This window comes from Osmia lignaria, chromosome 4 (assembly GCF_051020975.1).
Source record: "Osmia lignaria lignaria isolate PbOS001 chromosome 4, iyOsmLign1, whole genome shotgun sequence".
Classification (NCBI taxonomy): domain Eukaryota; kingdom Metazoa; phylum Arthropoda; class Insecta; order Hymenoptera; family Megachilidae; genus Osmia; species Osmia lignaria.
In genome coordinates, this window is record NC_135035.1 from 10,197,829 (window position 1) to 10,334,475 (window position 136,647).

Sequence of the window (136,647 nt, forward strand, 5' to 3'; positions counted from 1 at the left end):
AGTCCTTAACTCCCGCTCGTTGTTGAGGATTATCTGGCGGATCAGGTGACGGCGATCAGGATCGCTGATGACTCGGAAATATCGACCGCTTGGGATCTTGAAGAACTACTGGAATGATCGTTGCTTGGTTTACTTTGTCTCTTTCTCTGAGGAAAGGGTGGTATTCTACTCATAGACGAAGAGGTTCAAATTCCCACCCCATCCCCTATAAAAAGTTTATATATCTTCCTATTTCTACAAAACTGCGAAAAATCATTTTTGCACCAACCTAATATTTTAATATCTCGTCAACCACTTTATACGCCACGATAAACACCCCCCTATCATCGTCGAAACAACGAAGAATTCCAAGCAGAAAGTCTCATTCGCCATTCTATTGTATCGAACGGAGAGTAAACGAATCGAATCGGTCGGCACGGTAACAAAGTTAAACGGTTTCAAAGTCCCTTAAGTGAACTGTCCGAGATGTTCGCGCCGTTCGAAGTGCGGCGTATCGAATGCGATCGTTTGGCATGGTGCGTGCTATCCGTAGCGAACAGTAGGCTTTAAAGAGGCTTGAATCCGAGACACGAGCGGCCACCACATACGTATTAGAGGCAATATTTTAGCGGTACTTTTAATTTCGCCGTGATCGTAAACATTTCGACGCGTACGCTCGCGCGTTTCGTGCCGCCGCTAGGGGAGGAGGCAAGGAAACGGAACGGACAAGCCGAGAGCTGTGTATTTGCATATTTTAATGAGGCGCTGCACTGGGCGCAGAGTGCCGCGGGAGCTGGCCGATGCACCGTGACGGCAGCAGGTAGCCCTCGGTTTACCCTGGCCAACGTCACTCTCAAATGCCGATGATAATGCGACACGGGGATCCTAACGGGGAAAATGGCGATGTCGGTGCGTCAAACGATCGCGCGAGGGGTGTTTGACAATTGGGAAATATCCTCCAGCACGTGTGTCCTTGTTTCGTACAAATAAAATGGGGCGAAATGTGATCGTTACTGTCGCTGATTAATTTTCAACTAGTACACGAAACGAAATGAAAATGCATTTTTAATATCGATCCGAAGAAATCGTATCGGTGAACCAGGATACAATCGTGGCAACCACGTCGCAGTGGCAGACTACAATGAATCTCCAAGAGGGCCCGCGGAGGCTGCAAGAGTCCCGTCGACTCGGAGTGCAAATCTGATTGGCTCATGAATATTAAGTTCGGCCCGCAATTATTATCTGCGTTATAAATCGGGCGACCTGCCTCGGCCGGCTTCTCGAGCCCAGGCGTTATTATCCGCATTCGCACACTCGAGCAAACCGCACGTATACACGCGAGAGAACGAATGGCACACACACTCGACGATGTTGTATCTTCACGCAACGCTTGCGATTACCCCCAAGTGTTAATTACTAATCTCGCCTCTGCTAATTATAATTAACGCCTTTCGGCTCGCGATGGCCTTTCCAGCCGAGTCCGTGGACGATGCAAAACAAAAGGACACATCGAGAAGGTTCATGAGAATCGACTTTAACAGCCTCCACATCAACCTTCTATGTTCTGGTTTATTCAATCCAGAATTGATAATTAAAACAAATTCATAATTGAAACGGATTACTTATTAACTGGTGAAATAGGGTCTGAAAAGTTCCATGAAATTTTTAAACGAGTTATCCTTATAATTAGCGATGGGAGGATTAAATACTAATTCATTCTATTAAAAATTTCTAATTATTTCTGAAATATTTTTCAATTAATTTTCAGTACTTTTCACCTCTCTATCATGATCATTTGCCAATTAAAAAAATCAATGTGTATCAAGATCAATTGGATAATGTTTCTTGATAAGAAGACATGGTATAAATGTAAAAATGTTACAGCTTCTTGAAATCGTTTTATAATAAGACACCGGTTTTGAATGGGTTAAAAAGAGATCAGAAGGATACTTCTGTGAGAATCAGCAGAAAGTATACACGGCTTTCGGACCGGTTTCCAGCTACCGCGAACGATTCGTGAGATTTGCGAGACCGGCTGATACGTAGCTTTTCTCGATCCATAAAGGGGTTGTTGATCTAATGCGCATCGTAATTCGATCGGGAAAGTTGTTCCCTTTGATTAAATGACCTAAGCCATTCGAGAGTTTTCAATACGCCAATGATCGGATTAATGCATTTTGCATAGGATAATGCTTGTCTATATGCATTAGAGAGGTGTAAGCTGATTTTATTAAGCTCCGTGAAGTGTGTTGTTTATGATACTTGATTAGCTAAGAGATTTCACGTTACTTAACTCCACCCACTATGGGCAACATAGAAATTACGATTTACATATATTGCACTATCAGGTTGAATTGAACTTTTAAGGTGTCTGATCATGGGAAAAATTATTTCTCTCTCGAACCAAGATTATTTTATACTAAATTATTGGAAGACGCTATTTGAGATTAAATTTACGATTCAAAAGGTTAACAATCGCATAAAATTGAAACTGAAGTCAAATTACCATAAAACAAGGGGAAACTGGACTTTTGCAAACACGTATTATTCTGTACAATTGGAAGATCCATCAGCTATTTGAAACGGTTATTATGCCGGTTGATTGCGTTCGTGGCCGACGATATTAACATCAATTCGAAGGTAAGAGGATGGTGATCGGTGCACTGCTGATGAGTCCCTTTAACCAAAATACGAACAATGATGGACTCTGGCAGTTAATCTGCGATAGTTACACACCGTCCGAATTGCAATGGTAACGAGAACACGGAACACAATAATCGGGGAATACAGATCGGGAAATCCATCACATTCTGTAGGAACATCGTTAATTTCATTCGGCTCCGTCGCTCCTAATGTCTCCGTTTAAGGCCGGCATCGCCGTATATGATTACCGGAAGATGTATCCGTGCACATAAAATTGCGTGTACGCTCGGTGTACATAAATGTCTTGCCTCGCGACTGTAACATAAGTATAGTTGACTGACGTTAATTGCGCATAATTTTCTGCCTGCCCTTCGCCTGATCCGCTTTAACGAAACGCGTACGTTACGTCTTAGGGCTTTTCGGCCCGCATACGAATGAGTTCGAACTCGATCCCGAACAAAGGGGACAAACTTTTCATCCTTTCTCGTTTGGTGTCCTTTTTGTTTAACCGAGCCCCTCTGAAGAGTTATATTTTAACAGATACTTTTGTTATTTCAATCTACATATCTTCTTAAAACTGTTTCAGGCGATGTTAGAAATAATAAAAGTCTTTAGACCACGAATTTCTCAAATTGATTAAATTGCACTGTACTTAAGCCTTTACGAGCTTTACGTAAAATTCCATCACGGTACCCTGACCCACGCAATACCATGCATCTTCTAAAACGTTCCCCCGATTCAGTAGCACAGACTGTTCGCCATTCATCTTCCAGGTTTTCCCTTGAACGGGCCGGAAGCGGCGGGGGCGGTGTTATCCACGCGATGCACAGAACGGTGCGCAGCCAAAGAGCGGCATAAGTTGAACCCATTCGAAACACCGTGCGGTGGTATTTTTTTTCCCCCGCGAAATTAATAACGACAATGAAGCGACTGAATTATTCGCGGCGGTGCTCGGTCGCCCACCCTCGAAACCGTCCGCGGGAAAAAAAGTGTCGTCATTTGCACCGCGCGGATGACGTTTTAATCGCGCCGTTGAACGCCGCTTCAGCTCCTTCAATGTTCCCATCGCGTCGAGCAAAGCGTAGCAACAAAAAAAAAGCCCCCCCAAAAAAAAACAAAAAAACGACAAAACAACGCGACGAAAAATAGAGGGGAGGAAAAAAAAAGAGGTTACAGGAAAGTCTGAAACAAAAATATGGCCACGATTTTTGTAAGCCGCGATGGATGGGGGGAGAACTATCCGCGTGGCGTTTCGAGCTTCGACGTGGCATAACCAGGGACACGGTCGGCGGAGCAGTTTGGCGGTGGACAGTGCGCTCGGAAATGGCCGGAAGCCCCTGGTGTTTGTAAGTTTCGGCTAATAGAAAAAAATGACGAGGTGCCGGTGTACCCCCCTTCGTGTCCATTTCCAGCCATTATTTTTATTCCGGTGCGTTTTACCGGAATGGCCGCGCTCCGCCAGACCAGGACGTACCCGCCATCTATATATGAGTCCGCGATGGCGTTGTTCCTATCTCTTTCGTACCCATCCTCTTTCCGTTCTTCACCATAGCCGTTTCGGAGCCGTTCCTCTCTCTTACGGTACTCGCGGCCACCATGTCTCCGTCTCTCTTTCGAGCTCTCTCTGATTCTCTCCCGGCTCCTCTCGATGCACCCTGTACGCCGACGGACGATCGGCTGCACTTCGATCGGTGTATCTCTGTCTGCCTCGTTCCAGCAGATTTACACACTTTTTTTCGCGGCCAACTGTCTGTCATTAGGCGCAGCACGTGGATCGACGGGGAAGAGTGGCACAATAGCGCGCGCGAACGGTATACGGGCGGGAGGGTAACGGCGGTGGCGGTGGCGGCGGGCAGAGAGCAAGCTGCAGCACGGGGTGGTTTCGGGAAATGCATTTAACAAGGACAGATAGTGATTTAATTTTAAAAAATTGACGAAACGGCGCACGGGCGGGGCTGCACGATTCAGCTTTCTCCCTCTTTCCGGCCTGTCTCTTTCTCCCTCTTGTCTGTTTCCCTCGCGCCCTCTTCACCCCTCTCTGGTGAGCTCTCTGCAACCCGCCACCGAGGCATTGATTAACTTTCGACAATGTCAAATCGCCGGCAACGCCGGCTCTACCGACGCCGGCCACGGCGATGCAACCCGCGTTTTTTAACTCATTTGTCTGCATTTTCGCCGTGCCGCCCGTCGCCTGCAGCCCCCCTTCGCCGTCGAAACGCCGCGAGGGGCGAGAGATAGAGACCAGAGGGGTCCAGGGTTGGCGGACCGGCCCCATGACCGGTTCGTATAACGCGGACAAATTACTACGACGCTAGTGCATTCGTGGCGTGTCGTGCCTAAGCGATCGTCGTGTTGCGCGATTTTAACCGGCTAACGGCCGGCGATTTTGTAGATTTTTTCGACAAACGATGCGACCCGCGTTGTCCCAGCAAAGTTATATACCCAGCGCTGGGGGAGTATTTTGTTACCGGACCGTTGCACGCTTTCCGGGTGCGATGGTCACCCGTGGAATATGTTGAGACACGCTGGGACTCGTACGAAAGATTTTATGGCTTGCCTAGCTGATTATTTTGGAAAAAACATCGATGCCTTGAGAAATTACGAAATAAAGTTACTATAGCAATCGAGAGGTCTAATGACGTTTCTATGCCACCCTGTTGGATCCCTCTTCGGAGCCACCCTAGGTGGCCTTTCTATCTCGAAAGTCCAAACAGAATACATTTGGCACAGTGATAATAACTCGGAAGTTTTCTATAAATTTTCATAGATACGAGCCGACGTTGTCGTCTAAATCATCGATCGAGGGGTATCGATTTATGGATAGCCAAACGGAGCCGTGTGTCCGGCTGACGGTTCTAAATATTTATGGAATAAAAAGGCTCCGCTTATTACTTCCACGGTTTACCGATATATCGCCGCGCCTAAATAACATCAAAGAGCGGGGAGAAAGTAGCGGCTCGTATGGAGTGTAAATTATTACCGTAGGAAACCGTTTCTAGAAGGGCTTTCCGGATCGCTCGAAAAGCCGTGACAGAGGGAATCTAAAAAACCGGACCAAGTTTTACTCGTGAGAACGATGTATAGCGAGGACTAATGAATTAACGCGCGTGCGGTGTGTCCGCTTTGAAAAAGACCAGCAGCAGCTTTCACGTAGCTACCACTGGCAGGAAAATAAAGAACAATGTTGAATTATAGGATAGCCGACAGGGCCTCGACTCGCGACGGCTTTTAATGCTAATTTAATTATTTAAGCTTTTTATAAGTCAATTAACGAACAGACCGTATTCTATTACCGCGTCAGGACGCTCGACGTATGGAAACTTTTCATCTTTCGATGTACGTGTACGCTCCTCTGCTTTAACTGTCTGATTCGAACTTGATGCACCTGTATGCAACTCGGTGCGATTGTGTACGAGCGTAATTGTAACTCGCGACAAAGTTTTTAAACAGACCAGTCCGATCGCTGCACTTCCCTGATGAGCCGGATTTAACCGAGCGGAAAAGATGAACGCGGAAACTCGCGAGAGATGGGCACGATGGAATTGTAAGTGAATTATTAGGCTTAATTTAACCGACGATGGATGGAGAGAATTGTTTATGAAGACAGTTTTTATGTTTTAATAATAAAATAACGAAGATGCAAGAAGGCTATTTATAAAATTGATCTTTTGATAATTGATATAAAAATGATGTTTTTTGCAAAGTCTTATAGAAAATCGAGAAATAGAAATACAAATCCAGTCCCTTTAAAATTCATCATTCCCTAACTGAATTTGCCTCTCTGAACCCCTCGATTTTCTCTCGGCTCAACCCCTGCATCTTCCACCCTCTTCTGTTTCGTCTCTTATTTGTTACAAATCACAGAAAGCAACTTTCGTACGAATTTTAAAAATCAATCTGATAAGATATAAAACGATGCAAAATATCGTCCACCCTGTAACTATATCTCTACCCTGTGTTCAAAGTTTCAAACATGGTCAAGAATTTGTCGATTCAGCTTCTCCAGAACGTTGCGTCGAATTATAATAAGTTATTAAGTCCATAGGATGGCACGAACGTGTGTTCGTTGGTTGGCAAAAGGTCGACGAATACGTTGCAGCTTGACGGGGGAGAGGGGTGGTTCGAGGATGATTAAACCTCCCCCCCGAGACGGTAATTTTTCATGTCCGATCATAAATTACCAGGCTGCACTGCCTCTGCATGCGAGGTACCAGTGTGTTGCGAGTTACGAGAAAAATTTCAGCCGGTATTATAATTAGCTATGTTAATTATGCATTAATTTATTATCCAGCGCAGCGCGACGTTTTAATTATAATCTTGCCAGGGCCGCGGGGGCAGCTTGAAAAGTAGTTTGGTAGTTTCGAGACCGGCCACGCTCACCCTTGCACCTACTACTTCTCTGCCCTTCTCTTTTCAACTTTCTACCGGTCGAAACTCGTTGATTTTCTTTCTTTCGTCCCTTTCTCGCTGTGTCTACCTTCCGTTCGTCTTTATCCTGACCACTCGGACCTTTCCTTCCTTCGCTCAGTGGCGCGTTTCGCGAAAAAGTGTGAATAAATTTAATAACATATCTATTATAATTCAAATTACCGGGTCCAAATATATAATAAAAGAAACATGAAATAATTTATTCACACTTTATCTTGAAATACGTCACTGCGCTCCACCCTCTTATCTACTTTGTATTCCCCGCCCGTCCCATTTTTTTTTACGACTCTTTACTTTTTTCCTTCGTCTTAGCAACGATCGCGGAAAAATAGTACAATTCGAAAGAAGCGAGTTAATTAGGTTTCTTCGAGATCTCCTACCGCTTCGTTGATCTCTCACGGTATTATTACCGGACCGGACCTTTATTTCGTCAACGGTCCGCAACTTCCGGCCAAGAAATCTTCGCTCAAGATGTGTTTCTACCCCCGGCAAATCTTTCGAGAGTTTTTCTTTAATTACTTGCTCGTTATCGTGCTCGTTAATCGATCGATCCATCGCGTGGATGATGTTTTGTTATTATTTTCGTTCCCTACCTGCCGATGGAGGAACTGTGACATCCGACGAATCAAACTACCCGCACGAAATTTACATTGGAATTGTAATGCAAAAATATCTGGTGAGGTTTAAACGACTGAATAAATTGCATGTCGAAAAAGCGATAAAATTGTTCGAAGGCTTTCACGGAATATTCATTTTTCTGGATATTGCGGTACGGCTCTTCATGATGCCGAAGATTACTCGAAATTCTATGGAATTACGCATTGAAGAGTACTCGTTGTAAAAAAAATTCATATTTTGACCATTTGCCAATTTAATTTTCATCGAACAGCAAATTTTACTCTTTGTTGATGAAATCAATTTTTGGTTCGTACTCGGTTTAACACTTTGACTACCACGTTAAAGTTGTTGAAAATTCTATTAAGTATTATTTTTATCTTTAAAGATCTTATGTATGGGATATGTAATATGTGATTATGATATAGTTATGTTCGAAAAATGCACAATGTTGAGGTTAGTGCAAATTTTGGTGCCGGTGATAGTCATAGAAGATGTCAATCGTTAGATATTTTCAAAATATTTCATTATTCATCAGTTTCATCAGTTAAGCAAGTCAAAGAACATGAATATTTCTAATAATATGAAATCAGCCATATTGGATACACGTGGTAGTTAAAGTGTTTAACAGAGAATTCGATTGTTTAACTATTACGCAGTAAAAATTGAACGTTTTAAACAAAAGAATATAATTTACTTACTTTTACTGTAGACCACACTGTAGACATCCGTGGAATGTGAACGTGTACACTTGGTTTAGACATAAACTTTGTTTATTCGGCCTTCCAAACACGTGTTGACACCAGGAAGCCTCAAGACCGAATGAGTACACGATTCGATAGGTCGACCGTCGCGCGCCAATAATTCTAGTGTTTATCTAAACGGATTAACTTTTTCCCTAGCACGGTTTCAAGATGGCCTGTTCGCAAGACGCCTAGCGGCTTCGGATAGGCTTTGTGTTGTTATTTACGTATCAACCTTCGTAGAGTGAGCAACCTACTCCTGCAGAGATCGCATACGCAGCTGACTGGGTAAGTCAAATAATTTCCACACATTTATTAATTGTTTTACGATGTTTCTAATATTAATAACACGAGTTTCGTTGAATGTGTTCGAATCTTATCCTAGTGTGGGAAAGTTTCTTATGTAGAGGTTATCTCTGAATTATAAACGTATAATTTTTAAGGAATTAGATATAAGAATTCATGCAGAGGTTATCTTTTAATTATAAATTTATAATTTTTGAGGAATTAGATATAAGATTTCATGCAGAGGTTATCTTTGAATTATAATTTGATAACTTTTTCGGAATTTAATGTATGGTTTCATGCAGAGGTTAGCTTTAGATTATAAATTGACAATTTTTTAGGAATTTGATATAAGATTTCATGCAGAAGTTATCTTTGAATTACAATTTGATAACTTTTTAGAATAAGATGTTTTCATGCAGAGGTCGCCTTTGAATTGTTTTCATGCAGAGGTCGCCTTTGAATTATAAATTAATAATGTTTTAGGAATTTGATACGAGGTTTCATGTAAATAGAATCTATGGTGGAATGTACGATTGAATACGAGTATTTTCGAAATAAGAATCATTATCCTCCTTATTAACGTATTTTAAAACAAATTTAGATTCTGCATATCCAAATACTCGTATTCAATCGTATACTCTACCATACATTGCACTTTTACATTTTGCATACCTCTAATTGAATTCGTACAATAAATGACACGTTAAATTAATACGATAAGAATATTTCGTACATAATATTTCCAAATAAGAAAAGTGGACCAAGATAAATTAATTTAATCAAAAGTTATCATTCCTTATTCGTACCATTTCGGTTATTCGATTTGATGTCGAATCTTTTTCACTTTCCATCCATGTTTTAAAAAAGTAATCAAGTCGTATATTATCGCTCTCGCGAGCGAATATTAATGATCAATTCAGAAAATTCCATCCAATTTGGTAGCGGCAATGGGAACGATAAAAAACCGGGTCAGCGAGCGTTTTCGAGCGGTTATAAGCGGCGAGAAAAATAGCCGTGGAGGAGCAAATGTTATAATCGGACAGACTTAATAATTATTCAACGAAAAGCTGCCACGATATCGTCGATCCTTCGGTCGCATCTTTCCTTGGTATCCGGTCGAAATTTTCGAGGACTTTCAATTACAGTAAAACTCGCGGTGTCGAGGGGGACGAGGGGCAACGGTACGGTAGTGCAAATTGGATTGCAACGTACATAAGTATTGAACAAATGAAAATTGATTTTGATACGGTGCCATTAATAATCGCGCGGGCCGCATTGTCGGCGTCATTTAATGAATGCAAGAACGACGAAACCGGCAGCCAACCGCCATGGTGTATTTGTCATATTAGAGGAGTCAGGATAGACACAGCCCGTTAAAAGCACTTTACTGTTTCGCTAATTCCATTTATTAATGCAATATTACGACCAGGCCACTATTTAAATTCGGCACCGGAACGTGGTGGACACGCGCGATCCACCAAGACTTCCGTCACTCGTATTTTCCCTGTGTCACTACTTTAAAATGCTGTTTTTCAAAGTAAACATCGATCATGGACTTTGCGAAATACTGGTATATAAAAATGAAATTTTTTCCTAATCGATAAACCGATACATTTGAAAATTGGTACAATTTCCATAGTTCAAATTGCGAATTAGAACATCGATTATCTATGATTTCATAAATGATATTTTTCGTGTCATAACATCCACTGTTCAAGTGTTAAACAAATTTGTATAAGGCACTTTGAATAAAACCGGCTTCCCTATCACCGGTTCGTTGAAAAAGCTGACGGATGAAACAAGAACAGGTGGGTCGAGGAATTCCAGGCAGCCAGCGTTGAAACAATGCGGTTCTTTCCTGGTTTATCAGCTATTTTTTCGAGGGAACAGCGACGCATGCACGCACGCGATATTTAATTTTCCTCCTGTTCCTGCGTAATAACCGGTTGCGTCGCCGCTCGAAACGACGCGAATCCGATTTGTCGGGGCGAGTATCGCGACAAAGCGCATCCCCGGGGGCAGGGTCGAAGCCGAGCAGCAACGACGAGTAGAACTTTCATGGATAATAACGATTTGAGTAGACGGTGCATAATGCTAATTCGCAATTTGCAATTCTTTTTACGCGTTCCACCACGCTCCAGCCCCTTCAGCTTGCCCGTCGTGCCGCGGTCCACGGATGGGACGAGGGGGTTTCCATTGGATTTCTTACTAACTATAACACCCGTACGACGCCTCTTGATTACAAATTGCTTATTATGCCGTGACGCTGCCACCGGGGGGTTGCGGGGTGGGCCGAGTTCGTACCGATATTCGGATGGCCTGGCTGTAATTTTCGATGCATAATTTATAGTCGATTTAATGAGCCGCGAAAAAGGAGTAAAGGGCCGCGGGGACTATTTTTAATTATCCGCTGGACGAGAGAGGGGCGGGCAACCGATCAACCCCTTCCACGTAACTTTCATTCTTTCAACAGTTTTTCTTCTTTTTTTTTTCTTGTTGTTTTATTGCCATTTCTTCGAACTCCTCGATCAATGATTGTTTATTACTCGATACTGCTGCTTCTTAGCTACTTCAACAACTTTTTTCATTTTTTTCATAAGAAATCTATTCATTTGACAGCGCCGTTTCTCTCATTAATTGGCTGGATAGACAGGATCTTTGCCTGTAGTGTAATGTTTGCGCGATCTCGTTGTTTCATTTAAAGTACACGTGATTAAATTCAATCGCGTGATTTGGAAATTTCGTTCACGAAACTTCGTGTTTATCCGACCGAGCCTGCCTTAATCCCTTGGGCACCTGCGTATATTTGACTTCGCATATTCACACAGTAATGTTTAAAATTGTCGTTTGCAAGGTGTACGATAACAACGAGTACATTAAATTCCCACATGAATGTTTACCGACTCTACGCGAATCATGCAAATTCTCTTCCGAACTTACGAAGAGTAAGCATTTGATCATCATTTAAAATTGTTTACTGTTATTTAACAAAGTGATACCAAATAATCGAAAATCCCACAATTGGGGGGAAATTAAAAAAAAAAAATTATCAGCGATATGAAAATATATCTGAAAAAAGAAAGAAAGTTTGTTTCAAGCTTTCGTTCTTCCTCCAGAAATGTCTTCTCACTAATAAACTATACTTGATAACTACTTCCACCTGGTAGCAGGTGGAGACAAAGATATACGTATTACCAACGACTAACCCTTTTCACCTCTCGCTTTCTCCGCGGTTTGTATAATTTCTCTGTCATCTTCTACACGGGCACGTATACAAACGCGCGTTGCCGCACGCTCATACCTATCAATCGTGTTCGGGGAACACATTTTTTCTCCTCCACCACGAGCGGGCCTGCGGAACGTGAGGCGGAATGAAAATAGAAGTGCAGTAACGCGGACAAAAAAAATGATGGAAACCCTCGGCCGTGCAGCAGCATTTGGACGAGGCGAGGACACCCATCGAGCGTAAACTGGACGCGGATAATACGCGAAAAATCGGGGATGAAAGTTTCTTCGTTTCGCACCTTGGACGTTTAGAATCTTCAAATTTTCGTCTACATTTTTCGGGGGTTAAACTCACCCTGCTCCGTTCCTAATTGTACCGATACCTTCATTTAATTCCAAGTTTCCACTTTGAAAAATAAAAGTAACCAAAAAGAATGTCCATCATCAACGCGTTAACAGAGCAACAGAAATTGGATAAAAGACATAACCAGAAGGATACACGGTGCGAACAGAAACGTTTCACCCGTGTCCGTTTTCTTTCGCTCAAATTCACACATACACAGAGACACAGATCCGTATCGCGAACCCCTACGGGTGCAACCCTCGGTTCGCTTACACGAGACGGCTGTCGGGTGGAGGAACGCCGTTTCCGCGGAACACACGTACCGTCGGAGCTTTTTTTAATGCCAAATGTGTTTGTCCCAATGCATCAACCACTTCTGTCCCGATCCAGGCGCCCATACCAACGTCCCGTACGTTTCGATCTTCCTGTCTTTGTTTCACCCTTGTGAAACGAGTAGATCTTCTTTCTCTGTCGTTTTGCTCGGCTACCGTGTGCGTATAGTCGGACAATAGTAGAAGAGGGCCGCATGTCCGGCTACGGAGATGAGAGTAACTGGCATCGGGCTGCATCGTTTCTCCACCTCCTTCGCCCTCCACCTACCGTTCTCACCCCCTCTGGCCCAGGTAGTAGCCCACAGTCGAGCTGGTCCGCGTGCTTTTTTAATGCTAAATGTAGCAGCCTTTTGTTTGCGCGGGTGTGTATGGGAGATTCGGGCGAGGCGGTCAGCCGTCGAGGGTTTTTTTCAAATGCTAAACGCGCGCTTCGTGCCCACCCATCCCGTGTGCACGGTACGTGGCATCTACAGGGTCGCCCTGAACGAGAAACTAGACGCCTAGCTGTCAGCGTGACGCGTCGCGACGCCCGGCCCGGGACCGAACACTGCTTCTCCTTTTTTACGATAAGAATCGTGTCGCTTATACTTTACGAACAGGTACAGACGGCATCGAATTAATATCGTTTCGAATGAGCAGATTTTTAGCGATCGATTCGTCAGGAACCATGAATATATTTTAAAGATGAAATTATTATTTACATTATCTTTCGTTGATAATCTAATTTATTGTCCAATGAAATCTATTTTATTGAAAGATAAATTAGATTATCTGGAAAGTTTAAATTGGCAAATGAAAATCGTATGCTGAATAATTACAATTACAGCGTGTTGTAATATACGTATCTGTTTTCACTGCGGCGTTTAACGTGTTAATTAATGATTCCAACAAAGAGGAACAAGCTCAATGATTTACATGCATGTTACAATCAAATCCACAAAATTATGTGTTAGTATGTTCAGTACGATCCTGTAATTCGTAGAATTCTTGATTAAGAAGAATTGCATCTAGACAATGTTTGGCGAACATTATCAAATATTAAGGTAGCGAGATGTTTGACAGTGGCGAAGCGACAGATTGGCCTGAAAGGTTATCGAGAAGCCACCGGGTACGTGAAAAGCTATAATGCCAGCTAGGCATCGTGATCGCCGCTGGTGTGGGTCTGTTTTTCGCGCACCGACCGGTCGTTCTTTTGTGCCGCCCGTTATTGGTATTGGTTAGTGCCCGTTTCATCCGCGAGTCGGCGCCAGTGTGTGAGGGTGTAATATTTTTTACTCTTTCCGAACGGCCACCCTTTCGACCCCTTACCCCGTGTACACCGTTACCCAGGTCTCCGTCGAACCCCTTCGCCCCTTGCCTCCGAAATGGCTCCACGGTATCGTCGCATTCGTATGCGTGGCTTCGATGGGTATTGATATATTATTCCCAATAGTTCGTTCGCCTTCTCTGTTTCTCCGCACGCGTTCCGGTTAACGTTGTCTTTCTTCGTCGTTCCGTCTCGCTTCAACCAACCGGTGCCCGTGCTCGCCCCTTTTTTTTTTTTTGGTCAGCACTCCGCGTTTTTTTCAATTATAATTCTTTTTCGTATCCAATCAATCATTAGTATTTCCATTGTCCTTCGGTATTTTCATTTGGCGTCGCGCTTCGAGCGAGATGGAGCGACGCTCTCGCAGGGGTTGGGGGCCAAAGGGGGTTGTTTCAGCTAGCCCGTTTTCTGTGACTCCCCCACATCTCTCCCACCGTTCCTCGAGCTACCGTACGCGTACGTTTCTGGTATAACGATGGCGTCGCCAGCGACGATTCGTTAATGCGATTGAATATTAATTCTCACTTTGTCGACGCCTCTCCACTTTCCCCGGCTATTTTTTTCTTTTTTCTTCTCTTTTTTTTGTTCTCCCTTTCTCGGCCTGGTGATCTGCCTCTTTCTCCATCGAACCGTCTCCTCGTTCATCTATCTCTGTTCCTCCTGTCTGGTTATCTCTGCGAACCCCTGCACCGACTCGTCCGCTGCCGGACGAACACCGCGGATGACGTATACCCGTCACCGCTGACACATCTCATTGACGGGTGAAATAATAGATGGCTTGCTTCCTCGGTACGTATAGGTACGCGTTAACGATGTATGCAATCCTTTTTTGTCTTTCGGACAACGTTAATACCGCTAAGGACCGGGGAAAATGTTTGATACGCTGATCAGAGAGAGAAGGGGGTGAAATCTGGATGAACCGATGGCGCATGAACACCATCGCGCTGGTATTTTTTCTACCCTTCTTTCCAAAGTTTACGATTAAATATTATTATATTTAATTTGAACAAAAATCTAGTTAGAGGAAATTACTATTATATAGAAATAAAAAGGAACTCTAAAGTTGCTGTTTAAATAATTAGTAAAATGAGCGTAATTTTGATGATCGTATTCGAGCGAGAAGTGTACGTGGGAAAGTCTCGGTACAGGTAATTTCAGTATCACTGTGTCAGCCGGGAATTAGCCAGGTGGAAGGGCGTACGAGTGAAAACAGGAAAAATCAAATTTCACCCTCGAAGGGCACGAGGTCGTTATCCGGAGGGCGTTAAGTAGAAGTCCATGGGTGAACGCGAGATGGCAGAAAATAACGAGTCGAAAAGTGTAACGGACTGTTTCAAATGTGGTCTCGTGTTATCAGCGTTCCCTTTAGCACCTGAAAATTGCCTCGCGCTTTTTCCACGCGCGACGCACTTAATAAAACATGCTTGCTCCTCCCTGCTCTTCGGACCTCCCTTCTAGTCTCTACCCAGAGACCCCTTACTCGGTTTGCCCTCACACGATCACGGATTACACACGGACACCTTTACACAAATCCCAACGCTTACACTCTCCCGTTCTGTTTTCCTTTTCCCCTCCCCCATCCCCTTCTTTTTCCCTTGGTCACGCTTCAACACCTTCACCAACCGTCCTCGTTTCTCTTTCGAGTTTTCTACTACATCGTGAACGAGTCCTTTTATCTTCCTTTCTTTCTCTCCTACCCCTCTATACGTTCGAGGGTCGCGTGCTTTCTTCCTCGTCTTTTTAACGTTTCCCTTTCCACCTGCGGGGATAACGTCGATCTTGTTTCTCTCCCTTCGGTAGCGGCACGGGATGCAGAAGTTTCCAACTGGTCCCAGCGACAGGCAAATAAATGTCTCTCCTACTACTTGCCCCGACACTTCTCTCTCCGCTACACTCGGCTAATTCGGCACGCGTGTACACGGTAAAACTTCGTAACCAGGAGCCAACCGGGGAATGTGTTTGGAGATTGGACAATTGGTTCGGATTTTATTTCCGTTTCTCTTTTGCCTCGTCACACGCTTTGCGAGCCCCCTTTTAACTTCCCTCGCCTGACTCTTGACGGCGCTTCCTACGAGACGTGCATTCCAGTAATTGAAACTGTTTAAGCGAAATGTGATTTTTCTGATGGAATTTTGTAATTAAAATTCTTCTCTGTTCAGATGATCTCAGGTTGTTTAGGAAGAAACGAAGCTTTGTGTATTAGGTTGCTAAGTATTTTATATGAGTTATACCTTAAAAATCATAATTTGATAGCATTCTTTCGCTATTCTCAAAAATGATAAAATTCAAATTCCGATCCCCTTAAAAATTCCCTCGGTTCATCCACGCACGGTACGGTCCGATCCGGTTGATAAGAGAAGAGTCGCGTTGTTAACGCGCGACAAGACAGTCAATGCCGACATTCCTATTACCCGTATCAAGTTTATTGGATAAAAGCGTTCTCCCTTTCGCTGTCATTGCACTCTTGTGCACGCGACAGTCGCGTACGACCGGTGTCGGACGTGTGTACACACGTGTGTACGTACATACGTAAGCCGGTAAAGGAAAGGGAATACCGCGATCGCTAGCGCGGGCATAGCGTTGTTCTCTGGCCGATGGGCGTGGACAAACGAGCGGAAAAATGGCGGGGTTTGGAAATGAGATTTGCTGGTAAACCGACAATTTATCGTAGGTATCTGCAAAAGCATCTCTTGACGTTCCTCTGACCAGAGTTATAATTAATACGCTCTCGTCACAGAGCGGCCGACCAATATTCCGTCGCGCCCACACACTCTTCCATACTGACACAAACATGAGAACCGACGAACCAATGTGTGTGTGTCTTTCTGTCTGTTTGTATGGTTGCTGGAACGAGGAATGAACAGAGGCGAGGGCGCCCGCGCGCGCGCGTTTGAACCAGCGCGTAACTGGTTGTTGATTAAGTTTGAATGACTGATGCCGCAAAAACACATTAAAACTTGAATGAGTACAGATGAAAATTTAGTCGCTAGGAATCAAGAGACCGCAGAGGCAAATGGCCTGGCAGCCGCACTATACGCGCGGACGAAACCGCTCCTCTCCTCTTTTGCTGATTCTACAGGGTGCATGGTTCTATGCCGTACCCGCGATCGGACCAAGCCGAGATATAACAACGCGAAAAACACTCCGCGATTGCTATATCCGCCGCTCCGAGACACTCGCCCTCGGTTGACCACTGTGTAACGGAAACAAGTTGCACCGATGATTTTCACCGGTGATTTGCCGATCCACTTCAAAATCGATCGCTACTAGCTGGGTAGGTTATGGGTGTCGTTCGATGGACGCGTTGCCTGTTTCGAAATTCAGATATTTTTTGGTGTTGCACGGCGAGATTGAATTACGGATTACAGTGTGCGGTGAGCTCGTTTCTTGAGGATAGAATAGCGGTGAGATTTTATTTGCTTCTTTTCCGAGAGAAAATAAAAGGGACGTTTTTAGTTCAGTGATTGCTGTGGTCGGAGGTGATCAATAAATCAAACGTTGTTTCAATTTGCACGACCGAATCCATTTTACGAATTCAGTCGATAAATTTTGTAATAATTGCTATACGTGCTCTATTTAATTATTTATCTTCTAAGACAAGTACATATTAAGTTTCTCTTGAGAACAAAGCTCAATGTCACGTCAGTTACTCTCTTTTCACAAAAATCATCCCACGTCTCTAATTGGAGAAACTCTCGTGAACTACGGTCTATTAAACCCTTTCGATCTTCTACAAGTAGCATAGAGACTGAACGTCGATCTTCTCGAATTGTCATAAAACAATTGACCAATGAAATTATCGGGATTACGAGCGTCGTAAATACTTCAAGATCGATCGGGAATCGCAAATCCAGTTTAGCGAGGAGATCGGGAATGGAATGGGAATGGGCATCAATCAGGGAAAGGCAATAGTAAAAGGGGAGTGCAAGTGCGGCAGAAAAGGCAACGAACGCCCGGAGCCAACGGGATGATCGTTTCCGTAATAAAAATCGTCAACCAGATCGTAGCTCACGTAACGATACAGGGCTTGAGCCACTCCCGTTCGACCAATCAGGCCATCCCGTGCCACTTTAATGTATTCAAATGTAAGCGGTAGCAGTGTTTATGTCTTGACATTGCAAATTGTGCCGGCTAGGCTATAACTTATAGTAATTGCTGCGCGCCGGAGTAATTATTTATACACGTGATATAGCGTATAGATGGCTGCGCCCATGGTTATTCCGACCACGAGCCAGTATCTGTATCTCGGCTGTTATAATTGTAAGCGTGAATATCGAAAAGGTCTTCCTGATATTAATCTCAGCCGCGCGCCGACGAATCGGCGACTTCGATGCCTCGCGCGAGACACAAGACGGAATTCCGCGACGCGGGGAAAAACTATCCGTCGTGGTGGAATTAAAATTCGTTCTTCTTTCGTTTTCAACGAAATCATTCATTGAAAATGCATTTCAATTTTATAGTAGAATAAAAGAATATGCATAACACGATTTTGGTAAATTAAAGTATCGACATTGTTTAATATATTGGCTGATCATGATGGTCATCGGTGACCAGCGTTTCAAATTTTAAAATGAAAATGAAAAGTAATTTAAATTGAAAAAAAAAGATTAATTGGGGTATATAATACCCCATCATTTTTTAATGTTAGGAGTTTGATTTTCTTACAAAGCTATTTTCACAAGAACTCATTAATAAATGTAAAATAATTAATCGTGATAGGTATTCTAGTTAAGTTCAACAATTTTTTAAGAAACTTATAAAAAATTCAATCCTATTGTTCGAGATACTATCGTGCTGCCATCTTACCACCCCCAAGGGAACTTTCAGACCTACAAAAAATGTGTCAATTTTTTTAGGAAATACCTCCGCCCTTTCCAATCTGATTAACGTAAAACCAATGTTCCTCTTAGATCATGACGTAGCGGGGCTAATAAATGTTTAAACCGCGTGTATACATAATCTCGCGTCCTCTAAGAGTCAGGTATCGAAGAAAATTAGGGTGTTTCTTTTTAGGATCGTAAATCAACGTCGGAATTAAGAATTTCAACGACTAGAAGGCGAATCGAGCGTTCGTCGAACAACGCTAAGGGCATTCAACAAATTTCACGGTGTCTGTCGATAAATCAGTTTAAGCATTCAGTCGATGAGAAAGGGGGTGGTTTTGCGGTGTAACAGGTGGTTGAAATTCTCATTCGCCGCGCCTTTTTGCTCCTTTATCGGCAAAAAAGGAAAGAATAAGTTCCAGTTTATGAATCGGGGCGCGTTTAACGCTTCTTAAAAGGATAAAGCGGCCCCGACGGCTTTTTTCAGCAAGGGAAATTGCCCGGCCTTTCACGCGACCACGGGACATATCGACAGAGACCACAACCAAGAGATCATTTTCCTTTTTATTTCCTCCTCTTTCAACGAACTTTATACGAGATTCGTTTCCTTACGACAGGCTTTATTAGTTTCGACAAAGAAAAAAAAAAAAGAAGAAAAGATAAAAACAGGTACAACGAAGGCTGATCACAATGTCCGTTTCACATTTATTTCGGCTCCTTGAACGTAAACTGGCAATATCAACTTATAACTTAATAATAAAATCACGCGTTCAAATTCCTATTTTAATCGTACAAATTACATTAAATAAAATCGACGATTATTTACAAGATTATTCACAAGGGGTAGCTTATTGTACTATGTTAAAGCTTGGAAGTCTTCAGATGCGAGGATACTGAGTTGGCTGTTACTGTTCTCAAGTTCGTCGTCGACATTAAACCTGGATTCTATCATTACTTACAAAAAATCTTATATTAATAATAAATATAACAATGCTTATCGTAACACATGCATCATACTTAAGATAAAACAAGTTACAATCATTTAAGAATAGTGAACGATTTATAAGGCACTATTTTAATGAATGGTTTCGTTTATTAGTATTTTCATCATACTAATTTCTGTTAAATAATCTTAACTAATTTTTAAATAAAGCAATCAAGAGGGAACATGGTTCTTACGAATCACCATGGCCTCCACATATCGCCGTTAGCGCCCGAAGGACCAGCCACTGCGGCAAATTTCATAGGATTAGAATTAGAATTTCTATTAGTCGAACAAGTCGCTCTTCCCGACAAATCCTCCACGGAGATCGCTTGATCTTCTCCAGATTTCGAAATGCCATTAGAAGAAGTTAGATTAATCGATGAACTATTTGTATCTTGATACCTAGGTCTCTTATCAGAGATTACTAAGAGTCCATCCGAATGATGCCTCTTCAGAGACTCTTTCTTGGTTGTCATCGAACTGGAACGATTATAGGTTTTATCAGTAATTACTGATAATGGTTGTCTCAAGTTGGATACCGCCATTCCATTGCTGTTCAGCGTTTCAGAGGAATCGGCTTCTTTCTTGGACGCATAGTTCGTTTCAGACTTAGGTTCCATGAAAATGGTTACTGGGGATTTTCTGTCACTAGTAGAGCTGATTTGTGGCTTCTGGGTCTCCGGTGACGAAGAGAAGCTCTTCGAGGAGACCGAACTCTGATCAGGAATCTTGAAGCGACGTTGTTGATTAGGCGATGCAGCCTGTGCATAGTGTTCAGACTGATGATTCTCTTCGCCATAACTGGACGTGGAAGTTGATGGACTCAATAGTGGACTCTGTGATCTATGGACAGAGGTGAAAGCTGAGGATTGTCCAATTTTCGAGGTAGATTCTGGAGCCGGGGGGAAGAAAGGAAAGTTTGCCGAGATGTTGGCCGACTGGGGTACCAAAAGGGCCAACTCTCCTGTAGGAAGTCTGCTGGGTATCAGTTGAACCCCGTTCGGTATCTGTATCCTGGCACTTCCATTATTATTCTCGTCGCCATTCTGGAAATCGCTCTGGAAACCGACCTTCACCTCCGGATAGAGGCGTTCCGGCATGTAGGGCACGTAGTGGCTGTAGAATGGCGCCATTTGCTGGAGATTGCTAACGCAATTGTTCAAATGTGATACCAGTCGTTGCTTTACAACAGGGTCGACGTTCTCGAGGTGGCTGACGTACCGCGATACTTCGGTAGCACATTCAGAAAATCCGGAACGGAATTTAGTTAGCACCGCCGGGTCGGTAGCGACCGCCGTGCTCAATTGCTGACGCTGTACCGCTTGTAAATGCTTCACCGTCATCTCGAGGATATCGGCCTTCTCGAGTTTCGAATGCCTAGTTGGCTGTAACAGAAAAAAGGACCCATTGATAATTGCAAAATTATTTTTCATTCTTAATTTCATCAAATTTTTCTTAATTTTTCTTAAAATTTTCATCATTCATTTTCGTATGTTCCGATGGTATATCCTAGGGTACATTAATTCCCTAGATCTCGGTCGATAGTGTAGGAAGCAGTAATACCCTCGCTCAGTAAGAGGTTCTCTACTTCATCCATCAGTGGTAAAACAGAAATGCTTTTTTAGGAATGGTAAGGTCGTTTTCACCTTGTTCAAAGCCCAGTAATCAAATCGTACCCTGAGGATACACTGCGGGATGAGGTATGAATACTGTTCGCGGGTTTAAGAAAGCTATGATGCCTCGGTAACGCCCACGTAATTGGCTTGATACGTTCTGTTACCTTAATAACAGAGCAGTGACTTCGGTAGCTAGTGCGAGCAATTTTATAGTCAGCCTAAAGCAACGTATTGCGTTCTACATGAATTTTTTTTTCTAATTTACATCAGTAATTTCTATGAACCACCCGTCAGTTGCATGCAAATTATTTCTCTGGTAACAACAAGAAGAACCTTTGGAATAATAATTATCCTAACCAGAATCGCGTTTGTAAATGAACCGTGGGACGTGCGTCCGATCTTGAAAGAAAAGTATCCAAAAAAAAAAGAACCAATCTCTTCTTCGTGGGAACACGATAGATCTCCCAACTTTCCCGGCGCTTTTTCCATAGCCCGCTACAAGATCAGCCCTTTCAATATTCCTTACACTTCCCACTAGCCTTTTAGGGATCAATCGCTCAATACCAATGCAGTTCTAGAGCCTCGAAATCCTATTGTGCCATTTCTACGCTACGCTTCTCGTCCCTGGATCAGGCTAGTGCTCACATTTTTATGGTAAATCAGCGGTCACCTTCGAAATAAGCGTGGGAGTCGAAGAAGAGATCGCTTACACAGCCCATTGAAACTCTTTGAATAAGATTTCGAGTGGAGGGTGGTTCGACCGCGTAAACAGGAAGAAACCATAACGATTGTTGTTCGAAACAAGAAACCGAAAATTATGATTGTTATTCGGAAAAGTATCCGTATCGATGGGTAAACACGGGTCCGAAAATCGATTTTCCCGCGGGCGAATTCGACACCCGCGGAGGAACGGGACACCTGCTGAAGGAGCAACTGAAGAAGGCAAAGAGGTCCTCTTCCTTTTTTGGGCGCCGTCCTCGCGAAGCTGGATCCTTAAAGATGATACGGTCAACAAAGGGAGACTGCAACCCGAGATGAGATTCTTTTTTTTTTTTTTTTCTTCGTAATTATTATTTCGAGGTTCCCACGAACGCGGGGGGCGTTTCGTACGGGCGAACGGGACGGACACTGGAGCGAGCAGGTAGCGGAAGTCATCTGGACGAGGAGAGAACGGTGAGAGCGCCTCCGCTTCTCTTACTACACCACTCTTGCCTGAGAAATCAATCTCGTTGGATCGTATTACGCGATCGAGTACTCTGTCCTCGATTACTCGGGGAAAATCTCGCGAACGCAGGTGAAACTTCCTTTTTGAATAATCCTGTAGAATACATTGAAATCCAATTTGGGATTCTACTTTTGGAACGTAGGAAAATTTGATAGATTCAATTTTAGCTTGGAATTTGAATCGGTTCTTTCTTCGTGATTCCAAGAACGTGTACAAGGTTGTGTCATCAATACTGGGACACCCTGTATAAAAGTGCTGTCATCTATTATTTCAGAACTATGTATTAGTCATCATATTCGGGATACACTGGAAGTGACAAACAGTGTGAAATATTCTATTTTTAGAACGTGCTGGTGTAGACTGTGTGTCGTAGACAGAGGTCCGTCCTCTAATTTTGTAATTTAATGATTTGATCGAATATTATCCATTCGTTGCATAATATATTACACTAAATAGCTCCAGTCTGGATCGTGTTTGAATCTTTGGTCCAGTGTAAAAATTTCCTAACTTAATTGTTAGCCGTAGCAAAAGGTCGTGCAACGAAATGCGATTCATTTGAAAGAGGGATCAAGTGGAATGTGCCCAACACTGGCTTGGCACTCGGTTGGACGAACTGAAGTGCCATTGTAGAGTCTACAGCGGAGATTACGTGTTGGCAGAGGGCTACCACCATCCGTTCCCACGGCAAGGCATCTAAAACGCTAAAACAAAACCCGTCCACCTCGTGCTACTAGGTCCTGATTTTACGGTCGAAAAACAAATCGTGTCGCAGAAGAGGAAGGCGGCGATGAGAAAAAGGAGACGGCCTGATCAAACGCTTCTATCCAACATCCGCTAAGCGAGGCTACTCCTATCACTTTAATTAAAAGATCGACTCTTGACCTTTATACACTCGGCACCGAAACGATCTGTCATGGTTGCTCCGTGTGGATCATCTGACGAATTATAATTTCGTTCAATTGCCACTTCGTGGTCGAGAAGAATGAAAGAAATTGACCGAAGAATATATATATCATTATAATATTTCAAATTAAAAATTTGGTGAACGAGAAATCCTTGATTGCAGCAAGGAAAAACATTCGCCGTTCGTTCTTCGAGGCTCTTGATGAGAGAGCTTGCGCATATTTTCGCGTTATCTCTCGTAAACTCGGATCACGTCGCTAGATAAATCGTGCACAGGTCACGTTTTACCGTGGCACGTTTCGGGCGCCGGCGACAACGTGGATTCCACGAGTACCGGCCTGAAATCACGCGTATAGGCGCACGCTTCTGCTTATCGTCCTCTCGGAGCTTTGCTGATGCGACGTTCCTCGTTAAGAATTCCTCGTTACACCGTGTCACGCGATTGAGAGATTAAAATCCCGTTGGCAATCCGTCCGTCACAATCTAACTGGCTAATCGATCGTCGAAGATCGAACGTTATCGCGTGTCCTGATAACAGGTTGGATAAACGGGGACGAGGGTTTCTGTACTCACGTCTTTTTTCATCGCCTCGAGTATCAAGCTCTTCAGCTCGTCCAGACACTGATTTATCCGAGCACGCCTCCGTTTCTCCATGATCGGCTTGTTGCTCTGCAATTGAGGGTTTCATTGAATTTCAAGAAGCTTTCGATGATTATGCGAGAATTTCGTGATTTCTGTTATCTATGATTTCCAGTATTTGGTATGAGTACTTCTGGTTGAGTAATTAACATGTTACTTGATAAGTATTTTAAAATTTCTTTATTGGAAAAGTATCAATTCATTATACAGGAGGTCCCAGCAATAATGTGCAACCAATAGATAATTCCTAATGAAAAAGTATATCAAAAATGTAGAATTAAATTTTGGAAAATTTATAGTCAGAAACTACATGTTGGATAGATTTTCAAAAACATTTTATTTTGCATTTTTGGCTTATTTTTTGTATCATCCTTACTGAAACGCCCTGTATAGATCTAAAAATAGAAATCTAATGATAATTAGTAGGCATAGTAACACGTGCTCGTATAAATTTAATTTATCCAATTTTGTCAAATCACCACGTGCTTACTTTACCACCCTGCATTCTTCTCAAAAATGACTATCACTAAACGATAGAAGTATCAGAAAATTCCCAATAACAGGCAAATACATTTTCTCAGATTTTTTAATTTTGAAAATTTTTCAAAAAATTTCAAATGAATTTTACCCTCCGCAATTCCGCCTTGGTCATCCCTGGCTGCGAATGCGACTCAGGTTCCTCCTCACTGCCTGACATCTTGTAATTATAATAATCCACCATTTATGCACTGATACAACACCGTTATTAAAATTCCCAAGCACAATAAACACTTTCAATGTTTCTGAAAGTATCACGAGCACGTGAACTGATGTTCCATAAATTCACACGGTTCCTCGCGATTTTTTCACGTACACCGATGAAATCGAAGAGGGAAATTTCGCTGGCATCCGTAAAGGGGATGATCGCCGCTACCGGCGACGTCCCGCTTGGGGTGTGGAGGGTAACTGTTTGACGTTTTCGATTTCGAAGACCGCATGCCGATGCACTCACCAACTCTGGAGTGGGGTGAAGCGTGTCCTGGAGTGGGGTTGCCGGATACCTTTGGAGAGGGGAGGTGCCCGGTCCTCCTGAGACCTGTTGATGTGTGGGAATTCACGCCGTCCCCCAGGACATAGCGATATAGTCTGCTCCGAAATTTGAATCTCTCCTCTGCCACTCCTTTCGTCGCTTCGCACGATGTTTTTCTTTCCATTTTCTTTCTCCACGTTGGAGCATTATAAAATTTCATATAGCATCGAAGGTTAAATAATTTCAAAAAAAAAATCAGCATTAATTGATAAAATCTAAGAATTTCATTTTAATTTTCTTCATATTTCATATAAGGTAATTTGAACAAAAAATCTGTTCTGATATTCCAAGCAAAAGACGATAGATTGAATATTCTAAAGAGGGTTTGCGAGAAGCAGGCTGATTACACGATCGCAGGGAGCCACGCACGACCCCAACACACCTAACGCATACGATAGATGGAGGAATCGTTGGACAGAGAAGGGCAAACACACCGTGTGCCGGACGTGTGTACGTACGTCATAAGTGTGGCTGGCGCGCGCAACGCGATACGATGCCAGCGATGCATACGAGAGGGACGTGAGGGCTTGTGTGGGAATTCTTCTGAAACGTTAAATAGTGTTTACTCGGCACCGCAATGTTCTGCTCGGTCGTTTCATCAATGAACTCTTTCTTTTACGCAACGCCGATGAGAAGAAACGCGCCGAAAGCAGGCAACCCCATGGGAAAACGCGAAACCGAATCGCGCACGATCGTTAAAACTATGATTTATCCTCTTGGAAATTTTCATTAGAATTTTTCTACAAAATTCAAATTTTAATTTAGGATCTTAGAAATTTTTCAATCCAAAGGCTACAATGTCAGAAGCGAATCAGATGAGCGGCACGCTTCTAAGAAGTAACACCTCGTCAATAAACGTATAAAACTATAAAAAATAAAGACATTTTACGGTGATCGTAACGCGTTCACGAAACGGCAAATATACGCGAGACAATAAATGCTAGACATTTGTTTTGCTGACAAAATCAGTTACAGCCCATTTGAAGAGGCAATGGCGGCCGCAATAAACAGATAAACCTTTACGACCCGCGATTATTGCACCGGACAACTTTTACTTTTAGAGGCCTGTAACGTGGCAGGCCCGTTGCCAGTGTTTCCGACTTTATACTACGTAAACGTCCCTATTGACCCGTTGATTTATTTCACCGTCTCTAGCCAGCCAGTCCTCCATGATTTCCGGGCAAATACGATAACAATCTTCGTTATATTAATGGAAATTAATTGTCCCATTCGTTAACGACGATTCCTGGTTGATCGTGTTTGAAATAGAGACGATTTGAAATTAGAATAAACAAATCAACCCCTTCTGTACCAAATTACGTCCGAGACTTCAAGAAGATTCTTAATGACTTTTTAAGTAGTTTATCGCAATCTAGCTCACAGCTGAAATAATTTCACATCGCGTCATTGCGTCACAATGTGACTAGCGATAGTTGCGCGATAAATCGTCTCTGGAAACAGCTGTGCCTGAAAACTTCCGCGTTAACATTGCTCTTTGCTTGCATTATGTTCGTGCATGCAAGGCAGATGCACGTATACCGACAATCCGTGTGCTCTTACGTGTAGTTTCGGATCGAAAAATCAAGATCCAACCTCGACCAGACGATCGAACGAATAAGGGCAGACGTTTCTTTGAGCAAGGGTAACTCACCCCTTGTTTCTCGCTCGTTTTACGATCGACTCGCTCTCGGATACCTCTTCAGATTCATTCGATAAAACGGTTCAAAGGGGAAAACATTGAACTTCTGAGGTTTGCAAATTTCATAGGGCAAGCTTTGTTTGATTCGATCGTTATCCAGCTTTTTTATTGTAATGGGATTAGGCTCGATGAAAGTCGAGTGTGTTGTTTCCGGTCGGGACACGTGGAATTTTTCAATTTATTTCTCTGGTAGATGTTACTTACATTTGATTTTTATTCGAGTTTCGTTAAAAATAGTGTAAAAATATTTATACTGCACATTTCAGTCGCCATTTAATTTGTTGAGTCCGTTACATCCCTGAAAAAGGATAGGTCCCCGTAAAAGTAGGTAGTTTATGGTTTTATTTCGGGTACCTAGCATCAGTAAATGCATAATGCGCTAGCTAAACTGCAGCTTTGTCCCTGGGACTGGTATATTATTGCGTAGCCATGGAGGACCCCCTGAGTTACAAGAGGGACCGAAGCAACAGCCTCGAGGCCCCTTCTCGTTTCTGCATCTGTAAAACTCTGGACTCGGAAGTTCCTACGTAGGGTAGAGACTGGACTTCCACAATAAAACAGGCCGCGGCCTTGAATTTTGTTTTTAACTTATCGCCCCTCTTGGTGCACCAAAGATCATCGTTCACCGTTAACGTTCTCTATACCTGTGCGTAGTTACGATTTATTACAAGCTCTTAAAAATCATTCTGATCTCGCAAATGGAAAAATTCCTCTTCGTTTCTGGAGAAAAAGAAGATCGAAAGGTTCTGCATTAAGTAATCCAAAGGTTTCGTGTTATTCCCATGATCCAGAAATTCCCATAAATATTCCAACTAGCTGTCACGACGGAAGGCGTTCGGTCAGATGTCGCGACCTGCTCATTAACCCTGAGAAAACCGAGGGAGCCTCTAGCGAATACCGCTTGACCACGAACCTCTTGAGCAAGATCAAGAAAGCGAGTCTAAATTTGGAACGCCCACCCTCTGTCGCGGGAATCGATCTTGGGATCCACCTGCAGCTCACCATGGGATCCTTTAGGCAGGAAGGAAACGGTATACCCTGAATCTTGAAATCTTCGCTTCCGCTGGTCGATGCAGGCTTCCTAGTTTCACGAGGGAACCTCCTAATCGACTCTTCTCAAATTAATTTGCTCTCACACGGTTAATGCTTTCGAAACCTATGGTTATCCGATGATAAATATCGTTCTAATATGGTTAATGCGAAGGCGTGAAAGCTTTGAGAATTGGAAGAGTTATAAGAAAAATACAAACTAGTATAAAAATTCATTTTATTACAAAGGAAGCGTGTTAGGGACGCCTCTATGAGGCACCCCAGAGTCAGTCGTAAAAAATGCGTGCGTGGGGTCGTTTTTAGCCGACATCTGGATTGTCGTAGCAGGGAGGCGCCTAGATTGTGGAATACAGGAAAATGTAACTCGTTTTCGTGGGAGTTTGATAAAAAAAATGTCCCATTCGCGTAGCAGACGGTACCATTTATAACCGGGTATTTGTTTCTACCAGTGGGGTAAAATTCCCATGAATTTCCTCATTAAAAAAAGTAGCTCTTCCTCTACCACTTCTTGCTCAAAATTCCATACATATTATAAATAACAAGTACTGCTTTAGATTCTTTGCTCAGCTTGTATTTTCCAGGGTATAAGAACGAATGCAATAAAAATGCAATTTCGGGGTACTGTTTAGGGCCACAGAGAAATTGAAAGCAAACGCTGAACGTGACAGAAAGTTTATACCTTAGGTAGTCTGATCTATTCAAAGGTATATAACTCGAAGATTCGTCGAACAAAGCTTCTAAAAATCCCGATCGTAAATTGGAGGTACCCTATTCAGTTAAATTGGGTCAGTGTGCCATTCCGCTGGGAATCGGGTCGTGTGCTGGACACACGTAAGGAAAACGATTACAATGGCGAATGCATCCAGGTAATGCTCTATATTACTACCTTCGGCATCATTGAAGCCATTGGAACAGATACACGTGCCATTCGCTAGTACATATTAGGGTAAAATATTGAAAACAGAATAGTCTGAGAGATATTTCAAACTTCTTTTTACGTAGATCGATTGTTTCAAACATTCTGTATAAGAAAACACGGTAAAATAAGAGTCTCGTTGCAAAGCTTCCGTCCATCAATCAGCCATCTGTTAAAATCCCCATTAGACGAACAATAACTCATCGATTTTAAGCAAAGCTGCAAACATCCAGTTCCCAACCCGGTAAGCGAAGAAGAAGGCCGATTCAACCCTATCGAGGTCCACCTCTTGCTACGCAGTTGCGTCTACGTACCCCTTTCCAACAAGGTGCACCAAGTAGCCACCCCATTCTTACGCGTCCCCTTCCTTTTCCGGCGAGAATGCTCAGCCTCGGTTGGCTTGGTCGGCTCGCAGAAGTTCGTGTCGGGTCCTCTTTGCCTGCCTCTTCTGGGTCGCGCAAAAGGATCACCTGGCGACGGTTCCCACGTTTCTGCGATTCGCGTTTCGCTTCACCCTTTACGCGGCCGTCGTCGTCGCCGTGGTCGTCGTCGTCGGTGGATATTTCGGGCCCATAGTGCCGCACACGATGGAAAAAAGGATCCGTGGAACGGTGGCGAAAGCGAGAAGGAAAAGAGGCAAGTGGGAAGAAAAGAAAACGAGCCGTGCCTCGTGCATCTATTATGGGGCCCTGACCGCTACGGAGGTGCGCGTGGCTGACACACGAGGGACCCCGCGATAGGGAACCTACGTTTTATTGGCGAGGGAAAAAGAAAACGGTGCCAGCACGGCTTCGGCCCGTGCAGGTACGTATTTGCATAGAAAGGTTGAAATTTCGTCTCCTCTAGCTAACTGTTTCCCTTCGGGTCGTGGGAGGCGAGGGGGTCTTCGTGAGAATCTTTTATACGACACTGCCTGACTGCGCAGCTCGTTACCTGAATCTTCAATTACTCCATTTTATTGTTTTACGATTATTTTGCTGATGGTTAAGGGTACTCCTTTTACATTAGTCGTCGAAGACAGTAGAGAAATCAAAAATAAAATTTAGAATTGAATTCTCTGATTGTTATGGATACAGTAACTCAATATTTTCAACACATCCGGTAGCAACCGGGCTCCACCGGGTCAAATACCGAGACGAACGGTATAAAAATCTGTGTTCACGAGTCCGTTAAAATCATTTGGCGGTCCATCTTTAGGAAACACGATCTGTTTAGTCTTCGGTGCTTCGAAATGGACCCCTCTTTCGTGGGACCAATCGTTTGTTTCAGGAACCGTAATCTCGAGACTGGATTGTTTTTGTATTGTCATCTTAATTACCTTTGCTCCAAGAAATATTTGGATTTGCTCGTAGCAAAGGGTTTACGCTCACGTGGTACTTAAATCACCTCTTCCTGTGGAGGAAAGCATAACCGGAAACGGGGTTAAGTCCTCGCTATTTTTAATAGCTCCTCTTTAACCCTCGTCTGAACAATCCGGTAGTTGGATACCTATTTTTATACCTTCTTAACAAAACGATTACTGAAATTATTAAGAAACACTCGAGAGGAAACAAAGGGAAGAGGACCCATCGCGCAAGCGGGACAAAGGATGGTCGAAAGTGGCAAGGGTCACACTTGGACCCCGTCTGTCGCGATTTCAGCGAGGTAGCAGGGAACGGCAGGTTGCTGCATCGACCTGGCCGATGCAGAAGCACGATGTCAAAGCGGCAGCGAGCAACCTTGCTCGACGGAGGCGCTCTCCTCGCAGCCAGGCGCCTCGAGAGAGTGCGAGCTGGTGAGAACACTCCGCGCCACGCGTTCCCACCATCCTCCTCGGCCATCTTCGTCCACCTCTTCGGACGTATTCGGCTCGTAGTTCGCTCCCGATATCGGCATCGGTCCCAGTCCTCCTGGGCCCGTGTGCCCTTTTGTTACTGAAAATTGGCAGCTCAGCATTGGCCCTGTTTGCCCAACGGAGCACCAACCTCGAGGTGTCGTAATGAAGTTTCGAAAGGAACTACTGCTGACTCTTTGCTTTTAATTTATGCGGAACGGTCCCTTCGGTGGTTGCATGTGTTTGTTTATTAGGTATGCGGCCAGCTCTTTCGGCCAGAAGTGTTCGATTCTCTGGATAGAGAGTTTGCGTTATTAATTATTAAATTTCGGACCCACTTTCGGGTCGTTCGGTTATTTCTAGGAGAACAGGTTTTCTTAGTCATTTTTATGACGGGACAGAGCTGAAATTTATTATTACCCACTTGCATCACGTTTCAAATATGTCCTTGAATTCTAATCCTTCCGGATCCTGCAAAATTCCAGTTCGAACAAGGAAAGTTCGCAGAGAAGGTTCTAGGTAAGAAAGGGTTTTACCTCGTATTTCCTGGTCATTCGGTACGTTTGAAAAGGGAACAGGCAGAATAGCAATTAAAACCAATGACGACCACGATCGAATGGTTGCTCGTACGAGCATCTGCCGTTCTCATTGACGCAACGTGACGATTTAACAATGGTGGGTTCCTTCGAACGACGATCGACGTAGCCCGTTTCTCGAAAAACACGTCACCGTCGCAGCTCTATGCAAATTTTCCCTCGAGGTCCCGTTGGGGTACGCTCTACCTCCCGTGAAATTTGTCACTTCGAACGAGTTACTTCGAGCGAGTAAACCGGCTATTAAGCAGGAAGAAATCGGCTGCTTGTTTCGCAACTAGCTAGCTATTGTCTACTCTTTGGTTTATACGTGAGAAGGCTCGAACAGGGAAAAAAAGGTACGGAAGTTATTGATTTGAGCTAGCTGGCTGTTTTTACTAGTCTATTTGTATGCTCTACTTTGTTCGATGTCGTGCAAGATACTTTGAAAAATTTTATTTGTTAATCCTGCTATACTCCTAATTATTTATTAAAGATCATATAATTAGTAGACTTCGTTCGATAAATTAGAATGTTAATTACGACAGTTTATTATCGCCTTGGATTTTGTCGAAGTGTTTGACGTCATCATAAAAGATATTTTTAAAAGACCTCATTTCACTACGTTGAAATGGTATCTAAGAAAATTTTCCACTCTTCCTCGTGCTGATGGTATTCTTTTTGATATGCATTAGCCTTGGATCTCGAATCACCGATGATACAATGAAGGGACACCTTGATGGCAAGATCGTTGCATCAGCTGGAGCAAATGTGCTCGTGCTCCGTTCGTATCTGGGGTGTTGAACAATGCAATGGTCCAGTACGAATCGTAGGGGGCCTTTCTTAAAGCAGTCTTCGATTTTGATGGCCAAAAATAACGGCACGCGCCAGACGTCTGTCTGCAAACCGATTTATCGATTTGCGGAAAGCAGATGGTGGCTAGGAAATCGATAGCAGGCTAGAAATATTTTAGCAGCTATAAATTTTTGAATTATTTTCGATACACCTAAAAGATACTGCCATCCAGGGAATGAATTATGGAATTTTCAGGTGCTATTAAAATGTCTTCTTTATTTATTTATTTTTCTACCTTATTGTCAATTTAGAAATGAGAATAGACCCAGTATGAATTATTCTTCTATTAATTAATTTTACCACCAACTCTGAAAATCTTGAATTAAAAATCGTTCCACGTGCAAAGGTCGATCCTAGCGGGACCTCGGTATCATTTCAAGATGCACACGAGATACATGCACGACACGGTTAGATCGGTGCTTCTTATTCCGAGCCGAAGGGAAATCCCTTCACGACGTTTGCCGAAGGGTGGCGGCATTCTTGGTGCCTATGTTAAAGGGACCACAAGCCATGAGCAAGGAGGGAAGAAGGACAATGGCTTGCGCAAAATGCTTTTCTTGCCGGTTAAAGAAGGGGAGCTTGGCACGCGACCAACGTCACCTGCCCCGTTCTACGACCCACTGAAGTCCTTGTATCGATTCTCTTGCATGCAGCTGCAATGTCGTGCTTTCTTGCGTCGATCAGCAGACCGAGACACCTCCGTGTCGTTATCTTAGCCACGACATATGGCAGAAACGTTGAGATTCCTTGTTTCATGCTACCGCCGAGTGATTTCGTGTTACCTTCGCGTCGAATCGAAGGCGTTTCCGTGCACCTGCTACCTGCTTCGATTCGAACAAACTGCTTTCTGGGTCACCTATATCAAGTCGAAACGTTTTATTCAAAGGCATGATTATTTTAGGTAGTGGAAACAAAAATGTCGTGCGACGGAATTCATTTTATGACATTCCCATAACGATAGCGTTTGTAATCATGCACATGTCACGTGTATACCGATGGCAACACCTGGAATTTGTTTCTCATGGCGAACGATTCCCCTGCAATAACATACAGGTAATAGAGATCTTTTTAAATTTATCTATCGAGTTTCTTTGGGAACGGTTCATCGTAAAGAGAGCCTTCTAATTACTAGGCAAAGGACAAGACCTCTCGTCTTCAGATGCAAATTCATGTCCCACTTAAGCAAACTACAGGACATGCGAACATATTTTGCATAATCCTAAATTTAACAATAACAAGTCTGCTCTCACAGCTGCTGTATGTTGAACACTGTGGAAGATTAACCTAGTCTTGAAAAGTGCTAGGGCACGCTGAACCAGGTAACACCTCAATAACTAGTGTAAGTGGTTGACCGCAATTTAATTGTTCGAGAAACTAGTACACGAAGAATGACGAAATCCATGACTAATTTTCTAGTTCGTTATCTAATTCAAGAAATGTGCAAAGGGACGAAGAAAATGATGCTTAAATTCCAAAAGCCACCCTTTATTAAATCGTTTAGTACATTTCTGTCACACCCTTGCGTCCTTAAAGCTCTGTTATTACCCAGTCTCTAAAAATCCAGAAAAAGACACGGAAAGGATGAAAGGAAACAGGAACAAGAAACTCGTTCTCTTCTTTCAGCCATTCTTCCCGTCGTCCGCAAATCCCTAAATATTTCGATACCACACGTTTCCTCCGTGCACACACTCGTCAAGAAACACACGTGCTCCTTTGCATCTGTCTAAAGTTGCATCTGCAAATTTCTGGATCCCACGACCCCCAGGACCATCCAGGACGACTTACCTAAGGAAACAAAAAAAAAAAGAAAGGAAGAAATCATTACCCCGTGCGACTTCCCCTTCTTTACGTCACGGGGGTTCCGAGGCACATGCTCGTGACGTCACGAGATCCACACGTCATGGGACGTGACGTCGATCCTCACGGGGGCCGAAATCTTCAACGAGGCATCTACAGGGTGCTCGAGAGCCGTGGGGAGAGACCGTGGTACCGAGGAGGAAAAGAAGATGGAGGAGACCAATGGGGAGGAGGGTAGAGAAACGTGCAAAGGAGAATGAAGTGGAATTACGCGGGACGCATGCGAGAGGGGTGCACACGTGGGAAAACGGCACGCGTCCCTCTTGGCCCGGTGTCACTTACACCTGGGATTTTTTCGGTATTTATCAGCACGACGTTCGACTTGCTGGAATTCCTTCGTGTGACTTCGCGTGGCGGCCTCGATTCCCCGGGAATCGATCAAAGGAACGATTATTACGGTCCGCGAGGGACCCGTTTTCAATTCGGCTCTCTTCTCTGGCCTGAAAGAAATTCGATCTGATGAAACTTTTGGCGAGTTAATGGGGAAAGATGATGACAGGGTGAGTTTGAATTTCGTGTAGGATCAAGGTAGATGGGCAGAATTTTTCAATGTTAATATTTAGAACCTTTTCAAAGAAAAATTGAAGCCCATAGTCCATAATAGAAAAATAATTTCAATGGTTTAATAAAGTCATGAAATTGCGGATGAGTTTGATGAGCACAGGTGTAACCAGCAGATTGTTAATTTATGTTCAACGAGAAATAATTACGCATTTACATATGATGTCGTATGTTGGACCACCGTGAGAATGCGTGATGAGTTATCAGCACAATTCCCATGGATGCCTCAACACCTGGCAGAATGCGACCGCAGTAGAAAAAGTTTTGTCCGTGAAAAAGGCAAGATCCGGTCGCGATGCATGCTCGAACGTCTGTTCTTATAGACAATAATTGTCTGTTAATAACGTCCGGTGGGTTAATGACGCACATGGCAAATAGTTTAACTCTTTGCGACAGATGTTATTAGAAGAGTCACGTTATTGTTTAGTAGTGTAGCGATACGTATAATAAGTGTAGATTTTGAATAACATTTTCAATTATTTTCTACAGCAATTAAAGTTCTTTTTAAGGCATATAAAAATAAAAAATTTCATGTAATTGCGCGTTTTGAAAGCAGTACTACTATTGCCATCTAATAAAGAACTGCATCTTATGAGATCTCTTGTCTCACGTTCTGAAATACCGACATTATTTGAAAACTTCACTTTTGCCACTCTTTTTGTCGCGCCTTTTACGATTCAGGACGGTGATTTTAGAAACTGTTCGAGACAACATGATCGAGAACGGTTAAGTAGGTATCTGCTATACTGCTTGATAGTAAGTTAGTGATTCCTTCTATCTAGTGTAGGTATAGATCATCTGTTAAACTGCTAAAAGTGCAATGGTTTCTGTGAGCTTGAAGCGCATTCCATTAGATGGCGAGCTAAGTTCATTCCAGGGATTCTTATTCAATTTATATATTTATAATTTTTAAATTTAGATTTATATTTTTTTGTAAATTTCAGTTTTATATAAAGGGTTCAAAATTGTTATACTTGCAGATGCGTCTCTTTACAAACCACCGAAACCAGAAACGTGTGAAAACAGAAGCTCTCAATACCGGAAGGGATCCTTTTTTGTAACTTGCCAAAACTACGTCTGAAACATCCTGCAGGTAAGAATTAAAAGGGACAATTTCCGGGATGCGTTTCAAGATGAAGTCCTGTTATGCAATACAGTTAGGTTTTTACGAAATCTTCCACCTGCTATGATCTCGTAAGTAATTGAAATCAACGCCATTATGTAGTGACATGTGTGAGCGCAGGAAGTGAACGCTTTTTCCTGAAATTTCTTTCGCTACGCTTACTTCTTTCATCTTAATTAACCCCCATATGACGGAGTTCAACTGTAATTGTAGGTTCTTTTGTATTCGCATTTTTATTTCTTAAGTTACCAAAAAATAGCTTGAACAAAAGGGGATGAACATCGTCGTAATGTTCTCCGCGTAAATTAAAATTTATTTTTTCCACGAATCATCACGCGAACCGTTCGCACGCTCTTCTCGGAAGCTCAAAGTAACCAGCACGTGTGTGGTCGAAAATTAAACACATAATAACCTGCATCCTCGTGGATAACCGTCGCGTTTAGCCACACTCTTGGCCCCCATTTTTATAGCGTGCTATGAACGCCCGCTCGCCGCGCTTCTCGTTAGCTCAATTTTACGATCTAGCCCCAGCAACCGTTATTTTTCGTAATTCCGAAGCAATTACACCACTATGCCTTCGATCCTCTAAAACATCGCCGACCAGGGTAATTACATTGGGTGCAGGGTTTTATGGACTGCGACTATACAGTGTACCCCTTTCCGCCCTTTACCGTGCGATGGAATCGGTAAAATTGATTGTAATAACCGAGGAAAATTACAAATGCCTTGGTATTATTTGCAAAAAAGATTCCAAAAAGAACACCCTACCATCAAGAGCGTCTGATGGCAAATAGATTCTTTTGTGTTCTGAATGGATTCTTCTCTTTACATCGACAGTAAATGTAAGATTTAATCATTTGAAGTTTAAAAATAAGGATTAATTTATGATTATGAAGAATTTTCTTGGTAAAGGGGTGGATATTGACCCCACGAATGATTAATCGAGTACTCATTCACCTGTTCTTGAATATAAAGAAGCTTCTTAGGCCTGAGTTACCAGCATTCATTAGTCAAATGAACCTGTACGAAAGAAATTAATAGCATGGATTGGACCTCTTCAAAAAAGAGGGGTTGTTAACCCTTTGATTGCTGAATCAAGTCAATAACATTTATCATTGTTCTTTTATTTCATTTCATTTATTTTTTCATTTTTTTACTCAAATTAAATTCTACCGAATACAATAATATGTACAATAATGTACACGCGAGTGCAATTAATGCAACTCATAGTGGTAGCGTGTTCAACAAGTTGGCGTTAATTGCAGAACGCGATGATGTACCTCCACGGCGGAGGGGGTAAAAATTTGTCCCACGTCCCACGGTTCTGGCATCGCTGCCTCCACCCTCTCCGTTCGAAAGGATCGCACGGGACGAACGCGTGGGACTCGCTTCGATGGAGCGGAACACGTGGTAGGCATCGGTTCACGATCGAATCCGAAAGAAACCGAGCTCGGACGAAGAGGGAAACGCACGATCCACGTGTGGAGAGCGTGCCGCGCGTGAGTACCGGTATTTATTGGTGGGGATACCGTGCCGTGGATCCAAATGGTGGGGGGATCTATTGCGATCCACCAGAGTGGGACTCGGCGCATTCTGCTGGCGCTATCTGGTAGGATTTAGGTGAAATTATACTTTCATTCGAAAGGAATTAAGCATTTAATTTTAAACATTTAAAAATTTCTCTGCGTCCATAAAGTCACCCTAACTTTTTAATGCGACCACCAATGGGTCTCGTGCATCTATCGGTATAAATGATGAAAAAGGGTTAGCCTCGGTCGGCTGTAACTGATTCACAGAGAAGGCATGCGGCGCGCAAAATGACCCAACTTGCTTTTTCCCGCGGTAAAAGTTAATTCGGCCTTTTTGCCGGGTCCACGACGCGGCTCGCCGTGTGTCCGGTATTTTGATGAGCAGCAACAGCGACCGGTCAGGGAATTGCAATTTGAATTAGCCGCGAAAGCCGAGCTAATGATTCGTAAAGAGCAAAACAGCGGCGTGCACGAGCCGGCGATATTGGTGGTTCCGCAAGAAAACTCCTCGCCGCTATCCAAAGACCGTGAAAAGAGTAGAAACCCGGCTACAAAATCGGTTCGGGGTTTCTTATTACCGGTATCGCATCCCGGCGGTTCGGTCGAAACGCGATAAACGTTGTCGCGTTAATGTTCAAACCCGTACCAGCTACCGAGAAACAACTAATGAGATTGGTAACGGTCGCGATAATTGTGCCAATTACCGCGGTTAATGTTATCGTTACGCCTGCCGTCGCTGAACATTTGCTTGTTAATGCGAAAATGCATTGCAAAATGATACGTTTCGATTTCAACGCTCGTTCTTTCGCGTTCGTACCCGTCGTATCGTTCGATTACCGCTTCGCGATTAACTAATTGGGTTAGCTAGATAAGTGTTTTTAATTGGGATACCAGCAGGAGGCTAATTCCACTTATTACGCGATAGGTAATCGTCGACGTTTTATAAGGACATTTCAACTTCTAAAAATCGAATATATTTTTCGGAGAACAAGTTGATATATCATTTCGCAATTTTATTGAATTCAAAGGAACCCATGGGAGTCTTCGAAAATTCCTCCGCGTACCGCTGCGCCTAATCAGGCTTCATAATTCCTCCCCTGTCGATGCGTCATTCGATTCCCATTCACGGAAGCCCGGCATCCTCTAAAATACGAGCTCGAATTCAGCAGCAGCCGGGAATAATAAACTGCTCGTTGTCGATGCATTACGAGATCGTCGATCGTTTATGAATATCTACAAGGACGAACGACAGCCACGGCATATACACGAGAGCGACTGGTCGGCGTTTCCCGGACTTACAGAAACGGTCGGGAAGAGGAGAAAAAAGCTGAGGGAACGGTGAAGATCTAATCGCGGACACACCGGTGACGTGAGTTACGTGGGTAACCGTTGTCGGCGAGAGACAAAAGTAAACGCTGATGCTCGGCTTCAGCAGCCTGATGCGGCACAAACCGTGCCCACCGTATCGCCAGCTTCATCATATTTATACACCTTGCTCATCGAGCATACTCGTTTCTTTCCTTCGCGCCTTTTCTTCGATACGCGTGGTACTTCGATCAGTGTCTCGTCATATAAGCGTGATCGATGTGCCGTGCACGTAACGCGCCGCGATGGAACACTTTCCGCCCCGCGGGAATTTCATCGCGGACCGATCGATGGCTATCGGTGAATTTCAATCGATTCGCGTTTCGTTCTCCCGGGAAACGCTGCCGGTTGAATGGAAAAACAGGGGCTCGTTCGACATTTGGAAGTATAATGGGCACGGGATGAGGCTCGATCGGCATGCGACGAATATTTAGGAGATTGTAGGCTGGAAACGTTAAACCTTCGTTGATTAAAAATATTATACAGCAGCGGGTTTGTTACCGTAGTCAATGAAGCGGTAAAAATTAGAATAATGATCTTCTTTGATAAAAATTTCATGAAATATAGACACTGATGTTTTAGAAACTAGACGAACTTCTCTGAATTGCACACCTGCTCGGGGCCATTTTTCTCCGACGAATCCAATATTTTTACACTTGTAGCAAAGGGTTAATTACGATCTACGAGGGTCAAAGGGAGTTCAAAGAATGATAGAGAATAATGGGCTGGCTGGCTTTTTACTTTTGCCGATTTTAACGGGGAAGATGGATGAGCCAATTACGGAATCGACGAAATTTCACACCGTCCACAAAAATTCATTAGGGAGGTCCGTGAGCATAAATAAATTCGTACACCCTTCCACGCCCATTCGAACAAAGGCAGGTGTCGGCTCGTTTCGGACAGCGATGTGTTTCAGGATAGATTTAGAATTTCGAGAATCCTTGAGGAGAAAGTCTTTCGCTGCTTCGCGGTAGTCCGAGGGATTCTTCGAAACACTAGTTTACAAGCCTGTTGACATTAATTCCGTGGTGAGAATAGAGGTAAAATGGGAAACTCGAACGGTGAAACATGGTTTTACTACAGGATAGATATATAAAGAATTTATTTTCTATTGGAAAAAATTGTTTCTAATGGAAAAATAATCGAAAAGGTATGTTCCTCTCGATCGAATCGCTATTCTTTTTTTCCTTCAAACAAGATGAAAAGAGGGAACGAGAGAGTGAACGGTACTTTTTTTTTTATTTCGTATCCAGACTTCATGAACGGTACACTCGTAAATTCATCTTTTAAACCCTCAGGAACGTCTTCTCGCTGAGTCGGAGACTTCTTAGAGGCCGTCGGGACTCATTTATTATTCAGATTTATAGCCAGACTCGAGCTGACTCCCACAGATCGGCAGGTCTTTGCAACTCCTCTCGAGTGGCCGCGAGAGCCCTTCAAGTGGGCAACGGAGAGAAGCCTGGAAATTCGACGTTTTGCATACGACACGATCTTCGGTTCGATTCGAATGAAAGCGGCGCATAACAAGCGGACTCGGCTTGCTAGCATTGTGCCGGTCCTCTTGCACGGGTACACGCGTCTCTGATCTTTCGTAACAAACGAGCCCAGATATCTCCGGCCAAGAACAAGCTACGTTTCCAGACTTTCGATAATCCTTTAACTAAAACCTCGAAGATATTCCAGCGTTATCGAGTCGAAAGTTTAGTCGGAAAGCACCCTGTGGGAACTCGTTAAATCACGCCGTGTAACCCTCCTCTAGCCTCTTCGAAACGCTTGATAGCCGAGGCTGAATTCGAGCTGCCCGCTGGTTGCGGCAATAAAAATAATTAAACAATCGCGAGGAACAGCACGGTGACAAGCTGGCTGGAATTCCTGCCGCGGTGTTCACGTAAACGCGGACTTGGTTTGGGGCAGCGAAACGGAGGGAAGAAGAGGATGAGGGAAAGAACGACAGGATGGAGTAAAGGAGAAGAAGCAAGCGGCGAATGGATGGACAGACGGACACGAGGCAGACAGTATCGGATTGATCTCACCGAGTGAACCCAATTACCCACCGAACGGCCAGATTTATTGTTCGGACGAGGAGCTGACTGAGGGATCCTGATGCCCCTGATGGTGGCAGCCACTCTTTACGATGCTCCTGCTGCTGCTGGGTCCTCCAACAACGGATCCAGCCGCGTGCTGGAAGGGTGTCGTGTCGCTTTGCTCACCCAATTATCAGCGGGCCTGACAACGAGCTTAGCCCTCTTCCCTCCCAGAGAAGCGTTTCTTCGCTATGAATCAAGCTACCGCTACGATCCGATCGGATCTACCTTTTGCAAAGCTCCGAGCAACGGTGAACGGATCATAAACAATATATAATTGACATGATTTATCGGCTGGCATTGCTATCTTCGCGGTCACGCGAGTGATCGATACAGATAGGTTTATCTCGTCAGCGATTTTCTACCCTGTACTCGAAGATCGCGAGTGGACAGTGTTCTTCATCGAAAATTGGGTCAATTTTAAACCCCGAGCTTGACACGTGCCGAATTCGAACGATACTCTCCCACCCAAGTGACCGTGGTGTTTCCGCGTCGTCAAAAGTGGCGTTTGGCTAGTCGTGACGGGCAAAAAGTTATGCAGATCGACGACAAAGGGTTGCCCGTTCTCGAAACGGCTGCAGCTGGCTGTCAGAGAGGGCGGGCATACTTTAGCCAGTTGAGACGAAAGTGGAAGGATTCAAGGGTCTTTGCGAGTCGCCGCCGCGCTCCTGTCTCCGAAGCACCGCCGCGATGCTAACTGACGCCTTAGAGGCCACTGATTGAAGTATTTATTGCCGGTAGCCCGGCTGCCTCGCCTTTATGCCCGTGTAATGATCCACTTTTGCATTCGGCCCTTATCTACGCAGCCTCCTGTGTGGCAATCCTTCGACTCCGTTCCTCTCGCCATTTCCTACTGCGGTTAGGATTTTTAACCCTTTGTACCACCTTGTATTAATATCAAGGTGTAATTAAGCTTTCTTTCCAAACACCGTCGATATGGATATTATTGAAATCGATGGAGAAAAGAAAGCCGACGGTAAATTAAACGCTCTTACGCGAACCAGCACGGCGTTTCGCGTAGACCAGTCGAGGCAAGAAGCTGAAACTGAAACGTCGAAAGAGGCTGGCAGTCCTATAATTATATTATTACCCGCTGCGTAGCTCATGACTCCGGAGCCAATTTGTCTTCGACCGCAACGAGTTCGTGCAATTTGTGATTTATCACTGTCCCTAGCCTTTTCTTTTTCTACGTCCGCGCCGCCCTGCGGACCGTATAATTTCTACCACGTCGCGGATTCCGCTCGCTTCGATACGCGGCGGTAATCTCCGCGAGGAACTTGCCAAAATGAGTTACGCAGACAAATGATCCCTCCCGAGAGAGGGCGATATCAGTGAGATTTAAACTTTTTGGCAACGAATATTACGGAGGAGTTTGAAATATCATATCTAACCCGAGCTAAACGTTGAGGAACGATCGAAACGATTCTGAAACGGAATCACACGTTGCCTGTTCGATGATAAATCGCGGCGTCGTGCGATAATTAAAATCGGTCGATTATAAGTGCATTTGGCCCCGGTAATGACGGGGTTGCGCCGAATTCTCTCAAATAACTATGTCTCAATTAGCCTCCCCCCTTCGGGCCGTTTAATTGGCCGCGTAGTTTTAACGGAATGCAAAGGGAACCTCCGGTGGCTTTCAGGGAAGAGAAAAGAGCAATTATCCTGGAATCAGATGGGGCAATTTCAGTGTGCGAATTACGCGCGAAAGAAACGCCGTTCGAGAAGAATGCAACAGTTCTGACTTGTCGAGAGCCCTTCGCTAAAGGAACGGAAGAAAATGTTACAAAGTTCGGCAGAAAGCAGTGTCGGACTTTGAATTCTTCCAGTTGAATCGACTCGATTAACGTTCCCTGAAGAGATCGCGGTTCCATGAATACAGATGGCGGACGAAAGCTTCGTTGCAACAGCTGCTGTCCCTTGGGCTGGCATTAAATCAATTACGCGTCCCTGAGCTTTCACGTTTTACGCTCTCTGCGTTATCCATCCTCCAAAAACATCTTACACGAGACTATTTTCATAATCTCGTTGCTTAATTAGTTATCTTAGAAGAATTATTTTTAAAGACACACGGTTCGTCCCTTTTCGAATTATAATTCCACGGTGTAATAATCCCGAATATCCCCGAAACAGGGGCGCAACCGCGAAACAATCAGCCCCCGACATCGTCTTTTCTCGTTCTCGGCAAATTGAAATTTTTTTTCCTCCCCTCTTTCTGGCGTCGAAAACTGCCGGGTAATTACCGGCGAATTTTAGAGCCATTATGCAGCCCCGCCGTTCAAGACTTCACACCGTTCGCGCACGCTTTGATCCGCACCGAAGGAACAAGGCTGAAAAATAATTACAAAGAGTCCTCCTCGCCGGGCGGGCCGGAAAGCGGCGGTAAATCGGTCTTCCTTCGCCTCCGCCGTCGCGACGGCTGGCGTTTCACTTGAATCTCCTAATGAATTTAAAATGACCGTACCAAGGCTTTTTCGTCCATCGGATCCGTTGACAAAAAGCCGGGTCCCGATTTTTGACGGATGACATCGCGCGTACAGCCGCATAAAAATGCAAATCTCATTCGGGATTCGTTCGCGCGCGAGCCTCCTGTCTACACGCTGCCATGCTTTTTCGTACGCTGCCTCTTTCGGCCCCGTCTTTTTTTCCGCTCACACGCGCGCCATTATGGTGCTTTTCACTGGCCCCGGCAATCTCGGCTAAATTCACTTTTAATGACCGGGGCCAGACGCGGCGTCACGTGAAAATTTAATTTAGACGGACGAAATTGGTAATTCGTCTCGGACGGACGGATAGGGCAGACGTTAATCCCGACGAAACACCGGGGACTTAGGTGATCCACGCGCGAAATTAATCCTTCGCGTATGATTACAGGCCTCTGACGTTTCGGTGGCGTCAAGATGAATCGTACGATTTGCAAATCTGTAATATAAAACAGCACTGTTGCTGTTTTCAGATCTTTCGCGGCGTTCGTGGTTGCAATCTTGCGTTCATTTTTTAATTTCACGAGAACAGGAGGATTAAACGGCTGGTGGATGTAATTGATCCTTTAGGCGAGATTACAGACTTCTGGTGTTTCAAGAAAGTCGAGGAGAATTATTGAATCCGTGATTTTTATCCAAATTAACCTTACGATGTGTTACCATTCACATTCGACGCTCCATTACATCCCTGATTCAACCCTTTTCATCCGGACCTCATTAGCTGTCCCCTTGATTCACAGTTGATCAATCTTCACCCTTTTAGGAGGAAATTTGCTGAGGATCCAGATTTCGGACGACCAATCTAAGTGTCTAACAGCACAAAGAACGACCGGTTACATTCATCCTCGGCTTAATTAGTTCGCGTAATAAGGGTAAGAAACGTGTACGGTCGGTCGCTTAATTAGGTAATGATCGTAGCATTGAAATTGAATTCGATTTTCAATCAATCTCCGATCAGCCTAATTATCGCAATCGACCGGCAGATGTAAAGTTATCTTTGGCATCTAAGAATCTTACGATTTACGTATCCCCCGAGTTAATTTAATCTGCTGGGAACCGAGCCAGAGAGATCCTACACTGGCAATCGAATTGTCATGGTCGATTTATATCTTACAGATCGGTATCTACGATATTTACTTTCATCTGTCTCAATCGAAACGGTCCGCTTAATTGTATTAAAATTGCATTAAGCGGTTAGCCTTTAGGGTGCACGTTAATTAAAGGACCTGTTTCTGGGAACTCTGAGGGCTCCCTTCGCGAATTCACGTTCGAAAAAAAGCTTCGTATTTCAAGAAATTCAATGATTTCTCGAATTAACAATGGAAAGAAATATGAGCTAAGGTGATTTCAATGCTCGGGTATTCACATTTATTAATATCGAATAAAAATTTAAGAAATCCAAGAATTATATCTTTCGCAATGAAAGAAACAGTTGTATCTGTCGCTACCTACCAGTAAAAACTTTTGCAAGGTAAATTGCTTTCGAGTTCCTTCTCGATGAAGTATCATCTGGCCAAAGGTCTCGTAGTACCTTACAACCACCCTTCTCGTATCTTGTTGCATCTAGCGATGGGCATTCGATGCGATTTCCCTTGAATTTTCAATCAAACTTATCGGCATCCTAAGGATTCGTTGGAGAGGCTATAAAATATCGAAAACTCTCCAACGAAGGAGGTTTTCTAAGACGAAAACGCTGGATATTCCAATATTATACGATGTCCACTCCTGGTGTCTGGAATCGAAAAATATTCAACCCTCGCGAAATATACTAGGGATACTCGACCTTTGAATATTTCACCGCGACTTCCCACCTTTCTACATTTTCTTTTGAATTATTTAAATATCTACGATAAATTCTCGTGCCTCCATTTGTTTAATGCATATAAACCTGTCGACGAGATTAATAGCTAGTCAAAATCCTTGGTCTCAAGGTCTAGATAAAGCGATCTCATAGATTTGCAAATGAATTTTTTCGTTGTCTAGACACTTACTGTCAGATTTCGTTTTGAATTACGAGGAGTGCATCGTGTTGTAGAAACTGGGTAATTAAAGTTTTTTGAAGTTGCGTAAGTTGATCGTTATCTGAGTCGTTCATGGTGGGAACGATCATTGTTATCAAGGATACGTTTACGTAATTAAAAAAAATTTTCATGTCAAGATATTCTAGAGACAAAACACCTGAATCAAGGTTTACCTTGCTTTGCTCCCATCGCTAGATTCTATGTACACCAGACGACCCGTGTTTCTTGCAGGACCTTTGTCGTTAGAAGGATGTTACGAAGGAGAAAGGAAGATGGCGATGAAGGTGAAAGGGGAGTTGCGTTGAGTGTGTGAGAAGGATTGCCGGAGATGGTGGGTTCGCGCTGACCTGTGACCCGCACGGTAACTCACCGCCCACGTTGCACCTGCTTCGCCGGCTATCGCGCTGCTTTATTGGTTTATCTCGACTGGCTCGAGGGGTTTATGAACTCCCACAGGGTGAGATTTTACGTGAACCTCGGCCTCCGTGTACCACCTTCTGGGAACTGGTTATATGTAGGCCTTGATCCTTTTATTCTCTTCTCATTCCCCGCCCTTTTCGCGACTGGCTACACTCGGTATAGCTCGATACTCGAAAGCTGAATTACGCTCCTGATAATGAATTTCAGACCACCCGTTAGAGAAGTAATTTAATTAAGGGACTGAATTGTTGAAAATACAAAGAGTTACGACTCTTTTAAATATTTTTCTTACTGGTAGATTTTCATCTGACCCAAAGAAAATTAATGTAATAGCTTTATTAAATGATTTCTTGATCCTGTATCTTTGTCTTTCGATAAGGACTTCGATTTTTAATTATCTCGTTTATTGCCAGATCGGGAACCATTATTAGCGGCGAATCTCTGCTTTGAACCGACGATAGTAAAGCCGCACAGTGCCACACACGATGCACTTTCTAAATTATTACAGTCGTTAGTAATTAGTCGTGCGATATGTTGCTGGGTCGCCAGTGGTACGGTCCCCCAGCGAATTTTTTAGATAGAACCGGAATGTGGCCGGCAAATTTTATCGGTATCGTTGGAATTAATTATCGTCGGTCCGTATGCTGATTAAAAAGTCCAGATCCGAAAGGCAGATTGAAGTTAAACATAAGTGTATAAACTTGGTGGCTAATTTAGGCTAATTAAAATTGTTCCGTTAATTTGCTCCATTTCGCAGAATTTGTCTTATGGAAAGAAAAATCTATTATCTAATTTAAATAGATAATAAAACTAATTGATTTGAAAAAAGTATACTGCATATAAAATAATGGGAAGTTCGAGCATTAAGGAGCGTGTGTGAGATTTTTCGAAGAAGCTATAGTAATCTCGAGCGCGATCTTGATTCTCTTGTCTGATTTCGGTGAAAAATACTTAACTGCCATTATCGCAACTCTCCTCCTCGTTTCTTTGCCGCAGACGAATCGAAGACTGTTCCTTTCCACGATAACCAGCGAGATATCAGCGATCTCAGCAACGTATTTACGCGATTCGTGACCATACCGAACTGGTTTCGGTCTCGTCTCGATAAGCGAAACACACGCAATGGCACCGTGTACCTGAAATTACTTCTTTGTTACCATTTCGTTCGAATCGGCGATTCGAGGATCGTCGGTATACCCTGTGGCAATCGAAGCTTCAGACATTTGAACACTTCAGACACTCGCACCGATAAATAAACCCTCATTTTCTTGCAAAATTTATCGCACCATGTCCTACATGGATGCGCTCTTGTTTGCACCTTTTAAAGAGCCCCGTGCAATGATCGCACGATTCTCGTACAAATTGCAATCTCCGCAGAGGATACCAATGTTGTAACGCAAAATTATCAGGACATTCAGTGAATATACACAGAATGGACCACACAGAGTCCGAAGTTCAGCTTTTGCACGTAACGTGGCATCGATCGACCAAACTCACGGTATAATTCGCAGCTTCCGGGCGAATGATGCACCGTACTGAGTAAGGCATTATCGAATTTCTGATTCGACACAGCCGACCCTCTACCTGCCTGCACGTCGTCCCGTATAAATATTTAACAGCTCGGTCATTTCATTTTTAAAATACAACAAATGATTTTTGTTGGAGAGATGTATAAAAATAAGCTAACATCGATCAAAGGTGACTTAATCCTCGCGAAATTAAACTGACCATATACATACTCGTTGCAGATCGCTAAAGGAATGATGCAGGCGTGAAAATGTTTTATATACTGTGCAACATTCCCTTCCCAGCAGGCTGGAACGTGTTGCAATTAACACGATCGTAGATCAGAGAATTTTTCAACTCTCACGAAATAAAGTGATCGAAGATGTAAAGCGGCCACCTTAAAGAGCGTTCGTCGCTTCGGTGAAACCGATCGTAATTAACGTCGCGAGGTTTAATTGAGACAGCGTTTTAATTAACCTGTTATATTAAACTGCCGATCAAGAGAAGGTGACGGCACTGAACGCGAACACCTCGGCGAGATTGACCCGTCAAACAGGTGGATGCCGATGATCCGACGTCGTGTCGACATTTTTGCAGACGTTTCTGACCCCAGGCTATACGCACGGTTATCTACGATCGACCGAACGAATTCGGATCGAGCCACCATCATTTCCCGTTACCACATTTTGGTTCCAGGCATTACTGTCATCATCATCGAACATTTTGGATAGTATCAGCCTCGCTCTACCTTCACCTGTTGCCGTGAAGGGTAATAAGGGGTTGAAGAGGATCATTTAAAGCGACCGACGCTGATATTAGTTAAAAAATTTCCAGGGATTTCATGGTAGATAGCTTAATTGAAAAGTAGCGTGCCGGGGATACACGTTCGTTTATGGAATCTTGAATGGGGTTGATAATGGGGTTGAAATTTTGTTGAAGATTGTGAAAGCTTTTTAAAAACACTGGGATTTATTTGAAAGAAAATTAAATTAAAATGGATTAGAAAATATTTAATAAATTCAAATGGCCGATTTTTCGACGATCCCCATCACTTCATTAAGTCCCTCGCGGGACGAGAGATTATCGATTTTGTGCGGTATCGATATCCAGCCATCGTGATCCCTATCGTTCACTGACTCGTGATCGACCTCCCAAACAGGCCGGCTGTCCGTGCAAGACGAGCCAAAACGACCTGAACATAATGAAATAACCATAAACATGCTTGCACCATTATCGAAGTATCTTCTTCGGTGGCCACCGGTTTCATCCGGTCCACCTTACTTCTCCACGGTTTTAATGCGAATTCTAAACAAATTCCTTGCCATTTCTGGCAACGGTATCGTGGACACGACATTCCGGTCGTTAAAATTCGTAGATCACCGTGGTTTATCGTATTCGATGGTAAGCTGGAAAGCATTATCAATACGCGTGGGAAATACCAAATGGTGAAAGAATTACTCTTTTTAATAAATTGAATTAAGAATATTGTAATCGAAATATTCTTTATCATGATTTTCTGCAGAAGAATTTTATACAATTTGTTCCTCCTTCACTACCTTCTCAATTTCTACACGAAACAGCAAGTATTTAATGTCCACGAATGTTTGAATTAAAGGCCATTTGAAGGTATCTAAATGTGCAAGCATGGTTCAGTTGGATGCAATTAAGGTTGCGAAACTGAATGGCCGTAGAAATCGCCACATCGCCAGCAGACGCAGGCGGAACGACTCTTTCGCCTGGTGGCAACGAAGCGGTAGCTTATAATTGTTTATTCGGTCACGTTGAAATACGAGGGTAATTTCGGATGTCGTTAAAGGCCATTAAACGGAATAACCACGACGACCAGCCAGATATGCATTCTTCCATCTTCCCTGTGGTGCAACGCCGTAAATCCACGTTTATTGCCGTCGAATTCGAGACGCGAATTCTCTCGCTTCTACGCTCGAACGATCCTTCGAAATTCGCGCGAGCTTATTGCCTTGCGATGTTGGATTTTAATGGCCGGATACGCTTGGATCATGTGTAAACATAAAAGTAACTACTTGCAAGGATGTTATATTGTAACTTGCAAGGGATGATTCTTTTTTTGAGGTTTATTTAAATAAAGACAGAGGTAGAAAATTTATTATACAATCTTCAGATCGTATGAAAAATAAAATTCACATAATATTTCAAAAATAATCTGATTTACTGTCACTGGCAAAAAAATTCAATATACTTCGGTTTCTTTTCCACCAAAAACGTTATTTTAAATTTCATCTCGCAGCTCTTTCAAAGCCCATCAAAGCATCGAAAATCACGTTCGTCGTGATTCAAGCTTGATTTAACCACCCCGCCAGAAACTTGTCGTATTTCTGCAACATAAATGCTAATGCCTCATGGGTGAGCCGGTGTAGACCGGTCCCGTGATGAATAGCAACACGCGTTCACGGTGTTAGTCGCGGCTTGTTCGCATATTTTTTAGACCCGGTGAAATTAATTGGAAATTAAGCGCGCCGTTGATTCGCTGTTTTCGGTGCCGGCCTGGCCGCCGATGTATATCTCTGATCTACGACAGCTCGTTTCTAGTTATTGGTCGTTCACGGAGATCCCCTTTCGCGTGGATCGGCCGTATATAAATCACCGGGACGTGGAAACACGAGCGAAAATCGCTTATTCGCGCGAAAGAACAGTCGAGCTGTTTGAGCCGAAAATTTTATTACACGCTGTTGCCTCGTTTCAGAGATTATAAATTCAATTAAATCTGAGAACGGCTAGGTTGCTACGTTGTTAATGGTTAATAGCGGTAATGGGGCATGAATTTCCGCCGTGTTTTCAACGGATCAATCGTAGTCAACTATTAATTTTGCATAAAATTAATTAAACCCTTCGTCACTGAAGCGCACCTTCGAAATACTGTAAAATACCAAAGTTATTTGATCGAAGACTTTAACAAAATATCGAGGGATTATTAAGTTCCTCTTAATTTTAAGCTTCGTGTATCTGCTTGTTCAATTAAAAACTGAGTACGCCTCCAACGATACGGCACATTGTAATCGGTCCGGCCAATAATTTCGGAAATCCTAATTAAAGTTAACGTCTTTAATTTCACGCGAGTGTTGCACTTTTCAAATTACACGCTGCTCCATCAAGGAAGTTCGATTGACGGTTGTTCGTAATAATTCGATCGATTCCTCAACACGGGCCTGTTATTAGCGAACTTTATGGATTGGCACGGATTGTAATTAGGTCTTTATCGATGATTATGGCGCACAGATTTTTATGGTTTTCATTGGTCGGATGATTGGGCATAGATTGGTAGGTGAACACCGTTCGGGTATAGGTGTTAAATGGTTTCGGTGGTTTGCTAGCCAGAGAATGAAATATCGTAAAATAGCAATAAATTAGACGTGGCGATTTGTAGAGCAATCAAAAATTTTGCAATCAATATTTCTAAGTTTAGAATGTTTCCAAAGGTTTTGATTTCCTTTAATTATTTTAGCAGCCAAGTAAATGAAACCATTTCTTCCTGGAAATATTATAACATAAGTAAGAGCTGTGTTAATAATAAGGCGAAATTATATACTTGTCGGTGCTGTTATTTAACACCAGCTGAAGGTGAATGGTGAAAAAAAATTGGCATTAATTGTAAGGGATCCCCGGAACAAGCGCATCGTTCTCATTCATCGTAAACCGCAAATTGATTCCGTATGGTGATATTTCATACCGTGTCGCGTTCTTCATCTGTCATTCTCGCCGTTCTCTTCCCGACATGAATCACGGTTGCTCTGAAAGAGAATCATTTCACCGACAACTTATGACTGCTGCAGACTGCTGCTACTAATGAATGAACGGAAGCTGTACGCGCGGACCGACTATCAAGACGGTCAAGATGGTAAGATAAGATTCATCGTAAGAGAAAAACAGATGTAAATAAAGCTGCTTGATCATCTGATGCTTTAACGTGTGTCTTAAGGTTTCACCGTGTTGGATGATTTATTTTTTTCGCCTCCAATTTAGATCAAGATAGCACCGGTCAAATTTTGTAATGACTCGGATATTCATTTCGAGAAACAATTATTAATACTAGAACGCATCAAGCTTGTCAAGATGATAGATCTCGATTCTTTTGTCCAAAAATATCATTTTCGTCCAGGAAGGTACACTAATTTATTTTCAAGGCTTTAATAATTTATTTTTATTTAAAAGTAGATAACATCGAATTTTGGTTGTTTTTCTGAAACTTTCAATTTCAAATATTTTCTTAACACCTAATACCTGTTGATCCTAGTGTAATTATAAATATTCTAATTAATCAATTAATGTCTTGAAATTGTTCCCAGGATAAATGCATCGAGGCCGAGCAGCCTGGTTTAAAAGAAAGTAAGAGGGGATGGGGTGCAGGTTTCTTGCTGAAAATCCGAGGATGTCAACGCCAGTTGACGTGGTTGAATACATAAATCGCGTTCTTGCCCGGTTTCACTTGGAGATAACAGGTAAGAGAACAGGTTCTGGTAGGTGAGCGTACACGCTGCCGGGCGTTACATAGCGAAGACAGAGATGATCGTTTGATAACGCACAGCCTGGTCTTACGTCTCGAAGAACGATTGTAGTAGCCTCGGTTGATGTCCGTAATTTCCGGCAGACGTTGGTGTATCGTTGCGAACAAAAAGAAACAAGGGGAAGTTGTATCTGTTCGAAAACGGTCGAACGAATGCAGCAGGACAAATTAATTCATAAGGAGTACAAGTTCAATTGAAAACTTCAGATCTTGCTAACAGAACAGATTATTTCTAATGAACACTTGGAATGAATAATTACACTGTCGGAATTAGAATTCGAAATCATTTTCATGTCATTGCGAGAACATTGCCTAATCAAGTGATTGCAATACTCGTCTTAGAACTTCAACTTCAACTTTATTTCAAATTTTATTGTAATTTGAAAAATTAAATCTGAGAAGGGATAGAATTCAATTTAATTTCTAATTAGAGCCCATCAAAAATCAGTGTATTATCAAAACCCTATAAATCGCCTGGAGGACTCCCAATAAGGTAACACGATCTCATCAATAAAAATTAATTAGGAATCGAATAAATGAAAAACAAGCGCGTTACATCGATATCGAAGGAATATCAGCACGGTGGTCAAAGAATCAAGTCGATGCAATCCTGTTGGTTCCTAAACCACTCGCCGGATACTCGTTCCCGTCAGGACGTGGCCCATTTTTCAAAATCGTAATTGCATTTTTTTATTCCGCTCGCGGCCTCCCAGTCCCCTGGTGGTTGCTCGTCCTGTTCTTTCTGGCGATGCGTGGCTGCTGTTGCTGCCACTTCTGCGGACCTCGATGGCCCGGGAGGCAGGCATCCATATTCATGCGGAATAAGGTGCAATTAAACTCTGCGAGGTGTCAGCTACGAGGAGGGCATTAATCACCCAACAAAGCCACATTTGACGCACTAACCGCCGCGGATACCATTACACACGAACCACATAATAAGCTTGCATTACGACGGAATGATAATTTCACCGGCAGGACTGTAACAAGCTGCTTTGTCGCTTGATTCACTTCCCTTTGTGCTCGTTCGCCTCCTCTTTTTTGGCAGGATTTCAGAGAGATACGTTTGCAAGTATGTAGCAAGAAATTCTTGACAACAGTTGGGTAAGAAGGTTCGTGGTGAGAGTCGAAGAACAAAGGGGAAAGTGGGTGAAGAAATTGAAGCGAAGGGTGAGACTTAATTAAGACCGATAAAGTTGTCACTTTAATTAGAGTTCAGAATTTACACTAATTTTTGAATCGAATATATAGAAGAAATAAAAACGGGGATCATCCGACTTTCACTGTCCATTCTGTTTAAAATAAGCACCGATTAATCAATTAGAAGCATCGATAACCCGCAATCTTTTTTACAACAACGTTTACCTTAAATCCTCTGGAATTATGTCTACAAGGAGAGGAAAGTAATCGCTTGAAATTACGAAGACACCAACGGTCCTGTTCGTCCCAGTTTTTTTCACGCGTTCCATGAAAATTTCATAAGGTAATTCAGCTCCGGGATGGCTCGGATCGAAGGTAAAGCAGGAGTACGTACGGTGAATTTTTCTTTTATTTTTTCAACAAGCCAACGGTAACACGCGTACAACGTAAAAATACTCGAAAACGCCTTGAACAAATTATACCGCAGGTGGGCCAACCTTGGCTGGGAGGAAAGTAATGTCTACATTTACACGCGAGCATGCAAATTGCCGGTGAATTTATTACTTATAAATGTGAGATTATTCCCCGGTGATTCATCTTTATTATAAGGCGTCCGCGCACCGGGATAGCGGCTTAATTCGTTTTGCGGTGTTATTTTTCGCGTGAGATTGATAATCGGTTCACGGATCCAGAAGCGTGTCGATCGGGCTCGATGGTTTACCGAAACGAAAATCGGCGACGATTTACATCGAGAACCGGCGAACGATTAACCATCGGCGAAACGAGCGGCCGCCTAATCCGGAGCCTTCAAATCAGCCGATGATTTAGAGGAGAGTCGCAATTAATCTCGGCGTTATCGTTCGCTGAGATCGAAATTGCTCCTGCAGTCTGGAATGATCAATTCGGGTGGACCTCGACGTTGCTGCTGTTCCTTAGTTCGAATGATGTGATCATTTTTCGGAACAAAGACATCTTTCATTTTCGTCTTTGCATTAGTCATTTATTCTGAGTTTTTTAGGTAGACAACATTTTATTTACACCGCCAACAGACAACATAATATAAAACCAACCTTGAAAGACAATTTAAAATCTGCTACAATATCTGTAAAACATAAAAATATACAACAAATTGTAAATCTACCTTACCTAAATAATAGGAAAAAAATCAATTTTATTTAGAAATTTCTTTAGAATCTTCAACGACGCCGCGTCAAGACGATTTCGAAAGGTGGTTCACTCGTTTGCGCCCCTTCTCACCTCCGTCTCTTCTCTAATCTGAAGAAGGCGAAGGAAGAAAGTGCAAATCACGATCCGTCTGGCATCGGTGAAGCTAGTGAAACGCGTGAAAGCGGTACAGGGTAATGTTCGTTTCAAAGTCCTGTAGGTGTGATCCACCATAATGGCGTGTCAACGACGCGAAACGTTACGAATCAATTTGTACGGTTTCAAAGACGTGAAACGCCGAAATGACGTTCCGCGTGGTCTTCGATCGAGCTGGGAGAAATGACTGTTGAAGAAATTCATCTTGCTCATCGAAGGGGATCGTCGCACCGTTCAAAGAACCATCTCCTCTCCGTGCATGGAGAAATATTGAACGTCACGATCTGGTCGTTTGGCGATTCTGATGCTTTAGTGACTTTCGGCAAGTAATGGGCGAAATTAGCATGAACAACGAGGTGAGTGGTTCTGTCTTTCAAGGTCGTACGATGGTAGTGGAGATTAGGGCTGGTTGCCTGTAGGGGTAGGTTGACTAATTGTTAACCCTTTGAGAACGAATCATTTTTAAGCTTGCATAAAGTCCACATAATTTTTAAAAAATCCAAAACTGAAAAACTAGCCTACCAACCATGATCTCCCCTAAAATGAATCGAAAATTTTGAAAGAATGAATTAAAAAATTTTCTTCTTCCTAGCGAAGATTTTACAATTTTTCTAGCATTCGCAGAGCAAACATCGACTGCATATAGTTTTAAAGAAAGTGTTACGTAAATTTTCTTCAACAGTGCCTGGCAGCAATCGTTCGAAGAAGGAACTGGTGGAATGGGTACGAGGAAGGAAGCAAGCATCTCCTCGCTCGTAAACAACGAATCCTTTTCAGAAGGGATAAGACCGAGCCCACGCCAAGTGGCGCATCTGCCGGCTCGTTATCTAATGGCGGCTCATGCCGGCAGATAATTGAGCTCTCTGCCACCTGAGGCGAGGCTCGAATAGATGCGGCCTTATTAGGAGCGATGCTGCGTTGTCCGCGGTAGCCAAGCCTCGAATCGTTGTTATGTATCGATTCTTGATTAAAACCCACCCTCGGGCTGCCACCTCATTACGCCTTCGAACGAACAATCTTTCAACCTCCCTTCGATCCTTCCCTAATACGACGTTAGGTGTGAAATGCAAAATCTTAAAGAATTTTTGAAAAAAAAAAAAAAATTTCCAAGCTGATATTATTTGTGTAATTTGAAATAGCTGTAACCAAAGGATGGTGAATTTATCGATCCCTGGATCTTATCGATGACCGCTTGTTAAGCAAACTTCCAACGTGACTGATGCAATTGGATAAGCAAATTGTTCCCAGGTCAACGTGTAACCTTATCTACGATACAATTACGATATCAGTGTGCCTGTTCACCGTGACTGCATCCAATGATAGAAACTATCCCATGTCTCTTGAGTTACGGGGTTGTAATTCTACTTCGGAGGAGGCTGAACGCATAGAAAGCGACAGCTGCAATAAATATACGCGTCTCCATTGAATTGCATCGAGAAGGAAACGTTGGCTCACGGCCAGTCTTGCACCTTCGTACTAACAGATTTTACCCTTATGAAATCCAAAACGTATATTTCAGCAGTAAATTACAGTGTCCTTTCAGACGACAAGGTGGCGTAGCGAAAGGTATACCCTGTTAGGATCCACAGCGAACGTAGTTTAATAGATAAAGTTTGAGATGGAACATGGAAAAATGGTTATTTAGAGATGTTTAAAATAAGTGAAGTTTGAAATGATTTATAGCGAAAATTTGCAATATTTTTATCGTTATAAATTTAATCCTCAAAGGTGACTTTCGCCAGATTCAGAGGTAACTCTGTTCACTTTTATGGAAACCGTGTATAGAGTCCCTAAGGCTGTTGAATAAGTCAACGAATGGAAATGGCAGGGACACTTTACGGTTGTAAATAATGCAAAACGAAGAACAGGCGAAAAATTGACGGTCTCAGTGTCGTATTCGCCGATTTTTCATAGAGTATCCCATTTTCAAGAAAAACGACGCCTATAAGAGGTTATCGGAGCGTATGGTTTCTCCACCCTCGGGGAAATCGAGCGAGATCGTGTCAATAAATCGGATGGCGTGCGCGATTGCAGCCAGGGAAAAGAAATGGAGAGGAGAAATCGAAGAACGCGATGGCATCCTGAGAGATCGGCAATGGAAGGTGGCCGGGGGACACGATTGTAACGATCGAGAGCAACTGGTCACGCATTTCGAAGATTTAACTTCACCTTTCAAGAAGCGTTTTACACCTTTTTTAATCCAGTTACTGGTCGATAGACCATTTTATTTCAGACCTGCAGAAAATTTATGGAGACTTCAGTAGTAGAAGTCAATAATTTCGCAGGCAAATCATCTTAATTCGTGCAATTTGCATATTTTACTCCAGCTCCAAGTCTTCTCCATAATCCAGTTGACACGGGTCAAAAATTAAAGACCAGAGGTACCATTTCTGTCCCCCTTCCTCGCAAATACGAATCGGTATCTATAAGAGCAAAAACGGAGAGGACACGCTATCTCGATAACGATGTCGTCCGATTTCTTGGCTTCCTCGTACATCGAGCCATTAGAACGACGCAGCGCGGTTGCAGGTGAATTTTGGCCGCGGTAATAATCTAATAAATCGGCGAGAAAGACGTATGCTCGGCTGCTGTGCGGCCGAATCGAATGCCGTTCGGTTAGCGGGCCGCATTCCCGATTCGATGTTTACGAGGCTGACCGGCCGAAATTTATGAAAATTATTCGCGGCTACCCCGATTTCGCGTATTCATGCAGCGATGCCCACTCCACGGCCACACGACATCCGGCCGGACCAACGTTCCCATTGTTCTCCCCGCGACATGTCGAAATTTCCATACGCGACGGGGTTATCCAATAAACTCGGACAGAGGCATTCCGGCTCGGCTTACCCGGAAGTTGCTTATTCCCGACGATCCTTTTGTTCCAGGATAAGATCCTTTGTACACGATCCTGCTGGACCGTGTCTTTTGGCTCAGATATGCGCCCCTTACGAGTAGAATTTTGGGAATGGTCTCAGGTAAAAATTTTTAAACGAGTGGAGATTTTATATTTTTAATACTGAAACTATCAAATCGGTCAAAATGACTAGTTTCAAGTTTCTTATTTTAAATTTTACATTTACAATTTACATTTTCAATAAAAGATTCATTGTTCCTGAATAATTGCCAGCAGGTAACATCCGATCAAAAGTGTTGCGCTGTGCGGTTTCGTTCACTTTCTTCCTGTTTACAGATGCAAGTGTTAACCGTTCCCATTCGAAGAGGAGAAATAAAAGGAAATTCGACTGGTGCAAGTGTGTTTCCATCGAGATAAATGCGAGCATTGCGGTGACTATCGTCTCCCTTCACTGGCCATGTTCTTCATATCCCACGGGTCTCGCTGCTATCTGCGTTTCTTCATCCGTGACCGGAAATATGCTTCTTGCTATATAAAAAAGAAGGTGTGGAAAGTTGTGTGTTAACCACAGAATCATCTGGCTTATTGTAGACCATCGAATGTTCGTATGATTTCAGCTGCTTTAATATCCGTCCCCTTGGCCACGATTATCCAGACAAAAACATTTTCGTATCAATGTTTCAATGGCAAAAAATTTAATGTCATATTTGTATTGCTTTATTTCTTCAGACTGACGATACAGGGAGAAACGAAATGTATAGTGTTCTTATTTGAAGACACAGGATGGTACATCGATTAAAATCAAATATTTAAATGAACTTTTTCAGGATGTCATGATCCTTGGTGCAACCATCCTCCTCTCGTGGATTTACCACTGCCTTAAGGTGCCATTCTTGAGACCTGGGTGCTCGTCTTCCTGGCACAGACTCTTGGCAGCAGGTGGTTCCTCTTGCAAGATGACTGGATAACCAAGCATCCGGTTAAACGGCGGCACTGGAAGCGCGTAACTTAAGGTACGCCATTAACGTTATCTCGTTCGTGAATAAAAATGGCTTGCGATGGAGGAGTGTGAATCGCGAACCGACTGAAAAACACGGAAAGAATGGAACCTCCGGTGTTTCTTAGCTGACGCTCGAAGAAATCGAGTCTCTTCTCTGTTCTCTCTTCGACGCTTTCCAAGAACGTTGACAGCCGGGTTCTGAAAGTGCTCGTTTGGCGCTGAATTATCTCTGAACTTAAGTCCCTGTCTGTTCGAGTTTCTGGAGTTTCGATTGAACGTGTGAGTCTTCCAGACGCTCGAGCACGCTCTTGAGACGAACCGAGAGATTGAACCAAGTGTGGCGAAGTAATTGACAGTCAGACGTCGAAATTATCCAAGTTGGATCCGAACAAAGCAGCTTATTCTTGGTAAGGAATAATTTCCGATTTTCCCAGTTCCCTGATCTCCCATCTCTCAATTTTACAATTTTAATTTCCCATTTTCTCCACATGCCAGTTTCCGGATTTCTCATTGTTCTAATTTCTCGATTTTTCAATTCGCCAATCTCAATTTTCCATTTCCCCTAATTTAACAGTTGCCCAATTTCTCATTCCCCCATTTGCCAGCTGTCAAATTTTCCATTTTGTCCAATTTGTCAGCAGTTAATTTTCCAATTTGTAAGATGACAAATTTCCCTATTTATCTATTTTTCTAATTTCCCAATTTCTTGGAAATATGTCCCATTTGATCTAATACCATTCCCCAGCGTATTATCTTTCTTACTCTTTTTTACAATTCCATGTCGACGTTCAATTGTTCGTTACATCAAAGAGTAGGTCGGTGATTCCTCTTCGAACGTCAATTAAAGAGCAATTCAGAAGATACGCGCGCTTCACTTTCCTTCCCTTGATGCTCGCGAGTACAGCAATAAATTTGTCTTTTTTACGGTGCCCTCTGTTAACCGTGTTTCACGAAACGCTGACCAAGCGGTTCAAATTTTATTCCCTTTCATTACTTATTCTTTGACGAGCAAGGTTCCACTGGCGCAACGCGCAATCTTCCCCTGTTGACACTAATTGAACGGACCGGAATAATGCAACGATCTATCGTGGTACCGCTGGGATTTTCCCGCGGGAATCAATCAGGAACGTTTCCCTCGATGGAGAATCGTCCACGTCGATGTCATTGCTTAATGGACGATGCTCGCTGAATGAAGGAAACACGACTAATTTGTGGCTCGACATAATCGAACGATCCAATTTTCGATATCTGTTGTTAGTCCAAAATGGTATCCACGAATATGGTGCAATTTGTGTTGCTTGTGTACCTTCAATTACGACAGAATATTAATTAACTCTTTGACTGTGAAATGAGTACATTTACTCTGTTGTACATCCATTAGCCAAGCCCAATAATAATATTTCTCTGAAATATTCCAAAATATTTCATCCATTCTCTATCAAACTTTGAAGATTTCAAATTTGTATGCTCATCTTCATCGAGCTGTTTCCCAAAACGTTCATTAATCAAACTGCGAATCGACTAGCGAATCAGATGCACCAATCGACATTTCCTCGAGGACATTAATTGACCGCGTCAGGATAATCCTGAGGTCCACGAATACTTTCCCGCGGGAGCTAATCAAAGGTAGGCCGGACAAAAACACGGATTTATGGGCAGTAGGCGGTACAAGGATCACGAGGGGCCAAGAAAGCAGGAACGTGGAAGAAGGGGACGTTGGGTGGATAGATAAGAGGGTGGAACGAAGCGAGGAAACGAGAAAAGAAAAGGTAAAGACGAAGAGAAAGGTCTGCTGTTCTCGAGGGACCGCCGTCGAGGCAGCAGTAATTACTTCGCGGCTGCACCGAGGACGATTTTTTTGTTTGCACCGTGCTAAGTGTGTTCCTTAATTGAATTTAAGGTTATTTAATATGCTTTTAGCCTGCTATCTGGGTCCTCCCCCTTACATACTTCTGGAAACACGAGGCCCGATCGATCGGGCCGGGTACGCTCCGTTTCCCTTCTCTCCAAACTTCCACGCGTTTTCTCTCCTCGTCGGCGGTCCGTCTCGGCAAGACGTCACCCATAAACCTGCTCGGTCCTGAATTATGTCCGGGGCTTATCGAAAATACGGGGCTTAATTTCTGCCCGCCGTCGTTTCGATTATAAAGCGAGAGACTCGCTCGCCGAGGGAGAGATTTAATTGATGCGAACGGACGACCGATTGTCTCGAACGCGCTCTTTCCGCCGAACCACGAGCTGCTGTAAATCCTCCGGAAATTAACGATTCCATTGCTGGATACGAGCTTCATTCGGACCGGTCAAATTTGCCGATTCGCAGTTGGAATTTCAGAGAGAGATCGAAAGCTGCGAAAGAGATTTTTCGAATTTCATTGACGAGAGATTTATGAACTGGGAATACAAATTGATGGAATTCTTTCATTTCATTCAAAATTTTTCCCTCGATATTTTGTACAATGTTTGAAATAATAAACGCGGCGAACGATAAAAAGTAACAGTATCGATTTAAACGATCGCCAAAAAATCTTTAATGCGCCATGGGGACATTCACGCCCGGCGTATAATCGATTTCACGAAGCTACCCGCGAAATTAATCGGCTGCTGAAAAACTAATTTGAATATCAAACGACCAGGCTACCGGGTGTAAATTACTGTCCTCGGCCGTGACAGAGATTCAAACGACATGCGCCAAAGTATTCCGCGAATACGCGTCTTAAATCAGAATAAGGATACCTTGCTTCGTGTACACAAGGGGACAAGCAATGGCGATTGCGATCCCTTCTCGATTTATGGGGTGGTGGTAAACAGCCGGTGTAATTTACCCAGCCTCCCAGTGTTTGTAAATAACGTTCTGGTTAGAAACTAATTACCACCGGCCAACCAAAATATCAATTCTCCGTCGATTATTTCGGTCATTATATTTCACTGGTTTAATTAAAAAATAATAGTATTTAAATTGTCAGCGACGAAGGTGATAATCAACTTCAAAATGGAAAGTAATTTCTGTTGATTTCGAAAATAAAATCGATAGTCCAAATTCTAAAGAAGAACGATGGTAATAATTATTGCTTTTCGGTTGTACAAAGGCATATACCGTTGAATTAACGATCATGGTTACCTCGCGCACGGTTTTGTGTCAGACTGATTGACACCACGTCGGCTTACGTAAAAGCCTGCGGCGAAATCTCTCCGAAATAATAAGCAGGGTCGATTTGAAATCGAGTTCACTGCCTCTCTACTTCTTTCGTGCACCTTCGATCAATTGTATTCACGTGGGCGAAAATGAGAATCGGGATTATTAAGTGGATTATTTAACCAATTTCCCTCTATTTTATTTTATTTATGTAAAACACTAAATCCTCGAATATTCGTATCAATCTGACAAATAGAATTATTATAATTGACAAATTAAGGCTCCGTGACCAAAGAATGATACATCGAATGCCAAGTTATATGAAAGTATAATACCGAGATTTATATTGTTATATGAAAGCAAACGTGATCGAAATTATAATCCACCGAAAGATCCAGGTAAGAAGCTGAAAATTTCGACACGGTCCACGTGAACTGACCCGGAGATATCATATTTCTCGTTGAATCTAATTTATTCCGACAGGGAACAGTCGAAGATTTCTAGATTTCGTTCTACCTGCGAGACTCTTAAACTGCCAAGTCGGAAGATTTCTGGGGAGGAGAAGTTATTACGACACAGCGGGGTGCCCGACTATTTCGTGTTACTACTTCGAATAACAATTACACGCCGAGCAATTATATTTTCCCCCGGTGATGTCGGTTCTACGAAAGAATGGCAGCTATCATTTGCCTGTCAGAAACAACACGAATAATTATTGCTCCCCGACGTGGCTTTAATTAAACGACCAATCGAAACAAGACGAACATCTGCGTCGGTGTTGTATAAATAATTAATAGAGGAACTCGTTTTCATCAAGTTGTTCCATGATTAATGAATGATACTGAACCAAGGTTCCCCTAAAATATTAACAAACTCCTCATCTTTAGGGAATTACAAGAAAAATTCTTGGAGATTTCATGAATCGTTGATCCGGGAAGCCAATAAACTTCAAAGGCACGCATAAACAAAAAAGATACAAGGAAGAAGTATCGAAAAAAAGTGTCACAAGAGTGGCGTATCGTTCGCGTAGAACAATAAATCGTGTCCTCTTGAGGAACGCAGGTGGTGGTCAAGGAAGAGGGCTCGTCGCCGCGTCAACTTTCGGTAATTAATCATCGATGGAAGATGACTATCACGGCTGAATTATCTACGTGTAAACTAGCCGTGTGGCTTGTACCTCTATTGTATAAGCACTCAACCCTTCCATTGTGGCCGATGAGAAATCGGCCGGTTTTCATATCCGTGGGTTTTGTTTTACCGCTTCCATCGGACGCGTGCGGACCTACCGTTTCTTTTCCTTTTCTCCTCGGCAACGGAGAGAAGATATCGTCGTAACGGCGAGGCCAGGAAACGTTGCACCGGTGTTTGTCGCTGAATACTAAACGTCTGTAGAGAATATCCCGTCCCGCGGACCGAGACTCTTTGCAGTCGACGCAGTAAATTGCATCGAATGAATGGGAGGCGAACGTGTAACGTGATATTTACATTGTAAATAGTTTTACAGTGGTACTTCCTTCGCGCTGCAACGTGACACACGCGTTTTTCAAACGTCAACCGCGACGTGAAATAGCCTCGATTTTTAATATCAACATCGTACCGAAGGAAGGAGAGAGTAAATCGAACCTGGCGAGCTATTTGTCATAGTTTATTCCAGGAATCGAATTGCTATTGTAAATTCTAGAGGAACCATCGTTGTTAAATTGCATCGCTTTCATAGCTGTCAAAATATTAACATCAATTAAAAGCAATTATTTCTTTCTTCTTATGGTGGTACCAAACGTGTAATTTCAATTCGAAAATTACGGTTCTCGTGTCAAATAATTTGAAGACCCTGATTGTTATCTACGAAAGAAGGGTGCTACGGCAGAGGGTTAAAATGGATGATACTGTGGCTTCCTTGTGACACTGGTCATTTACGAATGGAACCTCTGAACATCGTGATGTTAGACAACCAATTATCACAGACACCGTCCACCAAACGGAGATAAAGATCGAAAAAAGGTCATAAATGTCCTTTTTCAAACACCTAACATCTATGAACACCAATACAAAATCTTCGCTGTAAATTATATTCCCATGGTGTTTGAGCTTGGAACAATTTTCATACTAATGAACTCCACAAATTTATATCTAATTGGTGTTATAATTCCATAGAATATGTTCTCTCTTTTATGAGTTTTTGATTCCCCTGGAATATGAAATTTAATTGTTTTTATTCCTGACAGAATTCATTATGTTAAACACCTTGAGAGAAATGAAGTCAAAGCTTAGCAAAGTGACAAAAAGCTCTAATCATCTCGCAGAATTAACTAACTAGTCCTAAGGTGTCCGAGATGAGTGATGCGGGGAAGGAAAGAATGTCGTAGGACAACGATGTCCCTTAAGAATCATCACGGTGAAACACCTGCCTTGTACAAACAATTTTTCATCATAACCATTCCTCGCATGTATCGTCATTCTCGGTCATTCGTCTCGTCGTTCGACTCACGACACCCATCCATCTACTTGTTATGGGGCTTTCCTGGGTCCCTTTTATCCCTTATGGCATCGGTTCTATCATGAATCTGTCGCCCATCAATTTACCTTTTTATTTAAATCAAAACCTACGATAAGAAAAATATGAATCTATGTTTCAAACAACGTAGAGTATATTGTTTAAACGATTTTTGTGCGGAACCCATCGAGTTCCATCGAATCCTCGCATAATCCTCTTCCGGCATTCTTGTTCAGGCGTGCCGGAGGAGCAGAAGTAACATGTTTTCGCTTCTCTTTCTATGAAACACAGTGGGGTATCATTGTGCGATGACGTCTGTGTACAAAATACAGTATTGACACGTTCAGAGATGATCATTAGGGCTCATTGTTGACAGTTCGCACGTCGAATCGTCACTAAGGCTTCGTCTCGATGTCCTGTCACGTTCTAAGGAGATCAGTTTCGAAGGATTTCGAGAAACAGGCATACGGCCTGCTTCCTGTCTCGTTATCGACCGTTTGCCAAGTGAATAACTCCTCGGTTCGGTCACGTTTTGTACATAAATCCAACCTTTTTCCTTCTTTCCTATCGCAGCTTTGCGCAGTCCTGGGATAAGATGAGCTGAACTAATTCAGACATCAATCTTCGGGCAAAATGTATTCTTCTATTCCGAATAAGATTTTCCTCGTTATTGTAGGAGTCGATTTTTCTCAGTTGTCGCCTCCTTGTTCTCTTCTTCAAGAACAAGCGACAATGTTTTTCATTATTTTTAAAAAAGAACCGTCCTACAGAATGTTTATGTAGGAATCGTTAGTTATGGAATGAATTTTTCAATAAATATTCAGAATGATGTATCAATGGTATAGCACAGGTGCAACCATAAATTCCAAAAATTGCAGCCCACTTGGTAGCAATATGTATCCCCATCGATTTACCTGTTGCAACAGGTAGATTCCACTTACCTGTTCGTTCCAGAAGCTTGTAATTAGCCTGAAAACATTTCGAAGGAGAAACATTCGGATCTTCCGTGGAGTTTTAATAATTGGAGAAGGTGGAACGCGCTTCGTCCACGTGGACGAGGAGCTACGTGAGCGTGGCCAGACGACATACCTGGGAAGTACTTAAATCTGAAGAAGCCCAAGGAAAGACGAAGTGGAAAGGAAGCGAGAGGACTTGGAGAAGACTCCGCAATTACAGGTACAGCCCTTTTAATGGACTAACCGGGAAATATTCCGACCGTTTTCGCCGTGCCACGCGTACCTACCTTCTGTTCGGACAAGACAATTAAAATTAATTGTCCTTCTTGTCACCGTACGCCGATCACCTGAAAATACTCCTTCTACTCTTGTTCTCCAGCTGTTCCGTTCGTGCACTTTTTTACCGACTCCCTGCGATCACGTTCGTGTCAGTCAACTGAAGGAATGTCTTTTTCCTCTTTAAATTTGCATCTTCTGAGACTTTCTATGTTGCGTGTATTTCCCATTAACGTCTTTATTCAAAGATTCGTGTTACTTTCAGATTACAGGAAAGAAATGTGACAAGTGTTCGATTAAATACACGAAACTGCTTCTGCCGAGCAAGTGTTATCAATTCAATTTCCGCGCCAAGGATCGGTGTCTTAATTACGAGCCACTTAATTAAAAGAAATTTCCTGATCACCTGTTGATGACCGGCTCCTTCCGTAATCTGACTAAGGTATGAATTTTAAATCTAAATTAATTGAAAAGTATAAAAATTTATTAAAGATACTTTCGAATGTCAATCACTATTCCTAAGTGGTGTTAAAAATTGAAAAGTCCAAATAGCCAAGTGTTTTCTTCGCTAAAATCATGTTCCAACGTTCGGTGAAAGAATCGAACAAGCTCGTGAAACGCTTCTAGCAACAGGTTTGCGCAATTAAACGATTAATGATCGGAGATCGTCGATCGAGGGAGATCATGGGAATCAGAGCACTGGCCCGGCTCCAGGCGTTAAATGCATCTGCATCGTAAGCGTCTGTCTCGTAAATTTCCTCGACTATACTCCTGGAAATTCAATAATGAGCCATCAGGTACTTTTATAAACCGTATATCACGAATTGAGCGTTCGATTACCCTCTGTCGCAATTGTATCTCGTATTCCGGCAACGTCGAGTAAACTAGCGACTTTGATACCATCTTCGCGATAAGATCGGTGAAAGTTGCGAGTGAAATTTTTATTGGAAATTCTGGTTTAAAATTCTGCATAATGGTAATCCCTGGCTATCAATATCAAAGTAAATTTTTAGCAAAATTTTCAATAAGAATTCTGATCATTTTACGTTTGAAAGGTAAGACGAAAATATTTTGTCAGAGCCTTCAAAAACTTTCTCTTCTCTCGACAATGAATTATCAACTTCTTGTATACTTGTCACTTTAAAAGCAGACTATGTTGTACTTGATTAAGTCGAAACGTAGGATGAAGTGACAAGGGAAGAGAGTCTCACGATTTCTCCACGAAATTTTTCGATTGATTTGACGGATAAGGGAGCAATCGAAGGAGGGAAGTTTGCGTCAGCGTAAATCACTGTCAACGTAAGTAGAAGGCGGCAATCGATGTACAGGTGAAACCCACGGCGCGTTCTATCCGCCAATAAAACGTACGGTAATTGACCCTTAATAATCTTGTCATGACGAGGAATTGCAGGTTGATCTGCTCGTTCGCCACAGCGCTCTGTTATTATCCGCGACGATTTAATTACAAAATTAATGCGTCCTATTAACCGAGTAAGCACCAGCAGATGCGTCCCTTCAGAACAAGAGGTGGAACGAGTGTTCTCACGGGTATCCTATTGATAAATCCTAATTATTCTCAATTTTCTTTAAACTATGTATAACAAATTGTCTACATTTGAAATCTGATGCCTGAAATTTAAAATTTATAAATTGAGATTTGAAATTAGGAACTCGAAGCTTTAATTTGACATCTGAATCCACAAAAGTTCTTCTAATTGTTTTAAACAATATATCTCTATAAAGATGTCTAACAATTTGTCAACTTTCAAGCTTTCAAGTTACGATCAACACGCGATATCGAATCAAAGAGTACTCGATAACGATGTAAGTGCACGTTTTCAACAGCTGTTGATACTCCAGCTGTGCCATCGATTTTAATTAAACGACCGATTTATCTTACCTCGGATTACAACGTGCCGATTACAAACCAAAGTATCGTCGCGTGCAAGCAGCGGGTTCTCTTCGACGATCGCCATGGGTGATATCCGTGAATTGATTTTAAATCGAACACGATAATTGTTCGTGCAGTGTTCAAAATATAAGATTCTCTCATCCCTCGTATTTATTTTACTAAGGGTAAATTTTATCGTTTTCTCCACTGACCATTCAATTACAGAACGGAAATGATACAAAACACGTAATACCGAGAAATTACTCATGGATATGTCTGTTTCGCGTGTTTTTAAGTTTGGCCACCGGCGGACGAAATCGCAGTTCCACGGACCACCCTGAAAACCGTATTAGGTTTAATACACCACGCAAAATCTCGCTGGTAATGACTGGATAGCTACGGTTATTACCAGTCCAATGCTACCACGTCGTTTCCTCTGACCAATCGAGCAGACAGAATTACTCTCGATTGGCTGGATCTTTCTTGATACCGAAACCGTGTGGAACGCTTTAATATCCTTGCATCTCCATAACTCGAATCCTTTCCTCTTCGATGAACTCCTAATCTAAAGGCACGTAGAATCGTCTAACAATTCGGCGAGCTTCTACAATTTCAAACATTCCAAACAAATCCACGGATAGTTTCGACGATCGCAGTCCCTTTCCGACAAAGTTAAATTGAGTTTGGAACTAACGACGACGAACGAGATTATCCTGGAATGATTCAGAAAATTTCGTAGCCAGCAATTTCGCTAACTTTTACCATTTAACTAACATCGACTAATCTGTTAAAATATACATTTTCAGTGGTGCTCTTAATTCAACGATGATGTTCCATTACTTCGTCTGCCGGTTTCGAATGAAAAATTTCACCCTTTCTAACCCTTTATTTATATATCAGACCGTAAATCCAACTTTACGTAAGCATCAATTTAAACTTACGTCACACCGTTTCGTAATGAAAGCGATTAAGATTGCCCAGGGTACGTTAAGGTTCTTTCACGGCAACTTGCGCATTGTTTCAGCCGGCATTGAGCATCGCGAGATTTTCCTTGCATGTCAACGAAGAGGGCAGGTGTTTCTTTCGCTTCCTTCACGGTCGTCGCGTGGCAGAAGCGGGGTCGAGGCGAGACCGAAGCGAACTTGAAGCATGACCGGCTCTGTCTCCCTTTTTTCATCCTCTTCCACAGTCAAAGATCAGAGGAAGATCCTCGATACCTTCTCCTTTCTTTCCGCTCTGTTCTGCGATACCGTGTCCTTCTTCCTTTCTCGACCATCCAACTCTACTCTTCCTTGTTCGATGTCCGTGGCGTTGTTTCTCCTTCAACCTGTGCTGTTTGCTTCGTTCTTCGTCGTGGCGAGTGCCCTTGTCCCTCTGGTTCTCCAGAAGAACGAGAACTGCCATTAGAAGCACCCCGTTCCATGTAATTTGACCACGGACAATGTGGACCACACGAAGCGCGATGCTTACCTACGTCGCACAGAGGTTCTCACAAATGGTAACAATGGTACCGATAAAATAATTAAATTTCATTCTTCGCCATGAACGGTGCATTTATTTCTCTAATTAAGAACGAAAATAAATTTCAACCACATTCTCAGAGGGTAACATAAAATATATTTATTCACGCGGTGCAGCAGCTGAGCAAATTTCTTTAATCGTTCGCTTTCGATCACGTACCATCGGCAATGGTTCGGTAAATCTTCGGTAAATCGCTGAAATTACGTCATGTTGGATTGCACAGCAAGGACAGGATGGATTCTTTTCACGTACCGTTTCGAAGCAGGTGCACGCTCATAAAACGTGTTTCGATCAAACGTTTCGCGACCGCTTCATGCCTTACATTATTACTGCATTACCGTTGATGCATTGCTCGTTGCACCGCGTGCATTATTACCGGGGTTGCGCCGTGGCTCGATACCTGAAAATCTCGATTCCTTGCCACGATGAAATTACAGATCAGACCGGGCCATCGAGTGTACACAGTCGCCACTGTGACATCATCGGTAATAATTGAGAGGCTTTTTATTACGGAAATCAAGTTCCGAGAAGCTGATTACAACGTGCAGCTGAAATTTACTCGCCACTGATGTAACAGGAATTAATTCTTGTATTAATAATCAGAATGTTCACGGTTGTTTTATAACCAGAACACCCATGTACCACGAAAGTTCTGCTTCAAATGAATATTCAAATGATTTACCGAGTGATTTTGAGAAAATTTAATAGGAACTTATATGAGAATTTATGGTGTAATGTTTGAGGATCACTGAGGACAGATGCTGCTTCTCTATGCAGAGCAAAATCGCCGTTCTTCACTGTTCAGCGAGGCTTCGTCTTTGAAACTGGGTTCCTCGCACGCGCATATAATTATAAAACGATCATCATCGTTCTCCTCTTCGTCACCGGAAGAATTTTACCCTCCCTCTTCTTTCTTCCTCGAGAAGATTTCAAATCTGCCGATTCATTAAATTAGAACCGGAATTAAGTTCCATCGCTAATGAATCGTAATTTAGCAGCAATTAAGAGACATTAAATTATTTCATTTCTTCCGCAGCTATAAAATCTCTTTGATAAAAATATGGTCTCACTTTCAAGTACCAAAAAACCAGACTCTTCATCAATCATCCTTAAAATTTCCATAATAACAGAGTATCATTTATTATTCAATTCGATTAGGTGTTCGAGGAAGCTGCAAATTGTGCGCCTAAATATGGTCTGATGAAAATGATCTGGCCATTGAATTTATTTTATTCTCGTGGCAGGTGGTGAATTTATTTTTTTAAATAATCGAGCTGTTGCAAAAATAATATAATAAATTGTTAGAGAAAATGCAATTTCAGAATACCGAGAATAAGATTGAATTCATTTTTCAATATGAGTTATTAAATGTCAATCTTTCGAGCATTGGACACGTGATAAGAAAGGAAGAATAATTTTTCATTGGACAGAAAGATCCTTTTGATTGATATTTCCTTTTCTTTTCTTCTTAAAATTAGTCTGTGAAACAGGTTCCTAATTTCATCAAGGGCGGACATAACGTCAAAATTTGCAAAGCAATCAGCATATGGCATCTGGTATCAGATTCAATCGTGTCTTCATTAATGGAATCATTTTGCGCGCAGTATGGTCACAAAGTCATCAAATGCGCCGTCCGTTCGCGGAGGTCCATGTTGGGATTAATGAAGGTACTGCCGAATCACTGGCCCAAGATAGAAGCTGTTGCACATGCGAGCAGACATGGTAGCCACTTTTGACTGACTTTCAATTAGCCAGCTTTGACCGTCACAGAGGTTCTCAATTCAAATCATTTTAATTGCGAGCAAATGACTCGAGTATTTCTGATTAGGTAATTAAAGAATTCTTAGTAACATGGATGATGGATTTCTATGGAGATTCAAGCACCACCCAAATAGGAGTAAGAAGGCAGGATAGAGGAACCATAAGTGTGTTAAAAAAAATTGAGAATCATCTGCAGGAACAGGTTCATTCGATTCATTAAACTGTCAGGAGGTGAAGGATAGCGAAGGTGGTACCCTAAGGAGTAATTCTTAATTGTTGCTATTACTTACTTGCAATGTACACATTCAAAAGTGCATATTCACTGATTTTCAATGATAATCGAGAAGAATGCTCAGCATCACGGTCGTTGGAACATTGACTTAATTGCTTAAAGACAAGCATGTAATGTAATCAAGTGTCCTTTCTTAATTACTTAAATCTGATATTGTAATTCCAATTGAAAATCTTTCATTGCCTGCGAAAGATTCTGCGAAACAATTCTCGACGTGGTTCTCGTGGAAAGGAACCGTGAATCGCGAGGACCTTGCACTCGCAGAATCACGTTCGTCCATGGTGGGGTCAGGACCTCGGTTTCCCACAGATTACGACGGGGCATGCTCAGCAGGGAATGCCATTACATTTGCGATCGTCGATCTTTATGATTCCATTCAGCCAAAAAGGTCGGGCCAATTTTAAAACCAGCCTACCCTCGCTGAAGGATACGAGTCGTGCCACGATCTTGGAACAAACAAACCGTATCGGTGAAAGTTCAATGTAATTCAATTCGATGTTCATTTGCATAAGTCTCGGGCAATATATAGAAGCAGCAACTACGAACGGTATTACACGTGTCATATATCAAACATTTATATCGGTATGTGGGGTAAAAGACCAAAATACTGGGCACAATATTAATTTTAAAATGTGATATTCTCTTCATAACACTTGAAATTATAGATTTCTGAACACGCCTATATCCCCTTTTGGGGGCAGACGGCTAATTGTTTAAAAGATATTAACAATTACAGTTAGTTACTCCTTACATTCTGAAGTATGACAAACTCACACATACAATTCGCAATCTAGAGATCCACGGTTCAAATCCTTGATTACCAACATTTTTTTTTTTTTTAATGATAATTTGTCTCTTTTTGAATAACTATTACATATAAATTATCATAAAAAAAAAAAAAAAATTGTTGGGAACTAAGGATTTGAACCGAGGACCTTCAGATTGCAAGTCATGGATCCGCTCTGTGGTTAAACACATGATGCGCAATCTAAAGGTCCTCGGTTCGAATCCTGGGTTCCCATTTTTTTTTTTTTTTTTTTTTTTTTTAATAATAATTTGTTTCTTTGGTCAACTATTACAGCTGTGCTATAATCATTGCATTTGTTAATAATTAATTACATACACTGCAATTTTTATAGAATTTAAGTTATTCAACACTTGGGTAGTTCTCCGGATAAGTAAATTAAGACACATACAAATTTTACATTCCGTATATCAGTGGTGCAAATAAGAAACTCTCATCGCGGGCATTGAAGTCTCCAGCGAATTTCTTTCAAAATAATTCTTGGAACAATCAGAAATTTCAATGGCAAAGGATTAAGCTTCCCATTGATCCATTAGTCAGGTCGTTAAAGCGAACGCGATACGGGCGTTGAAGTCACCAATCATTGGCTCGACATTTATTTAACCCTGGCGAAATTCGTTCTCCATGGACAGATCTGAAGTGGAGGTCGCGCGTTATACGAGTCCACTCTTAATTGGGTTTGCGCTAGGCGAAAGAGCGAAAGTTAATCTGGGACGCGTTTACGATCGCAAAAAACTATCGACTGAAATTGGAGACGTAGCTATTAGTCCAGTGGCGTGTCTAGCGGCGATAGTCGAATGGATATTGGCGGTGTCCGATCAAAAGGCGAGGGAATATTTTTTACCTTGCGAGCCACTGAGCTCGTTGCTGGAATGAGTTTTCAGTATAGGATTCGTCTCGGTGATAATACCCTAACGGCTACTGGTTACTGCTCGACATATAGGAGACCGAACGGTAGGTCAAGGTAATCCGATCCTTCGAAACCACCTTCCATCGTAGATTATGCCATTACCTTGCCTTCCAAGGTATCCCTGATCACGTTCCATTGTACGGTGAACCAGCAATGACTTCGTTCCATGAAAAAAGAACGGAGGAACGTGCTGTGGTCGAGGGATTAGAAAATGAGTTAAACGAATTGAAGTGTGGTTTTTTCGAACAGGTGCAATTTGCATTTGCAATATTAGTCTGATCATTCACCGTGTTATACTACTCGCAATATAAAATAAATTAAAACTGATGGGTAATTAGATAACAGAAGACTGAAAATGTCGAACCTCGTCGAAGCAAAACCAATCGTTCGATCCTAAACATTTTCTCGAGGCACAGATGTTACGCGGAAAAAGCAAAGATTTCCCAACTCCTTTTCGATCCAGCGTGGCTGAGTTACGAGGAGGACCATGGTCCGAACAACTCTTCGCCCATTGTGCGGTTAGAAACGCCTCGCCACGCTTTAACGCGCATAACACGACTTTACCATTTCGGTACCCATCACTTTCCTGGCACATAACTTTTAACCGGCACCGGTTACGCCTATGCCAACTGACTTACGCCCAAAAACATACGATTTCGGCGATGGCGGCAGGTATAGAGGCTCCGAGGCGATTAGATGTCACATAAAGCACGGGAACGCTTTGTTTGTGGCCGTTCTAATGTTCCCGATACCGTGAAAACATATCGTTTACGTCACATAACTCACACCACCCGATGCCGGAACTTTATCGTCTTTCCTTTAACAATTGTTAGATTATTGGAAAATAATCCGCGACAGATGGATTATACGGGCGGAGAAAGTTTTCGTTCTGGTTTGAAAGAAGATCCATTTTCTTGAAGAAAATGTGGCTTTTTCCCTTGAAATTTTATGAGAAACGACACATTTATTTTTTGAAAGTGTTTAGTGCAATAATTTGCATATGATTTGGGAAACGGGTTAAGAAGTCTCGTGTCAAAATCCTTAGAACCATTAAGCCGATCGGTTCGAGGGATGAAAAAAGAGAAGGAGAGATCGGGTGAAGATTAAAATCTCTGGATAAAGCGTGTCTAACGCGAAACAATTCGGCCAGCAATTTCCGAAATTAAAAATTCCTGCTTCGATGAAGTATTGAAGAGAGGGACGATCGTGCCTGTTCGAAGATAGGTTGCATAAAATGAGCACGGAGAGTGTCAGAGATTGATCTTTAGCATGAGCGAGATATTGGCTGAAGATCGATCGACTTAAATTAAAGATTCGCGATAAAGTCACCGGTCTAGGCACGAATATCTGATACAGTTTGGATTCTTGATTATAGTGTCACTCTTTGCGCCATAGAAGTGTCTTTCATCTTGACGAAGACAAGCTGTCTGAAAAATTAACACGTTTTTAGATCACTGAAAAGAAAAACATTAAGAATGAAATTCATTTCAAAACTTCAGTAGAATTTTTAGTACAAGAATTACAATATTAGTGCTCGATAAGCATCCTTTCATCCCCTAAAATTAACAACTTCATTCTTGCAAGCATAATCGAATTACATTTTCAAAGCATAGGACTTGAATCGTTATCGTTACATCTTATTCCATCGTGAAGTGTCTCGCTGACTTCATCAATGAATCTTCAAGATATTACGATGCACATTCGAAAACGTTATTTTATTCCGTCCTTCTAAACGCGCCGGTTGATCGATCGATCGAAAAACACGGCTCGTCATCGCATAATCTCGCTGTAAATGGAATTTTTTGCACGGTTTTGTCGGAATCGCGCTAGACAATATAACGGCGGTTAATAAAGTGGCGAAAAAGGCGAAAGGAATTGGCCAAGTTCATTAATTACACCGCTGACGGGGTCTATTACACTCGCCCCCTCCATCCTCGTTCGAATTTCTGATCCATTCGATGGCTATCTAAATTGACCGCGATACCGAACGCGATGCATCGTCGATCGAACGGTTTCACGCTGGCCCCTTTTTCTTCACCCTCACGGATCATTAATTAGTCCGATGGTATATATTTAGGTGTTCGAGATGTGTCAGGTGTACAGGTACTTACGAGCATTGCATTATGCCCATTACGTCTATCTTTGACATCAATCTACCCTCGAAAGATTCAGCCTTAAACTCTGGACAGATCTCTGATTTTAATTGCAGTTTGACATTAATTCACTGAAGTTGATGTTTTGCTAGGAACAAGGTGAGCCATACTTTTTTCTTAGTATTTCCGACGAAGATTTAATTAACACCTTAATGAATTCTGATAAAATGATGAGAAATTGATCAGAAGGTCCTGGAACAGACAAATCCTTGAAGGACGAACTGGGTGGTGGCAAGTCAGACGCTTAATGTATGCCGTCCGAATGGAAACTCCTTAGCGCCTAAAATCGTCTTATCGGCGATCGATAGCTGATCGATATTCCATGGCGAGTAGATGGGAGATCACAGAGGGCCCGAAAGCGCAGAGATCGGAGATCCCATCGCGTCTGGCAAAAGAGAGGGAGATAAAGAGCGGCCCTATTGTTCTTCCGCAGGGCCACGCCTCGTGTCTGTAATTACAGACAGGTCGCTTCGAGGTAGCCCTTTGATGTGCGCGCCCAAATGCCCTTCCGACGAAAACCGTCCATAGAACATCGTCGATCCTAGACGAACGAGAGGATCGATCGATTGGAAATGAAGGATTCACGATGGAGTTGGCGAAGTTGCACAAGAAAGGTCACGATCCTTCTCTTTCAGACTTCTTAATCCTAAAGAAAGTATAAACTCCGCATAAGTTAGCGGAGTAAATACGACAGCTGTTGCGAGAACTCCAGCGAGGAACATTATTCAGCCGAACATTAAATGGCACTTTAATAACATCGGGCGAGAGTATTGTAGCAAAACGGACACGTGTGGCGTTACAACGAAACCGAAAGAACTTGTTAATCCCGTGTACACGAAGGCCTTGAGCAAATTCGAGATTAAATTCATCAAAATCCAATTTTGTCCGAGTTCCCTACGGGCTGCATTGCGGATGAATAATGCATCGAGTAGCGTGCAACGTCTCGTCCTGCTCTTCTCCTCATCATTCACCGAGGGTCAACCTGACGTCGACTGATTAGACTTAGCAGGATCATGCTTTGGGTGTTCGCGTCACTTTCAGCGGGGGTGTTTCACAGAGGTCCTATTAGCCGAAGAATCGAATCAGCGATCTTCGAGTAGACTTCCGGTGAGCGATTGCAATTACGAAACAGTAGCGGGTTGCGAGTCGAGTCGCTTCGGGCTGGAAACTGAAGCTTTTCTACGATGGGTGTCATCCTTAGGCGAATGCCAGGGATTCGAAAGTCAAGTGTGATGGTAGATTACTTGAATATTCTAAATCTTCCTTCATTTTTCAAAATTAATTTCCATTTCGTTAACTAAACATTGCCATCGAACCGATTCCTTTCATCAAAGGTTCTGAACTGTAGAGGCACATCGTGCTTCGAAGACTGACAATTGAAGTAGCACGCGTCAGTAGGAATTATCGAGCGGGTACACGCGTCGAGAAGAAGGCGAAGGCGTCCGCGGCGAGTGGGTGCCCCTCTCGTCTTTCCTCTTTCCTCTCGAATGCCGAATCAGCGCGGATTGTATGCAAATTGCGGTAGCGGCTACTTGAGCCAGCGCATTTAAACGGCTCGAAGAAGGGCATCAGCTCGTTTCTGCCCTGGCCGAGGCCCGCGGTGTCCCTGAATAAAACATCTCGCGAGGAATTTCAGCCACTGGCGAGGAGAAAGAAAGACGAAGATGCTCGCAGCTTCTCCGGAGCCAGCCTCGAGTTGTTAAGTACACGTCGCACCAGCTGATGCTAATTAAAATGAGACTCACTTTGGCTGCTCGTTCCCTCGGTTCCTTTTCACCCCCTCTCTCTCTCGTTCTTTTTCATTTCTCGAAGCCTCGTCTCTTTCCTGCCCTTTGGACCCCGGCGTCCACCTTCTTTGACTCGCTCCCAACGCAGTCTGCCTCACGGCTAGGAATATAAAGATCCTACTTAGCCGTTATTACGAAACTACCTACGTGGGTAGATGATTCCGTGCCACCGCTTCTTTTCGCCCGCCTCGCTGGCTCGCGCCACGCGAGAAGCAACGGTAGCTCGATGAGGATTCAAGAAAAGGAGTATTAGAAGGATCGTGTTCAAACACAATAACCTCCTGAAGGTACTTCGTTCAAAGAATACCAAAAATTCCTCCGTCTATTTTCAGCAAGAAACTCATTCACCTCCAAAAAAGCAAGGAAATTAATCGCTTTCGCGGGCAAGGATCAAAACACCAGGATTCTCGCCGCTAATCCTCGATCGACATCGATCAAAGAAAGAAACGGAGCCGCGTCGCGTCGACTCGCTTTCATTTATCATCCCCTCGCCGATAATCGATCAAAACTCATTCCCTCTCTAAGATATCTGGTTCCCCGATTCGATCCTGGTAGCCGCGCCGTGTCCTTCGGTTTAGTTTAGCATAATTGACAGAGGATCCGGCGAAAATATTATCGTCGTACGATCTACCGGTGGCCAGGGTTGACATAACTGCTTATTAGCGAGGGAAGGCACGGCAATGCGTCTTTTCTCCGGGACCAGAGCTGACTGACAGACGCGACGCCCGTTAAGGCACCTCCACGTCACCCTGGATTAATATTTTTCACGCGCGATCGTGCCGCGGGACGTCTTCATGCGTGCAGGATAACGGTTTCCGCCGGTTATTGTCGGTGGCTTCTTTTTCATCCGGTTACTCGGCACTCGCCAATTTCTAACCGTGACTTCGCTCTTTCTCCCCGTGGAACACTCGAGGGAACCCCGTTCCAGGACCACGCGGCCCGGTTTCCAACATAAAAGGGCATTCTTCTTATTTCAACACCATTGTTCCGCTAATTTTAATTAGGCACGAGCTGCCCGCGACCGGCTGGAAAGTTTAGTTTAATTCGCCTTCGGGGAATCGAAGTTGCCAGCCTGCAGGCTTGGTGGATGGTGCATATCAAACTCCCCATTGTTCCTTGTAGTTGGTACTTCAAATTGATGGATATTGATTTTACCGAACATATCCGGTCATCCCATGGTTACTGGTAAAATAAGTCTCAAGGTATCTTTATTATTAGAACGAGGGTACGAAGAGAATTTCAGCAATTACAAAGCAACAATTCCGCGAAGTGTACAGAGATAATTGTCCCCCATCACGTTTACCACGAGTACAAAGGAATTTTTTAATTAATCCCAAAGCTGGGGGAACGCGTGGAAGGTACGAAGAGACGTCTTACAGCGTTACGGAGCGATCGAAAGCAGCCTTTAAAAGGGCCGAGGTGGAGAAGGTATTGGTGAACAGTGTAGGGTCCGGTGTAGGCGGAGAGTCTCTGTTCGCCTGTCGGTGGGATAGCAAGAGTAAACGGCAAGAAGAAGAAAGAGGGGTGGAAAGAAACAGGGAGAGACGAGGGAGTGGATGGTATGGTGGAACCGAGAGGCTTAATTAATGAGACGTACGCGGCAGCTGCAGATACCAAGATGCATTGTAAATACAGAGAGACCAGAAAAACTATTGTCCCCGAACGAGATTTATACCTGTCCCAATTACACTCGCGTCGGAACGTTCAATTTTTTTCGTTCACCGGACAATTCGTTGAGCGCCCCTTTTTTGCATGAAATGGACCTCGATAACGTTCCATGGGATGGTCAACCACGATCGTTATAGGCCGGCACGCCGAAGACAACGAATGTCCGGTGTACCGGATAGCCAACCACTTGTAAAGCTCACCCACGCGACGGGTTAACCCACACGGCTCTTACCGATCGGCGTTTTATCAACCTGTGGAAGTTTGGCAATTTGTTTCTCGGATTTTTTGACAATTTTAAAAGGTGATACGTTTTAACACGTTCACAGAGTTTTATATATGATATACTTTTAGTGTTTATTTATTTTCATTAGCGAACAAGTTAACAGGTGTTGAGCGTGAGAGGTCGACTCCCTTCCAGTATTCAAATGTCACGAAATCGGAGGTTGCGTGCGTGGAACAGTAAGGAGATTGTTCCATTCGAGGTCAGACCTTTGTTGGGTAGCCTCGTTGCGTGTCAGGAATTCGGCGGTAGCTTGTAAAAGAAAAGTTACAGCATTTTTCTGAAGAAATGGAGATTGTTATAAGGGATTCTACCAAACGAAGAAAATTCGCATGTGCTAATTGAAAACCTGGTATATTGATACGAACCGTAATACCATCAAAATATTGTTATTGCGACCGGGTGTACACTCTGGTTGCAATTCACTCCGTTAACGTAATGTGCGCGTATAATTACTGTAATTGCATTCCTAAATGCATTCTGTGTTCCCTGGTACCTTTGCCAGCCTTATCCACGCATATCTCCGCCACACGGTGGTTTCGCTCCAGCGAGCACACTTCACAGGGATAATTCCACGTCATTTACGCGGCGTGTTTGAATTGTCCACGACAGCTGTGGTTACGTGCGAACAGGAATTTCGTGAAACGGCAATAATCTCGCCGCGTGTATACGGCGGCTGCTCCGCTGTCAGAGAATAATCACGTCTTTAAAAGCGGCAACCGATATTCCCATCGGATACGATAATACCATGGTATTAGCACGTTCGTGTGACACACGTATGAACGCGTATGCAGTTTATTCGATGATTTTAACAGAGAATTCGCAGGTGGTCGTGTTATGCATCCTAACACCTGTAACCGTATATCATTTCTATCAGGAGAAATTTTTAATTTTGGTCATTGAGAATTTTGATGAGTTTATATGGGGATCATCGATGGTGCCTTAGTTCCAGTTGGAGATATTTTTTATTTTAATCATTAGAAATTCTAACGCGTTTATATGGGGATCATCGATGGTGCCTTAGTTCCAGTTGGAGGAATTTTTTATTTTAATCATTAGGAATTCTAATTAGCGCTTGTATTGGGATCATCGGTAGTGCCTTAGTTCCAAGGGTGACATTAACATGTAACATTACAAGAGTTACATAGCATTGCAGGCTAACCTTAGACACTATCAATATTCGTTCGGCATAGTGTCTATGCAATTCGATGCGGGTTAAGAATGCAAAGGCACGTTTTCTGCCAAGGGATAACAGGTCCAGTGGATGTCAAACTGAACGATAAAAAGTGTCGTATTTTATCGCGAGTTATGATTGCTGTTACAAGAAAATCGAGCTACAATTTATCGGGCCGGCCGCGACTGTCGAAGCTAAATCATTTTTGCCCGATCTCGTTTGCTGCCGTTCTTTGCACAGCTGGACGTGAGAACCAGCATGCGGAATCACTGAATATATTCGCACGGATGCGAAAGATAAATTATGCCTCGCGTCACACTCGTATGTCCTGGCTTATGCTTTATGGTTATCGATTAACGTAATTTCAATATCAGCTTTCGATGCTTCGCTCTACTCTGTCGACGTTTCGGCAGTGTCCATTACTTTTTTTCTTAAACTGCAAGGAGATGTACCTCGCTGCTCTTGTTTATACCTTCTCTTTGGATGATGTGAATTAAGCTTGTTGACAAACCGGTGATACAATTTCACGTAGGTGTTTCTTTATGATACCGTTATTAACACTGGTGAAATAAAGAGGTATGCAAATGTTGCGATTACCATGATTAAATTAATATAAGAAACACACATTGCTTATCGCAATTTCTCTTACATCACCGTCCAGAATTCCTCCGATCTACATATCCCTTTCACCGAAGATTAGCACTCGGGTAACCCTCAATTTTCTTTCAAAATATCCCTAAATTAATTCTGCTGGTCTCAAGGTGCATGCATAATAGAATGAACGTAACATTGTATAAACTAGCGAGGAGCCAAGGCACGTTAACTTAGTTAGTATCTTGATCCATTGTCAGGATATCCTGTGGGGTTAACGCGTCTCGGAGAACATCGGTTAATTGGTGAAAGTATAAAGGCATCGCGGTTCGAACCCTGTGGTTACGCAGGATTATTATTTACAACGTCGTCGATGTGATTCCTTGCAAAGTAGAAGCCTCGAAAAAGCAATAGCCAATGGAATGCCAGACGGAGGAGAGCCGCTGAAGCAGCAGCTGGCCGATGCGCCGCCAAAGTGCTCCCGTTATTGATTTACGTTGATAGCTTCTTGGATCCTCGGTACGCAACTCCTGCTTGCGCACCGAGGTCAGTGTAAACAGTGTGTAAAATTACTTTTCCGCTTCGTCCATCGGCGAGGCTTCGGTAAGATTTATCATTCGATACAAGGCGGAGGAATTCCTCGGAGCCGATAATCAATAATCAATTCTGTAGAAAAATTTATCGTGATACAAGTGCATTTAAGAAACGAAAGAATCCGAGTGAAAATTTATGTAACGCATGAAAATTTGTATGTTGGTACAATGTATTGGAAGGGTTAAAAATGGAGAGGAGATGGTGGTGTGATTATCGTGATATTTTTATTGAGCTTTTATGTTCGTCGGCTCGAACCGTGCTACGAGCTGGAAGATTACAATGGAGATCTCGAGACGGGCGTTGACTACGTTTTAATTGCTCGCCCTCTGCAATTACGTGGGGAGACTCGGGGTTTGTACGCCGTGGCAGGGTATAGTTCACGCTTGTTTCTCGACTCATTTTTCTGCCTTTGCTGGCTTACGAGCTCTTCATTTCCACCTTTGTATCCCGATCCATGTGCTTTGGTGAGTTTAATCATTTAACGGCAATATTTGAGGAAAAGAATAATTTTAATTTTTCGTTAATTATAATGGAGTTAGAAATTTCTTCCAATATCTCTTATAATATTCGCAAACTTCCACAGTGTATAAGTACTGCCACCCAGAATGTGGAAAGACGAAAGAAACCTCCGCAAAATCGTCTTGATCGTTTCAGAGACCATCGATATCAATTTGTACCCGATAATCGCGTGCATGAAACGGCGAATAAATGCATCGAACCGGACTTCACCCTGTGTGTCCCGATGCACCGAGCTCAATATACGTTTCACTACGTCGAATCGATACCTTTTTCATTTCGCGGCGCACGAGCGACGCCCCTGTTACCGGATTTTTCGAGTTCCAGCTAATTACGAGTTGTAAACACGGTCCGGGGGAGAATTTATGTAGCTCGTTTGCCACGAGGGGGATGTTGAAGTCCGGACGGTTCGAATGCACCGGGCAATTACGCAATGTTTCCGGCCTCGTGGCCAACAGGAATGCACCGCTCGCTCTCGTCTCGCGGCCATAGCTACGTCTTCATGCTCGAATTTGCCGGGCCAGCCGCAAATTTTCGGAATTAACCGATTCACCGTCCCTTTAGCCCCGGCATTCATGAATTTACGAATGAAATTAAAGCGGAAGCATCCGTGTGTACCCGGTGTTTAAGTAATCCTCGCGACAGGGATGAAAGGGTTCGAACTCGTTTCGAAATGATTCTTTGAAATTATCTTGGAAAAATTACACCTTTCTTGATATTCATTGCGAATGTTTCAGTTTATGTTTGCTTGTTAAACACAAGTCATAAAAGAAAAATCATTTTTCTTTTATTAAGCTATTTAAAAAGTATATTATGTTTCGTGATTTAAGTTAAAAAGATTTGTTCAAACAAAACGTTGAGAGGTTGAAAAGCCCGGAAGGGTTAACGAAACGAATGGTAAAGTTTGGTCGGTGCCGAAGCGATGTGAAAAGGCAAGCATCGTCCATATATCACGCGGCTTTAAATTAGATCACATAATAAATTCTTCCCTGCCGGCAGCATGGTAGCAGCATTCTGTATGCATAGGGTAGCCAACATCTTGCCAGGTTACTTGTTGCTGCTGCAGGTTCTCGCCCCGGGCACCGACATACCACCTTTGATTCTATGAAGAACAACCTGCTTTCCAATATCGAAAACCTTTCGTACAATCAGCGTTCAAAGTGATGATTATAGCTCCCGTGATATATGGGAAATTAAGTAAATTGTAGATAGTGTTATGGGAATATTATGGGTGTTGTTTAAGCCTGCTAGATTCCTTTATATCTTTAGAAACAGAAATATATCAAAAATAAAAATTCTTCGGTATTAATAAAAGGAAAACAGTTTGCCTTCCTCAGAACATTTCTAAGATTCATCAATTTATTTTTCAGATACAATTCTGCGGATTCGTGAGCAGATGGGTCGAAATTGGAAGAGAAATGGCCAGTTTCGTGCTAGGAGCACAGAATGGGAGCGTCGAAAGCGAGAGAAGGTGCAGCGAAGGAAGACCCATTGTCCGGCAGACACTCGACGGCTAAAGTGATAATTTGCGGGTCACGATTAAGATGTGGGATTGTAAATCGTGTCGTGGCACGTTCACGGTGCGTGACCAATCGACCATTAAGGTAACTTACGTATCACGCGAGAGGTGCCGGGTTAATTTGCGAGCGTTGCTTCTCTAAAATTATTTCCAAACTACTCGCCCGCTCTCACGCATGCCAGGAGCAAGTTCGATTTCTCCCTCGCGGCTAAAATGCATCTTTAACGATTTCCGGAATTCGAACGCAGCTCGTGACCCACAAACGAACAAAGAATTTCAGGAAATTTTTCTCTTACGAGTTGTTTATTTCTGCATGGAATTGATTCAAGAAATTCTTGGGGAAATGGACTATAAAGCAATCGCGAAGTTTCAATCTTGACTGAAAACGATCATAAATTTCTTTGAAACGAGCCGCGATAACCTGTTGCATTCATACACCTGCTACGATACACCTATTTGCAACTTTGTAAATAACCTCTGAAATTCTATAATTTAGCTGAAGTTTACTTGATTACTTCGGAAACTCGTTTCAGAAACGTGCATGCTATCCTGTACACGTTTTGCTGCTTATGGTAGAAGTGTACTTCGCTTAAGCGTTCTTCACCTTCAACATTTCTTTTTTTACTCAATTTCGTTGGAAAGTGTAGTTATATAAAATTTCATATCCTTGTTTTCAGATGAGGTTTATCATTATCATCCTTCAGGCGATGGAAGTCTTGGGTCTTTGCTAAGCCAATCATATAATTTAGAGTTTAGATGTAATTTGGCAATTTTTTTTTAATCCTACAGCGTTTCTTCAGATTGGAGATTTTGAAAGGTGGAACGAGAAGTTGACGAAGAAGATTTCATGCGAACACGTGCGTGACAGGAGAAACACTTGAGGCAAGTTTGCATCAAAGTATCGCCGTCTTCTTAGTCTGATCGCCACGTTTTGTTGTGACATCTGGCTTATGGCAGTGACTACAGATTTAACAAGACAGGGTAGGTATAAGGAGGGGTAAAATAATAAATAAAAGGGATGGTTAACCGAGGCCAACAAGAGGAATAAATTCATAAATTTCATAAAGCTAAAAAACTAATTAAAATAAATTAAGGTAGACAGGTAGGTCCACACCCTTTGGCGGTCGCGAAAAAATGTACTACGTTTTACGTTATTCAATTAAAATTTATTTAATTACAATTTTTCAATTTGCAATTGTTAATTACCTATAATTTTCTTAACTTATTATTATTACAATTTTTAAATTACAATAATTTATTAACTAAATTATTACTACATAAAGTAAAATTTCATCGTGAGCACTATCTACAGTTTCTTAACTTAATTGGAAGCTTCAGCCATAAACATGGTTTTCGCTAGCACCCTACGCCAATGGGGTGACGTCCGGAATCCAGCATGGCAATTTACGCTTCATTATACGGGGTTGCGCTAACAAGACGCGTTCGAGGAAGGAAGCTGGCCGCGTTCACGTGAAATTGCGAGCGCGTTGGTTAGGATGACTCCGTAAACTCCGGACAGAAAGGGGCGTCCCACGTTCGCGCCAAGATACGGTCGCGTACGCCCGCGATTAATTCGTCAGGTTATGGTCCCCCATCTTCACCGCCTCTCACTTCCAGCTGGAGCCGAAAATCCCGCGAGGAAGAGTTCACGCTGCGACGAACGACGCTGGTATCCCGAAATTGCTCGACATGGCCGTGCGAAGACAGCCCGTGGGACATTATGGGCACGCAACACGGACTCTGCAAAAAAGAAATCCTGGATGGGTTCGATGGGTTCTGGTCCAGGAGGCTCGTAGTTTGGGACCTCGTTTGCGGCTACAACCTGCGCTGCCTTTTCCTTTTATTCCTCTTTCTACCTCCCCACTCCACGTGGTCGCGCGCAAACTGTCCGTATATTGAAATTTTAGGGGTGAATATATTTCTTGGTGAACGGTCCCGCGCCTTTTGGTACTCACGATGGTAATAACGTTGTATGTAGCCAGAGAGGATTGTGAAAAGAATGACATTTCGTTGGTGGTTCTGAAGAATCCATAATTTTGTCAACAGGATGGATATTTTTATCAATTCGTACTTCTAATTAATTTCTCGGTCTAGAAATAATTTCGACACACCTCGATCTATGACAAAATTCTTCAGGCATCCCGGGCTTCGATGTTGAACGGGGTCGATTCATTGACCGGCTTGAACTTTTCGCGAGCTTTAAAAGTCACGACTCGGTCCGCTGAGCACGAGTGGGCAGCAGTTGGTCCGCTGAACAAGCGGGTGGCCTGTGGACGTGACTTTATGCGATGTGGGACTTGCTCGCTGGTGATATAACGCGCAAGAGGCCGGATACAATAGAGTGCCATCCTCGAGGGCACAAAGGGAACGAGCGTTTCTCCGGCCTGCTGTTCGCAATTGATGATCGTGATTCAATTCCGAGAAGATTGCAATGGGACGCGTGGGGGATCTGTTAAACGTGATTGATAATTGCTGTTCGTTCGTGGACCTGAGGTATAGTTATGCTCGTGGGCTGCTGAGACAGATATTCGAACGGTGATGCGCTATTTGTTTCAATATCTCGGTATCGAATCCAGGAAATGGTACTTAATTTTATGCAATTTAAAAATTTTCAATAATTATTTTTATCTATCTCTTCCTTCTAACACTATAAAGATACTAAACTTCCAATTCAACGCTTCTTCGTTTACCATTGTTTGGCAAGGAAGAATTCTCCCGATCGGCCTTATTCACCGTCATCGATGCATGACCGCTCTAAGATCACGGAGATTCCTTATTCGAGCTCGTTTAAATCGATTCCAAGCGTCGCCGATCGATTTTCATGGACCTCGTGCTGATACCGTGGGAGAAATAATCCCGGTATTGTTACGCTTCTCTCCTAACCCTCGACCATGATTCCGTTCTCTCGAATCGGTAGACTAAAGCCGATCGTCACGGTGTGCATTTGTGCCGTGACAATCGCGATTCCCAGTACCTGTGTCTCGTTCGATACGTTTCGTGGCTTCCTTAATTGGGACGCTTAAACGACGACCTGACTTCCGAGAAACTTAACACGAGCTACACCCGTAAATCGCTGATTCGACGAGGTTTAGGAGACCTCCGTTAATGGGTCCAGATATCTTGCCTGATAACATTTGTTTGAATCGTGTTAACGATAGTTTTATCTAAAAAATTTCCGTCTGAATATCTTGTAACAATCGGTAATATTTTTTGTTCATGGCTCATAAAATAAATTCGATGTAATTCTTTTTTTTAAAATTTATTTATTGAATATATTTATGACCGATCATTGATCGCTGGAATTTCAGATGGCCATGAAATTTACTGACGAATTCGCGTTCTCCAGTTTCCTACGCCTATCGGCATTTACACCTGCGCCCCATCCTTCTTCGTTTTCCGCGAGGAACACGCGCCTGCAATTCATTCTCGCGGGGCGATCGAATTCTCGCTTTATCGTGGCCTGTATCGCCGTTAATTTATCGTCCGGTTTGCAGCCGCGGCATTAGAAAACGAAGAATCACGTACCGTGCGGTTACAAATCATCCGGCGGGTGCAACGTGTTGTCGTTGTCGCGGCTTTAAATGGATCAAACACGGCGGCTTTTCGCGACGACATAGGTAAACGGCCGGTTATATTACAGCAATAAAGTACCGGCGAGGTTACGTGCACCCTTGTTACTTGTAACTTTAGTTGAACGATCAACACATTTTTTTATTTTTTAATCGTACAAAATGATTTATGGGACAGCACAAACGTGCCACTTATTTTGCTATACCTACAAATGGAGTAACTGTAGCATTTCAATTTCAATTTTTCCCTGTTTTCAAGGATTCTCTTCCGTCGTTGTCCTTTGTTCGCGACTAGGACGAAAGTCAGAGGGCTGAATTAGCCGAAATAAAAAAGAGGCACCTGTGAAATCTGAAATTATGCAGATCGCGGCCCGTAACCCGGAATTTTGATGGCTATGTGCTCCAGATTAATATTAATTTAATTCCTCACTCGCGGCTATAGAAGCAGCCGGACTTCGTTGTACGTTCCTTCAAAGGAAGGATCCCCTTTCTTTTTTGCAAGCAGGATAATGATTAAGAGAGAACGCGAGCAAGGTACGTCAGAGTGGTTCGCTTCTGTTATTAAAGTTTCCTTCGGACGCGATTGTCTTGTCGTCGAAAATATTCCTTTAAGCCGAGGAACATCCTAACTCGTTATTAAGATTTACCGTGGTACGATTGCATGGTTGCAATCAAACGTTTAGCATGAAGCACCGTTTACGAAATCAAATTCAGAAGTGGTTTTTAATAGTAGAGCAATTAAACTGGTCGAAATTATTTTATATCACAGAGCTAATAATTCTACAATAATTAAAAAATTAATTGTTCCATTGGTTTTATAACTTTCTTATGATATTTGAATTTCAAGAACCTGTTGCACTTCTCGGATGCACCGAGGCGCCTGAATGCAGTTCGCCCGGTCTTCAGCCTTGCAGTTTCAGCAACTTTGGCCCTTTCTCTCATTCAATGGTAATAACACATAATTGTAATTTTTCTTCAAATTCCAAATTTTCAATTTACGATTTATTAAGGATTTTTAAATATTCGTGACGAATGAATGAAATATATTGCATCGAAACGGTATCCGTGCCGAGATAAATGTATCATTACCTCACTGGTCATCCCACAATCCGTTTCTTAATTAAAACTAAAACGATACCCCTTTATTATCCCCGATAATCGAGGCAACTCGTTAATTAAACAAAGCTCCGAACTCGGACGTTGAACGAACCACTGGTCAAAGTGAACGTAGGAACGCGTGAAAGTGCGTACACGTCGACACGGCGTGATATCCGCAACGTGACAGTGAATGTTCTTTGCATGACCCCATGGCACGCACCTGCCTGACCTCCGCCCCACCAACCGTGTGCAACGCGATGCACGCTGCCCACGCGCCTCTACGCAACGCTTATGCAATTCCTGGAATCCCTCGGGAGGGCATACAAAGGGCGTTGCATCGGGACGATCGTAAAACTCGCGTGCTTTTAAAAGAGAATGTGAAATCGCGATGGTGTTGCGACTATATTTGGCAAGGAACAGTGAGAGAACGATGGCCAAATATTGGTGATATTAAAAAAAGAAAATTTAATAAATACAATATTATTATCACGAACATTTTTGACATTAAAAAAGTATTTTCAATCCACAGTAACTCGGTACAAATTGAAATTACGTTACATGGTTCAGTCGAGGTCTTTTCCCTTGTTTAGATCGATGGGGATCGAAGAAAATTACACAGGCCATACGGTGGTTGGGTCAAATTTCAGGAATAGTCGATTCCCAGAGATTATAGGTTCGATTAAACGGTGCTCGATCGCGATGGGAATTACCTGGAACCTCATAAAAATCGTGAAAACCGACGGGGATTCAACGGGCACGGAGGCAAACACCAGACTTTATGGTGATTGAAATTTTACGGAACCGGCCTGGGGGACTCGAAGTGTAAATCTCGCCGCGATACGATATTACGAAACCTTTTTTCATAGTAATTAACGGGTGGGGCGGCGGCACGGATTAGGAAATCTTAATTAAAATTTTATGCCTGTTAATTTTCAGGTGGCCGCGCGTGATGTGGATGCAAGAACATCGTTTTCTCCTTGCCACCATCGACGAAACCCTTTGCGGTACAGGGTGTCCCATCCTGGTACAATTGGAATAAATAAATCAAGTATGCGTAATTATTGCTCCACCCCTTGTTCGAGGGCCGATTTTAACTCAAAGTTACATTTCATGTGTAATAACGAAAGGGAGAATTACTGTATAAGGACAGATCTGGATTTCACGGCTGTTCTGGACAAAAGCAAAAAGGGTCGATAGAATTTATATCGTGTTTCGTACCGTGATAACATCGCCGGATACTTTTTTTACGCCTTCCTAAAGGGGAGCATTACGATTCAATTTGTGATTCATTTTCTCGGTTAACCGCGACTAAAATGTTGCCCCTTTCCCAAGTACACGCCACCGTTGCCCCTACCAATTCGTGTCATTTTAATACGTACAAGTTCTCGTAAAAATCTTCTACAAGCTCCACTAGCTTGATCCTTCACCTACGTGAAAGGGTGTTTCTAAGTGTGCGCGTTGTACTTATCGAAAACACGTATCGTAAATTCAGTTTCAAGTGGACAGCATCGATTAAAAGCTTACAACCTGTGCACCTTATCTGGCTGGACACGTGGGTTTAATGGGAGCCATTGGCTGTTTCTGCTGTACGAAGTTCTATTCGATTTTCTGTCGTAGAGAATTCGTGTTCCTTCGACGAGTTTTTTCAGCTGGGTAGAAAATCACCCTTGGAATCTGCAACCAGACGAACGCGCGAGTATTCGTGCCACATCGTCCGAAATCATTTTATAAAGTTAATTTTTATTTATGTGAAAGTGGATGAATTTCAGATGGTTTCATTTTTCAATTCAAGCTTCCCACCTTGGAAAATTAATATAATATAGATACTATTTAAAATTTTTCTTAAATTTTTTTCAATTTTAATTATTTAATTAAATATATAGGTAGAGAATTTTCAAATTTCACCTTTTAATTTGTTTGAACTCGAATCACCATTGTGTACGTATCGTACAATAGCTAATGGCATTTAATTTTAAATACCGCAATTTTAATTTGAACATTGAATCACTTTTCAATACAATCAAGCCAGACAATCTCATACTTGTCGATATAATAGAAAGTTCAAACGGATAACCGCAATCCTGATCAACTAGCAAACGTTACACGAGTCTCATTACGATCGAGCATAGTTCAATCGGTCAGCAATACATTAAAGTACCCGTCCGTTCATATCAGGCATTTATATCCATCGATATCCCGGTTTATTACACCACGCAGAAATGGCCGTGCAATTTCTGCGGTCTGTACGATTCGGCGGTAAATCCAGCCGACCCACTTTGATGCAACTTCCATTTTTCGTTATTACCACATCCGGACGGTGTAATTCATCCATCGAAAGAATATTAACGCAGGATGGATAAATTTACCGGTACTTCAAATTTAAAGTTGCAAGTGTCCTAATATTCATAAATTTTATTTGCAACATTTTGTGATATTTTACAGGAACCGTTTCGTCCAACCACTGCACTTATGAATTTCGAACATTTCACCTGGCCCGACGACCCGATGACCCTCCACGTCAAGTACCTGGATCCCAAGCCAGCCTCGAACCACGAAAATGAGAGGAAGGTATGATTTATAACGGTGTAATGAGGGCGCGAGATGATACGGCCGTTGTTGTTCAGCCGCCAGGCATTATTGCAATGACTGACCTCGGTCTTGCAGACCAATGGAACTTCGAAATCAGTTAGATGATTCTGTAGAAGAAAGTCGGCCACCATTGAACGTGTAAAACTTGATACGCGTGGTATATTAGCAGGTTGAACGTACCCTGGAGAAATGAACAACGAGGTTCAATTTTATTATTGAACATAGCAGAGGAAGGGTTAGTATTATTGTATTTTATATAATATTTCAAAAATATCCTTTAATTATTGAAAAATCTTTTTCGCTCTTCACTGATATATTTGAATATCGATCCCTACGACATCCCCCGTTATTACCATAATTACGCACTATGTACAATTAAGCGTACTCATCGCGGTGATCATGACCACGATGATGATCATCACCGTCATCATCATTATCATCGTCCTGGAACAGCGTTCTCTTTCGAGGGTGTATTTAAAAAGCGCGTCGGCCTCTGTAATTTCCCGAATAATTCATAAAATAATGCCCGGTTCGATTGAAATACTTTCGTGTGTACTTGGCCGTTTAATAAATTAACCGTTGACTGTAATTTCGACGATAATTTCTCCGGGAAATTGTGCTCGATCCCGAATCGATAAGGAGCATTTCGAACGCCGATCATGTCGATGGCTATTAAAGGGAATAAATCAATCCAGTTCCTGGCAAATCAACAGACTTTCTTATTTTTCAAACGTATTCATTTTCTCGCCATTGGAAATTGATTTTCTTTGAATTTGCACCTCGATCATTTGGCAACTCTTTTCATAATGTTTGTGTCATTGTGAATCGAACCGTGAAGTTAAAGGGTGAACAGGAATATCGAATTGGAAACGAGAACTCCAAAGTGCTTCGCGCAACGCTGTAATGATAACGCTTAATTACGATATACGATATTGTTCGACTCGCGAAAGTCGATCGTGTTCCAGTTCGATCGTAACGATCAGTTTGCAGCGCGAAAGGGCAGGATCGATCTCACGGCACCGCGCCTTGTAATTCATTGTCTGCCACCGGTGAATAATTTTCGAACACTTTTTTCCATGCTTCTGGCTGAAAACACGTCGAACTAACACGTGGTCGATGTATTTTCATTTTATTCAAGATTCTTCGGAAATTCATGCATCATCGATGCTCAAGTGTCATCATAAAACAGCTGCAACATCGACATTCCAAGACCTCCAGGTATATGACAGCAACATTTTATTGAAGAACGTGAAAGGTTCGCGCGAGCCATAAGTTTGCAATTTTCATTTCCAACTCCTCCAGGGCGATCCCGAGTTTTCTTTCGAGATCACTGCCCACCGATGCTTAGCGTCCTCTTTCCGCTATATTGAGCAATGTTCCACGCCGGTCCCTGAATCGCCATTCAACTATTTCATAAATAACCATTATTGTCCTGTTTAGCGGAGCGGCCTTTGAACGAGACAGAAACGGAGATCATAATTTCGAGGCTGGATGAATCGTGGTGGGCCAAAAATATGTCGTGCCCTCTTGTCGCTCGTCACGACACCAACAAAACATTTCCTCCTCCTCCTCCAAAAAAAAAATTAAAACCATCAAAAGACGTTTAAATCTCGCGACGAAAGAGCGTGAAGAATCGAACAACCATTTTCGTTCCAGCTTGGATTCTCGTTCGGCTCCTAAGCGCACACGTGTCGTTCGTAAAATCGGGCAACCGGTCGTTGCGATTGAATTTATTCGACGTACACGTCAACGCTGATCGTAGCCGTTAAACGACGACCACGGTTGATAACGCGTGTGCGGCTTCGAGCCACCGCTGTCGGGAACGAATTTCCATAGCGCGACACCGCGAAACGGCAATGAGGAAGTCGTCTGACCTGGCAGACCACTCGCGTAAGTTCGCACGGGCGTTAATTTACGCCTGACCCGGATGGCAGAGAATCGTGGATGACAGAGGTGCGAAACCGCGTGTGGCTACTTTTAGACGGCCGGCGTCGTAAACGTCGATGCTCGATTCGGTGAGTTCATGGTCTTCGTCGTTTCGTTGCTGCGGAAAACGTAAATTTTATCTTAAAGTTAGAGTTGAAGTTAAAAACGCAAATAAAAAACGCAATTACCCCCTTAATCCCAGTCACCCTGATCGTTCTCACACACCCCGCGAACAATTTCATTTCCTCCTTATCCTCGATTTCTCTTCTCTACATTCCTTCGTTCCCTTTCTTCCTTTCGGTATAGCACGATACGATAGGATACGTGATTACCAGCAGCCTCCATAGCAGCAGACATTATCCAGGGGTTAGGGGTCGTCCCGCCTCGACTTACCGGTCAGCCTGCGAGTAATTGCAGTCGGCTGCAATCCCGGGAAACCGCATCCTGCCTTTCGTTCGTAGACGAAAAATTGTTAGCTACGCGAATGGATGCAGTGTTCCGAGCCGTACTTTCGCGCGGGTACTAGAAAGTCGTAATGGATTCGTGTGAAGTTCGTTTATCGTGTACATCGTTGCTGTAATTACACGGTATCGCGCGTTTTACGAGGAGAAAAGGCTTCGTTGGTTTCTTTTTCCTTGTCACCCGAGTATGAATATTCATTCGGCAGTGTCAATCGCACTGTCGCTAGGCTCGTTGACAAATTACACGAATTACGAAATTGCATTGACAGGATCGGTTAATAAAGTCACAGAATCGGCCGAGGAAAGTACTCGCCCTCCGAGCAGACACCTGCATCACAATGCACCATATTTAGCGCGTATCAGGTGATGGTAAACCGAAGAGCGTTTTATCGAAACCGGTAATTTTCCCCGCGGCTAAAACACGATGCAAATCTATTAAAATATCTGGGGTGAACACATATACACTTTGTGTGCAACAGTTTCCGAGCTGTGAAAGTCGACCACGCCGTGTTCAATGAAATCGAGATGCAAGAAAATTACTTTTTATTGTAATCGTTGTATCGGATAAGGTGCTTCATTTTTATTCATCTTTAATGCAGTGTATTACTTTTTATTAATCGAAGTGAAATTTATCAGATTGTAGGACGGTTAAACGGTGTAAAATTTATTTAATTTATTCTCACAAAGGAGAAAATACTTACAAAATTTACCCTGATTTTTAAAATTCCACATTTTCTACATTCCACCCACAAATTAATTATCCAAACCATGCCACGCCCCAGAAAGTAACAACGTAGCAGTTCCAGCACGGAACAGCGTTGATTTTGTATTAACATCTGATCGAACCGCAGCTAACGGAAATGATCGATAATGATTACGAGCACGGGCAAAGTGCACACGTTGCCGGATATCGCGTTTACGTGGGCAGATATTAATCGAAGATCGATAAGAGGAGATGCCTCGATATTCTCGGTGAATCTTCGGCAACTTTGCCAAAGCAACCGGTGCACGATTGCCCTGGGCATTTCGTAGCACGCGAATTACTTGATTACAACACACGACTCGGCTGCTCTATCGTTCTTTAATACTCATTATCATCGCTGACTTCATAGTTACCATGAATTACGAGCGGATCAATTTCCGGGGAACGATAAATCGCTGACAGCTGCGTGCTTAGAGTTTAAGTGCTTACTGCATCGAGTGTAATGCGAGAGTTCATGGGATATTTGTGCCTGCTTGAAAGGGTTGAATCTTTCATTACCGCTCCTGTGATCAAGCCTCATCTAGTTTGCATACTTAGCTCGAGTGGATTTATGAAGCTACTTGTTATACTGAAAATACCGAATTTCGAATACCTCGAGTTTCTATTATCTTCGTGCTAACATCTTCAAATCGAAGATACCTTGAAAAATCATCGATGACTCAGCGTAGAAAATATTTTCAAAACACGTTTCGAATATTAAACTTCGATGCCAGCGAAATTCCATGGACGTCGGTTTGTTCCGGACCGAACCTTTTCTCATTCGATTGTCCCTGGTGTATTAGAATCGACGGCGACGATGACAATGGCTTTACAAGAATATTTGCAAACGACGTGATTCCATTGTCGGTATCGGAGGCTCGTGGATTCTCCTGGATACATGGAAATCCGTGTTTTGAGACGCGTGACGACACTCGTATAATGGTTCGCTAACGACTCGACATCTGTCGTGTAGTTATTCGAGGTAAATGACATCCTGACGCCTCCCTGCAGAGACAGGATCTATTCGTCTAACTTTTCAAACTTTCTTCGTCGTTTTGCTTCCTGGCAACTGGATACTCTTCTCCAGTAACTGAATACTGATATTAGAAAAATTAAATTCTTCATTAATTTGTCATAAAAATGAATGCATAAAGGAGTTAGCGAAATTGTTTCCTAAAAAATAAATCAAAGATTCTGAAAGCTTCCCTGTCGCCATAGAGATATTCTCCACGTCCGCATCTTCCCACGCCGCGATAATAACGAAACTGCAAACGTCCATCTGAAACTTACCATATTATTCATCGCCCATGCAGGAAGGCTGGACGAAGTACAGTTACTTCCAAAAATAGTGGCACCCCGTGGTACGTCGTATCGTTCCATATTGCCCTGTCAAATACGGTGAAAGCGAGATCGAGCCGTGTTCGCAACGAAAAGCCATTACGAGGGCCATAACGCGAGAAGGAGGTTGGTAAATCGCGATTGATATGCAAATCCGTCGGATCATTAGTGGGGCCCGTACGTGCGACGGGCAAAGGAGGAGCAGCAAACCGAGGAGGTGTGACCATTGCGAGAAAAGAGGATTCAAAGGGTGAGCTGTCGCTTATTCAGTCGACAAAAAGGAGGTACGACGATGGTCATCGGTCGTTAAAGTGAAAAATTATGCTTTCCTACGATCCTTGCGTCGTTGTCGCCTTACGTCGGATCCAAATTCAAACGGTTGCATCTGCACGGTGGTCAGCTGCGGGGTCAAGCCAATTAGGGCCACTCTGCTGAGAAAGTGGCCAAGAAAGGGGTGGGTGAAATGGAATTCCTACTGCTCGATCATGGTGCTACGTAAATGGGTCGTTCTGAAAGGGATATTACTCTGAAAGCAGCTCCTCTTTGATGACAGAAACGAGTTTCATGATATTCCTTGCAACTTTAAGGTGTCAAATAATAATTGTCCCACTGGCGTAGGTAGAATTTTTTTCTGGAGACCAGGTCCACCAAATTTTAGAATCTTAGAATTTTTCAATGGTGAGGGGGGTAGTTCACCCTGCCCCTTTCTTCCTCACGTCAATAATTAATTCTTTAAGCCTGTTAGAGTGTAGAATGTCATCAAAAGTTGAAAGAAAGTAGAATTCTAAAATCTCGAGGTATTTCATTCACTTTCACACTTCAACGATAATTCATTCACTCCTGCATTCGTTTCGAACCAGAAATCTCTACATACAAATGTGAGCATGAGTTTCAATCCGGTAGTCGTGTCGTCGTTAACCGATGTCAGAGCCCTTAAATAATTATCACCAGGTTGAACCTCGATTAATATACCTACAGCTTCATCCCGGATCCAAGGCTAGCTAGCACACGAAGAAAAGAACAAACGTACTTCTGGTATTTAGCCTGAAGAATGGCGCACGTCAGCTTGATGGATAAACTCGGTTTCCCGGCATACTTTATCGTAAATGGCCAACAGACTATTGCGGAGGCGAAAACACAGGTGGCCACCGTGGTGTGTTACGGTGGATTCTAAGTAAGAGATCCCGTGGGAACAATTAAGAACGATTTTTCTCTCGAAAACTAGAGTACATGGGATCAATTCCTTACAAAATGTCAATTAAAATATTTTTCTTTTGTTTTGATAATGTTTTCCATTTCAATATTCTGACAATTATTAATGTTCCCTGTTTAATATTATCCTTTTAAAAAGATATCTCTGCCTGTATCTCAAGCGCGCGCAATTTATTTCAACTCTTGTTAAAAACATAAAAGGTATTCGATATTTTCAATGTGACGTTTTCTGAAAGATATTCTGCAACTTATTGAAATTCTTACCTTATCGTGTTAAGAGTTTCTTGCTTCGGTATGCAAATTTTCCTCGTAAACGTGTAACGATGCAATCACCGTTTTCTTAGCAACGAACTACGCGTATCTCTCTTGGTTTTATGCAGGAAGCTGTCGAAGCGAAACGTAGCCAGGTCTATCAAAACCAGCTGGTTTGTACCAGCCAGGATTTAAAGTAGACAAATAAAAAACCCGACGAGTCAGTCGTATCTTTGGACGAGTCAAAATGTTTCTTCTCTATCCACGTCGTTATGCTAATCCCGTCGTATTTTAAATTTCATGCCTGCTACGCGACCTACTTCGTGGAAACCTGTCATTTTCCCGGCGGGTATCCTGACAGGATAATGAGCCATCCTGCTGGTATCGGATTACTCTCGGCGAAATGAGGAAAAACGAGTTGACATCGGCACCGAGGTAGATCGTTGAATTTCACCGGAGAATAAATTAAATCTTCACTTCGTCGGTTCGCGGGGAAAAGCGCGGGGGTGGTCGAAAAGAGACGACGCGGTTGATTTTTTAATTTTTATAGCAGCAATTTTATTTCCATCGCCATATGTTTCCTCCGAATTCCGCAATTAAATCTCAAACTATAAAAGACACTTCCGCCCCCTCGCAGTCACAGCAACCCCTATAAAATCGTTTCGCAGAAATGCGCATCGTACAAGAAACACCGTCACCCTCTAAAAAGAAAGGAAAAAAAGGAGGCATAGAAAAGGGAATCATCCGGCTGTTCTGAATCAGATCATTCTTACGATCTTTCAGGAGAGTACCCTCGGTGAACAATGCTAAAAGCCATCTTGAAACGGTGAATGAATCCATGAACAGCTCTCGATACCCTGAAATGCCGAGTTTCGGATATTCGGTAAGAGGGGTAGCTAGAAAAAAAAAATTAGACAGAAATGACCGGATGTGGATAATCCCTCCGGTTACCCACGGCTACGAACCATCGTGTAGAAGGAAGAAAAAAAATCCGACGCGTTTGAAAAATGAACGATGCACGTTTCGCAGATACGGCACTGAGATCCGAAGGATGCCTAATCCTGTTTTGAAAACTTGGTCTCGCATGACCGTGACAAACTCGACACCTTCGGATAGTTTATGGCGATGGGTCGATCTTGGACTGCGCGGTGCTATTATCTCGGTGAACCGTTCGCTGGCTGTCTCGACGCTGGTAGAAACGGCTGGACCTTTATCAACGCGAATCTCGCGTCCTTCTTTCGTCCATTAATTGGCTGGCTATCTGCGATCGGTTTTCAAGGGCGAACGTTCAATAAGACCAGGAGATATCGGTCGTCCACTTTTTACACGCCTTTGATTCGGCCGGTTATTAATCTTCCTTTGTGCGAGCGGTCGGATTTGATAAATACTTTGAAGAAAACCAAGGTATATCTTGATGAAACGCGTCCCGATGCTCGCTAGTGTTTATTCTGTCAGGATAATTAATTGGACCCGGTGGGAATCGATGGAAGGGTGTTTTCTCGATTACCATGGATTCGATGGAGGTTTATTTTTCCTGAGACCATTTGGACGGTTCGTTGTGGATTCTGAGCATGATGGATGGAAGAAAATGTGCAGTGGATCTGGTAATTTATTGGTGCAGGGCTTTTGAAGCTTTGCAGGTGCTATTTGGATTGGTATTATTCATGTATTTCTTGGAAATATGATAATTGGACCGGAAAAATGATTTTCCTCGTAAATAGCTCTATTGCCCAGCTACGTATATAGAAACTTGAATCATCAACTCTTAGATTAATCAAAATGGAAACAATCCTGCACGAGAGAGCTTGTTCACCTCGATTTCCATTAACCCGACACTATTCCACCTTCGGAGATTGCATCTTGAAACCAGGTTGCAACAGAAAGGGCAGAGTTTCGTTCCGGCAACTTAAATTCAGTTATTCCATTTTAAAATTGCTCTTACAGCCTTTCAAATCGAGCCCCGAAACGCGATCGATCGATCACGATCGCGCAAGATTAATCTTTTTCTTTACCAACTCGAATTTATTCCCGACATTAAGCGGATACGTTTTACGCGTCGCGATAAATCCCCTGTAATTTCGATCAGAAGCGTTACCAAAGGGGCTGGATGGAATTCGTGCAGCCATATTGCGAATTTTGGTCGTAACACGTCCGGTAGAAAATTGAATCCGGCTCGTGGAGAAACAAACAGCTGGAGAGCCACGAGGATGATTTAATGTGGCCGTCCGTCAGGACGCGTATACCTTTGGCCACTCGAGACGGACGTTCCCGCTTCTTCTCGCTTGGAAATCTGTCTAGTCGCGTGGCGAGTCGCGGGCGTTGCCCAACATACCTTTCAAACATCCTAACATCTCGCCTTGACGTCCCCTTCGTCCCTTTTGCCAAGCTAATTAACTTGATGGCGCACCAAACTGGCAACTCGTCCATTTTTCTCTTTTTTTTTTTTTTTTCACTTGGACAACCGTGTGGTCGACATCTTAGAAACGATGATTATAGATTAGCTGTTTGTTCGACCGAAGTGGAAGAGACCGAGGATTTTCGGATTTACGTCTACCTATGAAGAAGGGAACTTTTTATCTTAAGAATGAGATTATACATTTTTTTAATGACGCGTTGAGCTGTTTCCCTTTCAGTTTGGGAGGGTCTGACTTAGGTCCAATAAACATGGTAAAATAGCGGTTCTTAAGATGTCCAACTCTGAGATCGTTTAAAAACCATAGAATCAGAATTGAGATTGCAAATTTCAATTAGCAAAGTAATTCCAAACCATGGCGACAGAAGGACATTCCCCTATCCCTATCGCGCATACCTACTTATTTACCCCGTACACCGATTCCGTCGGCAGAAACAAACCACGCTCGTATTTCCGTCAGGCGTGACGCGGGCGGCAATAATTCTTGCTCCGATGGCCGTACGTGGAAAGTGACGTGGTAGCAAGAAAACGGGGCTAGCCTTAGCACGCGATAAATCAGCGGATTCGTTAGCGGAATCTTCCTGAATCCATTTGTCCGGCAGCCGTGTCAGGCCAGATCCTGCTGTTTCGACAAGAGGGTGTCGTGTTCGAACGGGTGACCTCATGCTGCTACGTGTTTGTCGTCCGTTCTCTTGGTCTCACCGCGAACCGTTGCTATTTACGCGCATCTGCACGCTTCATTGAACATTCCGCGCGATACATTGTGCAAGCAAGCCGGCTCAGATAGACCAGAACGGACTCCATTGATATTTATGGATCGAACCGTACCGAAAGGTGGATGGTCATTTTTCTGCTCGAGAAAAGTTCCATTTCCTGATACTCTTGTTTATGAGCTAATTAACTGCTTTCGAGGGTGCAATGCGAGCCTCCAGGTCAGTGGCATTAATGTTCTATTAACTTCTTCGCGAGTGATTAAATACTCGCTAAGAACGACAGGAATTTTAGGAAGTATCGCGGTTGAAATGACTCCTATTTCTACTATTTTATTTCCAATAATCCTGTCACAATCGATCGATCTATAATCAATAAATCCGACGTTATCTCGTTGAAACGAAATACCATTGCCCCTGTAAATGGCACGTTTCTCTCAAGTTTATAAGGGCAAGGGTGAGGCGTGTTGCGCGAGCCCCGTGCACGATGTTTTATTTCGCCTTCACCCTCGCCTTTTCATCTTCTTTATGCTGCCATGCGTGCACACGTACGCGTGAATGCGATCTACGCATTGGATTTCACGTGAATCGCACCCCTCGACGAATTACCAGACTGGATTTATCGCTGAAGAAAAAGGCTCGCAGGGTATTTCGGTAATCCTTTGCCGCGGACCACGATGCCGGCCCCTTTGATGCGTAGGCGTGGGCCACGCAAATCGAATCGGTCCGTGTCTCATCACGTTTCATCCGAATCATCGCCATTCCGCGTAACTGAGTCTGATTAGGATTTATGCTTCCTATGGCCTCCCATAACAGCCATTGAAACAGTAGCGTAATTAGGTGGAGGATCAAAAGGGTTGATCAAAAATTTATTTTTTTAATAAATATCAGAATATTTTCGCCAACTGCACACGATCTTTTTTCCTTCTACGATCAACGAATTTACGAACATCCTGGACTACCTCTATCTCCCCCCTTTCGGCCATGTACCGCAGACACAAATACGAACATTTCGCTGTCGACACACCACGGGCATGTTTTCTCAGCTGGTGCCCTAACTCTCGATCTCGACGATCCTCCATCCTCCCTCGTCTTCTTCCATACCACGGCAGAATCCTGGTGGATCCTTTCAAGACACGGTCGGCTACCCACAAAGGATCTGCCCTTTCATACGCACGTTATTATACTCTTTACAGAATATCGTTCCACCTTCTCAATGGTGGAAGAAAGAACGAGGACTTGGCCCAATCAGCCGAGTGTTGGTGTTACTCGTTCGTATACGTGTATCGCCCACGCATTGTGGCGAGAGCCTCCTGGCCAGGGTGGACGTCCCGACGAAAGCCTCGAGATTTTCTCGTTTAATTTGTTGTTATAGCTGCTTGAGATGCGGATCGGGCCATTCGTTCGAGACCTACGATCCTCAAACATTCATTATGTTTTTTTGTAACACATCCACCAATGCTGAAACGCGACTTGAATCGCGGCTATTGCGTGAACCCCTTGTTTGCTATGTACTCGGTAGGAGAGACGTGTTTGCGCCAGCGGTCGCATCCAGCTAACCGTCTCTATTAATCGGGATGAAATAGGGTGAGATCAGGAGGGTTGTATTTGAGACATACTGGAGTGGAGCGAAATATAGATGGGAACGTTGAAAACGATGGACAATTAATGGTATTTTGTCAAGGGGGTAATTTTTAGGTAGATGAAGCAACAACTTTAAATTTTATAAAATTTATTTGTCAAATAATACAAAAATAATAGCCACAGTAATTGACAAGATTTCGATAAAACACAAATTACAAAATGTACACCAAATTTCTCCAAACTCAAACAGGAATAAAATAAAGAGCATTGCTCGAGTAAACACAAATTGCGCTCAGAGAGTTGAATTGAGCAATTCGATCGGCCCCTTCCACGATTACATCACCGATTGCATCTGATGCGATTAGGAGATGGTATTATCGCGGTCCATTAGCGATTGTTTGTAAGGAAGAGCAAGTCAATCTTTCTCGTTCGATGAATCGTAAGGAATGCACCTCAAGTTCATCGGTAAGCTCGAAAATTTAGTGGAGCGTTCTCGTACCCAGGCAGGATCTCTTCTGACTGATTTGGCACGTTTTCCTCTTCTATTTGCTACCAAGAGTGCTTCTGGCTTTTCGACAAGAGTCTACCTCTTGGCGAGGTGTTCGTGGAGCGTTACTCGAATTAAACGAACAGTTTGGATTATCAGTATCTTCCTACGTCATCGGTGAACGTGGACAAAAATACGTGGCAAGCTTCTTTAGTAGGGAAAACAGGACCCATGCATTCCAGGAGAAGTTCGTTTCGTTCTTTCACTGCTGTTTTAAAATCCTCTTTGGAAATGGCACCGTCGCGATCTACGTCCATCTTTCTTATCAACATGTCTATCAAATCCTGAAACAAAAGGATTTTTATGTCTGTAAATAGGTTTGTTAGTTAATTAATAATTATGTTTAATTCTACCTTAACTGCTTCGTCGGGATTTTCATCGTTTTGAAGTTTTATTAAACATCCACGCATTGTTGGAAATATGTGCTCTTTCTTCAATTTCTGGGTCCTCATGTAATCGTACGTCTGTTAAAACATGAGTTTAATGAATTTCACAAATTTAGAGAATGTTACATATAATTACTTGATATGCAAAACGTATTTTTTCGTTCAAATTTCCACGAAGAACAGTGGACAATCCTTCGACCCATTGATCAATGTGTATCTAAAATAATGACTCATTAATAACTGATGAAGGTTTCAATTAATGATGGTTTTGGTTACCGTCAAAGCATTGTGTCTATCGAATACTGAAAATACTCTGTCGATCAATAAATGACGAATATTTTCAGTGAAATCGAAACCAGAATGAAAGAGGTCTCGAAACTTCAATCTGTTCATGGTACCTAACGTTTCGACGCATTTGCGATGGATGATTGCCAGAGCTATAAAACATAAATGAGTTATATAAAAATTCCTTATTAAAAATTCTATGTTATTAAAAAAGATATAACCTTCAACTTCTCTGTAATTAAAATAAGTCTGCTGTGACAATTGTTTGAATTTCTGAAGATTATTTGTTCTAAATACGATCTCTTTCAGAGTATTATTTAACATATCAATTGGTTGTTCAGCAGGCATTTTGATTGATTTTTATACTTGTCAATTTTCCAAATTTTACTCTCAGAAAAAAATTTGGTTATCAAGAGTTTTTCAATTTTGAAGCAGAGAGTCAATTGTTCTGCGATATCTTTACTTCTTCGATGGTTTATCATGGTTCATACGGAAGCTTATTTTCCTTATTAATATACCAACATAGACAAAGTTTTGCAGTGTTTGCTAATTTATTTAAAAATAAATATGCAGTGTAAATTTTTCTGAAATACTTACAATTTGTCGTCTCTTACATCGGCCCATTAGCTCAGTTGGTTTAGAGCGTCGTGCTAATAACGCGAAGGTCGCGGGTTCGATCCCCCCATGGGCCAATTTTTTTTTTTTTTTGCATTTTTATTTCTATTTATTGCAGAATATCAGAAGAATAATTTTAGAATTCAAAATTGAGTTCCAAGTGATTAAATTCAGTAATTAGCACTTAAATTCACATTCCTTGAAACCCTGTTCTCTGAAATTCATCAGAGAAGTCGTACCATTTTCAACCGCATAACATAGCAATTTTTCTGGCGTAGCATTTCAATGATGTCAGCATGCCAGACCCCTGTCACAGTTAAGCACTCAATCAAGCCGAACGCTCGGGAGAAACAATAAGCGAACGAAGTTCCAGTCGCGTGGGTGTTTCGCGCGATAATACGCGACTACTCGCGAGGACAGACGTAGCGTAGACGCGACCTCGCGAAGTTCTTCCCGCACGGTCCCTGTAATCATCAGCTCATTAGTCCTCGCTGGCAGATAAATTACGGCCGCGAAGACAGGCGAAAGAACGGCGCGGTATTGTTTCTCGCGCGAAAGGTTACGTCGAATCGATTTCGCGAAAGGTGCCACGAGCAACGCGGATTCCTTCGAGAGGGTGGATGGAATTCTCGGTCCTGAAAGCGAACGACCGTAATCTTGGGCTATCTAACGTTGTAAACGTAGCGAGGTGATGATTTGCGACCTCCCTGCAGCGAACGTGGCTTCAGGGAGGAACGCCAGACTTCTCCGGACCCTTAGATTCAATTTCGCGGGGCGTCAGCCGCTGACGCGACGTCCGCCCACCTTTTGCGAGACGTTGATGTACGATACGGTGCACCGGCCTCGACGGCCGCGCGAAACTTCGACGATTCGCGCTTGGATTGTTTTTCGACCCGTAAAACCCTGCCAAGTAATTCCTTCTTCTTGTTGGAGGAAGCTGGGAGTTGGACGATGCTGGTAGTTTGAATAAAATTAAGTTTATTTAAAATTTACTCTTCGAGGATCGGAGCGTGACTCACCTCCTCATTTTTCCATATTCACACACCATAAGGAAGCCGATCGACCCTTCCGTTCTCACAGTCTCGATCACTGAAGCGTATCGATCCTCCTCGAGAAAAAGCCTGTTCATCTCGGCGATGATCGGCTAAGCATCGTTCCGATCGGAATGCACGAACCGGTGCCGGGGAACGTAGACATCGACGGGTTAATTAAGATCGCGGACATCGTAGGGAAGATCGAAACGCGCAATAACTCACGATGCGGGCTAGCCAAGCCGTGAGAAAGACGCATCCTCCTGCGTGTTACACAATTTACATTTCATAACGTGCACGGGAGCGGATCGCATCCGCGCTTGATCGTAAGGACCCGCGTAAATATCCGATGCACGCGATCTGCGCCTCGTGAAAGCTGCGAGGAAGATCTAGAGATCCTTAGGTGAGGCAGGGTTATCGAGAGGGTGTCGATCGAAGGTTAGCATGTCGTTACGCAAGCGTCAGTCTTCGACACGCAACTCTTCCAGCGCCTACACGCACCGGAGCGTGTCTCATCCGCGATACCGACTTCATGGAAACTATGTAATTAAGAATGTTGCGAGTTAAATTACCGCAAGAGAAGATGTGTAATCTGACGCTTCGCGGGAAAACATGTTGAGGTAAATTTTATTTTTCTATGAAACGAGCTCGTTTTTATGTTCCAGCTGATGTTTGGCGTTTTAGATGATGCGAGGATCGGTGGAATTTAAATTGCAGATTGAGATAAGGAATGTTTCCGATTTTTATTTTCTGGAACGATGCAGCGTAGCTTCTTCTAATTACATTTATGAAAATGAGTAACGAAGACAGAAAATCGTGATTCCTGTTCTGACTCTGGTTTCTCTTTCAGGTCCGCGCGCAGTCACCGGGCAATAACTCTAAAATTTGAATGCACCGGGCGTCGGGGTAGTCTACCCCCAAGGCAACGATGGTAATAGGCGCTCAACCCTTGCGTCAACACCCACTAACGGAACCACGGTGTGCCGAATGGTCCTGGCCACCACCACGTCGTAAATAAAACGAAAATTGTTGACCAAATGCCTTTCGGCTTGGTTTTTAAGCGTTAAACAAAGGGCCACGCTCGATGTCGGTCGTCGTATCTTTGATCTCTGTTTGCCAACGCATGCATCACCGGCCAGATAATCGGGAATAATTATTTGTTAGATAAATACGATCTGAACGGTCGATAGGAAGCCGAAATTTATGATGGACCACTTGTACCGCTTGTAAATGACGTAGAGAACCAGCTCGCGTCCGACTATGAATCGCGCTCGATCTTCGCATAAAGAGGGTTCGAGCTGTTGATCGCGTGCGAGCTTCGATTTTCGGTATTAACGCTTACCTGCGCGTTCGGGGCCCGTCTGCCTCGAATTGTTTATGAGGCCACGGCTCCGGCTAATTTGAAATTCTAATTAATCCGCGCCTCGTTAATGATCGTTCCGGGAGGGCTCGGAAACTCGGCGGAGCCGAGAAAGAAACTTCGGCTTTGATGCTAGGAGCTGGTTATTCTTTTCGATTTTCGTTTACACCTTTCTTCGTTTTGCTTTCGGTAAGGGTGTCGTGTTAAATTCAAATTTTGTTCCCTAATAATTAATTGCGGATATAAAAATAATCCCCATGTGAAGACGTCTACCGAGTTTATAGGTAATAAAGGAGGCACAGAAATGGGTTGTAAAATAAACTTGGAGGATCATATTTTTATGTATCGCACTGATTTTTTGTATTCCATAATCATATTTTATACTGCAAAATTGTTACTTGAATTTTTTTAACAATTTATGTCGAAGGATTTTCCGGAGACAAGTGTTGCTTTCGACGTTACAGAAAAAAAAGGTGAAAATCAAACAAGGATTTCCTCGATGAGGAAGGAGATTGATTAATCGTCTCAGGAAGTAGCCACAAGATGTTTCTTTAGGCCCTCCGTAAAAACAGACCTGTAACGCGTGTTAAATTCATCAGGGGAGGAGTTCTTAATGATCCACACTTTGCTTCTCTAAGGAAAAACGGGAAATGATTGATGGTCATCGAAATTTGATTGCTGAAATCTCGTTGACGCAGCTGGCTACTGTTTTCACAATTGTCAAACATCCTCTGCTCCGTTTTCGCTTATGTATCATTTTAATTATTCCATTTCCTTTCGGTAGATGTTCACCGTGAAAATCAATATTTTATTAACAGCTGTGTAATACGTTTAAAAGGTGTCGAAAAAGACTTCCACCCTCGAAACGTTCAAACGAACGTCCACCAGTGTCCACGGGTGGTTCGCGTATCGTGAACGCGGAATTGTTGTGTAACAACATTGAAGTAAGTTGTACGACAAATGTCGAACGAAGGCTCGAACTAAGTGAACCGTGAATCGATGGGATCACAGTTTGCAAGCCGTCCCGTGCCCGTTCGGGATTCCTTTCTTCCGTGGTGCGTTTTCCCTATTGTGAATGGAACATCTTGGACCTCATACCGGGACATTGTGTAGCCCAGCGAGAGGATCGAGGGGTGTGGGACACCGAGGATTGAATGCGTGGGTGGCAGAGTCACACGCCGTAAGAGAAACTTCAAATCCGGTCTAATAAGGCGTCCCAACGTCGCGACACGCCTCGTTAAATTTCTCGAAACTGTTTACGCCGTTTATGCCTCGCGGAAAATATGTTTTCCCAGATATGCTCGTGAAAAATATTTGTAACCCGTGCCAGGTATGTTTGCAAATTCCTGAAAATTCCAGGTGAATTCAAAGTCCAAAGATGCTGTTTAGATGTCATTTTCTATTGGATCAATTTTCCATTTGAAAAATTTCCAAATTTTGTTAAGGATGGGGTTAATAGGTGGAAGAAACTTGAATCCAAAAATATAACAAATTCTTCCTCGTTCATTTAAACACCTGTCTCCCAATCTTCAATTAAATTTCAAACCACATGCTCGTTCAACCCCGCACAAATCACCATAGGTCCGCCATAAATCTCGAGGATGAACAACAAAACCACCACCCCAAGTTAACGCGACTTGGTGGTAGAAAAAGGTGTCGGGAACGCGGAGGAACGTCTGGCAATTTCCGGTGTATTTATAACTGGCAGACGTGTTCAACCCTTCTTAATAAATGAGCGTAGGGTGATCGCGACAAATGGGGTGGTTGATGTCTGCGATCTCGTACAACGGCTGACGCGTTCCTTCGTCCCACGGCTATCATCCCCTATCAACGAGTGGTAAGATTGAAAAATCGTGTCAGCTTTATCACTGCATTTCGGACGCGACTAAATCAGGCGTGTTCGTTTTAAGCGTTTGTGGGCGTTGAAACGCAGCTTGTCTCTTTTCGATGGCTGTCGTCGCGCACCGGAAAAGGAACAGTCCGGATTGAAAGAATAAATTACCTAAGTCAAAGAGAAAAATGAGAAAATTATTCCGAGCCCTTTTAGGTGTCAGTTGCTATTCATTTATAGATTTGGGTAATTACGAATGAAAGGAGGGTGATTTTCGCAGGGTCCTTAAAGGATTTTCGAGTTCGATAAATCTGAGGGTGTCGAGTATATTTAATTTCAAGTAAAAATCCTTTCTCTGCTATTCTCTTATAGCAATACGAAGTTTCTTCACGGACAATAGATCCGTTTGAAAGGATATTCTTTAGAACGGTTACATAATCTACATCTCTTGCAGTTCACAAGGAGCAGATGTCCTAGGTGGAACGGTGGCATAAGAAATATTTAACATACAGGACTGAAAGGGCCGGCATTCCTAATTTTCAGTCTGGCCGGCATCCAATCTGAGTCGTCGGGATCCACAATGCCGCTCTATTTCCTTGACGCGTATACAATCGCGTCATAGTAATCCTGTTAGGAGACGGTTCGCTGGCCAGAATACACCCTGCTGGGAACAGAAAAAGGGGGTGCCATCTCTCAGTCGAGATCGAGCAATCTCAGCCCACGTTAAAGGCAACTCGATTTATCGCAAAATAGATTCCGCCTCGTCTCCGACGTATATCGAGTCTGTTTCAGCTGACGCGTCGCAAAGTTTTCCTGCAAATTTTATTCAAATTCAATATTCTCGATGCAATTTCTTCCCAAAGCAGCAATAATTTTCACTGTTAAGTGTTTTCACTGAAAAATGTTAAGTGTTATTGACTTAATTATTATTTCGTTGAATATTCCAAATATTTCGCTTCATCCCTCAGTAGCAAAGTGGGGCTTTCAAGTTCCATTAAATTTCAATGTTATTTTCTGCAACAATGTCCAACGAACACGGAGCATGTTTTCCATGTTTTCACGCAGTAAACAAAATTCCCCGACCAACAGACCGAGCGTCTGGTAGCAAACAGTAGAGGATATTCCAATTTCGAAAAGCTCCTTCGAACACGATCGATGCATCGCGTCCGAATAATTCGCGCTTTGTGAGCCGGTAAAGAACGAGTTTGGCAAACGTCCCGCGACAAAAGGCGTTTCCCTTGCCCGTTCCCGGCCCGCAGAATAATCCTTTCGTAGTAAATTACACTTTAAAGGAGGCTTTCGCGAAGATCGGCCACGAGTCGCATTAAATCCCTTATACCCGGTATTGTGGAATTTGCTTGTAAACAAGATTTAGGGATTTGTCCTGTAGCCACGAAAATATGATAAGCCTTTCGTTTCTTCGCCGTTCTCCGTTCTGTCCGTCTGTCTCTGCTACTCTTTAACTTCGATCGCGTCCACGGCGCACCGTCGTGTTTATGAAACGTAAAACCGTGAAAAAGCTCGCAAAGAGGATTTTCGGACTAAACCCGACGTTCGATCCGACCACGTTAAGGTGGAAGATTGCTGGTTAAACTCCGGACAGGTCGTGTCGGATCGACGATGCGCAACGGTATAATATCGCGGAACATAATATTTTTAATCCACTTTTTTCATCGAATATCAAGCACACATATTCGGGGACCGATTCTACGGAAACCTAATATTCGATCGAGGCTCTCGTGTTCCATCGATTCCGTATTATTTCCCAAGCAAGAAGGGATTACCGTGAATGGCTATATACTTTTAATCCAGCGTACGGTAACCGGATAGCATCGATAGATCGAGGTTTATCGATCTTAAATTACCGATACACCGTCGGAACTGGGTCGCGCACACCCACGTGTTCGACAGTCGCATTAAGGATTACCCCTGGCGACGTGTAATCTCGATTAATCACGGGGAATGAGTTCCGATGCGAAAAAAATCCAACCCCTTCGAACGATCTTCCTTTTTTCCTCTTCAGTCTCAAGTTGATTCGCGGAATTTCGCTTGGGAATTTATGAACGTAGCTTCGTATTAAGGATAATTAATTAGGAATTTGTTGCAACAACGATCTTTTGAGGTTTCGGGTCATGGAAATGAGGTAACGCGAACTTCTCGTGATCGAACCCGAGGACCTCCATCGAAATTTGACCTTCAACAATCGATAATTCGTGTAATTGCGACTTTCGGCCGGAAGCATGAAATTAATGGTTATTCCAGGATGGTTGGCTGCCAGAGATGAATCGATGCCACGGGTCCAGGACCTTTGCCTTGGGAACTATTCATCAAACGCGATATACGTGACCGAGTCCTTAATTAAAGCTATGCATACAGCACAATTAGAAACGCCACGAATGGACGAACGAAACGGAAGGCGTACGGTGTTCTTCGACGAATAATTTATACGGTACGCGTATTTAGTGGGGCCGACAAATCGCGCTAACGAGAATCGATTTCCCGATAATTAAAGTGGGAATTGATAGCTCGCGAATCGATAGACCTTCATTTGCAATATTTCAAAGCTGACCAGACACTCGAATCGTCAATTATATTATACACTTCATGAATTTCTCGTTTGTCAATTATCTTTATAGAATGCAAACGAACTCTCTATTCAAGAATTTTCAATACCAACACAATTTCTCGAACAATGATTTTCTTTACACTAAAATTTCTACGCATCATCTCGTTTTAACGATTGAATTCAGATTAATCAGAGCGAAGCAGAGATAGCAGCACCCAAGTCTCGGCTGCTCCACTTATCTGATGATCGTTTAATTGACGCCGCGAGAAAGTGTTAATTCAGAGGTGTTAAACAGATGTCCAATCGATATGCATCTTTAATTTCGTTTCAACCCGACTGTAATTGGTTCGATGAGATAAACTCGACTGTTTGCTCTGTTAATACCGATCGTTGCCATTGTTAACGTACTCGTACTCGTGTTCGCGTTTCGATCGCGTACCCTTCTCCGCTCGTGCTAATCGAATCGTTTTATCGATAGAAAGTGTCAAGTAAGAGGTAAGAGAAAGTCACGTATCGGTTTTATGCCTCGAGGAATGCGAACCATGGATCTAGAGGTGTTCGTTGGATTTCCGCACGCCCACCAGGCGAATCTAACACGCGACAGCTTAACCTTTTCGAGTTTTAAAAAAGGTACGCCAAGCAAAATGTCATATACATAGTTTATTTAGGATAAAAAATTGAAAATGAACAATTTGAGGGATGATGGTCACCTGAATTATTTTTTAATGAATTGAAAATTTGAAATTGAAATTATACGTAAAAGTGATCAATATAATAAGTATAATTTTATCATTATTTACCATGTCGAATTGCAACCAAGATCAATAATTTGCAATTTCGAGAGACGTTTCGAAATAAGCATTGCATAAGGGTTATTTGCATTCTGTAATCCAAAGATTGTTGTCTGCAACAATCGAAAGAGGGATTGTTTAAAAAGAATCATCTCGATACGAGGCAATCAGAAAATCCATCAAAAATCAATCAAGGAAATCAATGATTACTATTATTACTTTTCAGCAGTCTCGGTTGATAGCAGGATGGAATTGTTGGTCATTCTTTAACTCAAATTAGAATCGATCATCGAGGATCGTATAGGTACCGTGTCCAAAAAGAAACAAACAATTCTATCGTGCAAATCTTTCGTACAAAGGAAAAGCTGGAAATGATCAAAGGCATCGTGTGCCACGTGGCTGGAAAACAGGGAAATAAGGGAAAAGAACATAAGCCGACTGTGCGTGATGGTGTTTTCAGAAAAGAAGATCCTCGATAAACGCTTGGGAAGCAGGAGGTTTCAAAATCGAGCCACGGGTGAATCTCTTTCATGAAATAATGACCAAAAGCAGGATTCCTTTGTAGTTACATTGAAATATCCCATTGAGGAATCTTTCAGAGGCATTGTGTTTCTTTAAACCAAGGGAACAATAAGCTGTGTTCTTTGGTGGCCACTTGGTGACCACATCGTTTGTTTCCAAATACTCGACCACTAAGAAAACTAAGGTTTTTCAATAAAATAGTTGCAAATTTTAAACATCAATTTCAAATCAAAATAAAATCCATTAGAATGTTGAAGGATTAATCGTCGAGAAAGGAAGTATTAAAATGACGATGCAATTATTCGACTAGAACGCGGTAGCAATTTCCCGAGCATGAAAAAAGACATCGAGGCAATCGGCTTATCTTAAACAGGCCATGATCAAAGCTATAATGTAAAGCATACATTTTTCCAAGCAACCTGGAACGTATAATCGCGACACGTGCACCGAGACGCGGTCGTTAATTTCGCAATAATTTGCAGTGCAGGCCGGATTTACGAGCGTCTCCTCGGCGAAGACGCCGAGCGTATTTACCTGCAGCCTCTTACCTGTTACCTGTACGCTGGGACACGTGACACACGCGAGTGGCACGCGCGGCGTACGCTCGCCTCTTCCAATGGTAGAACCAGTTCTCCGTGGAATAGAAACAACGTTCCCTTTCCTTCGAGGTACCCCGTGTGGCCACGATGACCCCCGTTGGCCCCTGAGGAATCCTAGCTACTTTAATTAAACGAATTTCTTGCTAACGATCGCTATCACTATTCTGCTCGACTATAAAGCGAGTTAAGGTACGAGGAGGATCGGACCCGGGCACTTGAGGTTGCATTTTTAGAATGCACTTTGGTGCATCCGAGAGAGACACACCAGGTTCGTCATGGCAACAGATGCAATTTTTTAATTATTACTGATTTATCTTGAAAGCCAGGATTTTCGCAGTATCGAAACTCATAAATCCCGTCGTTTCTTCACGATCGGTTGTCAGAAACGAAGATTACGCTGCTGATGGCCGCGTGTCACGCAGTCGGTGCGTACTACCTGCATGCCCGATGGAACAGAAAACGTTCTCACAATTATTGCCAGTTTTATTGCGTAATCACGTTTCCCTGCGCGGTGTAGGAGCGGCTGCTCGAAGGAATCGCATGAAATTAGCATTTCCAACGGCATACGCCGCTTCCCACGGTGAAGTAAGCTCGCATACGTACCTATCGGACCTTAGCCTACGTGGAATAATAAGGAGCATCCACGAACGCGTTCCATCCTCGGTAGGGATGGTAGACGAACGAATCCGGTATCCGTTTCGTGGTTTTACACACGCATCTCTAATGGCTTTAAATTCGCCGACAGATTAAAGAGCACCGGTCCTCGCGTGGCTCTTAACGTTCGGTTAAACAATTTCAGATTTTCTTCGAATACTTCTCTTTCTCGGGATGGTACGTTTATTGCCGAATACGAGGCTTTTATTTTTACAAATTTCACGAATTCCAAACAACGATCGAATTCTTTTTACCCAAAATCCAAGGTCCATTGATCAACCACCACGGTCCTGCGACTATCGCGAAAATTTCGGCAGATTAATGTCGCTTTTAATATCGCCACGAAGCAGAACCCCGTCCGTGTGTTTATTAAAAATAAGAAGTCAGGCTGGTTTCGCCTTTTAAGTTACACGATCGCGATATCGTCTGGTGGGGGGTGGAGCAGGAGGGCGCCTCCCGGTCCAGGAGTTTCGTAAAATAAACAGCGAACCGTTCGACGCGCTTCTAAGAACGTTTCTCTCGTTTTATGAATATTCATGAGGTCGATGCAAGAGTCGGCTATAACGTGGCTCACGACACTCTTATTTTTCTATAATAATAGCATCCCCGTGGCATCGGGAATAGCCGGGTCCCGGTGTTCGTCCTCGCTTAAAACATTTTATCGGATCATTTATATCTCATGAACAGCCATAAAGACACGCGCGGTAGGGGGAGTGTTTTGCATGAGAAGTGGCCGAAAATACATAGGAATTAATTAGGCTGCCATAAATACCGGGTTCCCTTGCTTTTTTACGGGAACGGAACCCGTCGACCGTGGGGGCGTGTTTGTTGAAAGAGGACTTTTGACACTTCACCGTGTAACGTAACTCGAGCTCAAACATAATTCAACGCCATAACGAAGCAACGAATGCATTAACATTTGTCCGGTTGTCGAAGCCCTTTCGCGAGCCGATCTTTCTCTACACGATTTCCACTTTAATTTACAACTTCCACCCGGTGAACGGGTTTCGAGATTCACCGGGGAATTTGCATTTCCCTGCTCCGCCTATTGTTTAATAGGATCGCGGTTTTACGCTCCTTAAATCATTCTGCTACACTCGATGAACCCATTAAGAAACGATCCCTGCTCGTGTTAGAGCAACCTGATTCATTAACCGAGACTCTTTCATCTTCTTTAACATATTTACGTTTACTTATTAATTACTGCTGGAGCGAAAGGAATATTTTATGCCTTCAATTTGCAACCCAATACCATTGGAGTACCGTAACACCTAAATAAAATCCATACACCATAAAAATGAGAAGATATCAATCTTTTTGAAACAATCGCTTTTCTATTATCCCATCGGGGAGTAGTCGGTTTGACGTTTTAATAACTGTGCAAATGGTTCGAGGCGATATAACCGATAATTAAAGGCAAATTTCGACAGACCAGTCGCTTTCCTAGGAATAGCTCCGTCACGATGATCCCGGTGGATCGATCCCGCAGGAGAGGATCCATCGATCGAACGGAATAGATGGAAAAGGTTTGGAACGTGACGGGCTTTGACTTGGGTCGAGCGAACCGATTCGATGGCTCGATAAGGAAAGTGCTCGAACGGTAGCCTGTAATTAACAACGTTAAGAGAAGAATTTTCGTTCTCTCCGGTCGGAGGGCAGCTGCTTTTGTGCCGGCTTCTCGTGCTCCTTTCCAGCGCACGTGATAAGCTGCAATTAAATTGATTGGCTCGCGGAATTCAGCTGCGGCGAACGCGTATGCATTTACACCGGGTGCAAAGGTGACTGCGAAGGAAATCGCAGGAACGAGAAAAAGGCAGGGACCTTGGATGAAATCGTGAGTGAATCTATCCTCGAGCCAAAAATCCCTGATGCCTATTAACTGAAAACAAAAAAAATCATCCCTCAAGCCCGTTATTTTAGCGAAAAAATGATACGGAACCAAAGCTGGTATCTAAGTATACAGTAGACCAGATCCAGTCCAGTTTCTCACGGTGGAGAAGAAGGTGTCCGCCTAAACCGGTGGTTGTCGAACGATTCTCTCCGGCTGCTAAGCAAACGACGCGCTCTTGGTCTACTTTTTCAGCAGCATCTCGTTGCCTGCAGCGATCGTGAAACGTGTCATTAGAGAAGCGTAAAAGGGAGCATCGATAAGGAAGGTGTTGAGAGATACGCGCTGTCTCGACGATCGCGAGGTGTTAAGCGGCGGCAACGTTATGAATAGCTGTTCCACGTGAGCAAACGGAACGCAGTGATTACAGATACAAAGACTGGACGTGCCTTTGTTTTCGAGGGGTCATGATTTTAGGAGGTCCCAGACATCCGCAGATGAGATTTAGTCTGCATGCAGAGAACACAGCAGGTATGATAATCGTGCCTGTCTTACTAGTCCCTCTTTTGCCACACCTCGCACTGACAACTGAAAAGACAATTTTTAATACCTTTGATTTTATTTTGTTTTAGAAATCAACGTCGACAGCAGCATACGACTGACAAGTTATTAAAATAATTGTTTGACAAACTTGTATTCACTTCGTATACCTTGGTAAATAAATCATTTTAAAAAAGCAACTGAGTTATTATTTAATTTACTTTATTTATCTTCTTAGCTTATTAAATTAACTCATAAGGGGGATGAAATTTATAATTCTATCTCATATGTGGGCCTCGGCTCACCATACTCTTTAATTTCTAATTTCATCCCTCCTTTTGAGCCAACTTCCATACTTTCAAATTATTTATTATTTTATTCTCCTTTATGGGCCTAGTAAGGACCATACGATATACTTGTATCCTTCTATTCCTGTACCCTACTGTCCTTTATACTCCTTTCATCCATGTATTCCTTACATCCTCGCAACCCTTATATCCTCTGCATGCCTTACATCACTGCATTTCTCACATCCCTGCATCCTTTACACCTTTGCAACCCTTACACCTCTGCATCTCTTATATCATAGCATTTCTTCCATCGATGTATTTTCGGGTCGAAATAGCGCCCTCTAGCGGCAAAAATGCGAACTAATTTTCGATGTTCGTTCAGCGCCCTCTGGTTTTGGAAAAAAGAACTAAACCAGGCACCATTTTTGGCCCTCTGGCGGCAAAAATGCGAACTAAATTTTCGATGTCCGTTCAGCGCCCTCTGGTTTTGGAAAAAAGAGCTATACCAGGCACCATTTTTGGCCCTCTGGCGGCAAAAATGTGAACTAAAATTTCGATGTCGAATCAGCGCCATCTGGTTTTGGAAAAAGGAACTAAACCAGGCACCATTTTTGGCCCTCTGGCGGCAAAAATGTGAACTAAAATTTCGATGTCGAATCAGCGCCATCTGGTTTTGGAAAAAGGAATTAAACCAGGCACCATTTTTGGCCCTCTGGCGGCAAAAATGTGAACTAAATTTTCGAGGTCGAAACAGCGCCCTCTGGTGTTGAAACTGGAAACTAAATTCCTCACGATTTTGGACCTCGGGGAAGGTACGTAAGAGATGCAGGGATGTATGGGATGCAGGAATATAAGTGATATAATGATATAAGGGATGCAGGAATATAAGGGAGGTAGAGGGGTAAAGGATGCAGGAATATAAGGGAGGTAAAGGGGTAAAGGATGCAGGAATATAAGGGAGGTAGTGGTATAAAGGATGCAGGGACTTAAGAGATGCAGGGATGTAAAGGATGCAGAGTTGTAAAGAAAGCAGGGATGTGAGGAATGCAGCGATGTAAAGGAATCTGGGATGTAAGGAATGCAGAGATGTAAAGGAATCAGGGATGTAAGCGATGCAGAGATCTACGAGGATGTTGTGCAGGTACATCCGCACCCCTCGGCGGTCGCTATGAAACTGAGGTTCGCTCTAGGTCGAACGGTTTATAACAGTGCCACTGCCAGCTGCCTATGCAACAATGTTGCAAAACGAGAAATCTGGATTACTCCTGTATTTGTTTACTTACTTTTACTCAAATCAGTATCACCAAATATTTTTTTTTTTTTTTTTTAACGTGAGGAAATCTTGCATAAGACCCCGCACCGTCCCCCGGGGCAGGGCGGCGGGGGAGTGTCAGATTCTTACTGACTAAAACCTCACGGCGACCGGTACTGACGGTAGAAGAAGGCTCCAGGATCTTACAAGTATTACTCTGGAGCCCTCCACGTCTGACACACAAGTGCCCACCTTGAAGAAGGTCTAAACTGACACCTCCTCCGGTTGACTACTCTGTGGTCGACACCGGGGGTCGCACTCGGTGCCGGCCTCTCCTAGGGCCGCGTGCTAGGACGCCCAGAGCCCCTACTCTAGACGCCAGCAGCCCTGAATAACTAAAATTCTATATAATTCTAAACTAAAATTCTATTTTGAATAACTTAAATTCTATAAAAATTGCAGTGTATGTAATTAATTATTAATAAATGCAATGATTATAGCACAGCTGTAATAGTTATTCAAAAAGAAACAAATTATCATAAAAAAAAAAAATAAAAAAAAAAAATGGATACCAAGGATTTGAACCGAGGACCTTTAGATTGTGAGTCATGTGTTTAACCACGGAGCGGATCCATGACTCGCAATCTGAAGATCCTCGGTTCGAATCCTTGGTTCCCAAAAATTTTTTTTTTCTTTTTATAATAATTTTTATGTAATAGTTATTCAAAAAGGGACAAATTATCATTTAAAAAAATAGAAAAAATGTTGGGAACCAAGAATTTGAACTCTGGATCTCTAGATTGCGAGTTGTATGTATGAGTTTGTCATACTTCAGAATGTAAGGAGTAACTAACTGTAATTGTTAATATCTTTTAAACAATTAGCCGTCTACCCCCAAAAGGGGGTATAGGCGTATTCAGCTCGACGAACTCTACATACTGGCAAAGTTTCATTAATAAGTTAGTGTAACACTTGGGTAGTTCTTCGTATAAGATTCGAAAAACAATCACATATCACTTTTCCCACGCTTCGATTTTCACACAGAGGAACTAAATTCCGAAGAATTCCGTCATTAAAATCGGATCGTCCAATTCCACCAGCGAAATTATTTCTGCACCCCGTAGTGGTCGGATCGATTCTCGTCGAACGGTTTCGAGCGAAAAAGGATCGCCGGGAATCACCCCCGGGGCATCGTTTTGCGCGGTGTGGAATTAACCGGTGCTTCCCCCTTTTCTAAAACCAACACGTAATTATCTCACCGCCGGTTGTTCGGTAATTTTCATCCTAGCGGCCCTTTTTCCACCAACAGGTACGGGCCACGCCGATAACCGATATTTACATGGCAGGTGATATCAATTATCGTTCGAGAGGCGCCGCTGCCCCGAGGGCCGAAATTGCAGCCGGTCTTTGGACCCGCTTCCCCGCCAATTTACTCGATTCGCGCCTTCGACGACTTTTTTTCCACGCTTCTCTAGCTTCGTCGAAAAGATGGACCTCTTGGGTGAATCAAGCTCCCTCGGCTCGATTCAATGGACGACCTACAAAAAAGGGAGGCCGTCCTTCGATAGTCATTCTTGGCAGCGATCAATTTTTATGACCCTACGCAGCTTCGTTCGAGGGATGCAATATTGAGACTACTAAGCTTGCACCCTAAAAAGTGTATTGAATCGTTTTCTTGAATCGTTTCCAAGAATTTTTAGGGGTAGTTTTGGATTTGCTTAAAAAGTAATTTACCTAGTCAAGGATCGTTGCATGATATTTCAATTTTATTTATTTGTTTTAAAATTGAAGAAATAAATACTTAACTTTGATTGACGCAACTATCGCAAAAATCATGGGAGAAGGGGTTAATAATATGGAAGATTCTACATATAATTATCACTTTTAAAGGCTGCCCCAAACCCTCCTTCATTTATCACTCAAGATTGATTAATTGAATGCAAATGTACACAGATTTAATCATTATGAATTTATAATTAATTTAGTAACAGAATATCCTGATATAAAATCTTTTACCAGTAATTACACGTGACTTTATCTCCCTATAGCGCATCAGGAACACGATACTCTTATCGAAGACATTAAGTGCAAACAAGAGGAATAAATGATTGATAAATGCAAATTTGCTTCAACGAGAAAAAACGCTTTTTAAACAACTTGTTTTTTTTCGCGATATCGCTAAGAACCATCTGCTTGTCAATCTAACCACCTCAGAAATTATAAAATCAAACTCTCGTAGCAAGTATTGTTCCGTCACCTATTGAGTGGGCTCGTTCCCAACACCCACGCATTTTTTTGGCAACAAAACAGCTCTCTATCTGCTCTTGTTTCATCTCGAAGAGGATTGGGCGTGACGCACCGTTGCAGCTGAGGCGAACGGTGACTCGATAAGTACCGTGATGGTCGCCCAGGGCAAAAACAAATAATAACTCGAACAGGAGGGGCCCGTTGGTTAGCGGCTACGTCCGGCATCGAAGCAATCTCACCTTATTTTCGGGGCGACTATCGCAATTTTCAGAACGGTTGTCTCATCACGAAAGCTGGCCCCGTCTGGACGTGGTGAATTACAGGGCGCCCGCCACCCCGTCGTATTACGGTGTTGGTTTTCGAGCCTTTTGCGTTAAAAAGACACGTGTAATCATCGTTCCACTTCCTGTCGGCGTAGAATACTACGAAACTGGCGTTTATCGAGTCCTCTACTCCTATTTCTCTACCCCACCCCTCTGTCCCTTTTCCGTACATCCTTCAACCCCTTGAAAGTAAAATTCAAATTTCTAAGTAATTAGCAAGGGCTTAAGGGATGAAACTTTACCATGGCTCACAATGTAACCACGTCAATTTTTTGTTACCTGAAAAGACTCCACCTTGCATGAGAATCATAGAGCGTGCGTTTTCACAGCAGGTGTCGAGGTGGCCCGTTTGCAAAAGGTCTAAATTGCAGGGTGTTCCGTCTGCAGTATCGATCGCGTGATGGAACAGTTGCACGATTACGCGTGCTTCATTTAGCGGAATCATGAAAGTACGCGAATTTCAAGCTGCAATAAGTTTGTTTAGTTTATGAGAAAAGGAGGGTTTATTGGATCGAGGTAATGTAAGGTATCGATGCAGTTGATGGGTTCGTAATACCAACTTTTCTTGATTAAATCTTCATCTGATTCTGGTTTCATTATTCAGACTTTGTACAGATTCTGGCATCTCTGATTTAATAGAGTTTTTAATGAAAAAACAAATGTTTTATTTTGTAATTTGTGAATATACCGAGAACGAAAGTGTTAGTCTATTTTATAGACTAATAAGAGCAACCTTTCTACAATTTTCTTTTCATTCCAATGGTAACGAGCTAACAAGCTCATAAAACCGCCAAATTTTTTGCAAAAATTCTACTCTTACCCTTGCACGATTTACTCGATGATTTATAGGACTCGTCCGTCCACGGCGAAGGGTGTCAAAGAAAGAGGGTGTTAAATGTCCCCGGAACTCACCTACAGTAACAACAGGCTGTGCTCGTTGAAAATTGGCCACGCTTTTTTCCCCGCTCTCAAGTATGTTTTTGAAAGATGCGATTTGTTTTTGTCGAACAAATTGCTTGTCCTCGTGAAGCCTGTCTTCCGCAAGGGAACCCGTGTGCACGCTCTTTGATGCGCGCGTTTTGCAAAGAAGAAAACGGTGGCTCTGCGAGCTGAGAAAAAAAAAGGAGGACGAGCTTGAAATGGCAAAAAGACACTGGTCCAGTCCGCAAATTCGTTTCTGGACAAAGTGGCAGCTGGATCGCGCTGATCACAGGGCCGTGTTAATGGAGGCTAAGAGAAACGTGTCATTAGAGGAGCGCGCAAGCTACAGAAAGCGGTATTTGTTCATTAATTTTAATGAAATTATCGAAGTCACGAGACTCGATAGATGAACCATGAGACTTTGATAGTTTCATTTTATCCAGGACGGCACTTTTGTTTCCTCGGCAAACTGTTATGCAAATTGAATTCCATGGGAAGAGCGTGGCGGTGAATTTTAATATTGGTAAAATTCACGTTCGATAATATGGGATTGCTAAATTAATGAAAGATTTTGCATTTTAATACAGGAATTATGAGATTGATCAGCTGATTGAATTAATTTAATGCAAAGCACTTTCGATAGAAAATTAATCACTATGGGGTAACTTACAGTTAATGGGAATCTAGATCTAATTAAAATTTGATACTAATAGTGTCGATGGGGTTCAATTCTATTTTGTTTTTAATTTCCAACAGACATGGTATTAAGGGTAATTAAATATTCCGTACGATCGTTTAATTAATCGGGAATTGGCCTGGTTAATTATCATCAAAGGTTCGAAAACTGGTTAACCCAGACACCGTTTCGCGTTTCTGAGTTACGTAGACAAATGAACTATTAGTATCCCGGCTTGTAATTATAAAAATCGCGTAGGCGGTGCTTTGGCGCCGTGAGCCTTCATCAATCATCCATCAATCTACGAAACCGGCATTTCTTCTAGATTATCTGATCCTTCAGTGGAAAGATAGACTGTAGTTACTAGGAAATGGGTCATCTTTCAACTAACAATTATCTCGTGAAACCTGAACGTTCTGTGATGGAACTGACACTGACGATAGGCATGTAAAAGTAGTAATTACATGAATTAATTATCTTTTACTTCTTGGACAACGTTATTCAATACCATTATTATGTACTCAATTTTTCTAACAAAATTTATCTTTTATCCTTTATTAAATTTTTATCTTGTAGCCGTTTAGTGAAGGGGGAGTTCCGAATTGCGTTATGATAGGTGTCTGGGACAGGGATCGTCTGTTGTCAGCCCCACTGACGAGTCTAGCTTTTTTTTTTCTCCCTTCTCCTACAATCCAAAAATTTTAACAAACGACACTATACACAGGCATCAATTTTTCATCGTTCTTTTCACACCTGGATCAGTTTACATAATTTCCATTGAACCATCCGACTGTTATCTCGTTTCGATGAAGTTACATCACCATTGTACGTACACTCAATCATACAAGCGCTTTCGAAACTGGATCGCAGTCTCGACGTGGGTGAATCAGCCCGAAGCGATGCACTGGATGCATTCTCGTTTTTCTCCCCCTTCGAACAGGTTGCATAGCCGAAACTGCAGCGTGATGCAAGAACGAGAGCGTCGGTAGGCGAAAATTGTTAAGCCCTGGCATTCGTTGTTTGATCGCGGACGAATTTGGCCGGAAGGGTGACCGCGAGCTAGCCACGGCGATCGGCGCGCCGATTCCTCTGTCCAGAATGGGCGTGAAGATCGATTTTCTCTTTTTCATGATTTACTGCCGCGATTTCGTGCAACAGCGCGTCCTAAGATTTTAATCGAACTGGACACTGGCATCGATTCATTCTCGCCCATCACCAGCGGCCAGAAATACCCCCTGTTTCGGGCGAACTGGATCAAACCCTCCTTTTCAGATTAAACATCGTCTCAAATAATTTGTACTCGGTAGAAATTTTATTTTTATTAAATTACAATTAAACTAAATCGTGTTTCATCAAAATTTTATTTTTTTTTTAATTACAATTCGACTAAATCGTGTTTCATCAAAATTTTGTTTGGCTACCCAATTTGACGAAATTGATGGAATTAATTATCATCCCCTCACACAGAGAATTTTATAAGATTCCTGTAGTGATACTAAAACGTTAAAAGAATATGATTTTCATAAATAAATATTAATTAGCGACCTAATAACAAATCCATTAAAATATATTTAATATTACCAACAACAAATTCACTCTAGTTAAAAGAAATTTTTGCGACTCTCTTTGAGAAGAACGAACATTTACTATGATTTTTCTTGTTGCGATTAAGTTTTTCGTTTGTTAACCAAAGTTTTCGATATCGTGCTCTGCACGTGGGCGTATTTTGGATTTTTCGCGGGCTTACCGCTTGATAATGGTGATATTTTCTTAATCGACATCGATGGAGTACAAATCGTAGGTGAGATTTTCGATGTCGCTACACTTTTACGTTTCGCCGTGGCCTCGTCTTTGCCCGCGGTGATCGTCGTGTTCAATTTCGAAGACGTGGGTGTTCCTGGAAAGGCTGACGTTGATCTTCGAAGCTTCGGTGCTTGAGTCTGTCTCATCAACGTCGAGGTACGATTCGATCCGGGATAAGTGCCGATCGAGGAGAGACGACGAATGGGTTTCGTCGTTTCAGGGTAGATATCCTGTAAAATTATGCAAATTGAATGTTCAACAAATTAAAGACAATTCGAGAAGTTTCGCCTATTTTGATTAAAAAATTATTCGTTGAATTTCAGTGATTCGTTCAATCATTTCTCCAACCTTCTTCACTTGATCAATCTTCGATATGACATCGTAAGCGCATTCCCGAAGCTCTGCGATTTTCTTCAAGAAGGAATTGCTCTTCATTTTCTCTGGATCCAAGGATATCTGATCTTTCTCTTCAGCTTCTCTTTTCTTTTTATTCGTGCCACTAGCCTTTTCTTCTTCCTCGCGAATAAACGTGTCGGATCTGGCTACAGAGTTCACGTGAATTGCTGGACTTGACCGTGATATAAACTAAAGCAGAAAATAAATGATTCGATAATTTAAATAAAATTTAATTTAAATATCGTAAAGTACCTTCTTCTGTTCGGGAGTACTTTCAGCTTGATCACCATTCAATGTTTCTATCTTCTCTTGACTTTTCGAAATCAATGTATCATTATCAGAAATGTTAACAGCATTACAAAAAGTTAAAGTATCCAGGGATCTAAATCTAAAATCATTGCAATTATTAGAGCAGAGATTTTGTGTAAGAGTTAATCGGCTTGTGTAATTAATTGGAAATGTATTATTAACCTTGCCAGAGATGTACTGTTTGAGTCCATAGTTAATCTTGGTACAGTGGGAGCATTTGGAGTGCAAATGGTGATTCCTGTACCTGGTGTTCTCACCGATGAATAATCGGGCACTTGTAGAGATACTCCTAACAGTATTTGAACTACATCTCGAATTGCGTTTAATAGCTGCTGATTAGTCAGTGGTGGACCATCACCGCCTTCACCCTGAAAAAATATTTTAATATTAATATTTATCAAAAACTCCAGATGCTGATAAATATATTTCTCGACGATGGATTCCAGATTTCTTATCTTGAATTATAAGAAACTAACACCAAGTACACTGAAAATTTGTTAATAATAAATAAGAGTATTATTTGACTCTGTATCTTTAAAAATTTGAACCGTTAATCACTTCACTGGCAACAGAAATACTTTCAGAAATAGGATAACATTGAGCTTCGTGTTTTAATTATAATTTAAATTAGAAATTTGCACTCACTGGTTTGGTCCATCGAAAAATTAAATTTGTAAACTCCTCTGCGAAAGATACCGCGTTCATTATGAATAAAAGACCGATCGATTCTGAAGAAAATCAACAACTGAATCGGCTTCGAATCGTGTAATTGTTCAGTGACATCGAAAAGTCCTTACCACGTATCGTGTTTACATCAGTGATGTAACTAGGACTCCGAGAGCCCCTGATTATTGTCCCAGAAAGAATTCCTCTGAAATTCGAGCAAATTTTAACGACACACTGAAAATTTCAACGCTGTATGTTCAACTGTATTTGCTCAAGTCTGGACTTGGGCTCAAGTTTATTCGTGTTACTACCGTGTCTTAGCAACTGCCCTTTGTTCTGTCTAATTCCAGGTTGTTTGACAAACGGATAGAGCTGCTCCAAGTTAACACAGCCTGTTATTTACGTTTCGAACGTTAGTGCAGTGTAGAGACAAAGATAGTTAGAATTTTATTCGTAACGACTTTGACAGCGACAAAATCAACTCCTTGCCCTATGATTGATTTAGACGATAAAATATTTCTAATTTTTCAATGTGTCCTTTGCGTTAACGATTGCGTTAAACCATAAAATATTTATAATTTTTCAAACTGCCCTTTAAAAACCAAGGCCTGTAAAAAAAGTATCATTACGAAAGAATCTTCTGTCGCATTAAAGAAAGAAAAATATAATTTTGAAAGCAAAGGAGTGGCAATTTATCACAACAGTTGGCACTGTCAAGGAAATTTGTTCCTCGAACCGTGCGATCCGAGTTGTTTCAAGGTAAAACGCTGAAAGAACCCGTCCGGATGAACGTTTGCTCCAAACATGGTGGAGTAATGGTGGCCGTTCACTCAAGCCACTGTCGCCAAGGAAATTGCAGAAATGCCACGGGAAATGGGTCGATTGTCCGGCATTCTCTGACGGTTGGTGTCAGAAACGAGACTCGCCACCGTTCGCCGAGTCCCGAGTGACTTAATTAACTGTAACGTTTCCCTCTAACGAGAGAAACGATTGCTCGTGCACGATTGAACGGTAGTATCGATTGCACCTCTTGTCACGGTACACGGAATTCGAATGGAAATCACGTAGAATGAGGAGACCGGACCAATGAACGATCGTTTGCAATGGTAATGAAGTACCCTGTGGAATAATGCATATTTTGTGTAGGCAATTATCGCGGTTTCAAATTAATATTTCAATCGGGAACGATGTTTCATGATACTGGCTTGATTGAAGTTTGTAATTTATTCCGTTCCATTTCACCATTTTTTCTACCCTTTCAGAGAGTATTTAAAAAATAAAATTAGACAATTATAGCCGCGCCTCTGCGTTTGATTTCTTTTTACGAGAAAAAATTTCTTTGTAATTTTACATCGATTTCAAGGCTGTTCAGGGAACAATGACGCTGAAGAAGCAGCACCTTCAGCCCTCCACTTTGCCGATTCGCGACGGCTTTACCGAACAATCTTACACGAGTATTCGTGAACTAAACACGGCCACTCCTCGAGCCTGCCAATTATTTCCTGCCACACGTCGGCGTACTGATGGAGCAGTCCGCGAAAGAGGCGTAGGAACGTGATAAATCTGCCTTGGGGGAAAAAACTAGCTGCCCAAAAATATATGCAAGCTGTAGATGGATGGGTGGAGTGCAAGGGCGTTGCCTGGTGCCGAACGGTCTCGTCTTAGTTTGTTTCTCGAGACTCCTTTTCCCTCGGCCCTCAACCACGATCACCCTCGGCGTACTTTTTGGTGAATTTCTTGGCGATTGAACGATTAGGAGTGGGCGGTGCTCGTCAGTCAAACCCGTGAACCCGTTTCTGGCGTATGCAGATGAAGATGCGTTTTCATCGACGTCCGATTTTCATCTTCCGGAGGGTGAGAAATAACGGCGTTGAAAATGATTAAAAATCGGAATTTTGTCGGATTACGACGGAATAATTGAATGTACAGGAGATAAATTAATCCCGAAATGTATCAAACAGAAAATAAAATACATTGAAAACCTTTAACAGTGAGTTACATTTAATTCTACCGAATAGTTCCCTAATTATCTGAAATTCGAGCAACAAGTTCCAGCGAAAGCAAACAGAGCTTCCATTTCCCACAGAGGATGGCGTGAAACGACCACCAAACAGCGCCGTACAAAAGAGAAAGGAGTAAAAGGAAATTGGTATCGCCGGTATTTAACATTATTTACTTTTCCTCGACGCGAGACCATCGCAAAAACAACGTTCCCTGAATACTTTCGCAAATGTTACCAGATTCCCCGTTTTACCGCTCGCAATTGCTGCAACAACCAAAACTCGTTCGTTTCGAAAAACCCTTTTGCCGGAACGTCGGCGCGTTTAAACCAGTTATTATTCCGCGTTGCACCTGTATTTACGAAGACTGGCTTATTTCAGGCCCCATCAGGAGCAATCGCGCGGTGGTAGGCTCGAGTGTCTAGTAAAACATTCCTAGGGAACCCTAGAATCCTTTCCGCATCGAGACAGAAACTCTGTTGGTTTCTGTACCGCACTAATTTCGACTTGTCGTTACAAATGAAAGGGTTCGCCGAGTCTGCAACCTTCCGTGGTACAAATATTTGTTATTCCAGTCTGCCGGATGTCCTTAAAATCCTTCGCAGGGATACGGAGGTTCCCGGCGCGGCCGCGAGGGCAGCGAGTCTCGTGAAAACGCGGCAACCCGTTTGATGTTCGCTGTTTGAACAGCGGTCATTGTCTTGCCTCCGCTTCGTTCCTCTTCGCCCATCGCGTTCCTTTTATCTTTTTCCTTTTCCGTCTCTCTTTCTTGTTCGCTCCCGTGTAAGCTACCGCCAGGGCAAGAAGGCAGCTCGTTTCAGATAAGGACCGACTTAAAAGCTTCCCTCGGGGGCCTCGCGAAAAGCATTTTTTACTGCATCTCCACGGATTAAGGTGTCTTTGCGCCGGCTCGGTTGATTTAAGCGGCACGAGAAAGGTTTGCCGTATAACTTCCGGTGGTTATGGAGGATATGAACGTCCATCGTCTTCTTGCTACTTTTTCTTTCTGTATCTTACGTTTCGACGACGCTGTTTTCAGAGAGAATTATTATAAAAATAGAAATAATTATTTTCTTACATTCTATTCTGGAATATTCAGCTGTAAATTGTTGAATTTTGCAATTGTGAATACGAAACGGTGGCCACCCGTGGTTGCCTAAATAGAGGAATCATCTCGAGTATATTTATCCACGTGATCTTCGAACAACAAACGTAGAAATCCTTAAATCCTAAATCAACCTGCCGCGAGCCGAAACTCGAAGGCAAAGTGCAAACAAACGGTGGTAGCGACGACGCGAGGGAACCACGGTCCAATCTGGCGAAAGTCAAATATTAGCCAACTAAATAGAACGTGCTTTTGCGGGCCATTTAAGTCATCGCGATTTAATGGAGCTACGTTTCTTGGCTAATCTCTTCCTATCGTAACATTTCACTTTAATCCGAAAGAGAAAAGATTATGCAGAAGCCCCTGAATGTTTCTATTACATTCCTTTTCTCAGTTAGTATCGAATAAAAATTGCAAACGAAGCTTTCCACTGAAAATGATTAAACTTTATTTCTCGCTTCGTTACTTTTTACGAAGTTCCAGGTGCTCTCACGAGTTTCCTTTACTATTCAACCACTAGCTCCTTCAAAAATTCGCGGCACGCCTTTGGTGTTTCAACTTTTCCATCAAGCTCATCCTGCGAAGTAATTTCAGAGTTTCATCCTCAACATATTCTCTGCAAGTTCCAACCAGTTGCCTTATAATTTTCTCCACAGTTGTATCTGCAAAAAGAAAATAACAAAAATTAATAAAACAAACTGAAAAATGCTGTCTTCAAAATAATATTTCTTCGAAGTAAATTGAGACTGCAAAATCGTTCGTGAAAAACGTGCTGGCCGGTATTTTTCCGGCAGAAGTTTGCCATCGGGAAGCACGAGGGTCAGTACGGGCTCATCGAAGCGACCGGAGGGATCTTATGTTTGGATAGTCTTTAACTGACTATTACACCTGAATGGAACGTCCCAAAATGGAAAAGGGCAGCTTGGCCCTTGATCCGACCGGCCCACTTCCTGTGGAACCCGAATGGGTAGACCCGCAGGACCAACGGTCAATGGTAATAATGACGAATGTTTCTTTCGTCGAAAGGGAACTAGACGTCGATTTTGCGACTGGTATTACCTGATACGAATTCGTTTCTTCCTTGAACGGTTCAAGGATCACTCGAGGAATCAACGAGGTCCAAAGGATTCAAGATCTGATGATCGTGTTACTGATTGACCGCACAGTGGAATCATCACTGTGAAAAATTTTCTTTCTATTCCATATAAACAAAATTATTAATCTACATGATAATCGTCGTCAAAGTTGACATAATTATAGCCGCCCGATGAAATGGTAAAAAGTGAATTTCACCGAGCCACGCGATGGAACGTGTGTAATTGCAACTCGTTACCCGTCGCGATCGTTTTTCGCATGCGTACACAGATGATGTTTTTGCGATTATCGGTTCCAGCGGTTCCCGTAGGAATCCACTTAGCCGTCCATTTAGTCGTCGAGCGATCCGTGACGACGAAAATATACGTTACGTAATGGGACTTCATACCGGTTAACTGAAATCCACTTTTTCTTGTTACGTATGGTAATCTTCGTACGCGGTTGATTAACGTTTTTCCATGGTAACGCGTTAACACGATCCACTGTTGAATAGGAAGGCATAATTCAGCGTAATGAAAGCGGTGAACATCGTCTTCGGGTTGTTTTTGCTGGCCGAGCTAATGGCTGAAAGGAAGATTGAAGAGTCGCCTGTTCCGACTGGAAATCGAAGCATCGAAGAAGTATCTAACATTCTAGATCATCGGCTATTAGCGAGAACAGGTTTCGAGATCGTAAATTGAAATTCTGTATCGCAACATCGAGTGAAATTTGGAAAAAGGAATGAAATTTGAATATTTTTTTAAAATGTAAGAATTTTCTAAACAGCCCAATATTATTTCAATACAATAACTGAACGTCGATTTTTAAAGAAAAAGAACGATCATGGGCACGCTTCGCGACCATCGATTTGTCCCAGATTCTCATCCATCATGGCGAACAGCCAACAACGGAAGTTGCACGGCATTCGTGTATTTTGCCCTGGTTCGCGTGCTCCCACGGGAGTCCAAAGCAGACAGGTCGTGACATAACAGCGTGTACATTGAAAGGGGCACATTCATCCATTGAGGATAACGGCGAGGGTGGCTGCAGAGGGTAGCACCTTTTTTTCCACCTTCGTCCTCCTTTTCAAATGTTCACCCAACCTGCCGCCCTTTTCGCGACAATACACAGAGCATTGTAGCTGGATGTTTGCTCGAGGGTTGCCACCGGGTGGAGGGGATGCTGGTCGTGTGGCCGTGCTCCATGTTTATTTAGGATCATCCCCGGCGAGCGGCCAACATAATTCCCGAATCCCGTGCAAATCCTGGAAAAAGGCCCGATACGGATTAGAGGCCTCCGTCGTGGCGATAGTAGGACGTCGTTCCGGTCACGGAAGTCGTCTCGTTTCAGGAAACTACCCCTCGGGGCTTTGCCTCTGACAGTTTGGATTATTTTTCGCCGGATTAGCCGACCTTCCGAGTTATGAACTTTGTTCTTCAACTTTGGAATATTGTTGGGTTTCCGTTTGCTTTATTCGAGGATGGGATACATTTTTGTTTTCAGGTCCCGTGGGGGTAGTTTGACAAGTTCGTTAGAGGAACAATTATTCTCAGATAACAGAAAGTAGATAAAAAATTTTGTAAAGTATAAAATATAAATTTACCAACCAAAGATTCTACAGGAAGCTGGGTGGACAAAGCCGCAAGTGGTACTCGAACATTTTTAACGAACCACCGTCGAAGGCGATCTGGACAGTGTTTCTCGAGCGACAGTTGGCGATTTCCACTGGTCACAGCGGGTGGAAAAAGGAGAAATTACATGGGTGAAAAGGAAACTTTCCAGGACCGAATGGTGGTTTTCGATGGTCCTGTTTGCGACTATCTGGCAAACTTCTGGGCAGCAAGTGGGAGCCCGTAACGAAACACTGAACCATTCGGGTTCGACAACAAACAGGAACTGAAAAGGGCGGTCCACTTATCGGGTTACTCGTGCAGCTTAAAGCCAATAGGTCTGATTTATTGGCGGAAGTCGATTAGAGGCAATCTTACAGTTAATTACCGTACCAGCACCGCGTGACGACGTATCGAAGATTGTTTGCGCTCTTTCGTGGGCGTAGCCCTGTTCCCAGAGTGATTTAAGATGACCGTATGCAAACGTGATCGATGAACAAGGAGAGCCTTTAATTTAAACTCACTTCGTGAACGAACTTCTATGAGAAATTAATTTTCTATAGGACAGTATACAAAGTATATCCGGTCCCCGATTTTTATTTATAATTATTTTATATAAGAAATATGATTTCTTATACAGAACTCAAAAAGTTTCGGACTAACCGATTGTAAATTTTATTTCGATGCAAATAATTCTGTTGAAACTAGAAATGGCGTAGGTTCTCCAAGGTGTTTCTAGAAAGGATTTCTACAAATCTCGAGACAGTAGTGAACGTCTGTTCGCACTCCGTTATCGCGAACATAATTTTCAAAAGCTAACAACGTACCGAGCACGTGCCTTGTCTTTTTTCCACTCCCATCGCACATGTGCGCCACGGTAAAAGTGTCGAGTGTCCTTTCCAGAAAATAATATGTCCATTTAACTTCTTACGGTCCGGGGTATCCCATATCCAAGTCGAAAGGGAAGTGGGTGTTGCAGGGTGTGCCGGTCTCTGCGAGAGATCCTCGAATAGTCGCGATGAAAACCTACACCCTCGTAGCAGAATCGAAGAAATAGAAACGTTAACACCTTCGATAATGATATCTTCGTTATCAAATGAATATTCGAGAGAGAAAGTGTAATTTCGGTTGGAAGCTCAAACGCCGACGCACGCAATTCGTCGAAAATTCGAGGGCACTGTCTCGAGTACCTGAAGTAATCGTACACGAGCCACGTTTCTTCGGCTCTGAAAGCGGTCGATGAAGGGGAAAAAAGATGAAGAAGAAGAACGCGCAGAAAGAGAGAAAGAGAAATTGTACCGTCGAAAGGACGCGTCTGTACGCTCCGCATGGCTTCACTGCTAAGGGTAGTTAGACGAGTCGGGAATGCATTCAGTGCCCGGAAGTGGGCGGAACTGCAGCCTGCGCTTCAGCATTGTATACAAGGACTCGGTTTTTCCTACGGTACGCATTATAACCGAGAAAACGACGGAGACAGAGGATAGAAGCGCCAGTACCAAAAGGACATTCGATATCCGTAATACCGTAATAACAAACGATCCTGCGTTTATGGGGAGCGACGGTGATGGCTTATTCTTGAATTCAGAATTTGAAGAGAATTCCTGATCGAACAGTGACGTAAGCCTGCGTAAGAAGGAAATCGGATGTTCGCGATTTCGACAGAGCTAAGTGGCCGGTTCGAAGTTTCCCCTCGCGTTATTGTGCCACCCGGAATTAGCGTGCTTAACCGGAAGTGGAAACGAAGAGAGACCCTTCTGAATTGATAGGCCACGAGTGCTCTTTCGTAATATTTCTATTAAATTTCTCGTTTAATTCTGAATAGAAGGGGATCCATTTTAATATTTCTTCTAATGCTCGTTTACTAATTATACTTTCAATCCGTCCAATAGAATTAATTATATTCGTATTACCTGAATTTCTCGATATTTCTTGCAATTACTGTTTCATAATAAACCCCCCTGCTCTCTATCATTAACGTAAATGGATCATTCAGGCAGCTATTTAATTAAACGATTAACCGAGTTTAATTAACCTAGCCGATAAACTAGCTATCCAGACAGGTTCTTCGGTATATTTATACACTCTAATTAAATAGCAAATATTACTGATTTATATTGCCCCAGGAGTTTCAATTAAATCCACGTTCGTTCAAGCGATGTAATTATAAGAAATATCAATATTTTATGCATCAATAATTTTAGCCTTCGACTTTCATTATATTTCCAACGAAATATTAGTAACATTTCATTCAATCAAATTTTCTTCACATCGCAATTAAGAATCTCGTGATTTCTGGATTGGAAGATGCAAAATTTTCGACAGTGCTCAAAAACCAGTTCCTCTTCCCACGAGTAACACTCGACTGATCACTGAATCGTGATGAAAATAAAAGAAAAGAGAAAAAAAAAAATAGCCAAACGTCTTCGGTGTTACATTAACCCTCCATAAAAAGCCAATTTGGAGTACAATGGACCTTCGCCGACGCGAACCGAAGAATCGTCCGCAGTTCGAATCTGCACGATCGGGCTCCATTAAAAAACGAGATTGCTGGAGCGCGATTTCGAGCTGGAAGATTAGACAGAGAGGCGTCTTATTTGATTTGCAATTTGGTTTGCATTTTTGTGCCTCTCTTTGACTCTGTTGCACAGGTCAGGTCGGATCGTGGTTGCATTCGTTATTGAACGATTTTGCGGTTTGAACGATCCATTTTCGCGTTTTAATAATGTTATTACAGGGGCATTTTTACCGATAGCGTAATGATAGAAATTGAAATGAGATTAATGAAAAAAAAATTGACAGTTAATACTGAAAATAAGTGAAGTGTTAAAGCAAACGATCGAGTCGCGAGTTCGACAAGCCGGCCACGTGTTGTGACAGGCCACAATTGTCCCCGTGACAAAACATGGCCGCCGGCTTATTTTTAATGCTCCGCTAACGACGAGCCAGATAATCTCGAGGACTCATTTCAGACTCGTTTCTTCACGGACGAATTCGTGAATGGTTCCCCGCTGAGCGTCTCGTTGCGGCCAGTTCTTGTCGAATTAGAGCGAACATTCAGAGAAAGGATTTGCTCTAATTCGCGCACAGAATCCTTCCGACCGCGTCATTGTCCGCTGGCAGGACAATGGACAGAGAAATGCTCGAACATCCGAGATACGTCTATCGTTTTAAAAATGCACCGTCGAATCCTTTTTTCATCCCTGCTATCGTTCGCCATCCGGTTCGCAGATTCGACGAAACCTGATCGCGCTCTGTGTACCCGTTTCGGGGTTAGATTGAAAGGGAAACGTTTTCAAAAGGGTGCTTTGATTCCTACAGTAATTTCATCCTAGAGAAGATTTATTTTACCACGGTCAAATTTGTTGTAAAAATAAAAATAAATTATTAGTGGCGATCAATTACTTAATTACCGAAGAAATTCGTCGAATCGATTTTCCAATTTTCAACTGATTCCTTTTGAACGAGTTTCCCAAGGGTTGAATCGTGTTATTTACTCGTCAGCAGTGCGACACCGTCGGCGTAGAAGATCACAGGAACTTCGATTATTCTGACAAAGCTCGCCCAGAGAAACCATAATTACTCCACCACCTTCGAAGACTAATTATCGTGGACGCACGCCTCTCGGTCGCCAATGACCGTCACCTTTGGCGCGAGGTTAAAGTCGATGATTAGAAGGCGCCCCTTTCCAATTAGTTTATTCCCAGCCAACAGCGGCCTTTCATTAACTTCGCCAAAAAACGATGAAACTGCGAGAAAAGTCGTTAGAAAACTGCTGTCTACCAATTACCGGAGGCGCGTGTCGAATTTCGTCGGAGACTTATCGAGTCAGAGAAAAGGGTGGAGACGTTGCGCTTTTCCTCGCCCCGGTGATGACTGCTGAATGACTCGACCACGAAATCCGTGCGCCACATGTCTGCGAAAAATTTCTACGTAACGTGAGTTTCAGTTTTTTAGAAACGATTAGGATAACGATCATCATGGGGTAGTAGCAATCAATAATATATCGATTATTATTGACAGTTCTAAATTTTCAGTTATTGGAACATATTTCACAGGAATAAATATTTAAATTCAATTCTGACTGTCTGATCCAAAAAATATGCCCTTATTTTACAATTTTAATTTTTTTTCCAGGAAGATCGTGTCTACTTGCGGAGCACGTAGAGAGCGCCGTTACATTAGGCAAACTTTCCTGAAGAAGACCCTTCAGGGCATAGGGCAGTGGAACCCTGTGGCGAACGGCAAATAAATTCCGCAAGCCCATAAATAATTAATAGATTCGTTACGTGGGCGTGCGTAAATCATCGACGGACACGCGAATCCCTGGTTCTCGGTTCGGTTCGCTCTCGTTGTTGGCATCCCGCTGCTTCTGGAAGAAAGCAAATCGACGATTTTCGGCAGTAAAAATTCGCCTCTTCTAAGAAACGTTAAATAAACCAGGCAATAAAGTTCTAATCCTCATAGCCTAAAGTGCTATTCATCTTTCTCTTCCTTTTTGTTCACCTAAATTCCCCTGAGATATAGATATTAAACATGGTAGGAAAAGAAGAATTAAAAAAGAACCGCAGAAGAGTTTCAATAATTTTGGAAAAATTCTCCGCTGTGAATTGGAGCAATTTTCTGTTTAATTTGAAAGGGACCACACACGATATCGTTTCTGTAATTCCTCGATCCGCCCAAGTCCTTGGAAGTCACCGCGATGATCTTCGATTCGGTCCTGTATCCCTGCTGGGCGTCCAGCTTCCGGTTCGCGCCGGATAATAACAGCCCTCGAATCTGAAAAGCAGAAAGAAAGGAGGGAAAAAAAGAAAGAGATCCACTAGACTTCTATTATGCCACCATTTCGACGCGAAAAAAATCTGACCTGCGAACATGCAGAGGATCGAAGGGAAATTATGTGGTTCCGCAGGAGGATATGCACCTGCCTTGTACCGGAGACAGGATGCTCCTGCAGGGATACGTATCCTTTATTTTCTCAATGAATTCGTGCTCCTGAAAGCCTATTTTCAGAACGTTCCTTTCTTTTCGAGGATTTACATTTTTCTCTGAACTTTTCTCTGTGGATCTTTCGAAAGGAGAATAAAGTAATTACACTGTCCGGTTGAAAAAGTGGCCATGTTCGAGGCTGGGGTATAAAAAGGCGCAATAAAATCGAATTTAAGGTCAATTCTTAACGAAAACTGACGCCAAGTGGCGAGCCCGTGGATTCTTCGGCGGAAGATTGCGGCACGACAAACGATCGCACGCCCTTTCGACGAAAAAGCGTCTTCGAGCGTTGGACACCGGCTTCAAGGAGCGAAACGCAGACTTTTCTTGCCTCGACGTTGGCATTTCTGGTGTGTGACACGCCAATTGCCGATGCCAGATGTCCGATGTCCTCGCGACATTCCGTTTCAGGGCGACGATTTGACGTCGTCGGTATTTAAAAATTGCCCGATCACCGGGGCGACACTCTGGCCGATGGACAACATAATTGCTCGCTTTATGGTTCTTAATTCGTCCCACTTCAAAACCATGCCGACAGGTTCGAAAACGCGTTCATTTTTGTGCGCACCTTTCGGTAATTATTACACTGGTTATGGTTCGATGAAAATGACTCTGTCAATTTTTGACGGGGATCAAATGCGAAGCATTAAAAACTTTTATGGCTGAATATTGTCAATTTATAATTTGACAATTTACTAATTTTAAGCTTGATATTCCAATAAAAAATAAATTTCCATTTTACGCTAAACAGAATTAATTGCACGTTTTGGAATCGAATTACCGATAATTCACGCTATATTTGAACGTTCATCGAACATTAATCACGGTTAATGAGCAGGCAGAATTATCAGGCGCGATTACGTGCCATAATTTTCCAAATTATGAAAGCAGACTGCATTTAACAACGCATTCGCGTATTCCACCTCGTTGATTCGTTTCACGGTTCGCCAGTGATACATGGACGGTAATAATAATTGGAAAATACGCGATGCAAAATTGTTGGAGGATTTCTCGTAGAAAATTGTTATTAAAGTTGCGAGATCACTCGGATTCAGGTCGTTGTTTCTTCAGACCCGAATTACCATGGCACTGATGCCCGAGATACGGGTCGAACAAAAAGTGAAATTGCGGTACTTACGAACGATGACTCGAAACAAGTGACAAGACACGCTCGCCACTGAAAAACGTGCGGGCCCTGTGATCAAAGGATCGCTTTCGATTATAACCCGACCGTTGCAAAAAACTATGATATTACCTACTTTTTCAAGCAGACCGAAAGAAACCTTCGATTCAGCCTCGCAATCACTTCGTCGTCTCATTTCGCAATTAGCGACTGGCTATCTTTCTCTTCGGCTCCGCAATTTTCAGTCGTTCGTTGAAATTCATGGTTGTTATACGGGGTACCTGTAAAATAAATGATCAAATTCTTATATCAACATTGGGATGAAAAAAGTTAGCACTGTGATGTAGGTTTTGATTGAACTTGAAATGAAAATAAAAATTCTTGAGTCTATAAAGGAGATCGTTTAACGAAACAAATATTCAGTGCACTTCTGTGTACGATAAGTCTGATTGCAATCTTTCGATTTGTCGTTTGATCGGAAATTACATTAAGTATCAACTTAACGTGCCCATTTGGTCGTAATATTTTACTATAATTATGTGTAAGACTTTATATCGAGCGTGTGTCACGGTGGCAACGGGCGAACCGGTTTCAATAAGACGATGTTAATTAACTGGTCGTTAATACGGTTCGCCTCGTTGCGAGGTTTACCTTAAAGCTGGCTACGAGAAAAGGAGCAGCAAAATTTCAATTTAACGAAACGTAATTGTCCACAACCTTATACGTAGCCGGGTGATGCATCGCACACGGTGATCATTAACACGAGGACGTTTAATAAGGGGCATCATTAATTACCGCTTGGAACCGCAAATTACTCTCAGCGGGTACTCTCGAATCGTCGGTATAAAGATTTTTCTACGCTCGATTTCAACGCCGAGATATCGTACCTTGATACCATTTATATTTTCACGTAATTTTCACACCCTGGGCCTGGGGTGTTACGATGTTATCCGTTCCCCAATTTATTCCCCCGACAAGATATTGAACAGTGATTTGAGATTCTCGAATTTGATAACGTTAAATTAATTTAGTAATTAATAAACATCCTACCACGTTTAAAAGTTTTGAGAAATAAATGATTTTATTTTCAATAAATTGCGTGTATCAATTACCTCTTTTCTGGCAACCACAAACCTAAAGTATAAAACATCCAATCTCTCCGGCAAAAAACCATAAAGGAGAGGCAATAAAGAGGAGTGTACACGATGTGGCATTATGAAAGCACTCCTTTTGAACTATTTACTTCGAAGAGCAGTGTCTCATTCGGGGCCCTTAATACGGCGTGACACGAACGAGAAGGCAAGGATATCGGGATGACGGGCAGCCGCATTAATTCTAATTAATCGGCGTCCGTTCGCGCATCCCGCAACCCGCATCGCGCCGCGATTGGTAGCGTCTGCCCGTACAGAATGGGAATCTCAGAGAAAGGGTAGAGGCGACTTTCACGCGCACGCGCTATGGATCGTGCTGCGCGTGCCCCACTCTGTTTCGAGGATCTACCGCGCACCTGCGCCCGATTGCGTGACTCGCCCTCTCTCTGCTCCCCGCCGAATCACGGCGAGCCAAGAGGCGCAGCGATTTAATGCAGGCCTTTACGACTGTCGCTGGGACCGTACGCTACCCGTCGTTACAGTCACGATAACCGTGCTGCATATATTTATACATAACGTACGAGGCGTATTCATTATCATTAAAACCGGACGTTTCCTTTTCTTTACGAACACTAGGGCTATCGCTTCTGCAGAATTTTCACTTTGCGGCATTCCTTTTTAACTGTCTTTCGATATAAAGTATTCTTTCGAAAGAACAATTCCCTCGGGCGTTCGGTAATCAACGGTACACCTTCTTATCCAACTGCAAAACAACTTCCGGTGATCACGAACAGTCCCCCCATTCCACGGTTTATTTTTTATTCACGTAAAAAGCCTGTCGACGTAAACGTCAAGACTCGAAGAGGAACGATGGGCGGAGAAAGCAGCAACCGTAACGAAAGTTCTTTCCCGATTATTTATACTTTCTTCACCGAGCACGTCGGTTTGTTTTACGTCATACCCCGAGCCACTATTCTTCCGCCGAGTAAATTCAACGTTTTTCGATTAAATCCTCGCGGTCGAGCGTATGCTTTCTTTAATTTTCTTGCTGAACAAACACGTACCAACGTACACCCTCTCGTCGAGTGTTCGAACCGGAGGCCACGAAGAGGACAGGCAGGTGTTCAGCTCCGGAGATCGT

The 136,647-nt window shown here is 42.8% G+C and overlaps 3 protein-coding genes, 1 long non-coding RNA gene and 1 other non-coding gene across 7 annotated transcripts; 2 read left to right on the forward strand and 3 right to left on the reverse strand.

Moving 5' to 3' along the window:
- Positions 1-8,392: 8,392 nt before the first annotated feature.
- Positions 8,393-83,301, forward strand: LOC117603297 (uncharacterized). Of its 3 annotated transcripts, none has more exons than XR_004581189.2 (9): positions 8,393-8,696; positions 35,466-35,578; positions 51,336-51,488; positions 51,638-56,985; positions 57,201-57,408; positions 57,482-57,619; positions 57,692-64,667; positions 64,989-65,165; positions 82,037-83,301. It is a non-coding gene; the product is annotated as an uncharacterized LOC117603297 (long non-coding RNA). The 3 variants fall into 3 exon arrangements; XR_004581190.2 differs by having other exon boundaries at positions 51,638-54,366; positions 54,693-56,985; positions 57,201-57,619; XR_004581188.2 differs by having other exon boundaries at positions 8,397-8,696; positions 57,201-57,619.
- dpn (bHLH protein deadpan) lies at positions 19,348-25,028 on the reverse strand. The gene is made up of 3 exons (XM_034322289.2): positions 24,722-25,028; positions 24,028-24,123; positions 19,348-21,095 (listed from the first exon to the last, which is right to left on the reverse strand). The coding sequence occupies exons 1-3, from the start codon at positions 24,812-24,814 to the stop codon at positions 19,908-19,910; spliced, it is 1,377 nt and encodes a 458-aa protein (XP_034178180.1). The 5' UTR covers positions 24,815-25,028; the 3' UTR covers positions 19,348-19,907.
- A 16,960-nt stretch (positions 83,302-100,261) lies between the features above and the next one.
- Positions 100,262-101,888, reverse strand: LOC117603330 (calaxin). Its single transcript, XM_034322356.2, has 5 exons — positions 101,519-101,888; positions 101,289-101,449; positions 101,149-101,229; positions 100,980-101,090; positions 100,262-100,910 (listed from the first exon to the last, which is right to left on the reverse strand). The coding sequence occupies exons 1-5, from the start codon at positions 101,643-101,645 to the stop codon at positions 100,722-100,724; spliced, it is 669 nt and encodes a 222-aa protein (XP_034178247.1). The 5' UTR covers positions 101,646-101,888; the 3' UTR covers positions 100,262-100,721.
- A 26-nt stretch (positions 101,889-101,914) lies between these two features.
- TRNAI-AAU (transfer RNA isoleucine (anticodon AAU)) lies at positions 101,915-101,989 on the forward strand. Its single transcript has one exon. It is a non-coding gene; the product is annotated as a tRNA-Ile (tRNA).
- Positions 101,990-120,695: 18,706 nt separating this feature from the next.
- LOC117603424 (uncharacterized) lies at positions 120,696-126,909 on the reverse strand. Its single transcript, XM_034322582.2, has 5 exons — positions 122,497-126,909; positions 122,014-122,219; positions 121,795-121,930; positions 121,495-121,731; positions 120,696-121,376 (listed from the first exon to the last, which is right to left on the reverse strand). The coding sequence occupies exons 1-5, from the start codon at positions 122,554-122,556 to the stop codon at positions 121,011-121,013; spliced, it is 1,005 nt and encodes a 334-aa protein (XP_034178473.2). The 5' UTR covers positions 122,557-126,909; the 3' UTR covers positions 120,696-121,010.
- Between the last annotated feature and the right edge of the window lie 9,738 nt (positions 126,910-136,647).

What these genes read in the sequence shown, in the direction of transcription:
- LOC117603330 (XM_034322356.2), bottom strand. Translation starts at nt 101,645, where the DNA reads ATGCCTGCTGAACAACCAATTGATATGTTAAATAATACTCTGAAAGAG. An exon ending in ATAGACACAATGCTTTGACG is followed by an intron (nt 101,230 to 101,288) that starts GTAACCAAAACC and finishes TCATTATTTTAG; the next exon opens with ATACACATTGATCAATGGGT. An exon ending in ATCCCGACGAAGCAGTTAAG is followed by an intron (nt 100,911 to 100,979) that starts GTAGAATTAAAC and finishes CTTTTGTTTCAG; the next exon opens with GATTTGATAGACATGTTGAT.
- LOC117603424 (XM_034322582.2), bottom strand. Translation starts at nt 122,556, where the DNA reads ATGAACGCGGTATCTTTCGCAGAGGAGTTTACAAATTTAATTTTTCGA. An exon ending in AACAGTACATCTCTGGCAAG is followed by an intron (nt 121,931 to 122,013) that starts GTTAATAATACA and finishes CAATGATTTTAG; the next exon opens with ATTTAGATCCCTGGATACTT. An exon ending in GTACTCCCGAACAGAAGAAG is followed by an intron (nt 121,732 to 121,794) that starts GTACTTTACGAT and finishes TTTCTGCTTTAG; the next exon opens with TTTATATCACGGTCAAGTCC.
- dpn (XM_034322289.2), bottom strand. Translation starts at nt 24,814, where the DNA reads ATGGTGGATTATTATAATTACAAGATGTCAGGCAGTGAGGAGGAACCT. An exon ending in CCAAGGCGGAATTGCGGAGG is followed by an intron (nt 24,124 to 24,721) that starts GTAAAATTCATT and finishes CCTCAATTGCAG; the next exon opens with AGCAACAAGCCGATCATGGA. An exon ending in TCGAGGCGATGAAAAAAGAC is followed by an intron (nt 21,096 to 24,027) that starts GTGAGTACAGAA and finishes TTTCTGTTACAG; the next exon opens with CCAACTAGGCATTCGAAACT.